This window comes from Nothobranchius furzeri, chromosome 5, assembly GCF_043380555.1.
Source record: "Nothobranchius furzeri strain GRZ-AD chromosome 5, NfurGRZ-RIMD1, whole genome shotgun sequence".
In the NCBI taxonomy this organism is placed as follows: domain Eukaryota; kingdom Metazoa; phylum Chordata; class Actinopteri; order Cyprinodontiformes; family Nothobranchiidae; genus Nothobranchius; species Nothobranchius furzeri.
Window position 1 is genome coordinate 57172726 of NC_091745.1, and position 142086 is coordinate 57314811.

The 142086-nt window shown below is 40.5% G+C and overlaps 6 protein-coding genes, 2 long non-coding RNA genes and 28 other non-coding genes across 38 annotated transcripts in view; 32 read left to right on the plus strand and 4 right to left on the minus strand.

Annotated features, from left to right (window-relative positions):
- LOC139070191 (protein FAM200C-like) overlaps positions 1 to 1780 on the minus strand; it is a 3582-nt gene extending 1802 nt beyond the window's left edge. The window contains exon 1 of the mRNA XM_070551926.1: positions 186 to 1780. Within this exon, the coding sequence (XP_070408027.1) occupies positions 186 to 1780 (1595 nt within the window). The remainder of the gene's footprint in view (positions 1 to 185) is intronic.
- A 1306-nt stretch (positions 1781 to 3086) lies between these two features.
- On the plus strand, positions 3087 to 3158 carry trnap-agg (transfer RNA proline (anticodon AGG)). Its single transcript has one exon. It is a non-coding gene; the product is annotated as a tRNA-Pro (tRNA).
- Positions 3159 to 3442: 284 nt separating this feature from the next.
- trnap-ugg (transfer RNA proline (anticodon UGG)) lies at positions 3443 to 3514 on the plus strand. The gene has a single exon. It is a non-coding gene; the product is annotated as a tRNA-Pro (tRNA).
- Positions 3515 to 23418: 19904 nt separating this feature from the next.
- On the plus strand, positions 23419 to 23490 carry trnap-agg (transfer RNA proline (anticodon AGG)). Its single transcript has one exon. It is a non-coding gene; the product is annotated as a tRNA-Pro (tRNA).
- Positions 23491 to 25909: 2419 nt separating this feature from the next.
- trnap-agg (transfer RNA proline (anticodon AGG)) lies at positions 25910 to 25981 on the plus strand. Its single transcript has one exon. It is a non-coding gene; the product is annotated as a tRNA-Pro (tRNA).
- Positions 25982 to 26571: 590 nt separating this feature from the next.
- Positions 26572 to 28203, plus strand: LOC139070122 (uncharacterized). The gene is made up of 4 exons (XR_011520765.1): positions 26572 to 26707; positions 27248 to 27341; positions 27432 to 27521; positions 27978 to 28203. It is a non-coding gene; the product is annotated as an uncharacterized lncRNA (long non-coding RNA).
- A 2391-nt stretch (positions 28204 to 30594) lies between these two features.
- trnap-agg (transfer RNA proline (anticodon AGG)) lies at positions 30595 to 30666 on the plus strand. Its single transcript has one exon. It is a non-coding gene; the product is annotated as a tRNA-Pro (tRNA).
- A 1171-nt stretch (positions 30667 to 31837) lies between these two features.
- Positions 31838 to 31909, plus strand: trnap-ugg (transfer RNA proline (anticodon UGG)). The gene has a single exon. It is a non-coding gene; the product is annotated as a tRNA-Pro (tRNA).
- Positions 31910 to 32726: 817 nt separating this feature from the next.
- trnap-agg (transfer RNA proline (anticodon AGG)) lies at positions 32727 to 32798 on the plus strand. The gene has a single exon. It is a non-coding gene; the product is annotated as a tRNA-Pro (tRNA).
- Positions 32799 to 33973: 1175 nt separating this feature from the next.
- Positions 33974 to 34045, plus strand: trnap-ugg (transfer RNA proline (anticodon UGG)). Its single transcript has one exon. It is a non-coding gene; the product is annotated as a tRNA-Pro (tRNA).
- A 1174-nt stretch (positions 34046 to 35219) lies between these two features.
- trnap-ugg (transfer RNA proline (anticodon UGG)) lies at positions 35220 to 35291 on the plus strand. The gene has a single exon. It is a non-coding gene; the product is annotated as a tRNA-Pro (tRNA).
- Positions 35292 to 37353: 2062 nt separating this feature from the next.
- On the plus strand, positions 37354 to 37425 carry trnap-agg (transfer RNA proline (anticodon AGG)). The gene has a single exon. It is a non-coding gene; the product is annotated as a tRNA-Pro (tRNA).
- Positions 37426 to 40379: 2954 nt separating this feature from the next.
- On the plus strand, positions 40380 to 40451 carry trnap-agg (transfer RNA proline (anticodon AGG)). The gene has a single exon. It is a non-coding gene; the product is annotated as a tRNA-Pro (tRNA).
- A 2954-nt stretch (positions 40452 to 43405) lies between these two features.
- On the plus strand, positions 43406 to 43477 carry trnap-agg (transfer RNA proline (anticodon AGG)). The gene has a single exon. It is a non-coding gene; the product is annotated as a tRNA-Pro (tRNA).
- Positions 43478 to 45185: 1708 nt separating this feature from the next.
- trnap-agg (transfer RNA proline (anticodon AGG)) lies at positions 45186 to 45257 on the plus strand. Its single transcript has one exon. It is a non-coding gene; the product is annotated as a tRNA-Pro (tRNA).
- Positions 45258 to 46432: 1175 nt separating this feature from the next.
- Positions 46433 to 46504, plus strand: trnap-agg (transfer RNA proline (anticodon AGG)). Its single transcript has one exon. It is a non-coding gene; the product is annotated as a tRNA-Pro (tRNA).
- A 285-nt stretch (positions 46505 to 46789) lies between these two features.
- trnap-ugg (transfer RNA proline (anticodon UGG)) lies at positions 46790 to 46861 on the plus strand. The gene has a single exon. It is a non-coding gene; the product is annotated as a tRNA-Pro (tRNA).
- A 2062-nt stretch (positions 46862 to 48923) lies between these two features.
- trnap-agg (transfer RNA proline (anticodon AGG)) lies at positions 48924 to 48995 on the plus strand. Its single transcript has one exon. It is a non-coding gene; the product is annotated as a tRNA-Pro (tRNA).
- A 1708-nt stretch (positions 48996 to 50703) lies between these two features.
- Positions 50704 to 50775, plus strand: trnap-agg (transfer RNA proline (anticodon AGG)). The gene has a single exon. It is a non-coding gene; the product is annotated as a tRNA-Pro (tRNA).
- A 1175-nt stretch (positions 50776 to 51950) lies between these two features.
- On the plus strand, positions 51951 to 52022 carry trnap-agg (transfer RNA proline (anticodon AGG)). Its single transcript has one exon. It is a non-coding gene; the product is annotated as a tRNA-Pro (tRNA).
- Positions 52023 to 52306: 284 nt separating this feature from the next.
- Positions 52307 to 52378, plus strand: trnap-ugg (transfer RNA proline (anticodon UGG)). The gene has a single exon. It is a non-coding gene; the product is annotated as a tRNA-Pro (tRNA).
- Positions 52379 to 53196: 818 nt separating this feature from the next.
- Positions 53197 to 53268, plus strand: trnap-agg (transfer RNA proline (anticodon AGG)). The gene has a single exon. It is a non-coding gene; the product is annotated as a tRNA-Pro (tRNA).
- Positions 53269 to 53552: 284 nt separating this feature from the next.
- Positions 53553 to 53624, plus strand: trnap-ugg (transfer RNA proline (anticodon UGG)). Its single transcript has one exon. It is a non-coding gene; the product is annotated as a tRNA-Pro (tRNA).
- A 1174-nt stretch (positions 53625 to 54798) lies between these two features.
- trnap-ugg (transfer RNA proline (anticodon UGG)) lies at positions 54799 to 54870 on the plus strand. Its single transcript has one exon. It is a non-coding gene; the product is annotated as a tRNA-Pro (tRNA).
- A 2060-nt stretch (positions 54871 to 56930) lies between these two features.
- Positions 56931 to 57002, plus strand: trnap-agg (transfer RNA proline (anticodon AGG)). The gene has a single exon. It is a non-coding gene; the product is annotated as a tRNA-Pro (tRNA).
- A 1708-nt stretch (positions 57003 to 58710) lies between these two features.
- trnap-agg (transfer RNA proline (anticodon AGG)) lies at positions 58711 to 58782 on the plus strand. The gene has a single exon. It is a non-coding gene; the product is annotated as a tRNA-Pro (tRNA).
- Positions 58783 to 59957: 1175 nt separating this feature from the next.
- trnap-ugg (transfer RNA proline (anticodon UGG)) lies at positions 59958 to 60029 on the plus strand. Its single transcript has one exon. It is a non-coding gene; the product is annotated as a tRNA-Pro (tRNA).
- Positions 60030 to 61559: 1530 nt separating this feature from the next.
- On the plus strand, positions 61560 to 61631 carry trnap-ugg (transfer RNA proline (anticodon UGG)). The gene has a single exon. It is a non-coding gene; the product is annotated as a tRNA-Pro (tRNA).
- Positions 61632 to 63221: 1590 nt separating this feature from the next.
- On the minus strand, positions 63222 to 68540 carry LOC129155061 (uncharacterized). Its single transcript, XM_070551787.1, has 6 exons — positions 67981 to 68540; positions 67787 to 67891; positions 67594 to 67662; positions 66367 to 67456; positions 64830 to 65971; positions 63222 to 64736 (listed from the first exon to the last, which is right to left on the minus strand). Exons 4-6 carry the CDS (start codon positions 67401 to 67403, stop codon positions 64141 to 64143), a joined length of 2775 nt encoding a protein of 924 aa, XP_070407888.1. The 5' UTR covers positions 67404 to 67456; positions 67594 to 67662; positions 67787 to 67891; positions 67981 to 68540; the 3' UTR covers positions 63222 to 64140.
- Positions 68530 to 71068, minus strand: LOC129155062 (uncharacterized). Its single transcript, XM_070551789.1, has 4 exons — positions 70881 to 71068; positions 70114 to 70276; positions 68702 to 69586; positions 68530 to 68606 (listed from the first exon to the last, which is right to left on the minus strand). The coding sequence occupies exon 3, from the start codon at positions 69578 to 69580 to the stop codon at positions 68858 to 68860; it is 723 nt and encodes a 240-aa protein (XP_070407890.1). The 5' UTR covers positions 69581 to 69586; positions 70114 to 70276; positions 70881 to 71068; the 3' UTR covers positions 68530 to 68606; positions 68702 to 68857.
- A 3808-nt stretch (positions 71069 to 74876) lies between these two features.
- trnap-ugg (transfer RNA proline (anticodon UGG)) lies at positions 74877 to 74948 on the plus strand. Its single transcript has one exon. It is a non-coding gene; the product is annotated as a tRNA-Pro (tRNA).
- A 284-nt stretch (positions 74949 to 75232) lies between these two features.
- Positions 75233 to 75304, plus strand: trnap-ugg (transfer RNA proline (anticodon UGG)). The gene has a single exon. It is a non-coding gene; the product is annotated as a tRNA-Pro (tRNA).
- Positions 75305 to 86775: 11471 nt separating this feature from the next.
- Positions 86776 to 87466, minus strand: LOC139070123 (uncharacterized). Its single transcript, XR_011520766.1, has 2 exons — positions 87230 to 87466; positions 86776 to 86888 (listed from the first exon to the last, which is right to left on the minus strand). It is a non-coding gene; the product is annotated as an uncharacterized lncRNA (long non-coding RNA).
- A 1323-nt stretch (positions 87467 to 88789) lies between these two features.
- LOC107378889 (sulfotransferase 2B1) lies at positions 88790 to 106646 on the plus strand. Of its 2 annotated transcripts, none has more exons than XM_070551790.1 (6): positions 88790 to 88936; positions 97564 to 97772; positions 97853 to 97979; positions 98148 to 98242; positions 99074 to 99254; positions 106240 to 106646. In XM_070551790.1, the coding sequence occupies exons 2-6, from the start codon at positions 97575 to 97577 to the stop codon at positions 106353 to 106355; spliced, it is 717 nt and encodes a 238-aa protein (XP_070407891.1). In that variant the 5' UTR covers positions 88790 to 88936; positions 97564 to 97574; the 3' UTR covers positions 106356 to 106646. The 2 variants fall into 2 exon arrangements, with proteins under 2 accessions (XP_070407891.1, XP_015804846.3); XM_015949360.3 differs by lacking the exon at positions 88790 to 88936 and adding an exon at positions 91857 to 91977.
- A 19212-nt stretch (positions 106647 to 125858) lies between these two features.
- LOC139070124 (trace amine-associated receptor 13c-like) lies at positions 125859 to 127175 on the plus strand. The gene is made up of 2 exons (XM_070551791.1): positions 125859 to 126028; positions 126300 to 127175. The coding sequence occupies exons 1-2, from the start codon at positions 125859 to 125861 to the stop codon at positions 127102 to 127104; spliced, it is 975 nt and encodes a 324-aa protein (XP_070407892.1). The 3' UTR covers positions 127105 to 127175.
- A 12158-nt stretch (positions 127176 to 139333) lies between these two features.
- The window catches only part of LOC107378973 (sulfotransferase 2B1), a 14283-nt gene continuing 11530 nt past the window's right edge, over positions 139334 to 142086 (plus strand). Inside the window, exon 1 of one of the 2 annotated variants that reach the window (XM_015949494.3) lies at positions 139334 to 139577. In XM_015949494.3, the coding sequence (XP_015804980.3) occupies positions 139349 to 139577 (229 nt within the window). In that variant the 5' untranslated portion in view covers positions 139334 to 139348. Of the gene's footprint in view, positions 139578 to 141800 lie in introns of those variants that run through there. The other variant, XM_015949495.3, reaches the window with a different exon arrangement.

Here is a 142086-nt window from a genome sequence, read left to right on the forward strand (position 1 = left end):
GAGAGACCAGTTCAGATATGCGTGGCTTCACCTTGGAAAGTGCCAGTCTCATGTCATTTTCACAGCAAAGTCTGTTCCTTTTCTTAGTTTTTATGTCCAGCATCCTCGAAAACTATTGCTCACAAAGATATGTTGTAACAAATGGTACAAAAAAATCCAGGGCCTTCTTAGCAATAACTGGATACTTTTCCATTTGTTGACACCAAAACGTTGAGAGCGTTGTTGTTCTGAAGAGTTGCTGTTGAACCTGGCTCTGCTGAAGTTCAATGATTTCGTCGAGGTATTCATCATTGACATCTGCTGTCTCAATAGCAAACGTGAACGGCTGTCTCACCCATGCTGGATATGATGCTCTTGTTGGGAAGTATCCATCGAGAGACTTCGCAAGCTCATCTAAGTGCGTGGCAATTGTTTGCTTCAGTTCCATGGGTACAGATATGTCTCCAAGTCCACACACATCTTCGATCTTACTTACACAGTCGTCCAGAAGGGGGAAGTTTGCGAAGTTGTTGTTCTCTGCTCGTCGTTTCCATAACGGTAACTTTTTTTGAAAAGCCTTCAGGTTTTCTTCTGCTTCCATTATGTTAACTCCACCACCCTGCATCTGCTGATTTAGATGATTGAGAGCTGCGAATATATCAGCCATGTATGCTAAAATGAGAATGAACTCAGAATCTTTGAAGCAATCTGCATGACAATGTTGGTGCTCTTGCAAAAACTGGGCTAATTCCACACGCATGGCAAAAACACGATTCAGCACCTGTCCCCGGGATAACCACCGAACATTCGAATGGTAAAGAAGTACCTCGAATTCAGAGCCCATTTCTTTACACAGCTCACTGAAGATGCGGTGCCTCAGAGCACTATTGCGCACATAGTTCACACATTCCACTACAATTTTTAATACTTCTGCCATTTTGGGCGGCAAGGTTTTTGTTGCCAACGCATGCCTGTGCAGAAGGCAATGTGTAACAATGATGTGCGGTGCGTCGGCTTTTACTAGCGCGCCAAAACCAGACTTTCTTCCCAGCATCACTGGAGCTCCGTCCGTACAAACTGCAGAAACCATATCCCATGAAAGGTTGTTGTCTCTGAAGAAGTCATCCACAAGCTTCTTCACATCAGCTGCCTTAGTTGTTGTTGTAAGAGGCTTACAAAATAAAAACTCTTCTTTTATCATGTCGTCTTTCACATAGCGCACAAAAACGGCAAGCTGGCTTAGATTGGAAACGTTGGTGGTCTCGTCGAGTTGAAGGCTGAATTTTGCCGGGCTTGAAATCAGATCCGCGACTACTTGAGCCAAGATGTCTTTACTCATGCACTCTATTCTGTCGCTGATGGTGTCATTTGAAAGAGGAATTTGGGATAATTTACCTTCAGCCGCTGTTCCGGGTATCAGATTCGCCATCTTTAACGCAGCTGGTTTTACGAGTGTTTCGCCAATGGTGTGCGGTTTGCCCTGCTTTGCGATCAGATAAGCAACTTCATACGATGCTGTGAGGATCGGTTTGTTGATGGGTACGAATCCAAGAGCAGGCAGAGTGGCCTTTTCGTCGAATCTGGCTCTCTTCACCTTGAATTCAGCAAGCGTGTTCTTGTATTCCCCATCTCCATGCAGCTTCAAGAAGTGTTCCTTCAGTTTTGCAGGTGCGAGACTAGAGTTGCTCAACTTGGCATTGCAAATCATGCAGATGGGACGCTGACTCTGGTCACTTTCCGTGATACATGTAAATCCATGTTTTACATATTCGTCCGACCACTTTCTTTTTTTGCCCGACATAGTTAGCATGGATTAAAATATTCCGTAAGAAATCACACGACAAACCGACAGTCACACGTTTTGGCGGTTGGAGGTGGACGTGGGGTCGGCGTCACGCTAACCCAACGTCACTGACGCACACCGCTGGTCCCGACTGAGAAGGAGGTCTCACTCTGCTGCTTATCCAGTGCTCTCAAAGCGGACCTGTAGGGAGTCTCACTCAGGCACATATACAGCCCATATACAGAGGTCGCACTCTGCTGCATAAACCAGCGACCTCAAAGCGGACCGGTAGGAAATCTCCGAGCAGGACGCATTCAATGACTGTGCCCACTAACTGCAGACTAGACTGAGGGGTGGACCTCTGCGGCAGAGGCTCCACCGAACCCCTGAGACCGACTCACCGAACCCCTAGGGTTCGATCAAACCCAGGTTAAGAACCACTGCTCTAGGAGTATGATTCTAGCTTAGGGTGCGAGAGGTCCCGGGTTCAAATCCCGGATGAGCCCAAGATACAATCATTGTTGAGATGTGTGTTTTCCAAGTATGATTAACACATCCTTCAAGTGAAAGAACAACCTGACAAGTTGAGGTTTTATTCACACACAGGCTATTATTCATTTGATAAAGACCCAAGAAAAACATTCTCTTTAAGCCAACTCCCAATTATATTGAACCCACTGAACTTTAACTTGAACAGTAGGTTAGTGAAAGATCTCCACGTTTGCTAGTTGGTAATACCAGATGAAAAGGTCATCCTTGAGTTTCATGAATTTTGAAGACATATACAAGAGGGTCATTGGTCTAGGAACATGGTTATGGCTTTGGGTGCAAGAGATACGGGGTTCAAATCCTAGTCGAGCACAGCCTTCATTGCTAGAAAGTACTTGTTCTGAAGTCACTTAATATAAATAAAGGGCATTTGAGGAGAATGATTTCTATTCAAAGAGGAACTCAATCATTTGCAACACAACCTCACTCAAACATTAATTTTTTCCCTCAACTAAATCTTGTTTCTTTGCCAACTCTTTAAGTTTTTAAAATCTACTGTGTACTAAAAATCAAAGAGTAAGGGCAAAATGTTCTTGTTACATACACGAGCATAACAGATACACTCAATGTCATGGAAATCTTGACAATGATCCTCAAAGGATTGCCATGTTGATTGAAAAGAACAAGGTCACTAGCTGGTTGTCAAAAATACTAACTAAATCAACAATCCAAAATGAAACATAGCCTCTTTTTTTTATCTTAGGACAACATAATAAACTGTGGAAGTTTTGGCTTGAATTTTTTAGTTTCCTGAAGAACTTATTGTTAATAACGTGGCTCGTTGGTCTAGAAGTATGATTCTCGCTTAGGGTGCGAGAAGTCCCGGGTTCAAATCCCGGACGAGCCTAAGATACAATCAATGTTGAGATGTGTGTTTGGCAAGTATGATTAACAGATCTGTCAAGTGAAAGAACAACCAGACAAATTGGGGTTTTCTTCACAGACAGCCTATAATTCATTTGATAAAGACCCAAGAAAACATTCTCTTTAAGCCAACTCCCAATTATATTGAACCCACTGAACTTTAACTTGACCAGTAGGTTAGTGAAAGACTCTCCACATTTGCTATTAGGTAATACCAGATGAAAAGGTCATCCCTGAGCTTCATGAATTTTGAAGAGATATACAAGAGGCTCGTTGGTCTAGGAGTATGATTCTCGCTTTGGGTGCGAGAGGTCCCGGGTTCAAATCCTGGACGAGCCCTAGATACACTCATTGTTGTGTTGTGTTTTTGCCAAGGATGAATTACACATAAATGAAGTGGAAAAAAACCTGACAAGTTGGGGTTTCCTTCACACACAGCCTATTATTCATTTGATAAAGACCCAGGAAAAACATTCTCTTTCAGCCGACTCCCAATTACATTGAACCCACAGAACTTTAACATGAACAGTCGGTTAGTGAAACATCTCCACGTTTGCTAGTAGATAATACCAGATGAAAAGGTCATCCTTGAGTTTCATTATCTTTTAAGTCTAAAACAAGAGGCTCGTTGGTCTAGGAGTATGGTTATCTCTTTGGGTGCAAGAAATACCGGGTTCAAATCTAAAACAAGCCCAGCTTTCATTGCTAAAAAGTACTTGTTCTAAAGTCACTTAATATAAATAATAAAGGTAAAATGAGGAGAATTATTTTAACCATAAAGCAACTAAATCATTTGCAACACAACCTCACTCAAACATGATTTCTTCCCTCAACCAAATCTTGTTTATGTACCAACCCTTTAGTGTTTTAAATCTACTGTGAACTAAAAATCAAAGAGTAAGGACCTCATGTTCTTGTTACATACATGAGCATAAAATATACACTCAATGTCATGGAAATCTTGATAATGATCCTCAAAGGATTGCCATGTTGATTGAAAAGAACAAGGTCACTAGCTGGTTGTCAAAAATTCTAACTAAATCAACAATACAAAATGAAACATAGCCTCTTTTTTATCTTAGGACAACATAAACAACTGTGGAAGTTATGGCTTGAATTTTTCAGTTTCCTGATTAACTTATCTTTATAAATGTGGCTCGTTGGTCTAGGAGTATGATTCCTGCTTAGGGTGCGAGAGGTCCCGGGTTCCAATCCCGGACGAGCCCAAGATACAATCATTGTTGAGATGTGTGTTTGCCAAGTATGATTAACACATCCTTCAAGTGAAAGAACAACCTGACAAGTTGAGGTGTTATTCACACACAGGCTATTATTCATTTGATAAAGACCCAAGAAAAACATTCTCTTTAAGCCAACTCCCAATTATATTGAACCCACTGAACTTTAACTTGAACAGTAGGTTAGTGAAAGATCTCCATGTTTGCTAGTTGGTAATACCAGATGAAAAGGTCATCCTTGAGTTTCATGAATTTTGAAGACATATACAAGAGGGTCATTGGTCTAGGAACATGGTTATCGCTTTGGGTGCAAGAGATACGGGGCTCAAATCCCAGTCGAGCACAGCCTTCATTGCTAGAAAGTACTTGTTCTGAAGTCACTTAATATAAATAAAGGGCAAATGAGGAGAATGATTTCTATTCAAAGAGGAACTCAATCATTTGCAACACCACCTCACTCAAACATTAATTTTTTCCCTCAACTAAATCTTGTTTCTATGCCAACTCTTTAGGTTTTTTAAATCTACTGTGTACTAAAAATGAAAGAGTAAGGACAAAATGTTCTTGTTATATACACAAGCATAACAGATACACTCAATGTCATGGAAATCTTGACAATGATCCTCAAAGGATTGCCATGTTGATTGAAAAGAACAAGGTCACTAGCTGGTTGTCAAAAATACTAACTAAATCAACAATCCAAAATGAAACATAGCCTCTTTTTTTATTTCAGGACAACATAATAAACTGTGGAAGTTTTGGCTTGAATTTTTCAGTTTCCTGAAAAACTTACTGTTAATAACGTGGCTCGTTGGTCTAGGAGTATGATTCTCGCTTTGAGTGCGAGAGATCCTGTGTTCAAATCTCCAACGAGCCCTAGAGACACTCATCGTTGAGTTGTGTTTTTGCCAAGTATGAATAACACATAAATGAAGTGGAAAAAAAACCTGACAAGTTGGGGTTTCCTTCACACACAGCCTATTATTCATTTGATAAAGACCCAGGAAAAACATTCTCTTTCAGCCGACTCCCAATTACATTGAACCCACAGAACTTTAACATGAACAGTCGGTTAGTGAAACATCTCCACGTTTGCTAGTAGATAATACCAGATGAAAAGGTCATCCTTGAGTTTCATTATCTTTTAAGTCTAAAAAAAGAGGCTCGTTGGTCTAGGAGTATGGTTATCGCTTTGGATAAAAGAAATACCGGGTTCAAATCCCAGACAAGCCCAGCTTTCATTGCTTAAAAGTACTTGTTCTAAAGTCACTTAATATAAATAATAAAGGTAAAATGAGGAGAATTATTTTTAACCATAGAGCAACTCAATCATTTGTAACACATCCTCACTCAAACATGAATTCTTCCCTCAACCAAATCTTGTTTATGTAGTGTTGGTCTTTCTTCTGTTAGACCAAGCACACGTACGGAGAAGATGGAGATAAACACCTTTAGTTGGTAGAATGTGGAGTCAAATGATCAGAAGTCTAGTCACTGTTTCACCGCTCGAGAGGGGGAGAGCATGCAACTCTAGCAGATCCCGCGATCTGCTCCTGACAGTTGCCTTCAGACACTCTCTCCGTTCTGCTGATACGGCTGATTTTTATTGAGGATTACAGGAATGTAACATACGCAGTTTGCCATACACATACGTCATTGGTCATGACAGGTAAAAGAATAACAGCCTTGTTAGTGGAAAATTTAATACATCACGAGAACATGCATCCGTGAGATAACTAGGAACATCCTGATACGTCCTTGACAGGAAAAGATACACACCGGTACCGGAGAGGAACTCAGCAGAGATGGAATGTGTTCACTCCTTTCTCTGGTGCAGGAGAAGATATACAGCTATTAATCTTTGTGCAGAAGAACACTGAGAGGCCCTTAGTATCTGAGCTGGTCTCCATAGCATATGATAATATAAAATGGCATAAAATAAAACAGAAGAGCTTACAAGGTAAATTTATAAAAGAAGCTTATAAAGTAGATACATATATTTTCAATCCCCCTTTTGAACTCTTTTAAGAGTTCAACAAAGATATAAGAAATCAAAACAACAACACCAAATTTCATTAAAAAGAATATTAATAATCAAAGATTTAAAATACCAATACAAACAATCAATCAGATCACAGCTCCTCAGCTTCTCATATTCCCATCTGAAACTACTACATAAAACATGATTGTATTTTCAACTGAACATGTTACTTCATGAATGTATCGCATGCTCACCCCGTATGAGGGCGAAAAACCCTATTTACCATACGTTAACAGGGAAAATTCCCCCATGTCCTCCCTTTTTCCGGGACGAACGCCGCTGGCACAGAGCGGGCATGCCTAGCTCGAGGACCAACATCCTCATCAATGGTCAAAAAGAAAAACAACATAATCAAAAACTCATGGCAATAAACAGGTGAAGGGATTGTTACATAAATCTTTTCCAGCCAATTCAGTTTACTTGGATACAAAGCTATTGGAAAGGATTCTTGTTGGATTATGTTACCCTCAGAATCTTCTTCCGGCCAGGACAAGTGAGTAATCAATATAATCATCCAGAATTGAGTTTGGAAATGCAATGAGTGTAAACATATATCTCAACTAAACAGGCAAATGAATAATAATATAAAATTAAAGTTGCAAGCAGCGTCGTTCGGCCCTCGCAGCTCCGCACCGCTCCGGCCTGGCCGGCAGCCCGGGGCACCAGGGCACATCCGCGGAACAGAAATGTTTACCACCCCGACACCAGAAACAGCTAACCGTCATCTCGTCCGCACCTCACCCTGACTGAGCATCCCCTCTGAGCACACCAAGTTTGGTGCAGTTATGACCTCGTCTGTAGGAGTTATTACAGTTTTAATGGTGTTTAGGGGGCGCTGTGGTGTTATTATACGAATTTCACCAACCATTTGTGTCTCATTGGCTAAAGGGCATGATTGTTGATTGCCATGTTCAGTCTCGTGCAGATGGGAGGCTGTTTGTGGAAGTTACGATCAAACGTAAGGTCACAGCGTCATGCCAGAAATCGCCATGGCATCAAAGCCCCTCCCTATCTGGAAAGCTATCAGATCTGAATGGTCATTGCAACATCATGAAGACAGTGCCTGACATTAATGTCATGTTGACTAAATTAGAGAGGACAAATATGGGCATTTCACCATAAAACAATAGACTTCCTGTTGTCAGGGGGCGGGGCTTAGGTGATGTCACCTGTCCACAATGACGTCTTGAGATGTGTTCATTGATCACACAGACAAAGTTTGATATAGATCTGATCATGCACATTGGAGTTGTTAAGTCAAGTAATGTAATGGCGAAAGGTCAAAGTTTGAGGCTTAGCCACGCCCACACCATTACACTTATTCAAAATCCGACAGTTGAATTTTTTCCTCTTTATCTTAAGAAAATATAACAGAAGTTTGAAGATGATCGGTGAAAAGGGCGATGGGGTATCATTGTCCAAACAACGTGTGCGAAAACCACTAAATCGAGTACTTGGACCAAAATGGCCGACTTCCTGTGTGACTTTGCACTTGGCTCCAAGAGACTTTTTTGTAGGTCCTGCGACACCACATTAGTGTACCGAATTTCGCAATCCTCAGTCAAAGCATGGCTTGGGGCTGACAGTTTTAATGGTCCTAGGGGGCGTTATTTCAGAAAATAGGCCACGCCCACAAACTTCAGCCATCCATTTCTATTGGGGGTCAGACTAGGATCACTCACAACAAATTTTGAGGTGATATCATGATAAATGAAGAAATGAGAGGCAAACATATTTCCATGGCGTGAAGGCGATTTTTGCCATGCTCCCAAGCCCCGCCTTTTTTCAAAACCTTCCAGTACTGGAGACCAAGTGACCTCAAGTTGTCTACTGCTATTTACCAGAGATTCCTGGTGATTGGGTAAAAGGAGTCCAGTAGGGAGCTGTGAAAAAGAGTGGCGTGGCGACAGGTCAAAGTTTGAGGCTTAGCCACGCCCACACCTTTCAACTTTTGAAAAATCCGATGGTGGAATTTTTTTCCCTATTTCTTAAGAGTATATAGCAGAAGTTTGAAGGCGATTGGTGAAAAGGGCGACGGAGCATCACTCTCCAAACAACGTGTGCGAAAACCACTAAATCGTGTACTTGGACCAAAATGGCCGACTTCCTGTGCGACTTTGCACTTGGGTCCAAGAGACTTTTTTGTAGACCCTGAGAGACCACATTAGTGTACCAAATTTCCTAATCCTCAGTCAAAGCATGGCTTGGGGCTGAAAGTTTTAATGGTCCTAGGGGGCGCTATTTCAGAAAATAGGCCACGCCCACCGGATGTTCACATCAGATCTTTTGGGGGACCGGACTAGGATCACTCCCAAGAAGTTTTGTGATGATATCTTTAGACATGACGAAATGGGAGGCAAACGTAAGGCCACGGCGGTACGCCTGACTTCGCCGCGCCGCTGCAGCCCCGCCTTCTGCCGAAAACTCCCATAAAGTGATGCCAAGCAACGTCCACTTGTCTTGAGCTACCAGCTACAAAGTTGTGGTGGTTAAGTGAAATGGGGCAATTTGGGACCTTTCACAGTAAAACTTGACCTTTTTGGTCATGAGGGGGCGGGGCTTGTGTGATGTCATCAACCGACCATTCAGATTACTTTGTGGGTCGATGACAAATGACCACAGAAAGTTTGGTAACTCTATTCCATACAGATATGAAGTTAAAGCAATTTAAAAAATTTTGGCGAGTAGTCAATCTTCGAGGCCTGGCCCCGCCCCTTCAACATATACGAAAAGTCAGAATCCTTGTCTCTTTTTGTTCGCCCATCCCTTCTGAGTAATTGTACACAATTTTTGAGACGATCGTGCGAAAATTGATCGAGCAATCCAATCAGAAACGGACCCTAAAAAAGGCAAAAACGGCTAAAAATCGCCATTTCAACCCAAAATGGCCGACTTCCTGTTTGATATTGACCATGCTTGCAAGAGACTTTACTGTGTGGTCTGTTGAGTACTACAAGTGTACCAAATTTCATAACTGTACGATAAACTAAGCTTTACGGAGAGGGGTATTTTTCATCTTCTAGGGGGCGCTGTTCAGCCATTTTCTTTGCGATTTTTTTGGGACCTTTAAAATATCAAATTTTTCACCAGGCCTGACAAGTCTGCAAAATATTGTGAGTTTTGGGGTATGATAAGGTCCCCAAAAAGCCATTCAAAGCGGGCTAAGAATAATAAATAAAATAGAATAAACAGAGCAAAAACAAGAGGCCTTCGCAGCGCTTTCGCTGCTCGGGCCTAATGAGTAGAGGGTGTAAAATATAACCCTTGTAAAATAAATGAGGGTTTTAAATAGAACCCTAGTAAAATGTTCGAAGGGTGGTTACTTCTTCCCCCTTTTGAGGTCCCTTCATATGGCGTTTAAAGCGTGCCACAACCCGTGCACGCGCATTGGGTCCACAGCGCGCGTGTGAACGGGACTCGCGAGCGGAAATATACATGGCGAGAGGTCATTTGTGCACTGAGAGGGAGCAAACTGTGTCTGTGAGCGCACAAGGATGTGCACAAGTGACAAACCTGCGTGCGCGCGTGGTCAACGAGCACACGGCAGAGGAAAACGTGCGCGCGCGGCAGCCTCTGTGCGCGCTCGGCAGCCTCTCTGCGCGCTCGGTTTCTGACTCCTGCTCGCTCGGCTGTAAGGGTTTTGGCACTCTGGAGGTGTGGCCTGTGGCAGATCTTCTCTGTCCTCTGATTGGTTAGTGTACCCCGCACTTTACCCTCTACCTATCTATATAAAAAAGTCTGCTAGTCAAGTAGTCGCTGGCATAGCTCAGTTGGAAGAGCGGGTGACTCTCGCCCCAGAGGATCCAGGTTCGAGGCCGGGCAAGGAAAATGCAGTAGATGTCATGTTAATTTTTCTTAATTTCAGGTATTTTACAGTTGTGACCGTTCAACTGTCATTAAACGTCCGAATGTTTGCTGGGCAGTGTTTTAAAAAGTGCACATAAGCTAGATGGTTTTAACCATATAAAATTACATTTTTTGTGATACTGGAAAAATACATACTGAAATAAAACTACTGATTGAAAACTTTATGACTGTGGTTGTACAATATATGACTCACTAATACACTGCAAACTCCCTTAGAGTGGGGCTTCCAGAGAGAGAGAGAGAGAGAGAGAGAGAGAGAGAGAGAGAGAGAGAGAGAGAGAGAGAGAGAGAGAGAGAGAGAGAGAGAGAGAGAGAGAGAGAGAGAGAGAGAGAGAGAGAGAGAGAGAGAGATGAATTGTTATTTTTTTCAGTATTTAATTGACAAATTATCCTTTCAAATAATTAATTGATGAGTTACATAATTGTCCATTTAGAATTGTTGAATGGACTGAGTCAAGTTTGGTGCACTTTATATATTTCAAAACATGTTTTTTTTTTATTTTAATGATGCATATAAATAATTTAAATGTTAATTTAATGAAATATTTCTATTTTTTCATTACCTCACCCTTGTTTTGACAAAAACGGGACCTTGCTGGATAATATCATGGAGAAACTATTTGTTCACAGTACATGGCTCCGTAAGGATCTGTGTACCAAAGGAGGAGATACTCAGAAATCTGTCTGCAGATTGTTACAACCCAGACTGGAAGTGGCGGGCTGTAATAAGAAAGGAGACCAAACAGAGGAGTGGGGGTTCAACAACTGATTTATTTAACAAAAGTAAGGATTTACTAAAGCAAGTTAGTGTACAGAAAATGGCCATCTCAAGGTTTTACTCGGATGTCCCTCAGCAGGGTGCAGCACTGTTGAAGGTCATCTGAATGAAAGCTTGATATGCAGTTTCTTTATGAAAGTGTGTAAATATACAGTATGGTTGCCGTACATATGTTGAGGTTCTCAGACATCAGGCTTCTTTGCCCAGGCCTTCACTAGTGGGCTATTTTAAAAGTTGGTAAGGAGAAAAACCACAGCATACAGGTGCTGGCCAGTAAATTAGAATATCATCAAAAGGTTGAAAATATTTCAGTAATTCCATTCAAAACGTGAAACTTGTACATTATATTCATGCAATGCACACAGACCAATGTATTTCCGATGTTTATTACGTTTAATTTTGATATTTATAGGTGACAACCAATGAAAACATCAAATCTGGTATCTCAGAAAATTAGAATATTCTAAAGGCCAATGAAAAAATGTTTGTTTCTCTAATGTTGGCCAACTGAAAAGAATGAACATGAAAAGAATGTGCATGTATAGCACTCAATACTTAGTCGGGGCTCCTTTTGCCTCAATAACTGCAGTAATGCGGCGTGGCATGGACTCGATCAGTCTGTGGCACTGCTCAGGTGTTATGAGAGCCCAGGTTGCTCTGATAGTCATCTTCAGCTCCTCTGCATTGTTGGGTCTAGCGTATTGCATCCTCCGCTTCACAATACCCCATAGATTTTCTATGGGGTTAAGGTCAGGCGAGTTTGCTGGCCAATCAAGGACAGGGATACCATGGTCCTTGAACCAGGTGCTGGTGGTTTTGGCACTGTGTGCAGGTGCCAAGTCCTGTTGAAAGGTGAAGTCTGCATCCCCATAAAGTTGGTCAGCAGCAGGAAGCATGAAGTGCTCTAAAACTTCCTGGTAGACGGCTGCATTGACCCTGGACCTCAGGAAACAGAGTGGGCCAACACCGGCAGATGACATGGCACCCCACACCATCACTGACGGTGGAAACTTTACACTGGACCTCATGCAACGTGGATTCTGTGCTTCTCCGCTCTTCCTCCAGACTCTGGGTCCTTGATTTCCAAAGGAAATGCAGAACTTGCTTTCATCAGAAAACATAACTTTGGACCACTCAGCATCAGTCCAGTCCTTTTTGTCCTTGGCCCAGGCGAGACGCTTCTTGCGCTGTTTCTTGTTCAGGAGTGGCTTGACACACGGAATGCGACACCTGAATCCCATGTCTTTCATGAGTCTCCTCGTGGTGGTTCTTGAAGCGCTGACTCCAGCTGCAGTCCACTCTTTGTGGATCTCCCCCACATTTTTGAATGGGTTTGTCGTCACAATTCTCTGCAGGGTGCGGTTATCCCTAGAGCTTGTACACTTTTTTCTACCACATTTTTTCTGTCCCTTCGCCTGTCTGTTAATGTGCTTGGACACAGAGCTCTGCGAACAGCCAGCTTCTTTAGCAATCACCTTTTGTGTCTTGCCCTCCTTGTGCAAGGTGTCAATGATTGTCTTTTGGACAGCTGTTAAGTCAGAAGTCTTCCCCATGATTGTGGTGCCTTCAAAACAAGACTGAGGGACCTTTTAAAGGCCTTTGCAGGTGTTTTGAGTAAATCAGCTGATTAGAGTGGCAGCAGGTGTCTTCTATATTCAGCCTTTTCAGAATATTCTAATTTTTTGAGATACCAAATTTGGAGTTTTCATTAGTTGTCACTTATGAATATCAAATTTAAATGTAATGAACATTAGAAATACATTGGTCTGTGTGCATTGCATGAATATAATGTACAAGTTTCACGTTTTGAATGGAATTACTGAAATATTTTCAACCTTTTGATGATATTCTAATTTACTGGCCAGCACCTGTATAGCTGATTGTTTACAAATGCAAGGAGGGGAATAACAATCAAAATGCTTGTGTTCTTGGACCAGATGAATGGAGCGCTCCACATGCACTCAGAGATGTTATGGCTTCTGTTTCTATAACTTTACATGCAGACATTTGAGGTTTGCCAGAAAGGAAAGCTGGCCTGTACACTTTGCAGGGCACAATGTCATCAATGCAGAAACCCCTGTCTACCAAGATGACCATCTCTAGTTGTAGCATTTTCAACACACCAGATTCCCAGGTTGGTCGCTGATAGTTCCAGCATACAGTGCTGAGACAAAGGTCACTGGCCTATGTGGCACAATCCAAATGAGCCTCTTCAGAGTGCAGTTGAACTTGAGGAAAATATATGACTCTGGAAGAGAGGGGAATATGGCCATTGACACCTCAGATCAGTGCAGTCAAGATTTACTGGTGTTTGGGTAGTCCTGAACGTGTTGTGATGCCCCCACCATCTCATTGGGTTTTCATTTGTGTTTAATTGTGTTTTTCTTCTGTTGTAGGCAGCTGGTTAAGCAGCCTTGGAGGCACCTGGGCTCAGGGTGTGGTGCTGCCTACAAAGCCTACTGTTTTTCTGCTTTCACTGGGTCTCTCCTGTGTGGTGGAGAGTCCTCACTGGCCATTTTCTGTTCACTAACTTGCTTTAGTAAATCCTTACTTTTGTTAAATAAATCAGTTGTTGAACCCCCACTCCTCTGTTTGGTCTCCTTTCTTATTACAGCCCACCACTTCCAGTCTGGGTTGTAACAATCTGCAGACAGATTTCTGAGTATCTCCTCCTTCGGTACACAGATCCTCACTGAGCCATGTACTGTGAACAAATAGTTTCTCCATGATATTATCCAGCAAGGTCCCGTTTTTGTCAAAACAAGGGTGAGGTAATGAAAAAATAGAAATATTTCATTAAATTAACATTTAAATTATTTATATGCATCATTAAAAAAAAACATGTTTTGAAATATATAAAGTGCACCAAACTTGACTCAGTCCATTCAACAATTCTAAATGGACAATTATGTAACTCATCAATTAATTATTTGAAAGGATAATTTGTCAATTAAATACTGAAAAAAATAAACAATTCATTAATGAGGCAAGAACATTTCTCTCTCTGTCTCTCTCTCTCTCTCTCTCTCTCTCTCTCTCTCTGGAAGCCCCACTCTAAGGGAGTTTGCAGTGTATTAGTGAGTCATATATTGTACAACCACAGTCATAAAGTTTTCAATCAGTAGTTTTATTTCAGTATGTATTTTTCCAGTATCACAAAAAATGTAATTTTATATGGTTGAAACCATCTAGCTTATGTGCACTTTTTAAAACACTGCCCAGCAAACATTCGGACGTTTAATGACAGTTGAACGGTCACAACTGTAAAATACCTGAAATTAAGAAAAATTAACATGACATCTACTACATTTTCCTTGCCTGGCCTCGAACCTGGATCCTCTGGGGCGAGAGTCACCCGCTCTTTCAACTGAGCTATGCCAGCAACTACTAGACTAGTAGACTTTTTTATATAGATAGGTAGAGGGTAAAGTGCGGGATACACTAACCAATCAGAGGACAGAGGAGATCTGCCACAGGCCACGCCTCCAGAGTGCCAAAACCCTTACAGCCGAGCGAGCAGGAGTCAGAAACCGAGCGCGCAGAGAGGCTGCCGAGCGCGCACAGAGGCTGCCGCGCGCGCACGTTTTCCTCTGCCGTGTGCTCGTTGACAACGCGCGCACGCAGGTTTGTCACTTGTGCACATCCTTGTGCGCTCACAGACACAGTTTGCTCCCTCTCAGTGCACAAATGACCTCTCGCCATGTATATTTCCGCTCGCGAGTCCCGTTCACACGCGCGCTGCCATGTATATTTTCGCTCGCGAGTCCCGTTCACACGCGCGCTGTGGACCCAATGCGCGTGCACGGGTTTTGACAGGGGTATGACGCGATACCTTCACTGGCTCCAGGCAGCTGCAGGGGGTGATGATGTCACGATTCTCGTCCCGCTGGATGTGGTGGCAGCTTGGCATGCTACCTCGTCCTGCAGAATTGGAAGCTTGGCACGCTACTGCAGTCAGCTACTTCTCTTCCTGGTCCTTAGGTCCTCTTTTCTGGTCAGGCAGATGTCGGCTGTTTCTCTTCCTGGTCAGGCTGATGTCGGCTGCTTCTCTTCCTGGTCAGGCTGATGTCTGCTGCTTCTCTTCCTGGTCAGGATCCTCCCTTTGTGACAGGTTCTCTTGGACCTCGGTCAGGGTGCGGTGGGGCTCTTCCGCTGCAGCACACTGGGTCCAATGGTACCAGGAGTCTCCTTTACCGTCCAGCCGGACAGCGTGTGACGTCCTCTCCGTGATCCTGTAGGGTCCGGTCCACCTTGGCTCCGTCCACTTTCTTTTGGTGACCTTTAGCAGGACCCAGTCTGTCCCAGGTTGTGGAGATGGGGCGTCTGTGGTGGTACGGCCAGCCTTAACCTGTAACGAGCACTGAGAGACAAGACTATGCAACAGGTTATAATATGACCTTGAGTCGAGGGAGTCAGTCAGGTCAGCAGTCAAAGGTAATTTTGTGGCAGGTCCTGGGAACGGCCGTCCAGTCTGTAGTTCAAAGGGAGTGAACCTCGTGGTTTTGTTAACTGAGCTCCGTGTGGACATTAGAGCAAGGGGCAAAGCTTCTAAGCAAGTTAATTTGGTCTGTGCACAGATTTTAGCCAATTTGACCTTTAGCGTTTGATTCATCCTTTCCAACTTTCCCTGGGATTGGGGATGATACACTGAACCAAACTTGTGTTTCAGACCCAGCATGGTTTCAACCTCTTGTAGAACTTTGTTCTTGAAATGTGTCCTATTGTCCGATCTGATTTTTTCCAGGAACCCATGTTGGGGAATATAATGATTGATCAAACATTTGATGACTGTTTTGCTGTCTTCTTTTTTCGCAGGCCAAGCCTCAGGCCATCCAGTGTAGGCATCTACACACACTAGGAGATACCTGTAGCCTTTTACCCTGTCAATCATGTCTGTGAAATCTATGATTATCTCTTTTCCAGGGCATGTTGGTATTGGAAATTGACCTTGGATTGGTTTCAGGGTAGGTTTAATGCCAAACTGAGTACATTCTGTACAAGTTTTAACCAAATATCTGGCCATGTCTGTTAGGTATGGATGCCACCAGGGAGACAAATTCCTCACCATCTGTGCTACACCAACATGTCCAACTCCATGCGCTTCTTCCATTGCTGTCTGCCTGATGCCAGGTGGTAGTATGGGTCCACCATCTGGACTTCTCCAAACATCTGTGTTGGTTGCACCTCTTGCCAACCACAAAGTTTTTTCCTGTGCTGAAGCTTGATCTTGCATGTCCTTGAGTGTTTCCTTTGTGATGGAGATCCTAGGATCAATGCTTTTTTCAACAGTTACTGTCTCAACCACTAGATTATATACAGGAAGATATTCAGCTGTTATCTTGGCAGCTCTATCTGCCTCCTGATTTCCCTTAGAGATAAAGTCAGAGCCCTGACTATGTCCTTTGCATTTTATCACTGCCACTTCTGCTGGAAGGAATAAAGCTTCTGCTAGTTCCCTCATCTCAGACTCATGTTTTATGGGTTTCACCCCAGCAGTCACAAAACCAGCTCTCAACCATTGCTTCAGTTCAACATGCACGGCTCCTACAGCATAAGCTGAGTCACTGTAAATATTTACCTTTTTCCCTGTGCTCATTTTGAGAGCTGCAATAATAGCTAACACTTCTGCTCTCTGTGCTGACTGTTGTCCTTTCAGCTTTTCCGCTCCTGCAGTGAACCACTCGCCTGTAGGGAGTTGCTCTACTACTGCCCAGGCAGCTTTTAATCCATCATTGTCATCCCTATAGCAACAGCCATCTGTGAACCAGTTCTTATCAGGATTTTCTAGTGGTATTGCACTTAAATCTGGTCTGACTTTTTCTTCTATTGCTGTTCTTTGTTCGCACGAATGAGGTTCTCCAGAACCCATGTGGTCTGCCATGTTTATCCCTTCATATGTGTAGGTGATTTGTGGGGCCTCTAAGATTTTACTGATTTTTCTTTGTCTTAGTGGGGTCATGGTGAAAGCTTGTGATGTAACGTAAGCTACTACACTGTGTGTTGTCAGTACTTTCAGAGGGTAGCCCATTACAATATGTGCTGTTTTTTGTAAAATTTTTGCAAGACCTGCTACATGTTGTGTGCAGGGTGGGTGTCTTTTTTCCATGTTATCTAGCATGACACTTATGTACATCAAGACCTGTCTCTGACCTCCCCCTTTTTTCTGGAACAGAACTCCATTAACATGAGTTTCTGATCCAGAAACATCAAGGAAAAACGTAGATTTGTAGTCAGCAGTAGCTAAATCACTAGCTGTGGAGAGTTGTTGTTTAAGTTTTATGAATGCTTCTTCCGCTGGAATAGTCCAGTCCAGGTGAGCTGTGAGTTGACGCATCCCAAAAGGTGCTATAAGAGCACATAGTGGGGCAGTGAGACCAACATAGTTAGGGATGAAGTGTCTACTGTAGCCTGTCAGGCCTAGGAATGATAACATGTCTTTGACTGTTTCAGGTTTAGAGTGATGGAGTATGGAGTTTCTATGATCTGGTGACAATGAAACGCCAACTTGTGAAACCATTCTGCCCAGAAATGATACTTGTTTTCTGGCTATTTGAAGTTTGGACCGGCTGACCTTAAATCCAAGCTTGGCCAAATGAGTTAGTAGTGTTTGAGTAGCTTGCAGACAGGAGCCTGCAGAGGGCGCTGACAGGAGCAAATCATCAACATACTGCACTAAAACACAGTCATCAGGTAGGGGGCATGTGTCTAGGAGCTGACGCAAACATTGGTTGAACAATCCAGGTGACAGGGTGAACCCTTGTGGCAACCGAGTGTATCGGTATTGCTGTCCTCTGAATGTGAAAGAGAAAATGTCCCTCAGAGATTCATGAAGTGGAAGACAAAAGAATGCATTTGCCAAATTTATGCAGGTAAACCATGCATGTGAAGGTGGTAGGTTTGTCAGAGCCACATATGGGTTAGGGACAGGAAGTGAGTCTGTGTTTAGTAGGGCGTTTATACGACGCAGGTCATGAACCATTCGATATTTACCGGTATTTTTCTTTTCTACAGGTAAAATCGGAGTGTTCCATTCTGACATGGATGGCTCCAACACCCCTGCCTGCAACAGGCCATTGATGGTGTCTGCTATCCCCTCTTCAGCATATGGTTTGTGTGGGTATTGTGGAACCCACAGGGGAGCTGGACACCAACCCAACATCGGTGGGGCCTGTTGATCACAGGGAGGTGGGAAGCGAGTCTAACATTATCAGAGCATCAGGGTGGTCAGTTCGTTCACGGCCATGAGATCTGCTAATAGTTTCCTGTTGTAAATGTGTCGTATTAGTACAAACCGCAGTGATTTTAAATGTCTGAGTTGAGTCTGAATATGACACTTGTGGAAGAGGAGTCGAACGCCAATCAGTGGTTGCTAGGGAACGTTTAACCATTCCCCCTAGTTCTTTTGCCTGATGGGCCGGATGTAAAGCAAGAGAGACATGAGGTACTGCTTCGTCCCCCATCATGTACCATGCCAATTGTTCCTGGGTTAGGTTGGCTGCCGCGGCCACACCTTCTGGTGCAGCATAAATATCTGTTGTTTGAACACACCATTGCTGTCCCTCTAGTTGGTTTTGGAAGGCTTCCTTGTACCAGACTGAATCATGTCTGTCATAGAATAATGTTAGGTGAGGAGGGTCAGGGGGGGAAACATAAGGATGGACCTGAGTCAGCCAGGGTTTCCACTGCTGGTACAGAGTCATTAAGCCAGGAGTGTCCTTGGTTTCTGTGTCCAACAGAGCCCAGTAAATCTCAACACAGTCTGATATGTCAGGCAGTTTTTGGGCCAAGTACATGCCATCACTGGCTTCTCCGGTGCAGGGCAAAATAGTCCCTTCTGGCAGAGTGACAGTAAGTCCCGTAGGACCACACAAAATGGTGGCTCCTAACTTGATGAGGAGATCTCTTCCTAGTAAGTTGACTGGAACTGTTGGTGAACAGACGAAGCTGTGCAGTACTGTCTGGTTTCCCACCGTAGTTGGGAGTGGCAGGGAGAAAGGCAGAGTTTGTTGCTCCCCAGAGAAGCCCGTAACTGAGATAGTGCGTGTAGATGTCTTAGAGGGCGGTACAGTTTGTATGGTGGAGCAGGTGGCACCAGTGTCAACCAAAAATGGTTGATGTTGTCCATCTACAGTTATTGACAGCAGGGGGTCTGCCGTGGCTCCCTGACCGTCGGAGTTTCTCTGTGGGGTGTCCTATTGTCTTGGACCACCCTCCCACTGTTCCCAGCCCATCATTGGCATCTGGGTGTGGGGTCCGGTAGGCCCTCCCCGTCCTGAAAAGGTGCCTCTGCCTCGACCTTCCTTTTGTGGGCTGTATGGCAAGGGGCAGTTCCTGGACCAATGTCCTGGTTGACCACAGTTGTAGCAAATGTCTTGAGCATGTGGTCCCCCTTTGCCGCCTACTGGCCTCCACTGTCCCCTTCCCCTGAAACCGCCTCTGGGTCGACCAGCAAAAGGTGGTCACTGGGCAGCATATGGGATGGGTGTGTTTTGTTGTGGTGGCACATATGGCCTTGAGTATTGTGGCTGTGGCTGCCCTGAGTATGGTGGCTGCGGCTGCCAAGCTACAGGTGAAACCTGAACAGGGAGTGTTTGCGGTGGTGGGGGTGTGGCTGTGGACGCAAACATTTGTTTCTTAACCTTGTCCCCCTTTTCACCTAAAGTCTTTTTCGCGGCTTGTAATTGGACCCTGAGCAATTGTTTTTGCAAATCTTCTAAGTTATCAGAGTCTTTTTCTTCTTTTACCTGTACTTTGTTAGGGTTAAAAATAAGATGTTTTTTCCACATGCTAAAATCACAATCTTGCAAATCAGGCTTGTCTTCCATTTTCTGAGTCACCGAGTCAGGGACTCCCTTCAGGACTGCATTTTTAAACCACATACTGCTCGTGCCTCGTTTGGATGGGTGTTGGCCAGTTTGGGCCACCCAGGTGTCAATGGCTTGGTTCAGGTAAATTGAAGGATTTTGTTTAGCATCCCATTTAAATTTGCACATTGTGCTGCTATCTTTCAGCGGGAACATCTTTCTGACTGCTGGGCCTAATTGGGCTATCACTCTACCGAGAGGTACCAAATTAGAATCACGAGTTGTGCCAGCATCCTTCTCTAGGGCCTCCGCCTGTGAGCGTGACGTGCATCTAGTGATTACTGCTCGGAAATCTCCCAATGCAAGGTCCTGTCCAGCAGTGAGGGTGTCAAAGTCTGAGAGCCAAGTGTTTCCACCCTCTTGTATATCTGGTAATTTATCTATTAAAGCCTGGATGTCCCCAAGGGAATACGGCTGATAGACTTTCTGGGCGTTGGGTTTATTCTGCACCAAGGGTAATTGATAGGTCGGTGGGCCCATGGACCTAGTATGTCTTCTGTCTGGGTCTGGGGATGGAGGGCGGGAAGGCAGGTCCCCTTCTCCTCCAAACTCTTCCTTCGTAAGCGGCTTCTGCCACTCCTCTTGTAGGAGGGATTCATGACTCTGACTGGCTGCTGGAGGGGGATCAGATGATTCATGCCCTACCAGAACCATCTTAACCACTACACTTTTATTAGGGTCTTCCTGCTCTTCTCCCTTTAACTGGGAGGTTGCAAAAATTGGTGTTGGTTTGTTTAGGTCTGATGTTTTAGGCCATACGGGTGAGCTGTTTGCCCAAGGCGCTGGAGGGGGTGCATGGGAGCTCGTACCTGTGCCATAGTCAGGTGCGACCAGGCCCTGATTGAAGTAGGGAGTGGTGAATTGTTTTTGTGAGTTATCTATGTCCTGTCGTTTAGCCCTTAATTCGAAAGGTGCAGCTGGGTTGTCTGCAGGTGGGCTGCTGTTTAATGTTTCATTACTTGGCAGAAAAGGATTACGTGTCTCAGAGGTGGAGGGCTTGACTTTAGTGTCTGATACTGTTGTCATAGTTACACCTGACCACTCACTCATATTATCAAGTGGGACTTCAGGCTGAATGGCCAATGTGCCGCTCGTAACTTTAATTAATGGATACATTCCAGCTGCTGGAGCAGTAGCTGAGGAGTACGGGGGTGGAGATTTATTCTCCTTCTTCACTTTCTTCATATTAGGTCTGGCTGCGTTCCATAACATTATCCACTGCATGTACTTGCTCACACGGGCTGCCTGCTTTTCAACCTCACTTTTTATTTTCTTTCTTGTCAACACTCCAGCCTCCCTCAGAGTTTCTGCAGCTTCCTGTCCTTTTTCTCTTGCTTCTGCAGCTTTTTTCTCCCAAATCTTACTCCAGTTTCCTCTGCTGTTAACATCTGCTCCTTTTTCCTTCATCGCTTTTTCTGCTGACTTTCTCAATAAAACCTTATTTTTCATAGCTTCTACTGGGCTGCTTGTCATATATATTACAGTCTCTATGCAGGCTAATTGCTCTCCCAGTGTACTCAGAATGTCATTAGGTCCCCATCCATCATCCTCCGTTCCACAATCATATTCTTTTTCCATCATTCTGTTAGTATGTTGCTGATTTTGGTGACAATTTGGACTGATGAGGTTTTTAGCCCATAGGGGGCTCTAAATCACCAGTATTAATTAGTGAGACAACGCTAATGACCTTTGTGGTATCTCCTGCTTCTACCGTATTTCAGGTGAGGAGATCTTACCTAGTGCATCCACAAAGGCGCGCTGTATTTCTCTCACTTACACATACAATTGTTAGTACAGTTCATTCATTCATTACCCTTCTTATCTGCGGTGGGTGTGGTGATCACCGCTTATTCAACTAATCCCTATTGGTTGTGATATGAAAAATCTATGTGTTTTTACACTTATCCTTACTATCTGCACTGTGAGTGCAGATAATGTTTGCTCAGCCTAAAGAGACTTATTTACTCTCATTTGGAGTTTATTCTGTCTCTTTTATTATGTAATTCAAGTTAATCAGTCAGCTCCATCTGTTTTACCGACAAAGCTGATTGAGACTTGACATTCATACAGCGTGTTCTCTAACTATGGCGTGTGTTTTGTGTAAAAAAAAAATTACATTAAAACATTTTTCTCATTTCATGCAAAAACAGTTACATTAGAACATTTTTCTCATTTCATGCAAAGGTCCTCGACCTATAGAATTTAGGGAGTTCTCTCGCCTCCCAGGGCCTTAACCCGAACCAGGTCCCTGACCTGTAGAATTTTAGGCTTCCCACACCTATGGACTCCAACCAAGCATTATATAACCTCGTTATATTTTCTATTCACTCGTCAGTAAATAGTGTGGTCAGCCACGACCTGGAAAATGGAATTTAGGACTTTTTATTTGTCCTAGGCCTCCAACCTCAAATGGAATTTAGGGCTTTTTATTACCCTGGGCCTCCAACCCCTTGTTCTGTTCTATTTCCTTATCTCATTGATCATTAAACCATTGTAAAAATCCTTATCTTATTTTACCATTGAACCATTACAAAAAAATCTCTTATTATTTCTGCACTTGTCTCCACTTTCTTCTCCAACGATTATTTTAGGACCACAGCTACTATGATTCAAGACACAAAGGCTTTGGATAATTCCAATGGGCAGATTTTAGAAAAAAGGCTCTGCTTACCTTATTTCCACCGCGGTGTTTTGTGCCAAGATCGTTCACTGGGTCGGTTGGTCAAATCGTCCTCCAAAAACTCCTTTTTCTTCAAAAAGAAAAAATCCTGTTCGTGACACCAAATGTACGGAGAAGATGGAGATAAACACCTTTAGTTGGTAGAATGTGGAGTCAAATGATCAGAAGTCCAGTCACTGTTTCACCGCTCGAGAGGGGGAGAGCATGCAACTCCAGCAGATCCCGCGATCTGCTCCTGACAGTTGCCTTCAGACACTCTCTCCGTTCTGCTGATACGGCTGATTTTTTCTCTGGTGCAGGAGAAGATATACAGCTATTAATCTTTGTGCAGAAGAACACTGAGAGGCTCTTAGTATCTGAGCTGGTCTCCATAGCATATGATAATATAAAATGGCATAAAATAAAACAGAAGAGCTTACAAGGTAAATTTATAAAAGAAGCTTATAAAGTAGATACAAATATTTTCAGTACCAACCCTTTAGTGTTTTAAATCTACTGTGAACTAAAAATCAAAGAGTAAGGACCTCATGTTCTTGTTACATACATGAGCATAACATATACACTCAATGTCATGGAAATCTTGATAATGATCCTCAAAGGATTGCCATGTTGATTGAAAAGAACAAGGTCACTAGCTGGTTGTAAAAATACTAACTAAATCAACAATACAAAATGAAACATAGCCTCTTTTTTTTATCTTAGGACAACATAATAAACTGTGGAAGTTATGGCTTGAATTTTTTTAGTTTCCTGACGAACATTTCTTTATAAACGTGGCTCGTTGGTCTAGGAGTATGATTCTCGCTTAGGGTGCGAGAAGTCCCGGGTTCAAATCCCGGATGAGCCTAAGATACAATCATTGTTGAGATGTCTGTTCGCCAAGTATGATAATCACATCAATCAAATGATAGGACAACCTGACAAGTTGAGGTTTTCTTCACAGACAGCCTATTATTCATTTGATAAAGACCCAAGAAAACATTCTCTTTAAGCCAACTCCCAATTATATTGAACCCACTGAACTTTAACTTGACCAGTAGGTTAGTGAAAGACTCTCCACATTTGCTATTAGGTACTACCAGATGAAAAGGTCATCCCTGAGTTTCATGAATTTTGTAGTCATATACAAGAGGCTCGTTGGTCTAGGAGTATGATTCTCGCTTTGGGTGCGATAGGTCCCGGGTTCAAATCCCGGACGAGCCCTAGAGACACTCATTGTTGAGTTGTGTTTTTGCCAAGTATGAATAACACATAAATGAAGTTGCAAAAAAACTTGACAAGTTGGGGTTTCCTTCACACACAGCCTATTATTAATTTGATAAAGACCCAGGAAAAACATTCTCTTTCAGCTGACTCCCAATTACATTGAACCCACAGATCTTTAACATGAACAGTCGGTTAGTGAAACATCTCCACGTTTGCTAGTAGATAATACCAGATGAAAAGGTTATCCTTGAGTTTCATTATTTTTGAAGTCTAAAACAAGAGGCTTGTTGGTCTAGGAGTATGGTTATCTCTTTGGGTGCAAGAAATACCGGGTTCAAATCCCAGACAAGCCCTGCTTTCATTGCTAAAAAGTACTTGTTCTAAAGTCACTTAATATAAATAATAAAGGTAAAATGAGGAGAATTATTTTTGACCATAAAGCAACTCATCATTTGCAACACAACCTCACTCAAACATGAATTCTTCCCTCAACCAAATCTTGTTTATGTACCAACCCTTTAGTGTTTTAAATCTACTGTGAACTAAAAATCAAAGAGTAAGGACCTCATGTTCTTGTTACATACATGAGCATAACATATACACTCAATGTCATGGAAATCTTGATAATGATCCTCAAAGGATTGCCATGTTGATTGAAAAGAACAAGGTCACTAGCTGGTTGTCAAAAATTCTAACTAAATCAACAATACAAAATGAAACGTAGCCTCTTTTTTATCTTAGGACAACATAAACAACTGTGGAAGTTATGGCTTGAATTTTTTAGTTTCTTGATTAACTTTTCTTTTTAAATGTGGCTCGTTGGTCTATCAGTATGAATCTCGTTTAATGTGCGTTAGGTCCCGGGTTTAAATCCTGGACGAGCCCAAGATACAATCATTGTTGAGATGTGTGTTTGCCAAGTATGATTAACACATCCTTCAAGTGAAAGAACAACCTGACAAGTTGAGGTTTTATTCACACACAGGCTATTATTCATTTGATAAAGACCCAAGAAAAACATTCTCTTTAAGCCAACTCCCAATTATATTGAACCCACTGAACTTTAACTTGAACAGTAGGTTAGTGAAAGATCTCCACGTTTGCTAGTTGGTAATACCAGATGAAAAGGTCATCGCTGAGTTTCATGAATTTTGAGGAGATATACAAGAGGCTCGTTGGTCTAGGAGTATGATTCTCGCTTTGGGTGCGAGAGGTCCCGGGTTCAAATCCCCGGTGAGCCCTAGAGACACTCACTGTTCTGTTGTGTTTTTGCCAAGGATGAATAACACATAAATGAAGTGGAAAAAAAACCTGACAAGTTGGGGTTTCCTTCACACACAGCCTATTATTCATTTGATTAAGATCCAGGAAAAACAATCTCTTTCAGCCGACTCCCAATTACATTGAACCCACAGAACTTTAACATAAACAGTCGGTTAGTGAAACATCTCCACGTTTGCTAATAGATAATACCAGATGAAAAGGTCATCCTTGAGTTTCATTATTTTTGAAGTCTAAAACAAGAGGCTCGTTGGTCTAGGAGTATGGTTATCTCTTTGGGTGCAAGAAATACCGGGTTCAAATTCCAAACAAGCCCAGCTTTCATTGCCAAAAAGTACTTGTTCTAAAGTCACTTAATATAAATAATAAAGGTAAAATGAGGAGAATTATTTTTAACCATAAAGCAACTCAATCATTTGCAACACAACCTCACTCAAACATGAATTCTTCCCTCAACCAAATCTTGTTTATGTACCAACCCTTTAGTGTTTTAAATCTAATTTGAACTAAAAATCAAAGAGTAAGGACCTCATGCTCTTGTTACATACATGAGCATAACATATACACTCAATGTCATGGAAATCTTGATAATGATCCTCAAAGGATTGCCATGTTGATTGAAAAGAACAAGGTCACTAGCTGGTTGTCAAAAATTCTAACTAAATCAACAATACAAAATGAAACATAGCCTCTTTTTTTTATCTTAGGACAACATAATAAACTGTGGAAGTTTTGGCTTGAATTTTTTAGTTTCCTGAAGAACTTATCATTAATAACGTGGCTCGTTGGTCTAGGAGTATGATTCTCGCTTAGGGTGCGAGAGGTCCCGGGTTCAAATCCCGGACGAGCCCAAGAATCAATCATTGTTGAGATGTGTGTTTGCCAAGTATGATTAACGCATCATTCAAGTGAAAGAAAAACCTGACAAGTTGGGGTTTTATTCACACACAGCCTATTATTCATTTGATAAAGACCCAAGAAAAGCATTCTCTTTAAAGGAGACATAACATGAAAAACCCACTTTTTTATCCATTAACACAGTGTGTTTCACATTTTAAGTGTCTAAGTGAGCAAAAAGGCTTATATTATTCACTGGAGTTGCTATTTAGATATTAAGTTTTGGGCATATTTGTCCACCCGTTCAGTTTTTCACATTATCTATTACATCTATTTCGTCAGGATAACTACCAAATATGGTAATGGCCCTCGGCTAAACACAGAGCCAATCCGCCATTTTTTCTTCTCGCTAAGATTTTTTGTAGTCCTATTGGAAAAATGCAGAATGTCTGGTTATTTTAGCCACACACAGCTCAAAACTGTTCCTCGTTTTAAGGAAGGGTGGTGTGGCAGTATTTAAACCCAGGAGCTGATGACACTACTGCTAAAAAAAACACAGAAGAAAAAGTAGTGTGTGTGTGTGTGTGTGTGTATGTGTGTGTGTGTGTGTGCGTGCGCGCGCGCGCGCGTGGTTCGTTCGTTCTGTCTCCAGGCTAGTGGCTAAGTACTGAGGGCTTCATCTATCTAAATGGAGTCATTTCCGTCTGAATGTGACAGCACCGGGACACAGCAGCAGAGCGGTAAGCTTCATATCACTCTAAAATGTCGACAAACTTTACTTTAGATTTACGGGCATTAGCAGCACTAAAGCATTAGCATCCGGCTTGCTATCGCTAGCACAGTATGCTAGTAAAGTTAGCACCCAGATTAATGTGGATTTGGCTGATTTTCGTGGAATAAAACGTGATTTCTGATCAACACCTTCTTTTACACCAGATGATAACCTCCCACTGATTGTAACAGCAGAGAGCCTGTGTGTTATTCTACGTGAGTGTGATGTAATCTTAGCATCCAGTAAATAAAGTCCCATATCAGCTAAAATGCAGCGTGACAAAGTCGTTAAAGTGCGTCAACACAGTGGATTTAATACAAGTTTTAAAGAACAATCTCTGAGTGGAGTGAGGTTAGTTTTTTGTCTCACTGCAGATCTAAAAACTAACTCTGCATCAGTCAGACGCAGCAAAGCTCACCGTCTGTATGAGCGTGAGTGTCGGAAAGCTGATAAAATCGGCTGTAAAATAATTAAAACAAAAGTAAAAATGCTCCTTTGCTTTTTACAGTCCACATCCAGAAGGCTGGAGCCGTGTTTCACTGACAGGCTGTCAGACTAAAGCCCTGATGAGCTCAGCTGGGACAAACTGGTCTGATGTTTAGGTAAGTGAAGATCTGCTTCTCCAAGGCCTTGAGATGCTAGTAAAAAATAATTTAGCCAGCTTGCTAATGTTACTTTTCTTCTCCTCTAAGGAACACAGAACGTTCAGATGTTGGACCTTCACTTCACCTACTGAGGAAGGAGACCCACCAGTAAAGAGATGGTAGCTGGACCAGACCAAAGTGAGTGATGACACACCTCAGCCACCCTCATCATTAAGAACACCTCACCCCCTGAATCCCTCCGTCTGATGACAGCAGAGTGATTTATTTGATGTTTTACTTGTTTAGTCTGTTTAGAAATGATTGAATTACATTATTTTCTGTAATCGACCATCTGATCTGGATGTGTGCAGAATAACTTTCCCCAAATTCAGCAGCAGCTGGCCTACAAAAACAGCTGCAGCATGTAGTAAGTCTGTCTGCACTGCTCTCTAATGAGCTTCCTTTCATAAGGAATCATTTGTATAATTTTAGTGTCACTATTTTATTACATTTGTAAGAATATGAAGTCACTGCAGCAAAGTGAACTTGTGAACAAACACAAACGTGACTATAAACATGAAAGCTAAAGAAACGACTTTCCTAAAGCTGCTTGTAGACAAAATATGTCATTAAAGTTATCGTCTATCATTGCAGAATATGGCGATGACATCATGGAACTGGTCTTTGGAAAAGTTTTCCCTGAACCAACTCCGTTTCTAGATGAGGTAGAGAAGATCTGCATCTCATCAACCCTCTGATCTCAGTATTCAGACAACGGAGGTCTCCCACTGTTATCCAGGACCAGTTTGAAGCCCACATACTGCCCCTCCCTCATCATTAGGAAACATCAATCCGTATCCTGAGGACAACAGAAGACGGCAGGAGGACAGGAACTCTGAAACCTAGATACCACCAGCACCGAGACACAAAGCACCTGTGTGCACAACGCCTGTTTAACTACTAAAGCCTGTTTATTATATTGTTCTACTTATTTGCTGTGAGGTTAATACTTAGAAAATGTGTATATTAATGTAAACAATTTAAAAAATCACTGATTGTATGTTTTCTTTTAGATGTAATGGTCCAAACTCAGCCTTGTAGACATTTATTGCATCCTGTAGGTAAATACACAGAACAGGCTCAGATCCAGGATGACCCAGCATGCTCTTCTTCCATTCTGGCTGTTAGGGATTGTATCAATAACTCAATGCCTACTGATGTTTTCACCTAACGGTATTTATTTAGAATGCAGGTAAGATTTAACTATATTTGTTAGCAAAGCAGACTGATCTTGGGAATTTCACTGCAGCACTGATTTCCACCTCTCTGTACACATTAGAGAGAATTACCACTTTACAGCAAAACACACATTTAATAAAGATATAGGCTACGCATTGCAGACAATAAAAAAGTTGTAAGCATTAGAATTATAATGATCACATTAAAGAACATTTGGAGGAATGTTCTTTATTTGTCACTAGAATCTCAAATCTTTAAATTAAAATGTAACTGCTTTTTATCCATTTTCAGCCATTAAGACACCCAATATAAAATAAGACTACTTATAAAATTATTTATAATTACATGTATGTATATATATATATATAGATCTTAATAAAATATATTCTTTTAATGGTGTTTTAATGAGCTGTATCATTTTTTCAAACATTTTTAATAGAAATAAATAAGCAAGCAGCATTCCTTGTGTGTGTGTGTGTGTGCGCGCGCGTGCCTGCTGCTTGTCCTTCCGTCTGCCATGACGGGTGTGTGTGTGTGTGTGTGTGTGCACGCGCGCACGTGCCTGCTCACTTGTTCCTCCGTCGGCCGTGACGGGTGTGTGTGAGTGACTACAGACAAATGTATGAGAGAGTTAGCAGCCTTGAAACAGCTTGATGAACTACTCTCCCCACATGTTTTAAAAATGCTAATATGCTACGCTAAATCTGCTATGCTAAATAATGATTTCTCTATAGAACTACAAAGTCCGACTGGGGGAGGAGAGTACAGGTCTGCACTATGGAGGGGGGGCGGAGTTTACAGCTCCTCCTCCAGTTTAAAGAGACAGTACCCCAAAACGGCTCGTTCTCAAGACTCTCCTCAGAACAGGGGTAGATGAGGGTCTGTAGAGCAACAATAATGAGGAAATCAGACCAAAGAACTGCAGTTCCACTGTATTTAGACCCCAACTGAAGGATTTAGATGTAAAAAGGAATAACTTAAAAGCATGTTATGTCTCCTTTAAGCCAACTCCCAATTATATTGAACCCACTGAACTTTAACTTAACCAGTAGGTTAGTGAAAGACTCTCCACATTTGCTATTAGGTAATACCAGATGAAAAGGTCATCCCTGAGTTTCATGAATTTTGAAGACATATACAAGAGGCTTGTTGGTCTAGGAGTATGATTCTCGCTTTGGGTGCGAGAGGTCCCGGGTTTAAATCCCGGACGAGCCCTAGAGACACTCATCGTTGAGTTGTGTTTTTGCCAAGTATGAATAACACATAAATGAAGTGGAAAAAAAACCTGACAAGTTGTGGTTTCCTTCACACACAGCCTATTATTCATTTGATAAAGACCCAGGAAAAACATTCTCTTTCAGCCAACTCCCAATTACATTGAACCCACAGATCTTTAACATGAACAGTCGGTTAGTGAAACATCTCCACGTTTGCTAGTAGATAATACCAGATGAAAAGGTTATCCTTGAGTTTCATCATTTTTGAAGTCTAAAACAAGAGGCTCGATGGTCTAGGAGTATGGATATCTCTTTGGGTGCAAGAAATACCGGGTTCAAATCCCAGACAAGCTCAGCTTTCATTGCTAAAAAGTACTTGTTCTAAAGTCACTTAATATAAATAATAAAGGTAAAATGAGGAGAATTATTTTTAACCATAAAGCAACTCAATCATTTGCAACACAACCTCACTCAAACATGAATTCTTCCCTCAACCAAATCTTGTTTATGTACCAACCCTTTAGTGTTTTAAATCTACTGTGAACTAAAAATCAAAGAGTAAGGACCTCATGTTCTTGTTACATACATGAGCATAACATATACACTCAATGTCATGGAAATCTTGATAATGATCCTCAAAGGATTGCCATGTTGATTGAAAAGAACAAGGTCACTAGCTGGTTGTCAAAAATTCTAACTAAATCAACAATACAAAATGAAACATAGCCTCTTTTTTATCTTAGGACAACATAATAAACTGTGAAAGTTTTGGCTTGAATTTTTTAGTTTCCTGAAGAACTTATCGTTAATAACGTGGCTCGTTGGTCTAGGAGTATGATTCTCGCTTAGGGTGCGAGAGGTCCCGGGTTCAAATCCCGGACGAGCCCAAGATACAATCATTGTTGAGGTGTGTGTTTGCTAAGTATGAAAAACACATCAATCAAGTGAAAGAACAACCTGACAAGTTGAGGTGTTATTCACATATAGGCTATTATTCATTTGATAAAGACCCAAGAAAAACATTCTCTTTAAGCCAACTCCCAATTATATTGAACCCACTGAACTTTAACTTGAACAGTAGGTTAGTGAAAGATCTCCATGTTTGCTAGTTGGTAATACCAGATGAAAAGGTCATCCTTGAGTTTCATGAATTTTGAAGACATATACAAGAGGGTCATTGGTCTAGGAACATGGTTATCCCTTTGGGTGCAAGAGATACAGGGCTCAAATCCCAGTCGAGCAGAGCCTTCATTGCTAGAAAGTACTTGTTCTGAAGTAACTTAATATAAATAAAGGGCAATTGAGGAGAATGATTTCTATTCAAAGAGGAACTCAATCATTTGCAACACAACCTCACTCAAACATTAATTTTTTCCCTCAACTAAATCTTGTTTCTATGCCAAGTCTTTAGGTTTTTTAAATCTACTGTGTACTAAAAATGAAAGAGTAAGGACAAAATGTTCTTGTTACATACACGAGCATAACAGATACACTCAATGTCATGGAAATCTTGATAATGATCCTCAAAGGATTGCCATGTTGATTGAAAAGAACAAGGTCACTAGCTGATTGTAAAAATACTAACTAAATCAACAATACAAAATGAAACATAGCCTCTTTTTTTATCTTAGGACAACATAATAAACTGTGGAAGTTATGGCTTGAATTTTTTTAGTTCCCTGACGAACTTTTCTTTATAAACGTGGCTCGTTGGTCTAGGAGTATGATTCTCGCTTAGGGTGCGAGAGCTTCCGGGTTCATATCCTGGACGAGCCCAAGATACAATCATTGTTGAGATGTGTGTTTGCAAAGTATGATAATCACATCAATCAAATGATAGGACAACCTGACAAGTTTGGGTTTTCTTCACACACAGCCTATTATTCATTTTATAAAGACCCAAGAAAACTTTCTCTTTAAGCCAACTCCCAATTATATTGAACCCACTGAACTTTAACTTGACCAGTAGGTTAGTGAAAGACTCCACATTTGCTATTAGGTACTACCAGAAGAAAAGGTCATCCCTGAGTTTCATGAATTTTGAAGACATATACAAAAGGCTCGTTGGTCTAGGAGTATGATTCTCGCTTTGGGTGCGAGAGGTCCCGGGTTCAAATCCCGGACGAGCCCTAGAGACACTCATTGTTGAGTTGTGTTTTTGCCAAGTATGAATAACACATAAATGAAGTGGAAAAAAAACCTGACAAGTTGGGGTTTCCTTCACACACAGCCTATTATTAATTTGATAAAGACCCAGGAAAAACATTCTCTTTCAGCCGACTCCCAATTACATTGAACCCACAGATCTTTAACATGAACAGTCGGTTAGTGAAACATCGCCACGTTTGCTAGTAGATAATACCAGATGAAAAGGTTATCCTTGAGTTTCATTATTTTTGAAGTCTAAAACAAGAGGCTCGTTGGTCTAGGAGTATGGTTATCTCTTTGGGTGCAAGAAATACCAGGTTCAAATCCCAGACAAGCCCAGCTTTCATTGCTAAAAAGTACTTGTTCTAAAGTCACTTAATATAAATAATAAAGGTAAAATGAGGAGAATTATTTTTAACCATAAAGCAACTCAATCATTTGCAACACAACCTCACTCAAACATGAATTCTTCCCTCAACCAAATCTTGTTTATTTACCAACCCTTTAGTGTTTTAAATCTACTGTGAACTAAAAATCAAAGAGTAAGGACCTCATGTTCTTGTTACATACATGAGCATAACATATACACTCAATGTCATGGAAATCTTGATAATGATCCTCAAAGGATTGCCATGTTGATTGAAAAGAACAAGGTGACTAGCTGGTTGTCAAAAATTCTAACTAAATCAGCAATACAAAATGAAACATAGCCTCTTTTTTATCTTAGGACAACATAATAAACTGTGGAAGTTTTGGCTTGAATTTTTTAGTTTCCTGAAGAACTTATTGTTAATAACGTGGCTCGTTGGTCTAGGAGTATGATTCTCGCTTAGGGTGCGAGAGGTCCCGGGTTCAAATCCCGGACGAGCCCAAGATACAACCAATGTTGAGATGTGTGTTTGCCAAGTATGATTAACACATCCTTCAAGTGAAAGAACAACCTGACAAGTTGAGTTGTTATTCACACACAGGCTATTATTCATTTGATAAAGACCCAAGAAAAACATTCTCTTTAAGCCAACTCCCAATTATATTGAACCCACTGAACTTTAACTTGAACAGTAGGTTAGTGAAAGATCTCCATGTTTGCTAGTTGGTAATACCAGATGAAAAGGTCATCCTTGAGTTTCATGAATTTTGAAGACATATACAAGAGGGTCATTGGTCTAGGAACATGGTTATAGCTTTGTGTGCAGGAGATACGGGGCTCAAATCCCAGTCGAGCACAGCCTTCATTGCTAGAAAGTACTTGTTCTGAAGTCACTTAATATAAATAAAGGGCCATTGAGGAGAATGATTTCTATTCAAAGAGGAACTCAATCATTTGACACACAACCTCACTCAAACATTATTTTTTTCCCTCAACTAAATCTTGTTTCTATGCCAACTCTTTAGGTTTTTTAAATCTACTGTGTACTAAAAATGAAAGAGTAAGGACAAAATGTTCTTGTTACATACACGAGCATAACAGATACACTCAATGTCATGGAAATCTTGACAATGATCCTCAAAGGATTGCCATGTTGATTGAAAAGAACAAGGTCACTAGCTGGTTGTCAAAAATACTAACTAAATCAACAATCCAAAATGAAACATAGCCTCTTTTTTTTTATCTTAGGACAACATAATAAACTGTGGAAGTTTTGGCTTGAATTTTTTAGTTTCCTGAAGAACTTATCGTTAATAACATGGCTCGTTGGTCTAGGAGTATGATTCTTGCTCAGGGTGCGAGAGATCCTGGGTTCAAATCCCGGACGAGCCCAAGATACAATCATTGTTGAGATGTTTGTTTGCCAAGTATGATTAACACATCAATCAAGTGAAAGAACAACCTGACAATTTGGGGTTTTCTTCACACACACCCTATTATTCATTTGATAAAGACCCAAGAAAACATTCTCTTTAAGCCAACTCCCAATTATATTGAACCCACTGAACTTTAACTTGACCAGTAGGTTAGTGAAAGACTCTCCACATTTGCTATTAGGTACTACCAGATGAAAAGGTCATCCCTGAGTTTCATGAATTTTGAAGACATATAGAAGAGGCTCGTTGGTCTAGGAGTATGATTCTCGCTTTGGGTGTGAGAGGTCCCGGGTTCAAATCCCGGACGAGCCCTAGAGACACTCATTGTTGAGTTGTGTTTTTGCCAAGTATGAATAACACATAAATGAAGTGGAAAAAAAACCTGACAAGTTGGGGTTTCCTTCACACACAGCCTATTATTAATTACATAAAGACCCAGGAAAAACATTCTCTTTCAGCCGACTCCCAATTACATTGAACCCACAGATCTTTAACATGAACAGTCGGTTAGTGAAACATCTCCACGTTTGCTAGTAGATAATACCAGATGAAAAGGTTATCCTTGAGTTTCATTATTTTTGAAGTCTAAAACAAGAGGCCCGTTGGTCTAGGAGTATGGTTATCTCTTTGGGTGCAAGAAATACCGGGTTCAAATCCCAGACAAGCCCAGCTTTCATTGCTAAAAAGTACTTGTTCTAAAGTCACTTAATATAAATAATAAAGGTAAAATGAGGAGAATTATTTTTAACCATAAAGCAACTCAATCATTTGCAACACAACCTCACTCAAACATGAATTCTTCCCTCAACCAAATCTTGTTTATGTACCAACCCTTTAGTGTTTTAATTCTACTGTGAACTAAAAATCAAAGAGTAAGGACCTCATGTTCTTGTTACATACATGAGCATAACATATACGCTCAATGTCATGGAAATCTTGATAATGATCCTCAAAGGATTGCCATGTTGATTGAAAAGAACAAGGTCACTAGCTGGTTGTCAAAAATTCTAACTAAATCAACAATACAAAATGAAACATAGCCTCTTTTTTATCTTAGGACAACGTAATAAACTGTGGAAGTTTTGGCTTGAATTTTTTAGTTTCCTGAAGAACTTATCAATAATAACGTGGCTCGTTGGTCTAGGAGTATGATTCTTGCTCAGGGTGCGAGAGATCCTGGGTTCAAATCCCAGACGAGCCCAAGATACAATCATTGTTGAGATGTGTGTTTGCCAAGTATGAGTAACACATCAATCAAGTGAAAGAACAACCTGATAAGTTTGGGTTTTATTCACACACAGCCTATTATTCATTTGATAAAGACCCAAGAAAAGCATTCTCTTTAAGCCAACTCCCAATTATATTGAACCCACTGAACTTTAACTTGACCAGTAGGTTAGTGAAAGACTCTCCACATTTGCTATTAGGTACTACCAGATGAAAAGGTCATCCCTGAGTTTCATGAATTTTGAAGACATATACAAGAGGCTCGTTGGTCTAGGAGTATGATTCTCGCTTTGGGTGCGAGAGGTCCCGGGTTCAAATCCCGGACGAGCCCTAGAGACACTCATTGTTGAGTTGTGTTTTTGCCAAGTATGAATAACACATAAATGAAGTGGAAAAAAAACTGACAAGTTGGGGTTTCCTTCACACACAGCCTATTATTAATTTGATAAAGACCCAGGAAAAACATTCTCTTTCAGCCGACTCCCAATTACATTGAACCCACAGATCTTTAACATGAACAGTCGGTTAGTGAAACATCTCCACGTTTGCTACTAGATAATACCAGATGAAAAGGTTATCCTTGAGTTTCATTATTTTTGAAGTCTAAAACAAGAGGCTCGTTGGTCTAGGAGTATGGTTATCTCTTTGGGTGCAAGAAATACCGGGTTCAAATCCCAGACAAGCCCAGCTTTCATTGCTAAAAAGTACTTGTTCAAAGTCACTTAATATAAATAATAAAGGTAAAATGAGGAGAATTATTTTTAACCATAAAGCAACTCAATCATTTGCAACACAACCTCACTCAAACATGAATTCTTCCCTCAACCAAATCTTGTTTATGTACCAACCCTTTAGAGTTTTAAATCTACTGTGAACTAAAAATCAAAGAGTAAGGACCTCATGTTCTTGTTACATACATGAGCATAACAGATACACTCAATGTCATGGAAATCTTGATAATGATCCTCAAAGGATTGCCATGTTGATTGAAAAGAACAAGGTCACTAGCTGGTTGTCAAAAATTCTAACTAAATCAACAATACAAAATGAAACATAGCCTCTTTTTTTATCTTAGGACAACATAATAAACTGTGGAAGTTTTGGCTTGAATTTTTTAGTTTCCTGAAGAACTTATTGTTAATAACATGGCTCGTTGGTCTAGGAGTATGATTCTCGCTCAGGGTGCGAGAGGTCCTGGGTTCACATCCCGGACGAGCCCAAGATACAATCATTGATGAGATGTTTGTTTGCCAAGTATGATTAACACATCAATCAAGTGAAAGAACAACCTGATAAGTTGGGGTTTTATTCACACACAGCCTATTATTCATTTGATAAAGACCCAAGAAAAGCATTCTCTTTAAGCCAACTCCCAATTATATTGAACCCACTGAACTTTAACTTGACCAGTAGGTTAGTGAAAGACTCTCCACATTTGCTATTAGGTACTACCAGATGAAAAGGTCATACCTGAGTTTCATGAATTTTGAAGACATATACAAGAGGCTCGTTGGTCTAGGAGTATTATTCTCGCTTTGGGTGCGAGAGGACCCGGGTTCAAATCCAGGACGAGCCTAAGAGACACTCATTGTTGAGTTGTGTTTTTGCCAAGTATGAATAACACATAAATGAAGTGGAAAAAAAACCTGACAAGTTGGGGTTTCCTTCACACACAGCCTATTATTAATTTGATAAAGACCCAGGAAAAACATTCTCTTTCAGCCGACTCCCAATTACATTGAACCCACAGATCTTTAACATGAACAGTCAGTTATTGAAACATCTCCATGTTTGCTAGTAGATAATACCAGATGAAAAGGTTATCCTTGAGTTTCATTATTTTTGAAGTCTAAAACAAGAGGCTCGTTGGTCTAGGAGTATGGTTATCTCTTTAGGTGCAAGAAGTACCGGGTTCAAATCCCAGACAAGCCCAGCTTTCATTGCTAAAAAGTACTTGTTCTAAAGTCACTTAATATAAATAATAAAGGTAAAATGAGGAGAATTATTTTTAACCATAAAGCAACTCAATCATTTGCAACACAACCTCACTCAAACATGAATTCTTCCCTCAACCAAATCTTGTTTATGTACCAACCCTTTAGTGTTTTAAATCTACTGTGAACTAAAAATCAAAGAGTAAGGACCTCATGTTCTTGTTACATACATGAGCATAACATATACACTCAATGTCATGGAAATCTTGATAATGATCCTCAAAGGATTGCCATGTTGATTGAAAAGAACAAGGTCACTAGCTGGTTGTCAAAAATTCTAACTAAATCAACAATACAAACTGAAACATAGCCTCTTTTTTATCTTAGGACAACATAATAAACTGTGGAAGTTTTGGCTTGAATTTTTTAGTTTCCTGAAGAACTTATCAATAATAACGTGGCTCGTTGGTCTAGGAGTATGATTCTCGCTTAGGGTGCGAGAGGTCCCGGGTTCAAATCCCGGATGAGCCCAAGATACTATCATTGTTGAGGTGTGTGTTTGCCAAGTATGAATAACATATCAATCAAGTGAAAGAACAACCTGACAAGTTGAGGTGTTATTCACACACAGGCTATTATTCATTTGATAAAGACCAAAGAAAAACATTCTCTTTAAGCCAACTCCCAATTATATTGAACCCACTGAACTTTAACTTGAACAGTAGGTTAGTGAAAGATCTCCATGTTTGCTAGTTGGTAATACCAGATGAAAAGGTCATCCTTGAGTTTCATGAATTTTGAAGACATATACAAGAGGGTCATTGGTCTAGGAACATGGTTATCGCTTTGGGTGCAAGAGATACGGGGCTCAAATCCCAGTCGAGCACAGCCTTCATTGCTAGAAAGTACTTGTTCTGAAGTCACTTAATATAAATAAAGGGCAATTGAGGAGAATGATTTCTATTCAAAGAGGAACTCAATCATTTGACACACAACCTCACTCAAACATTAATTTTTTCCCTCAACTAAATCTTGTTTCTATGCCAACTCTTTAGGTTTTTTAAATCTACTGTGTACTAAAAATGAAAGAGTAAGGACAAAATGTTCTTGTTACATACACGAGCATAACAGATACACTCAATGTCATGGAAATCTTGACAATGATCCTCAAAGGATTGCCATGTTGATTGAAAAGAACAAGGTCACTAGCTGGTTGTCAAAAATACTAACTAAATCAACAATCCAAAATGAAACATAGCCTCTTTTTTTTATCTTAGGACAACATAATAAACTGTGGAAGTTTTGGCTTGAATTTTTTAGTTTCCTGAAGAACTTATCGTTAATAACATGGCTCGTTGGTCTAGGAGTATGATTCTTGCTCAGGGTGCGAGAGGTCCCGGGTTCAAATCCCGGACGAGCCCAAGATATAATCATTGTTGAGGTGTGTGTTTGCCAAGTATGAATAACATATCAATCAAGTGAAAGAACAACCTGACAAGTTGAGGTGTTATTCACACACAGGCTATTATTCATTTGATAAAGACCCAAGAAAAGCATTCTCTTTAAGCCAACTCCCAATTATATTGAACCCACTGAACTTTAACTTGACCAGTAGGTTAGTGAAAGACTCTCCACATTTGCTATTAGGTACTACCAGATGAAAAGGTCATCCCTGAGTTTCATGAATTTTGAAGTCATATACAAGAGGCTCGTTGGTCTAGGAGTATGGTTATCTCTTTGGGTGCAAGAAATACCGGGTTCAAATCCCAGACAAGCCCAGCTTTCATTGCTAAAAAGTACTTGTTCAAAGTCACTTAATATAAATAATAATGGTAAAATGAGGAGAATTATTTTTAACCATAAAGCAACTCAATCATTTGCAACACAACCTCACTCAAACATGAATTCTTCCCTCAACCAAATCTTGTTTATGTACCAACCCTTTAGTGTTTTAAATCTACTGTGAACTAAAAATCAAAGAGTAAGTACCTCATGTTCTTGTTACATACATGAGCATAACATATACACTCAATGTCATGGAAATCTTGATAATGATCCTCAAAGGATTGCCATGTTGATTGAAAAGAACAAGGTCACTAGCTGGTTGTCAAAAATTCTAACTAAATCAACAATACAAAATGAAACATAGCCTCTTTTTTTATCTTAGGACAACATAATAAACTGTGGAAGTTTTGGCTTGAATTTTTTAGTTTCCTGAAGAACTTATTGTTAATAACATGGCTCGTTGGTCTAGGAGTATGATTCTCGCTCAGGGTGCGAGAGGTCCTGGGTTCACATCCCGGACGAGCCCAAGATACAATCATTGATGAGATGTTTGTTTGCCAAGTATGATTAACACATCAATCAAGTGAAAGAACAACCTGATAAGTTGGGGTTTTATTCACACACAGCCTATTATTCATTTGATAAAGACCCAAGAAAAGCATTCTCTTTAAGCCAACTCCCAATTATATTGAACCCACTGAACTTTAACTTGACCAGTAGGTTAGTGAAAGACTCTCCACATTTGCTATTAGGTACTACCAGATGAAAAGGTCATACCTGAGTTTCATGAATTTTGAAGACATATACAAGAGGCTCGTTGGTCTAGGAGTATTATTCTCGCTTTGGGTGCGAGAGGACCCGGGTTCAAATCCAGGACGAGCCTAAGAGACACTCATTGTTGAGTTGTGTTTTTACCAAGTATGAATAACACATAAATGAAGTGGAAAAAAAACCTGACAAGTTGGGGTTTCCTTCACACACAGCCTATTATTAATTTGATAAAGACCCAGGAAAAACATTCTCTTTCAGCCGACTCCCAATTACATTGAACCCACAGATCTTTAACATGAACAGTCAGTTATTGAAACATCTCCATGTTTGCTAGTAGATAATACCAGATGAAAAGGTTATCCTTGAGTTTCATTATTTTTGAAGTCTAAAACAAGAGGCTCGTTGGTCTAGGAGTATGGTTATCTCTTTAGGTGCAAGAAGTACCGGGTTCAAATCCCAGACAAGCCCAGCTTTCATTGCTAAAAAGTACTTGTTCTAAAGTCACTTAATATAAATAATAAAGGTAAAATGAGGAGAATTATTTTTAACCATAAAGCAACTCAATCATTTGCAACACAACCTCACTCAAACATGAATTCTTCCCTCAACCAAATCTTGTTTATGTACCAACCCTTTAGTGTTTTAAATCTACTGTGAACTAAAAATCAAAGAGTAAGGACCTCATGTTCTTGTTACATACATGAGCATAACATATACACTCAATGTCATGGAAATCTTGATAATGATCCTCAAAGGATTGCCATGTTGATTGAAAAGAACAAGGTCACTAGCTGGTTGTCAAAAATTCTAACTAAATCAACAATACAAACTGAAACATAGCCTCTTTTTTATCTTAGGACAACATAATAAACTGTGGAAGTTTTGGCTTGAATTTTTTAGTTTCCTGAAGAACTTATCAATAATAACGTGGCTCGTTGGTCTAGGAGTATGATTCTCGCTTAGGGTGCGAGAGGTCCCGGGTTCAAATCCCGGATGAGCCCAAGATACTATCATTGTTGAGGTGTGTGTTTGCCAAGTATGAATAACATATCAATCAAGTGAAAGAACAACCTGACAAGTTGAGGTGTTATTCACACACAGGCTATTATTCATTTGATAAAGACCAAAGAAAAACATTCTCTTTAAGCCAACTCCCAATTATATTGAACCCACTGAACTTTAACTTGAACAGTAGGTTAGTGAAAGATCTCCATGTTTGCTAGTTGGTAATACCAGATGAAAAGGTCATCCTTGAGTTTCATGAATTTTGAAGACATATACAAGAGGGTCATTGGTCTAGGAACATGGTTATCGCTTTGGGTGCAAGAGATACGGGGCTCAAATCCCAGTCGAGCACAGCCTTCATTGCTAGAAAGTACTTGTTCTGAAGTCACTTAATATAAATAAAGGGCAATTGAGGAGAATGATTTCTATTCAAAGAGGAACTCAATCATTTGACACACAACCTCACTCAAACATTAATTTTTTCCCTCAACTAAATCTTGTTTCTATGCCAACTCTTTAGGTTTTTTAAATCTACTGTGTACTAAAAATGAAAGAGTAAGGACAAAATGTTCTTGTTACATACACGAGCATAACAGATACACTCAATGTCATGGAAATCTTGACAATGATCCTCAAAGGATTGCCATGTTGATTGAAAAGAACAAGGTCACTAGCTGGTTGTCAAAAATACTAACTAAATCAACAATCCAAAATGAAACATAGCCTCTTTTTTTAATCTTAGGACAACATAATAAACTGTGGAAGTTTTGGCTTGAATTTTTTAGTTTCCTGAAGAACTTATCGTTAATAACATGGCTCGTTGGTCTAGGAGTATGATTCTTGCTCAGGGTGCGAGAGATCCTGGGTTCAAATCCCGGACGAGCCCAAGATACAATCATTGTTGAGATGTTTGTTTGCCAAGTATGATTAACACATCAATCAAGTGAAAGAACAACCTGATAAGTTGGGGTTTTATTCACACACAGCCTATTATTCATTTGATAAAGACCCAAGAAAAGCATTCTCTTTAAGCCAACTCCCAATTATATTGAACCCACTGAACTTTAACTTGACCAGTAGGTTAGTGAAAGACTCTCCACATTTGCTATTAGGTACTACCAGATGAAAAGGTCATCCCTGAGTTTCATGAATTTTGAAGTCATATACAAGAGGCTCGTTGGTCTAGGAGTATGGTTATCTCTTTGGGTGCAAGAAATACCGGGTTCAAATCCCAGACAAGCCCAGCTTTCATTGCTAAAAAGTACTTGTTCAAAGTCACTTAATATAAATAATAATGGTAAAATGAGGAGAATTATTTTTAACCATAAAGCAACTCAATCATTTGCAACACAACCTCACTCAAACATGAATTCTTCCCTCAACCAAATCTTGTTTATGTACCAACCCTTTAGTGTTTTAAATCTACTGTGAACTAAAAATCAAAGAGTAAGTACCTCATGTTCTTGTTACATACATGAGCATAACATATACACTCAATGTCATGGAAATCTTGATAATGATCCTCAAGGGATTGCCATGTTGATTGAAAAGAACAAGGTCACTAGCTGGTTGTCAAAAATTCTAACTAAATCAACAATACAAAATGAAACATAACCTCTTTTTTTATCTTAGGACAACATAATAAACTGTGGAAGTTTTGGCTTGAATTTTTTAGTTTCCTGAAGAACTTATTGTTAATAACATGGCTCGTTGGTCTAGGAGTATGATTCTCGCTCAGGGTGCGAGAGGTCCTGGGTTCACATCCCGGACGAGCCCAAGATACAATCATTGATGAGATGTTTGTTTGCCAAGTATGATTAACACATCAATCAAGTGAAAGAACAACCTGATAAGTTGGGGTTTTATTCACACACAGCCTATTATTCATTTGATAAAGACCCAAGAAAAGCATTCTCTTTAAGCCAACTCCCAATTATATTGAACCCACTGAACTTTAACTTGACCAGTAGGTTAGTGAAAGACTCTCCACATTTGCTATTAGGTACTACCAGATGAAAAGGTCATACCTGAGTTTCATGAATTTTGAAGACATATACAAGAGGCTCGTTGGTCTAGGAGTATTATTCTCGCTTTGGGTGCGAGAGGACCCGGATTCAAATCCAGGACGAGCCTAAGAGACACTCATTGTTGAGTTGTGTTTTTGCCAAGTATGAATAACACATAAATGAAGTGGAAAAAAAACCTGACAAGTTGGGGTTTCCTTCACACACAGCCTATTATTAATTTGATAAAGACCCAGGAAAAACATTCTCTTTCAGCCGACTCCCAATTACATTGAACCCACAGATCTTTAACATGAACAGTCAGTTATTGAAACATCTCCATGTTTGCTAGTAGATAATACCAGATGAAAAGGTTATCCTTGAGTTTCATTATTTTTGAAGTCTAAAACAAGAGGCTCGTTGGTCTAGGAGTATGGTTATCTCTTTAGGTGCAAGAAGTACCGGGTTCAAATCCCAGACAAGCCCAGCTTTCATTGCTAAAAAGTACTTGTTCTAAAGTCACTTAATATAAATAATAAAGGTAAAATGAGGAGAATTATTTTTAACCATAAAGCAACTCAATCATTTGCAACACAACCTCACTCAAACATGAATTCTTCCCTCAACCAAATCTTGTTTATGTACCAACCCTTTAGTGTTTTAAATCTACTGTGAACTAAAAATCAAAGAGTAAGGACCTCATGTTCTTGTTACATACATGAGCATAACATATACACTCAATGTCATGGAAATCTTGATAATGATCCTCAAAGGATTGCCATGTTGATTGAAAAGAACAAGGTCACTAGCTGGTTGTCAAAAATTCTAACTAAATCAACAATACAAACTGAAACATAGCCTCTTTTTTATCTTAGGACAACATAATAAACTGTGGAAGTTTTGGCTTGAATTTTTTTGTTTCCTGAAGAACTTATCAATAATAACGTGGCTCGTTGGTCTAGGAGTATGATTCTCGCTTAGGGTGCGAGAGGTCCCGGGTTCAAATCCCGGATGAGCCCAAGATACTATCATTGTTGAGGTGTGTGTTTGCCAAGTATGAATAACATATCAATCAAGTGAAAGAACAACCTGACAAGTTGAGGTGTTATTCACACACAGGCTATTATTCATTTGATAAAGACCAAAGAAAAACATTCTCTTTAAGCCAACTCCCAATTATATTGAACCCACTGAACTTTAACTTGAACAGTAGGTTAGTGAAAGATCTCCATGTTTGCTAGTTGGTAATACCAGATGAAAAGGTCATCCTTGAGTTTCATGAATTTTGAAGACATATACAAGAGGGTCATTGGTCTAGGAACATGGTTATCGCTTTGGGTGCAAGAGATACGGGGCTCAAATCCCAGTCGAGCACAGCCTTCATTGCTAGAAAGTACTTGTTCTGAAGTCACTTAATATAAATAAAGGGCAATTGAGGAGAATGATTTCTATTCAAAGAGGAACTCAATCATTTGACACACAACCTCACTCAAACATTAATTTTTTCCCTCAACTAAATCTTGTTTCAATGCCAACTCTTTAGGTTTTTTAAATCTACTGTGTACTAAAAATGAAAGAGTAAGGACAAAATGTTCTTGTTACATACACGAGCATAACAGATACACTCAATGTCATGGAAATCTTGACAATGATCCTCAAAGGATTGCCATGTTGATTGAAAAGAACAAGGTCACTAGCTGGTTGTCAAAAATACTAACTAAATCAACAATCCAAAATGAAACATAGCCTCTTTTTTTTATCTTAGGACAACATAATAAACTGTGGAAGTTTTGGCTTGAATTTTTTAGTTTCCTGAAGAACTTATCGTTAATAACATGGCTCGTTGGTCTAGGAGTATGATTCTTGCTCAGGGTGCGAGAGGTCCCGGGTTCAAATCCCGGACGAGCCCAAGATACAATCATTGTTGAGGTGTGTGTTTGCCAAGTATGAATAACATATCAATCAAGTGAAAGAACAACCTGACAAGTTGAGGTGTTATTCACACACAGGCTATTATTCATTTGATAAAGACCCAAGAAAAGCATTCTCTTTAAGCCAACTCCCAATTATATTGAACCCACTGAACTTTAACTTGACCAGTAGGTTAGTGAAAGACTCTCCACATTTGCTATTAGGTACTACCAGATGAAAAGGTCATCCCTGAGTTTCATGAATTTTGAAGTCATATACAAGAGGCTCGTTGGTCTAGGAGTATGGTTATCTCTTTGGGTGCAAGAAATACCGGGTTCAAATCCCAGACAAGCCCAGCTTTCATTGCTAAAAAGTACTTGTTCAAAGTCACTTAATATAAATAATAATGGTAAAATGAGGAGAATTATTTTTAACCATAAAGCAACTCAATCATTTGCAACACAACCTCACTCAAACATGAATTCTTCCCTCAACCAAATCTTGTTTATGTACCAACCCTTTAGTGTTTTAAATCTACTGTGAACTAAAAATCAAAGAGTAAGTACCTCATGTTCTTGTTACATACATGAGCATAACATATACACTCAATGTCATGGAAATCTTGATAATGATCCTCAAAGGATTGCCATGTTGATTGAAAAGAACAAGGTCACTAGCTGGTTGTCAAAAATTCTAACTAAATCAACAATACAAAATGAAACATAACCTCTTTTTTTATGTTAGGACAACATAATAAACTGTGGAAGTTTTGGCTTGATTTTTTTAGTTTCCTGAAGAACTTCTTGTTAATAACAAGGCTCGTTGGTCTAGGAGTATGATTCTCGCTTAGGGTGCGAGAGGTCCCGGGTTCAAATCCCGGACGAGCCCAAGATACAATCATTGTTGAGATGTCAGTTTGCCAAGTATGAGTAACACATCCATCAAGTGAAAGAACAACCTGATAAGTTTGGGATTTATTCACACACAGCCTATTATTCATTTGATAAAGACCCAAGAAAAGCATTCTCTTTAAGCCAACTCCCAATTATATTGAACCCACTGAACTTTAACTTGACCAGTAGGTTAGTGAAAGACTCTCCACATTTGCTATTAGGTACTACCAGATGAAAATGTCATCCCTGAGTTTCATGAATTTTGAAGACATATACAAGAGGCTCGTTGGTCTAGGAGTATTATTCTCGCTTTGGTTGCGAGAGGTCCCGGGTTCAAATCCAGGACGAGCCTAAGAGACACTCATTGTTGAGTTGTGTTTTTGCCAAGTATGAATAACACATAAATGAAGTGGAAAAAAAACCTGACAAGTTGGGGTTTCCTTCACACACAGCCTATTATTAATTTGATAAAGACCCAGGAAAAACATTCTCTTTCAGCCGACTCCCAATTACATTGAACCCACAGATCTTTAACATGAACAGTCAGTTAGTGAAACATCTCCATGTTTGCTAGTAGATAATACCAGATGAAAAGGTTATCCTTGAGTTTCATTATTTTTGAGGTCTAAAACAAGAGGCTCGTTGGTCTAGGAGTATGGTTATCTCTTTGGGTGCAAGAAATACCGGGTTCAAATCCCAGACAAGCCCAGCTTTCATTGCTAAAAAGTACTTGTTCTAAAGTCACTTAATATAAATAATAAAGGTAAAATGAGGAGAATTATTTTTAACCATAAAGCAACTCAATCATTTGCAACACAACCTCACTCAAACATGAATTCTTCCCTCAACCAAATCTTGTTTATGTACCAACCCTTTAGTGTTTTAAATCTACTGTGAACTAAAAATCAAAGAGTAAGGACCTCATGTTCTTGTTACATACATGAGCATAACATATACACTCAATGTCATGGAAATCTTGATAATGATCCTCAAAGGATTGCCATGTTGATTGAAAAGAACAAGGTCACTAGCTGGTTGTCAAAAATTCTAACTAAATCAACAATACAAAATGAATTATAGCCTCTTTTTTCATCTTAGGACAACATAATAAACTGTGGAAGTTTTGGCTTGAATTTTTTAGTTTCCTGAAGAACTTATCGTTAATAACAAGGCTCGTTGGTCTAGGAGTATGATTCTCGCTTAGGTTGCGAGAGGTCCCGGGTTCAAATCCCGGACGAGCCCAAGATACAATCATTGTTGAGATGTGTGTTTGCCAAGTATGATTAACACATCAATCAAGTGAAAGAACAACCTGACAATTTGGGGTTTTCTTCACACACAGCCTATTATTCATTTGATAAAGACCCAAGAAAAGCATTCTCTTTAAGCCAACTCCCAATTATATTGAACCCACTGAACTTTAACTTGACCAGTAGGTTAGTGAAAGACTCTCCACATTTGCTATTAGGTACTACCAGATGAAAAGGTCATCCCTGAGTTTCATGAATTTTGAAGACATATACAAGAGGCTCGTTGGTCTAGGAGTATGATTCTCGCTTTGGGTGCGAGAGGTCCCGGGTTCAAATCCCGGACGAGCCCTAGAGACACTCATTGTTGAGTTGTGTTTTTGCCAAGTATGAATAACACATAAATGAAGTGGAAAAAAAACTGACAAGTTGGGGTTTCCTTCACACACAGCCTATTATTAATTTGATAAAGACCCAGGAAAAACATTCTCTTTCAGCCGACTCCCAATTACATTGAACCCACAGATCTTTAACATGAACAGTCGGTTAGTGAAACATCTCCACGTTTGCTAGTAGATAATACCAGATGAAAAGGTTATCCTTGAGTTTCATTATTTTTGAAGTCTAAAACAAGAGGCTCGTTGGTCTAGGAGTATGGTTATCTCTTTGGGTGCAAGAAATACCGGGTTCAAATCCCAGACAAGCCCAGCTTTCATTGCTAAAAAGTACTTGTTCAAAGTCACTTAATATAAATAATAAAGGTAAAATGAGGAGAATTATTTTTAACCATAAAGCAACTCAATCATTTGCAACACAACCTCACTCAAACATGAATTCTTCCCTCAACCAAATCTTGTTTATGTACCAACCCTTTAGTGTTTTAAATCTACTGTGAACTAAAAATCAAAGAGTAAGGACCTCATGTTCTTGTTACATACATGAGCATAACAGATACACTCAATGTCATGGAAATCTTGATAATGATCCTCAAAGGATTGCCATGTTGATTGAAAAGAACAAGGTCACTAGCTGGTTGTCAAAAATTCTAACTAAATCAACAATACAAAATGAAACATAGCCTCTTTTTTTATCTTAGGACAACATAATAAACTGTGGAAGTTTTGGCTTGAATGTTTTAGTTTCCTGAAGAACTTATTGTTAATAACATGGCTCGTTGGTCTAGGAGTATGATTCTCGCTCAGGGTGCGAGAGGTCCTGGGTTCACATCCCGGACGAGCCCAAGATACAATCATTGATGAGATGTTTGTTTGCCAAGTATGATTAACACATCAATCAAGTGAAAGAACAACCTGATAAGTTGGGGTTTTATTCACACACAGCCTATTATTCATTTGATAAAGACCCAAGAAAAGCATTCTCTTTAAGCCAACTCCCAATTATATTGAACCCACTGAACTTTAACTTGACCGGTAGGTTAGTGAAAGACTCTCCACATTTGCTATTAGGTACTACCAGATGAAAAGGTCATACCTGAGTTTCATGAATTTTGAAGACATATACAAGAGGCTCGTTGGTCTAGGAGTATTATTCTCGCTTTGGGTGCGAGAGGACCCGGGTTCAAATCCAGGACGAGCCTAAGAGACACTCTTTGTTGAGTTGTGTTTTTGCCAAGTATGAATAACACATAAATGAAGTGGAAAAAAAACCTGACAAGTTGGGGTTTCCTTCACACACAGCCTATTATTAATTTGATAAAGACCCAGGAAAAACATTCTCTTTCAGCCGACTCCCAATTACATTGAACCCACAGATCTTTAACATGAACAGTCAGTTATTGAAACATCTCCATGTTTGCTAGTAGATAATACTAGATGAAAAGGTTATCCTTGAGTTTCATTATTTTTGAAGTCTAAAACAAGAGGCTCGTTGGTCTAGGAGTATGGTTATCTCTTTGGGTGCAAGAAGTACCGGGTTCAAATCCCAGACAAGCCCAGCTTTCATTGCTAAAAAGTACTTGTTCTAAAGTCACTTAATATAAATAATAAAGGTAAAATGAGGAGAATTATTTTTAACCATAAAGCAACTCAATCATTTGCAACACAACCTCACTCAAACATGAATTCTTCCCTCAACCAAATCTTGTTTATGTACCAACCCTTTAGTGTTTTAAATCTACTGTGAACTAAAAATCAAAGAGTAAGGACCTCATGTTCTTGTTACATACATGAGCATAACATATACACTCAATGTCATGGAAATCTTGATAATGATCCTCAAAGGATTGCCATGTTGATTGAAAAGAACAAGGTCACTAGCTGGTTGTCAAAAATTCTAACTAAATCAACAATACAAACTGAAACATAGCCTCTTTTTTATCTTAGGACAACATAATAAACTGTGGAAGTTTTGGCTTGAATTTTTTAGTTTCCTGAAGAACTTATCAATAATAACGTGGCTCGTTGGTCTAGGAGTATGATTCTCACTTAGGGTGCGAGAGGTCCCGGGTTCAAATCCCGGACGAGCCCAAGATACAATCATTGTTGAGGTGTGTGTTTGCCAAGTATGAATAACATATCAATCAAGTGAAAGAACAACCTGACAAGTTGAGGTGTTATTCACACACAGGCTATTATTCATTTGATAAAGACCAAAGAAAAACATTCTCTTTAAGCCAACTCCCAATTATATTGAACCCACTGAACTTTAACTTGAACAGTAGGTTAGTGAAAGATCTCCATGTTTGCTAGTTGGTAATACCAGATGAAAAGGTCATCCTTGAGTTTCATGAATTTTGAAGACATATACAAGAGGGTCATTGGTCTAGGAACATGGTTATCGCTTTGGGTGCAAGAGATACGGGGCTCAAATCCCAGTCGAGCACAGCCTTCATTGCTAGAAAGTACTTGTTCTGAAGTCACTTAATATAAATAAAGGGCAATTGAGGAGAATGATTTCTATTCAAAGAGGAACTCAATCATTTGACACACAACCTCACTCAAACATTAATTTTTTCCCTCAACTAAATCTTGTTTCTATGCCAACTCTTTAGGTTTTTTAAATCTACTGTGTACTAAAAATGAAAGAGTAAGGACAAAATGTTCTTGTTACATACACGAGCATAACAGATACACTCAATGTCATGGAAATCTTGACAATGATCCTCAAAGGATTGCCATGTTGATTGAAAAGAGCAAGGTCACTAGCTGGTTGTCAAAAATACTAACTAAATCAACAATCCAAAATGAAACATAGCCTCTTTTTTTTATCTTAGGACAACATAATAAACTGTGGAAGTTTTGGCTTGAATTTTTTAGTTTCCTGAAGAACTTATCGTTAATAACATGGCTCGTTGGTCTAGGAGTATGATTCTTGCTCAGGGTGCGAGAGATCCTGGGTTCAAATCCCGGACGAGCCCAAGATACAATCATTGTTGAGATGTTTGTTTGCCAAGTATGATTAACACATCAATCAAGTGAAAGAACAACCTGATAAGTTGGGGTTTTATTCACACACAGCCTATTATTCATTTGATAAAGACACAAGAAAAGCATTCTCTTTAAGCCAACTCCCAATTATATTGAACCCACTGAACTTTAACTTGACCAGTAGGTTAGTGAAAGACTCTCCACATTTGCTATTAGGTACTACCAGATGAAAAGGTCATCCCTGAGTTTCATGAATTTTGAAGTCATATACAAGAGGCTCGTTGGTCTAGGAGTATGGTTATCTCTTTGGGTGCAAGAAATACCGGGTTCAAATCCCAGACAAGCCCAGCTTTCATTGCTAAAAAGTACTTGTTCAAAGTCACTTAATATAAATAATAATGGTAAAATGAGGAGAATTATTTTTAACCATAAAGCAACTCAATCATTTGCAACACAACCTCACTCAAACATGAATTCTTCCCTCAACCAAATCTTGTTTATGTACCAACCCTTTAGTGTTTTAAATCTACTGTGAACTAAAAATCAAAGAGTAAGTACCTCATGTTCTTGTTACATACATGAGCATAACATATACACTCAATGTCATGGAAATCTTGATAATGATCCTCAAAGGATTGCCATGTTGATTGAAAAGAACAAGGTCACTAGCTGGTTGTCAAAAATTCTAACTAAATCAACAATACAAAATGAAACATAACCTCTTTTTTTATGTTAGGACAACATAATAAACTGTGGAAGTTTTGGCTTGATTTTTTTAGTTTCCTGAAGAACTTCTTGTTAATAACAAGGCTCGTTGGTCTAGGAGTATGATTCTCGCTTAGGGTGCGAGAGGTCCCGGGTTCAAATCCCGGACGAGCCCAAGATACAATCATTGTTGAGATGTGAGTTTGCCAAGTATGAGTAACACATCAATCAAGTGAAAGAACAACCTGATAAGTTTGGGATTTATTCACACACAGCCTATTATTCATTTGATAAAGACCCAAGAAAAGCATTCTCTTTAAGCCAACTCCCAATTATATTGAACCCACTGAACTTTAACTTGACCAGTAGGTTAGTGAAAGACTCTCCACATTTGCTATTAGGTACTACCAGATGAAAAGGTCATCCCTGAGTTTCATGAATTTTGAAGACATATACAAGAGGCTCGTTGGTCTAGGAGTATTATTCTCGCTTTGGTTGCGAGAGGTCCCGGGTTCAAATCCAGGACGAGCCTAAGAGACACTCATTGTTGAGTTGTGTTTTTGCCAAGTATGAATAACACATAAATGAAGTGGAAAAAAAACCTGACAAGTTGGGGTTTCCTTCACACACAGCCTATTATTAATTTGATAAAGACCCAGGAAAAACATTCTCTTTCAGCCGACTCCCAATTACATTGAACCCACAGATCTTTAACATGAACAGTCAGTTAGTGAAACATCTCCATGTTTGCTAGTAGATAATACCAGATGAAAAGGTTATCCTTGAGTTTCATTATTTTTGAGGTCTAAAACAAGAGGCTCGTTGGTCTAGGAGTATGGTTATCTCTTTGGGTGCAAGAAATACCGGGTTCAAATCCCAGACAAGCCCAGCTTTCATTGCTAAAAAGTACTTGTTCTAAAGTCACTTAATATAAAAAATAAAGGTAAAATGAGGAGAATTATTTTTAACCATAAAGCAACTCAATCATTTGCAACACAACCTCACTCAAACATGAATTCTTCCCTCAACCAAATTTTGTTTATGTACCAACCCTTTAGTGTTTTAAATCTACTGTGAACTAAAAATCAAAGAGTAAGGACCTCATGTTCTTGTTACATACATGAGCATAACATATACACTCAATGTCATGGAAATCTTGATAATGATCCTCAAAGGATTGCCATGTTGATTGAAAAGAACAAGGTCACTAGCTGGTTGTCAAAAATTCTAACTAAATCAACAATACAAAATGAATTATAGCCTCTTTTTTCATCTTAGGACAACATAATAAACTGTGGAAGTTTTGGCTTGAATTTTTTAGTTTCCTGAAGAACTTATCGTTAATAACAAGGCTCGTTGGTCTAGGAGTATGATTCTCGCTTAGGTTGCGAGAGGTCCCGGGTTCAAATCCCGGACGAGCCCAAGATACAATCATTGTTGAGATGCGTATTTGCCAAGTATGATTAACACATCAATCAAGTGAAAGAACAACCTGACAATTTGGGGTTTTCTTCACACACACCCTATTATTCATTTGATAAAGACCCAAGAAAACATTCTCTTTAAGCCAACTCCCAATTATATTGAACCCACTGAACTTTAACTTGACCAGTAGGTTAGTGAAAGACTCTCCACATTTGCTATTAGGTACTACCAGATGAAAAGGTCATCCCTGAGATTCATGAATTTTGAAGACATATACAAGAGGCTCGTTGGTCTAGGAGTATGATTCTCGCTTTGGGTGTGAGAGGTCCCGGGTTCAAATCCCGGACGAGCCCTAGAGACACTCATTGTTGAGTTGTGTTTTTGCCAAGTATGAATAACACATAAATGAAGTGGAAAAAAAACCTGACAAGTTGGGGTTTCCTTCACACACAGCCTATTATTAATTACATAAAGACCCAGGAAAAACATTCTCTTTCAGCCGACTCCCAATTACATTGAACCCACAGATCTTTAACATGAACAGTCGGTTAGTGAAACATCTCCACGTTTGCTAGTAGATAATACCAGATGAAAAGGTTATCCTTGAGTTTCATTATTTTTGAAGTCTAAAACAAGAGGCCCGTTGGTCTAGGAGTATGGTTATCTCTTTGGGTGCAAGAAATACCGGGTTCAAATCCCAGACAAGCCCACCTTTCATTGCTAAAAAGTACTTGTTCTAAAGTCACTTAATATAAATAATAAAGGTAAAATGAGGAGAATTATTTTTAACCATAAAGCAACTCAATCATTTGCAACACAACCTCACTCAAACATGAATTCTTCCCTCAACCAAATCTTGTTTATGTACCAACCCTTTAGTGTTTTAATTCTACTGTGAACTAAAAATCAAAGAGTAAGGACCTCATGTTCTTGTTACATACATGAGCATAACATATACGCTCAATGTCATGGAAATCTTGATAATGATCCTCAAAGGATTGCCATGTTGATTGAAAAGAACAAGGTCACTAGCTGGTTGTCAAAAATTCTAACTAAATCAACAATACAAAATGAATTATAGCCTCTTTTTTCATCTTAGGACAACATAATAAACTGTGGAAGTTTTGGCTTGAATTTTTTAGTTTCCTGAAGAACTTATCGTTAATAACAAGGCTCGTTGGTCTAGGAGTATGATTCTCGCTTAGGTTGCGAGAGGTCCCGGGTTCAAATCCCGGACGAGCCCAAGATACAATCATTGTTGAGATGTGTGTTTGCCAAGTATGATTAACACATCAATCAAGTGAAAGAACAACCTGACAATTTGGGGTTTTCTTCACACACACCCTATTATTCATTTGATAAAGACCCAAGAAAACATTCTCTTTAAGCCAACTCCCAATTATATTGAACCCACTGAACTTTAACTTGACCAGTAGGTTAGTGAAAGACTCTCCACATTTGCTATTAGGTACTACCAGATGAAAAGGTCATCCCTGAGTTTCATGAATTTTGAAGACATATACAAGAGGCTCGTTGGTCTAGGAGTATGATTCTCGCTTTGGGTGTGAGAGGTCCCGGGTTCAAATCCCGGACGAGCCCTAGAGACACTCATTGTTGAGTTGTGTTTTTGCCAAGTATGAATAACACATAAATGAAGTGGAAAAAAAACCTGACAAGTTGGGGTTTCCTTCACACACAGCCTATTATTAATTACATAAAGACCCAGGAAAAACATTCTCTTTCAGCCGACTCCCAATTACATTGAACCCACAGATCTTTAACATGAACAGTCGGTTAGTGAAACATCTCCACGTTTGCTAGTAGATAATACCAGATGAAAAGGTTATCCTTGAGTTTCATTATTTTTGAAGTCTAAAACAAGAGGCCCGTTGGTCTAGGAGTATGGTTATCTCTTTGGGTGCAAGAAATACCGGGTTCAAATCCCAGACAAGCCCACCTTTCATTGCTAAAAAGTACTTGTTCTAAAGTCACTTAATATAAATAATAAAGGTAAAATGAGGAGAATTATTTTTAACCATAAAGCAACTCAATCATTTGCAACACAACCTCACTCAAACATGAATTCTTCCCTCAACCAAATCTTGTTTATGTACCAACCCTTTAGTGTTTTAATTCTACTGTGAACTAAAAATCAAAGAGTAAGGACCTCATGTTCTTGTTACATACATGAGCATAACATATACGCTCAATGTCATGGAAATCTTGATAATGATCCTCAAAGGATTGCCATGTTGATTGAAAAGAACAAGGTCACTAGCTGGTTGTCAAAAATTCTAACTAAATCAACAATACAAAATGAAACATAGCCTCTTTTTTATCTTAGGACAACGTAATAAACTGTGGAAGTTTTGGCTTGAATTTTTTAGTTTCCTGAAGAACTTATCGTTAATAACATGGCTCGTTGGTCTAGGAGTATGATTCTTGCTCAGGGTGCGAGAGATCCTGGGTTCAAATCCCAGACGAGCCCAAGATACAATCATTGTTGAGATGTGTGTTTGCCAAGTATGATTAACACATCAATCAAGTGAAAGAACAACCTGATAAGTTTGGGTTTTATTCACACACAGCCTATTATTCATTTGATAAAGACCCAAGAAAAGCATTCTCTTTAAGCCAACTCCCAATTATATTGAACCCACTGAACTTTAACTTGACCAGTAGGTTAGTGAAAGACTCTCCACATTTGCTATTAGGTACTACCAGATGAAAAGGTCATCCCTGAGTTTCATGAATTTTGAAGACATATACAAGAGGCTCGTTGGTCTAGGAGTATGATTCTCGCTTTGGGTGCGAGAGGTCCCGGGTTCAAATCCCGGACGAGCCCTAGAGACACTCATTGTTGAGTTGTGTTTTTGCCAAGTATGAATAACACATAAATGAAGTGGAAAAAAAACTGACAAGTTGGGGTTTCCTTCACACACAGCCTATTATTAATTTGATAAAGACCCAGGAAAAACATTCTCTTTCAGCCGACTCCCAATTACATTGAACCCACAGATCTTTAACATGAACAGTCGGTTAGTGAAACATCTCCACGTTTGCTAGTAGATAATACCAGATGAAAAGGTTATCCTTGAGTTTCATTATTTTTGAAGTCTAAAACAAGAGGCTCGTTGGTCTAGGAGTATGGTTATCTCTTTGGGTGCAAGAAATACCGGGTTCAAATCCCAGACAAGCCCAGCTTTCATTGCTAAAAAGTACTTGTTCAAAGTCACTTAATATAAATAATAAAGGTAAAATGAGGAGAATTATTTTTAACCATAAAGCAACTCAATCATTTGCAACACAACCTCACTCAAACATGAATTCTTCCCTCAACCAAATCTTGTTTATGTACCAACCCTTTAGTGTTTTAAATCTACTGTGAACTAAAAATCAAAGAGTAAGGACCTCATGTTCTTGTTACATACATGAGCATAACAGATACACTCAATGTCATGGAAATCTTGATAATGATCCTCAAAGGATTGCCATGTTGATTGAAAAGAACAAGGTCACTAGCTGGTTGTCAAAAATTCTAACTAAATCAACAATACAAAATGAAACATAGCCTCTTTTTTTATCTTAGGACAACATAATAAACTGTGGAAGTTTTGGCTTGAATTTTTTAGTTTCCTGAAGAACTTATTGTTAATAACATGGCTCGTTGGTCTAGGAGTATGATTCTCGCTCAGGGTGCGAGAGGTCCTGGGTTCACATCCCGGACGAGCCCAAGATACAATCATTGATGAGATGTTTGTTTGCCAAGTATGATTAACACATCAATCAAGTGAAAGAACAACCTGATAAGTTGGGGTTTTATTCACACACAGCCTATTATTCATTTGATAAAGACCCAAGAAAAGCATTCTCTTTAAGCCAACTCCCAATTATATTGAACCCACTGAACTTTAACTTGACCAGTAGGTTAGTGAAAGACTCTCCACATTTGCTATTAGGTACTACCAGATGAAAAGGTCATACCTGAGTTTCATGAATTTTGAAGACATATACAAGAGGCTCATTGGTCTAGGAGTATTATTCTCACTTTGGGTGCGAGAGGACCCGGTTTCAAATCCAGGACGAGTCTAAGAGACACTCATTGTTGAGTTGTGTTTTCCAAGTATGAATAACACATAAATGAAGTGGAAAAAAAACCTGACAAGTTGGGGTTTCCTTCACACACAGCCTATTATTAATTTGATAAAGACCCAGGAAAAACATTCTCTTTCAGCCGACTCCCAATTACATTGAACCCACAGATCTTTAACATGAACAGTCAGTTAGTGAAACATCTCCATGTTTGCTAGTAGATAATACCAGATGAAAAGGTTATCCTTGAGTTTCATTATTTTTGAAGTCTAAAACAAGAGGCTCGTTGGTCTAGGAGTATGGTTATCTCTTTGGGTGCAAGAAGTACTGGGTTCAAATCCCAGACAAGCCCAGCTTTCATTGCTAAAAAGTACTTGTTCTAAAGTCACTTAATATAAATAATAAAGGTAAAATGAGGAGAATTATTTTTAACCATAAAGCAACTCAATCATTTGCAACACAACCTCACTCAAACATGAATTCTTCCCTCAACCAAATCTTGTTTATGTACCAACCCTTTAGTGTTTTAAATCTACTGTGAACTAAAAATCAAAGAGTAAGGACCTCATGTTCTTGTTACATACATGAGCATAACATATACACTCAATGTCATGGAAATCTTGATAATGATCCTCAAAGGATTGCCATGTTGATTGAAAAGAACAAGGTCACTAGCTGGTTGTCAAAAATTCTAACTAAATCAACAATACAAACTGAAACATAGTCTCTTTTTTATCTTAGGACAACATAATAAACTGTGGAAGTTTTGGCTTGAATTTTTTAGTTTCCTGAAGAACTTATCAATAATAACGTGGCTCGTTGGTCTAGGAGTATGATTCTCGCCTAGGGTGCGAGAGGTCCCAGGTTCAAATCCCGGACGAGCCCAAGATACAATCATTGTTGAGGTGTGTGTTTGCCAAGTATGAATAACATATTTATCAAGTGAAAGAACAACCTGACAAGTTGAGGTGTTATTCACACACAGGCTATTATTCATTTGATAAAGACCAAAGAAAAACATTCTCTTTAAGCCAACTCCCAATTATATTGAACCCACTGAACTTTAACTTGAACAGTAGGTTAGTGAAAGATCTCCATGTTTGCTAGTTGGTAATACCAGATGAAAAGGTCATCCTTGAGTTTCATGAATTTTGAAGACATATACAAGAGGGTCATTGGTCTAGGAACATGGTTATCGCTTTGGGTGCAAGAGATACGGGGCTCAAATCCCAGTCGAGCACAGCCTTCATTGCTAGAAAGTACTTGTTCTGAAGTCACTTAATATAAATAAAGGGCAATTGAGGAGAATGATTTCTATTCAAAGAGGAACTCAATCATTTGACACACAACCTCACTCAAACATTAATTTTTTCCCTCAACTAAATCTTGTTTCTATGCCAACTCTTTAGGTTTTTTAAATCTACTGTGTACTAAAAATGAAAGAGTAAGGACAAAATGTTCTTGTTACATACACGAGCATAACAGATACACTCAATGTCATGGAAATCTTGACAATGATCCTCAAAGGATTGCCATGTTGATTGAAAAGAACAAGGTCACTAGCTGGTTGTCAAAAATACTAACTAAATCAACAATCCAAAATGAAACATAGCCTCTTTTTTTTATCTTAGGACAACATAATAAACTGTGGAAGTTTTGGCTTGAATTTTTTAGTTTCCTGAAGAACTTATCGTTAATAACATGGCTCGTTGGTCTAGGAGTATGATTCTTGCTCAGGGTGCGAGAGATCCTGGGTTCAAATCCCGGACGAGCCCAAGATACAATCATTGTTGAGATGTTTGTTTGCCAAGTATGATTAACACATCAATCAAGTGAAAGAACAACCTGATAAGTTGGGGTTTTATTCACACACAGCCTATTATTCATTTGATAAAGACCCAAGAAAAGCATTCTCTTTAAGCCAACTCCCAATTATATTGAACCCACTGAACTTTAACTTGACCAGTAGGTTAGTGAAAGACTCTCCACATTTGCTATTAGGTACTACCAGATGAAAAGGTCATCCCTGAGTTTCATGAATTTTGAAGACATATACAAGAGGCTCGTTGGTCTAGGAGTATGGTTATCTCTTTGGGTGCAAGAAATACCGGGTTCAAATCCCAGACAAGCCCAGCTTTCATTGCTAAAAAGTACTTGTTCTAAGTAACTTAATATAAATAATAATGGTAAAATGAGGAGAATTATTTTTAACCATAAAGCAACTCAATCATTTGCAACACAACCTCACTCAAACATGAATTCTTCCCTCAACCAAATCTTGTTTATGTACCAACCCTTTAGTGTTTTAAATCTACTGTGAACTAAAAATCAAAGAGTAAGTACCTCATGTTCTTGTTACATACATGAGCATAACATATACACTCAATGTCATGGAAATCTTGATAATGATCCTCAAAGGATTGCCATGTTGATTGAAAAGAACAAGGTCACTAGCTGGTTGTCAAAAATTCTAACTAAATCAACAATACAAAATGAAACATAACCTCTTTTTTTATGTTAGGACAACATAATAAACTGTGGAAGTTTTGGCTTGATTTTTTTAGTTTCCTGAAGAACTTCTTGTTAATAACAAGGCTCGTTGGTCTAGGAGTATGATTCTCGCTTAGGGTGCGAGAGGTCCCGGGTTCAAATCCCGGACGAGCCCAAGATACAATCATTGTTGAGATGTGAGTTTGCCAAGTATGAGTAACACATCAATCAAGTGAAAGAACAACCTGATAAGTTTGGGATTTATTCACACACAGCCTATTATTCATTTGATAAAGACCCAAGAAAAGCATTCTCTTTAAGCCAACTCCCAATTATATTGAACCCACTGAACTTTAACTTGACCAGTAGGTTAGTGAAAGACTCTCCACATTTGCTATTAGGTACTACCAGATGAAAAGGTCATCCCTGAGTTTCATGAATTTTGAAGACATATACAAGAGGCTCGTTGGTCTAGGAGTTTTATTCTCGCTTTGGTTGCGAGAGGTCCCGGGTTCAAATCCAGGACGAGCCTAAGAGACACTCATTGTTGAGTTGTGTTTTTGCCAAGTATGAATAACACATAAATGAAGTGGAAAAAAAACCTGACAAGTTGGGGTTTCCTTCACACACAGCCTATTATTAATTTGATAAAGACCCAGGAAAAACATTCTCTTTCAGCCGACTCCCAATTACATTGAACCCACAGATCTTTAACATGAAAAGTCAGTTAGTGAAACATCTCCATGTTTGCTAGTAGATAATACCAGATGAAAAGGTTATCCTTGAGTTTCATTATTTTTGATGTCTAAAACAAGAGGCTCGTTGGTCTAGGAGTATGGTTATCTCTTTGGGTGCAAGAAATACCGGGTTCAAATCCCAGACAAGCCCAGCTTTCATTGCTAAAAAGTACTTGTTCTAAAGTCACTTAATATAAATAATAAAGGTAAAATGAGGAGAATTATTTTTAACCATAAAGCAACTCAATCATTTGCAACACAACCTCACTCAAACATGAATTCTTCCCTCAACCAAATCTTGTTTATGTACCAACCCTTTAGTGTTTTAAATCTACTGTGAACTAAAAATCAAAGAGTAAGGACCTCATGTTCTTGTTACATACATGAGCATAACATATACACTCAATGTCATGGAAATCTTGATAATGATCCTCAAAGGATTGCCATGTTGATTGAAAAGAACAAGGTCACTAGCTGGTTGTCAAAAATTCTAACTAAATCAACAATACAAAATGAATTATAGCCTCTTTTTTCATCTTAGGACAACATAATAAACTGTGGAAGTTTTGGCTTGAATTTTTTAGTTTCCTGAAGGACTTATCGTTAATAACAAGGCTCGTTGGTCTAGGAGTATGATTCTCGCTTTGGGTGCGAGAGGTCCCGGGTTCAAATCCCGGACGAGCCCAAGATACAATCATTGTTGAGATGTCTGTTTGCCAAGTATGATTAACACATCAATCAAGTGAAAGAACAACCTGACAATTTGGGGTTTTCTTCACACACACCCTATTATTCATTTGATAAAGACCCAAGAAAACATTCTCTTTAAGCCAACTCCCAATTATATTGAACCCACTGAACTTTAACTTGACCAGTAGGTTAGTGAAAGACTCTCCACATTTGCTATTAGGTACTACCAGATGAAAAGGTGATCCCTGAGTTTCATGAATTTTGAAGACATATACAAGAGGCTCGTTGGTCTAGGAGTATGATTCTCGCTATGGGTGTGAGAGGTCCCGGGTTCAAATCCCGGACGAGCCCTAGAGACACTCATTGTTGAGTTGTGTTTTTGCCAAGTATGAATAACACATAAATGAAGTGGAAAAAAAACCTGACAAGTTGGGGTTTCCTTCACACACAGCCTATTATTAATTACATAAAGACCCAGGAAAAACATTCTCTTTCAGCCGACTCCCAATTACATTGAACCCACAGATCTTTAACATGAACAGTCGGTTAGTGAAACATCTCCACGTTTGCTAGTAGATAATACCAGATGAAAAGGTTATCCTTGAGTTTCATTATTTTTGAAGTCTAAAACAAGAGGCCCGTTGGTCTAGGAGTATGGTTATCTCTTTGGGTGCAAGAAATACCGGGTTCAAATCCCAGACAAGCCCACCTTTCATTGCTAAAAAGTACTTGTTCTAAAGTCACTTAATATAAATAATAAAGGTAAAATGAGGAGAATACTTTTTAAACATAAAGCAACTCAATCGTTTGCAACACAACCTCACTCAAACATGAATTCTTCCCTCAACCAAATCTTGTTTATGTACCAACCCTTTAGTGTTTTAATTCTACTGTGAACTAAAAATCAAAGAGTAAGGACCTCATGTTCTTGTTACATACATGAGCATAACATATACGCTCAATGTCATGGAAATCTTGATAATGATCCTCAAAGGATTGCCATGTTGATTGAAAAGAACAAGGTCACTAGCTGGTTGTCAAAAATTCTAACTAAATCAACAATACAAAATGAAACATAGCCTCTTTTTTATCTTAGGACAACGTAATAAACTGTGGAAGTTTTGGCTTGAATTTTTTAGTTTCCTGAAGAACTTATCGTTAATAACATGGCTCGTTGGTCTAGGAGTATGATTCTTGCTCAGGGTGCGAGAGATCCTGGGTTCAAATCCCAGACGAGCCCAAGATACAATCATTGTTGAGATGTGTGTTTGCCAAGTATGATTAACACATCAATCAAGTGAAAGAACAACCTGATAAGTTTGGGTTTTATTCACACACAGCCTATTATTCATTTGATAAAGACCCAAGAAAAGCATTCTCTTTAAGCCAACTCCCAATTATATTGAACCCACTGAACTTTAACTTGACCAGTAGGTTAGTGAAAGACTCTCCACATTTGCTATTAGGTACTACCAGATGAAAAGGTCATCCCTGAGTTTCATGAATTTTGAAGACATATACAAGAGGCTCGTTGGTCTAGGAGTATGATTCTCGCTTTGGGTGCGAGAGGTCCCGGGTTCAAATCCCGGACGAGCCCTAGAGACACTCATTGTTGAGTTGTGTTTTTGCCAAGTATGAATAACACATAAATGAAGTGGAAAAAAAACTGACAAGTTGGGGTTTCCTTCACACACAGCCTATTATTAATTTGATAAAGACCCAGGAAAAACATTCTCTTTCAGCCGACTCCCAATTACATTGAACCCACAGATCTTTAACATGAACAGTCGGTTAGTGAAACATCTCCACGTTTGCTAGTAGATAATACCAGATGAAAAGGTTATCCTTGAGTTTCATTATTTTTGAAGTCTAAAACAAGAGGCTCGTTGGTCTAGGAGTATGGTTATCTCTTTGGGTGCAAGAAATACCGGGTTCAAATCCCAGACAAGCCCAGCTTTCATTGCTTAAAAGTACTTGTTCAAAGTCACTTAATATAAATAATAAAGGTAAAATGAGGAGAATTATTTTTAACCATAAAGCAACTCAATCATTTGCAACACAACCTCACTCAAACATGAATTCTTCCCTCAACCAAATCTTGTTTATGTACCAACCCTTTAGTGTTTTAAATCTACTGTGAACTAAAAATCAAAGAGTAAGGACCTCATGTTCTTGTTACATACATGAGCATAACAGATACACTCAATGTCATGGAAATCTTGATAATGATCCTCAAAGGATTGCCATGTTGATTGAAAAGAACAAGGTCACTAGCTGGTTGTCAAAAATTCTAACTAAATCAACAATACAAAATGAAACATAGCCTCTTTTTTTATCTTAGGACAACATAATAAACTGTGGAAGTTTTGGCTTGAATTTTTTAGTTTCCTGAAGAACTTATTGTTAATAACATGGCTCGTTGGTCTAGGAGTATGATTCTCGCCCAGGGTGCGAGAGGTCCTGGGTTCACATCCCGGACGAGCCCAAGATACAATCATTGATGAGATGTTTGTTTGCCAAGTATGATTAACACATCAATCAAGTGAAAGAACAACCTGATAAGTGGGGTTTTATTCACACACAGCCTATTATTCATTTGATAAAGACCCAAGAAAAGCATTCTCTTTAAGCCAACTCCCAATTATATTGAACCCACTGAACTTTAACTTGACCAGTAGGTTAGTGAAAGACTCTCCACATTTGCTATTAGGTACTACCAGATGAAAAGGTCATACCTGAGTTTCATGAATTTTGAAGACATATACAAGAGGCTCGTTGGTCTAGGAGTATTATTCTCGCTTTGGGCGCGGGGGCCAACCGTGAATAGCTGTGACAGAGTGACAGCCAATGAAAATGCAGCATTCCTTGCTGCAGGATGCTGATGCTGAGCCACATCTAACCCATCACTTATCTTCCTTCCTGATCTGTTCAAACAGCACAAAATAAAAGCTGTTGTTCAAATATTGTGATAAATAAGTGAAAGTGTTTTGTAAATGTTTTTCAAATCCCATTTCATTAATCATTTTACTAGTAATTATTTTAGTGTAACTCATACCTCTATACTGTATATGAAATACTACCATGTAAATTAAAATGTAATCACGTATGAACCATCACATTTGTTGTTCTTCTGCTTTAAGCTATTAAACTTTGAATTTGATTTGTTCATATTTATGACAACAGAAAATGTTCTCACAAAAATATTTTATTGCCAAAGCTTTTCAAATGCAGCAGTCACAGTGAGTATTTTGTTCCTTTCACAACTGCAAGGTTTGTTTATGTGTTGCTCCAGACAAACTGAGCCAGCAGATGTTGATATGTACAAGTAGCTGCTGTAAGCAACAATTTAAATAACATTTTGGTGCAATTAATGATAGAACAATTTGTTTTTTTTTTTTTTCATTTAACATGAACCAGATGGTATTTTAACAGAAACACAATATACATTATATACAAAGAAATAAACTAGTCCCAATGTTCCTGTGACAAACTAAAATAAACAGAAGTACAGATGTTAAACTTACACTTGCAAATTTACATCTGATCAGTAACCTAGAGAGGATTAAAAAACAATGAAACAATCCTCTGAGGATTTACAACATTTTCTATTTACATAAATACACTAATGAACTAAATAAACCCAAGTTGTTCATTTGTTCTTTTCCTCCACCCATCTTTGTTTTTCCGCCTCGTAGAAAGTAGACTTGCTGAACTCCTTCCAGCTCATCTCTTTGACCATTCCCTGGCTTTGGTAAAGAGTGAACACCTTGGAGGGACAGTAAATATATTTTCCTGCCACTCCGGGGAATCCTGTGTGGATGTGTGGGCTGTTGGGTCCCTGTTTCAGCTCCATGTGACAGAACCTACAGAGACGGCCTGCTGGTGCCGATTCTGTCCTTTGCCTTTTCTTTTCAGTCTTCTCCTGCACTCGCGTCTTGGTTGCATCCAGTTCTCTCTGAAAAAAGTCAGTGGTTGAAAAGTCTTCAAAGGACATTGTAGGGTTAGAGAGTCCTTCAGCAGCATAGCTCTGGTGCACCTTTTGTGAGCAGTAAAAATACCGCACAGGCCCCTGTTGATAGAAAAAGTGGATCGAGGATCCATCAGTTTCATATCGAGACTTTGGCTGTCCGCAGGAAAGACACGTCTTTGTCTGTCTTTTCTTTTGCTCTGGCGGGAGCTGCTGCTGCTGCTCCTGCTGCTGCTGTTTGCTCAAAATGCCCTCTACGATTTTTTCCAGAGTGTTGAGTCAGAGGTGAGGACAAAGCAGGTGCAGGAGGGTTGAAAGTAGCTGGCTCAATAGTGACCACAGGAACATGGGATGACTCACTCCCCTCTGTTAAAGAGTGCCACAGTTGTTGTGTATCCTTCAGTTTCTCTGGGCTTATGTTCAAAGAAGAACTGGTGTTGAGCAGTTTCACCAGGTGCTTCACGTAGCGGGAGATGTGCAGTCTGGTGGTAGGATGCAGAAGGCTGTTAGGATCAGCAGCAGCTCGATGAACAATGGCTGCGTATTCCTGATCCACAAGCTTCAGCATGTCCTTGTTCCCACGGTGCTTCTGCAGCAGGTCATCAATGGCCTCTTTCATGGGCGGTGTCCAGCGTGTGTGATCCAACACAAAGACCCGCCCACCTGTTTTTATGGGTCCGACGCGGGCGCTACTTGGATAGGCTCTCAGAGGCAGAGGTGGAGCACACGAAAGATCTGAAACACAATGAAACGGTCATGCTTACTCGGCTGATTGGTGAACTGTCTACAATAAAATGCAAATATGTAGAAAACATTTCAGTGGCTTACCTGGTGTGGCTAGAAATTCCTGGACATCTTCTTTCAGGAGGTCACCAGCAGAGAGTAGAGGGCTGACAGATGGAGCTGAACCCAAGTTGGAGGTTGACGCTGGAGTTTGAACTTGAGCCGAGATGGATGAATGCACAGGAAGCAGGAATGGAGCAGATGATTCACCTCTCTTCTGAGTCCTGTGTTTGTCCCAGTCAAGAGGGACCGGCCGGCAGCCTGGCTCTATGTACTCAAGTCCAAATCTTTCGCCGGTGTCCCTGTCAGAGACTCTGAGAGTGGGATATTTCTCCTGTCCAGTCACTCTCTTGTAGGAGCTGTTTAATTCAGCTATTAAAGCTGGATCAAATACAGCTGGCAGGACAACGTCTGGTCGCTTAAGGTCCACCAGTCGTTGGTAGTTCCATCTTGCCACTCCTGTCATTCCCTGCGCCTGAAACAGTTCAGTGGAGGCATGGGTTCCGGTGATCCACTGGGCTTGGTGGAAATGGTACCCCTCTTGTTGTGATGTACCTCTGACAGGAATCCAGATGTTGACCTTTGCTCCTTCTCCAGGTACATGGTTAAGCTGAAGAGTGCCACCATACCTGTACATGATCCTCTCAGAGATTTCAGGGTCACTGAGGCATCCACGGAGAATATGCACTCGCTGTATGCGCCACGTCTTCAGCATGGAGGGTTTAAACAGAGGGACATCATTTGGATCCTTGGCCAGATGAAAATGGTTGATCACCTTTTCCACTCTGTCCAGGAGCTCTGTGGGCTGTGGTATCTTGGTCCTGCAGTGCTCCCGTATGTGTTGTTTGGTGGGATTGGCTGGCCGGATACCACAGAATTCGTAGGCGTCCCGGAGCTTCTTGAGGTCCTCCTGATCCACCACAGAGAAGGCAGCAGAGAGAAGCTGGCAGAAACTGCTGTAGAGGGGGTGATGCTCAGACGTGCACTCCCGTGAAAAGCGCCTGAGGCAGTGAAACAAGTCCAGTTTTATGGCAATGTTGGGGTTGTAATGGGATCGAGAGGCACTAGTATTAGCCAGGGGTCCAGAGGTAGCAGCATTCACAATGGCAGGGGTTGTCTTCCAAGCATCCCAGAGTAAATGTTCACCAGGGATGGAGTCTGGGATCTTGAAAGAAGCACAGCAATCCCTGATCGGAAGATACACAAAGATGCAGAATAATTAGAATCATTCTTATGTTTTTGACTGCTGTATTTGGTCTCTGAGCACCAGGTTTCCTGGTTCTGTTAGGATGATGTCATCAAACAGCTGGTCATTATCTCGATAAACAATAAACACTTATTCCTAATGTTTTTCCTTTTGCATCACTGTGTATTCTAACAGTTTCATGAATTTCTTCCAACATTTTCTAATTTATTAGAAAAGTATTTTTTTTAAATAAAATTAAAGAATTGTGTTTTCGTTAGTCAACCATTTGTTTCTTCTCCTAATCACTAAGGTTGCACATTAAAACAGACATAAAACACACAATCATGATCATTAGCAGGCTGAAAGGTAAAGAAGAGAGAAAATGTCTGCTCTCACCTGTCCACCCAGTGGTAGCCTGCCTTCTCCACTTCAGCTTCAGCATACCTCCTGGCCACTCCCTCGTACATCGGCTGCAAGGACCTCTCAGCCTCAGACTGAACCATCACCCAGGAAACAATCAACCAGTTTTCGTTCATGATCGCAAAGCTAGACATTGTCCCTGATGCAAGTGTCACTTTGCGTGCAACTTTTCTGGTGTGGTCAGACCTGAAGATTTGTCCAAAAGATCCTTGAAGGAGCCTGGACATGACTGGCTCTTGGCGTCTGTACTCTTCCAGCAGACAGTCAGTGAGGTAGAAGCTGGAAACAGAAATTCCACACCACCCACTGGCATCTTCATAGGAGCCAAAAGGACGTGGTGCATTGTCCTTTCTCACAAACTGCCCAATGGTCTTCTGTCCATGAACCCCTGCCTCAGCATCCCAAACGCTCTCGATTGCCTGCAGGTATGCCAGGTGAGCTCGCTCATATTTGAGATGCATGAGTTCATTCACCTGGTTTGCCATGTCTGATGGTGATTTGCCCGTGCGCCTCAGCTCATCCATTACAGACTTGCAGATGGCCTTCTTATATGTCAGGAATGCAGGCAGAATGTTTGTGAAGTGGCTGGGCAGCTTTTGCAGCCACCGGGGACTGTCTGCAAACCAGTTTCTCCGACAGGACTTGCAACAAAGTCTGGAGGAAAAGATATAATACTGTCCACCGGTGCCAACAATCACCCGAGGCCTACCCACGCCAGCAGAGACCACCTGAGGATGATGACACCCATGAAGACAGGGCAGGATGTAATTGTTCCTCAGTCTGATCATGATGTTACTTTCAGGCTTCCAGATGAAAAACGGGTGCAGCTGAAAGAAGTTGGGTGATGGGAGGTCGGCCACTGTGTCGATCAGCTCTGGTTGTGGAGGAAGACGCCAGAGGGAAACTGCGTTCCCAACGATGCGAACGGGACGAGAGCCAGGCCACAGTCCGAGATCCTGTAGTTCTGTCCTCATCCACAGTTTCTGGTGCTGAGAACAGCTCCAGCTGTTCATATCGAGGTCCCGGTCAGGCAAGAGTGAAGGAGCAGGTGGCTGGGCTGAGGAAACTGATATTCAAAAAGACAGATGATTTTAGAGTCCTTTCAGTCAAAACAAATGTTAAAGAATGTGTGGAACAAATGATAAAGCTAAAGTTAAGTAAACAAGTCAAAAAAGAAGCTGTCTAGATGATTTCCACTCTCACCCTTTTCACCTCTGTCTTCAAAATCCAGCACTCTCTGTACAGAGGAGCCAGCAGATCTTGTGTTTGAATCTGAAAAACGGAGCCATCTTTCTGTTATTGTTTCAGGAATAATGGATCAGATCAAATCATTTGACGTAGTTGTGTAATTATCAGCAATAAACAGATGTTTAGTTCAATATTAGTGGAGATCTACCGTTAGATGACTCCAGGCTCTTTGTGAAGCTCGATGTTTCCTTTGCCAGGAAGGCGAGCTCTGGTGGCAGGGCCGCAGGTGTCTTCCCTTGTTTACTGGTTGGGACTGGTCCCAGAACAAGGTAAAGAAAAAAAGTCTTCATGTAGCCTTGATTAAAATAAAACAGTTGAGAAACAGAGCTTGAATCTTCTCACCATCAACTGCTGAGGTTTCCAGTTGCTCTGATGCATCAGGAGGAGGTCTGGACAGCGTTGCAGACGGGACTAAAACAGAAAAGGCAGCAGTTATTCCAGCAGTTACAGAGTGTGCAGGTGTTGGTTGGTGTTAGTAGGAACTCAAACTCACACACAGTTACTTTTCCTGCTTACCACAGCTTTACACATAATACTGGAAAGGTCAGAAACAACCTCTTACTAATCAACCTAAGCAGGAGGAGTAACAGCACCCAGTGCACAAGCATGCATTCAACTTATAGTGCAAACCCCCACTTCAATGTTTTTAGTGTACAAGACATGCAAAAAAATAAAAATAACATACTCACTGTGTCTGGAATCACATCTTCTCAGCAGGAATCAATTCATAGTCCTGAGGACTTTTAGTGTAACAGTAGGAAGAGACACATGGAACAGGAACCTGGCCAGAACGTGGCCATAACAAAAAGCAAAGGCAGAACACAGAAGGTCATGGCTCAGTTTAGGATGGCAATTCTTCATGCAAGAGAATAGCTCTCCAGTCCTGAAACCTCTCATTTAAAAACCTGGTTTTGCTCGTGGAAGTAGTCTTGACACATCCTCTTCTCTTTTTGCTGCAGCTACAGCAACTGGTTACACACACAAAAGCAAACATCTAGAAATGAGATACACATCTGCAAGAGAGGCTCAAGGATTAACTGACTGTATTAACAGTGTTACTGACTGCTCGTGCTCAGCAGGTCAGAGGGTGAGATGTTCAACATGGCGCTCTCCAACTCTTTGTCCTCGTCCATAACTGTAGTGTGGACAAAGATTACAGCACACAGAATGACAAATATGATATCAGTTCAGGATAAATGTTAAACATTACATGTTTCTGTCATTTCAAAAATGAACATGAATCAAGTTTCTTACCCAGAGGTTCAGGTGGCACACTTGTATCCTGTTCAGTGGGTGTAGAAGCTGAGGCAGATTGATGTCTGCCCTGCAGGTACTGCTGCAGCTTCTTCATGCGTGTCCCGGGGAGGCAACTCTTTTTCAAGATGAAGTCCGCATACCCATCAGCTCTACTGTCCCAGATTTCCTTCCATGTGCTTTTGGCCCGGGAGCCAAAGCCAACCTGCTGCTCATCTTCAGAAGAGGCTTTGACAACACCTGCCTCGTAGCCGAGGACAGACTTGATCTCTGCAAAACTAAGAGCAAACTTAACAAATGTCTGCAGGCTGACCTTGCTGTGATCCTCAGCCGAGCTACAGAGACCCAAATCCTCCTCCTTCTGGCGGTTCTTAATGAGGTACAGAGTGTATCCCACATCATTTTCTAAAAGCCACCTGAAAGACTTTCCTTTATATTTTCCAAATTGAAGGATGTAGTCTCCCAGCAGCTCTGTAATGTCTGTGGTATCCCCTCCTCTCCTACGAACTGTGGCCAAAGCATTTTGCCGTACCAGGTCCTCCTTCATGGACGCAGACCTGTCCTGCAAACTGGGGTCATCCTTGATGCGCTTGGCTTCAGGAGAGGGCGCCTGCAGGAGATATCCAAGGGGCCCCTTACGGAAAACCACGCTCAGCTTTCCTGGATAAAATACCATTTTCCTCTGCATCTTCGCCTGGTAAAGTTCATGGACATTTTTGATTTAATTATTAGACACAACATTATAAAATATTTTAAGATTTGCTTGCATAGTTTTGATAATCATGTCTTTGTTCTGGAGCTGATTAACTTCAATAACAATTCTATCAAATAATGAACCCACTAAAACTGTGTGTGTGTGTGTGAGTGTGTGTGTGTGTGTGTGTGTGTGTGTGTGTGTGTGTGTGCGTGTGCATCTTCTGTTCTCATTACAACATTCTAAAGATACAACTGCAAACAAGATGAAGAGAGGCTGGGTTATATTTATTACTGTCATCAAACCTCACTCGACTATCTGCCTTTATTAAACCCATATCTTTATTTATTGGTTTGATTAACAAACTAGACAAACTATTCCTTAGTAGTAAAGCTCATTTGATCCTCTTATCTTTGTAACACAACACCAGTTATGTGACTCGCTGTCTGTATTATAGAATCAAATAGAAAACAATAGCACTTTGAGGAGGTTTAAATAAAGTTTCTTAAAGAATTGTTGCTTCTCACCTGAGGAACTCTGTCAGCACAACCTGGAATAGCTGGTAGTGGGTTGTTTCTGATGAACAAGCTGTAATCACATATAAATCACCCTAAGAAGTCGATGATCTCACTGGGGACGGTGCCTCACTGTATTCCTGGCTCCACCTCCTCACACACTGAAGATCAGAGACTGTAGAAAGAGAAAAGAAGGTGAAGATACAGGCAGCCTTTGAAGGTCATAGACACAGGGGTTAATGCACCAGGCTGTGGTGTGAGTGACTCAGAGGGATGCAAAATCACTGCTGAATGTTCAAGAAATAGCTTGTATTTTATTATTTCTTTCAGTGACACAGAGCAGTCAGGCACAAATTAAAGTCCAAAAAATAAGTATACTTATTCAGCCATCAAACATTCATTTTTTGAATTGTAAGTACTGAGTTGGGCCAGGAAAGCTGATACCTATATTAATGTTATTTTTTTGTTTAGTTTTTATTTATTAATTTTTTTACTTGTATTTATTTTACAGAGTTTACAAGACAAAAAAGCAGTACTTGAAAAAAACACTGCTGTGTTGTTTAGAAATAACAAAATAATACCGAAGTTAATATAAAACCATAATTATCTTCTATATTTTTGCAATTTTTTCATTAGTTTTAACCGTAGAACTATGATCCTGAAGTGTTTACTTTTGAATTTAGCGTGTATAGCGTTGCTACTCGTGTCCTAGCAACGCAGTACGTTCGGAAACAACACCTCCAATCCTTGTAATCTGCATTCATATCAACAAAACTTACCTTATAACAGTCTAACCGAAGATTAAAGAATACTTTTAATCCGCTCCGCTGCTAATCAGTCCTGTCTCTACCGAAGTGGTTAGCAAGTGAACTACCGTTTCAGGCAGCTTCCTAGAAGAGAGAAGAGCGCAACAGCGCCACAATGCGTAGTGGTCAAAAATATATTACATCCGTAGTGGTTTAGGACTACCATTGGGAATGAATGAGATTTGGTTTAGGGGCGTTTAGCTAAACAATTCTCGGTCCCAGCGCGGCGTGTGTGAATAAATCCCAAACTTATCAGGTTGATCATACTCCTAGACCAACGAGCCTTGTTATTAACAAAAAGTTCTTCAGGAAACTAAAAAAATCAAGCCAAAACTTCCACAGTTTATTATGTTGTCCTAACATAAAAAAAGAGGTTATGTTTCATTTTGTATTGTTGATTTAGTTAGAATTTTTGACAACCAGCTAGTGACCTTGTTCTTTTCAATCAACATGGCAATCCTTTGAGGATCATTATCAAGATTTCCATGACATTGAGTGTATATGTTATGCTCATGTATGTAACAAGAACATGAGGTACTTACTCTTTGATTTTTAGTTCACAGTAGATTTAAAACACTAAAGGGTTGGTACATAAACAAGATTTGGTTGAGGGAAGAATTCATGTTTGAGTGAGGTTGTGTTGCAAATGATTGAGTTGCTTTATGGTTAAAAATAATTCTCCTCATTTTACCATTATTATTTATATTAAGTGACTTAGAACAAGTACTTTTTAGCAATGAAAGCTGGGCTTGTCTGGGATTTGAACCCGGTATTTCTTGCACCCAAAGAGATAACCATACTCCTAGACCAACGAGCCTCTTGTATATGTCTTCAAAATTCATGAAACTCAGGGATGACCTTTTCATCTGGTAGTACCTAATAGCAAATGTGGAGAGTCTTTCACTAACCTACTGGTCAAGTTAAAGTTCAGTGGGTTCAATATAATTGGGAGTTGGCTTAAAGAGAATGCTTTTCTTGGGTCTTTATCAAATGAATAATAGGCTGTGTGTGAATAAAACCCCAACTTATCAGGTTGTTCTTTCACTTGATTGATGTGTTAATCATACTTGGCAAACAAACATCTCAACAATGATTGTATCTTGGGCTCGTCCGGGATTTGAACCCAGGATCTCTCGCACCCTGAGCAAGAATCATACTCCTAGACCAACGAGCCATGTTATTAACGATAAGTTCTTCAGGAAACTAAAAAATTCAAGCCAAAACTTCCACAGTTTATTATGTTGTCCTAAGATAAAAAAAAGAGGCTATGTTTCATTTTGGATTGTTGATTTAGTTAGTATTTTTGACAACCAGCTAGTGACCTTGTTCTTTTCAATCAACATGGCAATCCTTTGAGGATCATTGTCAAGATTTCCATGACATTGAGTGTATCTGTTATGCTCGTGTATGTAACAAGAACATTTTGTCCTTACTCTTTCATTTTTAGTACACAGTAGATTTAAAAAACCTAAAGAGTTGGCATAGAAACAAGATTTAGTTGAGGGAAAAAATTAATGTTTGAGTGAGGTTGTGTGTCAAATGATTGAGTTCCTCTTTGAATAGAAATCATTCTCCTCAATTGCCCTTTATTTATATTAAGTGACTTCAGAACAAGTACTTTCTAGCAATGAAGGCTGTGCTCGACTGGGATTTGAGCCCCGTATCTCTTGCACCCAAAGCGATAACCATGTTCCTAGACCAATGACCCTCTTGTATATGTCTTCAAAATTCATGAAACTCAAGGATGACCTTTTCATCTGGTATTACCAACTAGCAAACATGGAGATCTTTCACTAACCTACTGTTCAAGTTAAAGTTCAGTGGGTTCAATATAATTGGGAGTTGGCTTAAAGAGAATGTTTTTCTTTGGTCTTTATCAAATGAATAATAGCCTGTGTGTGAATAACACCTCAACTTGTCAGGTTGTTCTTTCACTTGATAAATATGTTATTCATACTTGGCAAACACACACCTCAACAATGATTGTATCTTGGGCTCGTCCGGGATTTGAACCTGGGACCTCTCGCACCCTAAGCGAGAATCATACTCCTAGACCAACGAGCCACGTTATTATTGATAAGTTCTTCAGGAAACTAAAAAATTCAAGCCAAAACTTCCACAGTTTATTATGTTGTCCTAAGATAAAAAAGAGGCTATGTTTCAGTTTGTATTGTTGATTTAGTTAGAATTTTTGACAACCAGCTAGTGACCTTGTTCTTTTCAATCAACATGGCAATCCTTTGAGGATCATTATCAAGATTTCCATGACATTGAGTGTATATGTTATGCTCATGTATGTAACAAGAACATGAGGTCCTTACTCTTTGATTTTTAGTTCACAGTAGATTTAAAACACTAAAGGGTTGGTACATAAACAAGATTTGGTTGAGGGAAGAATTCATGTTTGAGTGAGGTTGTGTTGCAAATGATTGAGTTGCTTTATGGTTAAAAATAATTCTCCTCATTTTACCTTTATTATTTATATTAAGTGACTTTAGAACAAGTACTTTTTAGCAATGAAAGCTGGGCTTGTCTGGGATTTGAACCCGGTACTTCTTGCACCCAAAGAGATAACCATACTCCTAGACCAACGAGCCTCTTGTTTTAGACTTCAAAAATAATGAAACTCAAGGATAACCTTTTCATCTGGTATTATCTACTAGCAAACATGGAGATGTTTCACTAACTGACTGTTCATGTTAAAGATCTGTGGGTTCAATGTAATTGGGAGTCGGCTGAAAGAGAATGTTTTTCCTGGGTCTTTATCAAATTAATAATAGGCTGTGTGTGAAGGAAACCCCAACTTGTCAGGTTTTTTTTCCACTTCATTTATGTGTTATTCATACTTGGCAAAAACACAACTCAACAATGAGTGTCTCTTAGACTCGTCCTGGATTTGAACCCGGGTCCTAAAGACCCAAGAAAAGCATTCTCTTTAAGCCAACTCCCAATTATATTGAACCCACTGAACTTTAACTTGACCAGTAGGTTAGTGAAAGACTCTCCACATTTGCTATTAGGTACTACCAGATGAAAAGGTCATCCCTGAGTTTCATGAATTTTGAAGACATATACAAGAGGCTCGTTGGTCTAGGAGTTTTATTCTCGCTTTGGTTGCGAGAGGTCCCGGGTTCAAATCCAGGACGAGCCTAAGAGACACTCATTGTTGAGTTGTGTTTTTGCCAAGTATGAATAACACATAAATGAAGTGGAAAAAAAACCTGACAAGTTGGGGTTTCCTTCACACACAGCCTATTATTAATTTGATAAAGACCCAGGAAAAACATTCTCTTTCAGCCGACTCCCAATTACATTGAACCCACAGATCTTTAACATGAAAAGTCAGTTAGTGAAACATCTCCATGTTTGCTAGTAGATAATACCAGATGAAAAGGTTATCCTTGAGTTTCATTATTTTTGAAGTCTAAAACAAGAGGCTCGTTGGTCTAGGAGTATGGTTATCTCTTTGGGTGCAAGAAATACCGGGTTCAAATCCCAGACAAGCCCAGCTTTCATTGCTAAAAAGTACTTGTTCTAAAGTCACTTAATATAAATAATAAAGGTAAAATGAGGAGAATTATTTTTAACCATAAAGCAACTCAATCATTTGCAACACAACCTCACTCAAACATGAATTCTTCCCTCAACCAAATCTTGTTTATGTACCAACCCTTTAGTGTTTTAAATCTACTGTGAACTAAAAATCAAAGAGTAAGGACCTCATGTTCTTGTTACATACATGAGCATAACATATACACTCAATGTCATGGAAATCTTGATAATGATCCTCAAAGGATTGCCATGTTGATTGAAAAGAACAAGGTCACTAGCTGGTTGTCAAAAATTCTAACTAAATCAACAATACAAAATGAATTATAGCCTCTTTTTTCATCTTAGGACAACATAATAAACTGTGGAAGTTTTGGCTTGAATTTTTTAGTTTCCTGAAGGACTTATCGTTAATAACAAGGCTCGTTGGTCTAGGAGTATGATTCTCGCTTTGGGTGCGAGAGGTCCTGGGTTCAAATCCCAGACGAGCCCATGATACAATCATTGTTGAGATGTGTGTTTGCCAAGTATGATTAACACATCAATCAAGTGAAAGAACAACCTGACAATTTGGGGTTTTCTTCACACACACCCTATTATTCATTTGATAAAGACCCAAGAAAACATTCTCTTTAAGCCAACTCCCAATTATATTGAACCCACTGAACTTTAACTTGACCAGTAGGTTAGTGAAAGACTCTCCACATTTGCTATTAGGTACTACCAGATGAAAAGGTCATCCCTGAGTTTCATGAATTTTGAAGACATATACAAGAGGCTCGTTGGTCTAGGAGTATGATTCTCGCTTTGGGTGTGAGAGGTCCCGGGTTCAAATCCCGGACGAGCCCTAGAGACAGTCATTGTTGAGTTGTGTTTTTGCCAAGTATGAATAACACATAAATGAAGTGGAAAAAAAACCTGACAAGTTGGGGTTTCCTTCACACACAGCCTATTATTAATTACATAAAGACCCAGGAAAAACATTCTCTTTCAGCCGACTCCCAATTACATTGAACCCACAGATCTTTAACATGAACAGTCGGTTAGTGAAACATCTCCACGTTTGCTAGTAGATAATACCAGATGAAAAGGTTATCCTTGAGTTTCATTATTTTTGAAGTCTAAAACAAGAGGCCCGTTGGTCTAGGAGTATGGTTATCTCTTTGGGTGCAAGAAATACCGGGTTCAAATCCCAGACAAGCCCAGCTTTCATTGCTAAAAAGTACTTGTTCTAAAGTCACTTAATATAAATAATAAAGGTAAAATGAGGAGAATTATTTTTAACCATAAAGCAACTCAATCATTTGCAACACAACCTCACTCAAACATGAATTCTTCCCTCAACCAAATCTTGTTTATGTACCAACCCTTTAGTGTTTTAATTCTACTGTGAACTAAAAATCAAAGAGTAAGGACCTCATGTTCTTGTTACATACATGAGCATAACATATACACTCAATGTCATGGAAATCTTGATAATGATCCTCAAAGGATTGCCATGTTGATTGAAAAGAACAAGGTCACTAGCTGGTTGTCAAAAATTCTAACTAAATCAACAATACAAAATGAAACATAGCCTCTTTTTTATCTTAGGACAACGTAATAAACTGTGGAAGTTTTGGCTTGAATTTTTTAGTTTCCTGAAGAACTTATCGTTAATAACGCGGCACGTTGGTCTAGGAGTATGATTCTCGCTCAGGGTGCGAAAGGTCCCAGGTTCAAATCCCGGACGAGCCCAAGATACAATCATTGTTGAGATGTGTGTTTGCCAAGTATGATTAACACATCCTTCAAGTGAAAGAACAACCTGACAAGTTGAGGTGTTATTCACACACAGGCTATTATTCATTTGATAAAGACCCAAGAAAAACATTCTCTTTAAGCCAACTCCCAATTATATTGAACCCACTGAACTTTAACTTGAACAGTAGGTTACTGAAAGATCTCCAAGTTTGCTAGTTGGTAATACCAGATGAAAAGGTCATCCTTGAGTTTCATGAATTTTGAAGACATATACAAGAGGGTCATTGGTCTAGGAACATTGTTATCGCTTTGGGTGCAAGAGATACGGGGCTCAAATCCCAGTCGAGCACAGCCTTCATTGCTAGAAAGTACTTGTTCTGAAGTCACTTAATATAAATAAAGGGCAATTGAGGAGAATGATTTCTATTCAAAGAGGAACTCAATCATTTGCTACACAACCTCACTCAAACATTAATTTTTTTCCCTCAGCTAAATCTTGTTTCTATGCCAACTCTTTAGGTTTTTTAAATCTACTGTGTACTAAAAATGAAAGAGTAAGGACAAAATGTTCTTGTTACATACACGAGCATAACAGATACACTCAATGTCATGGAAATCTTGACAACGATCCTCAAAAGATTGCCATGTTGATTGAAAAGAACAAGGTCACTAGCTGGTTGTCAAAAATACTAACTAAATCAACAATCCAAAATGAAACATAGCCTCTTTTTTTATTTTAGGACAACATAATAAACTGTGGAAGTTTTGGCTTGAATTTTTTAGTTTCCTGAAGAACTTATCGTTAATAACATGGCTCTTTGGTCTAGGAGTATGATTCTCGCTTAGGGTGCGAGATGTCCTGTGTTCAAATCCTGGACGAGCCCAAGATACAATCATTGTTGAGATGTGTGTTTGCCAAGTATGACAAACACATCAATCAAATGATAGGACAACTTGACAAGTTGGGGTTTTCTTCACACACAGCCTATTATTCATTTGATAAAGACCCAAGAAAACATTCTCTTTAAGCCAACTCCCAATTATATTGAACCCACTGAACTTTAACTTGACCAGTAGGTTAGTGAAAGACTCTCCACATTTGCTATTAGGTACTACCAGATGAAAAGGTCATCCCTGAGTTTCATGAATTTTGAAGACATATACAAGAGGCTCGTTGGTCTAGGAGTATGATTCTCGCTTTGGGTGTGAGATGTCCTGGGTTCAAATCCCGGACGAGCCCTAGAGACACTCATTGTTGAGTTGTGTTTTTGCCAAGTATGAATAACACATAAATGAAGTGGAAAAAAAACTGACAAGTTGGGGTTTCCTTCACACACAGCCTATTATTAATTTGATAAAGACCCAGGAAAAACATTCTCTTTCAGCCGACTCCCAATTACATTGAACCCACAGATCTTTAACATGAACAGTCGGTTAGTGAAACATCTCCACGTTTGCTAGTAGATAATACCAGATGAAAAGGTTATCCTTGAGTTTCATTATTTTTGAAGTCTAAAACAAGAGGCTCGTTGGTCTAGGAGTATGGTTATCTCTTTGGGTGCAAGAAATACCGGGTTCAAATCCCAGACAAGCCCAGCTTTCATTGCTAAAAAGTACTTGTTCTAAAGTCACTTAATATAAATAATAAAGGTAAAATGAGGAGAATTATTTTTAACCATAAAGCAACTCAATCATTTGCAACACAACCTCACTCAAACATGAATTCTTCCCTCAACCAAATCTTGTTTATGTACCAACCCTTTAGTGTTTTAAATCTACTGTGAACTAAAAATCAAAGAGTAAGGACCTCATGTTCTTGTTACATACATGAGCATAACATATACACTCAATGTCATGGAAATCTTGATAATGATCCTCAAAGGATTGCCATGTTGATTGAAAAGAACAAGGTCACTAGCTGATTGTAAAAATACTAACTAAATCAACAATACAAAATGAAACATAGCCTCTTTTTTATCTTAGGACAACATAATAAACTGTGGAAGTTATGGCTTGAATTTTTTTAGTTTCCTGACGAACTTTTCTTTATAAACGTGGCTCGTTGGTCTAGGAGTATGATTCTTGCTTAGGGTGCGAGAGGTTCTGGGTTCATATCCCGGACGAGCCCAAGATACAATCATTGTTGAGATGTGTTTTTGCAAAGTATGATAATCACATCAATCAAATGATAGGACAACCTGACAAGTTGGGGTTTTCTTCACACACAGCCTATTATTCATTTTATAAAGACCCAAGAAAACATTCTCTTTAAGCCAACTCCCAATTATATTGAACCCACTGAACTTTAACTTGACCAGTAGGTTAGTGAAAGACTCTCCACATTTGCTATTAGGTACTACCAGATGAAAAGGTCATCCCTGAGTTTCATGAATTTTGAAGACATATACAAGAGGCTTGTTGGTCTAGGAGTATGATTCTCGCTTTGGGTTCGAGAGGTCCCGGGTTCAAATCCCGGACGAGCCCTAGAGACACTCATTGTTGAGTTGTGTTTTTGCCAAGTATGAATAACACATAAATGAAGTGGAAAAAAAAACTGACAAGTTGGGGTTTCCTTCACACACAGCCTATTATTAATTTGATAAAGACCCAGGAAAAACATTCTCTTTCAGCCGACTCCCAATTACATTGAACCCACAGATCTTTAACATGAACAGTCGGTTAGTGAAACATCTCCACGTTTGCTAGTAGATAATACCAGATGAAAAGGTTATCCTTGAGTTTCATTATTTTTGAAGCCTAAAACAAGAGGCTCGTTGGTCTAGGAGTATGGTTATCTCTTTGGGTGCAAGAAATACCGGGTTCAAATCCCAGACAAGCCCAGCTTTCATTGCTAAAAAGTACTTGTTCTAAAGTCACTTAATATAAATAATAAAGGTAAAACGAGGAGAATTATTTTTAACCATAAAGCAACTCAATCATTTGCAACACAACCTCACTCAAACATGAATTCTTCCCTCAACCAAATCTTGTTTATGTACCAACCCTTTAGTGTTTTAAATCTACTGTGAACTAAAAATCAAAGAGTAAGGTCCTCATGTTCTTGTTACATACATGAGCATAACATATACACTCAATGTCATGGAAATCTTGATAATGATCCTCAAAGGATTGCCATGTTGATTGAAAAGAACAAGGTCACTAGCTGGTTGTCAAAAATTCTAACTAAATCAACAATACAAAATGAAACATAGCCTCTTTTTTTATCTTAGGACAACATAATAAACTGTGGAAGTTTTGGCTTGAATTTTTTAGTTTCCTGAAGAACTTATCGTCAATAATGTGGCTCGTTGGTCTAGGAGTATGATTCTCGCTTAGGGTGCGAGAGGTCCCGGGTTCAAATACCGGACGAGCCCAAGATACAATCATTGTTGAGATGTGTGTTTGCCAAGTATGATTAACACATCAATCAAGTGAAAGAACAACCTGATAAGTTGGGGTTTTATTCACACACAGCCTATTATTCATTTGATAAAGACCCAAGAAAAGCATTCTCTTTAAGCCAACTCCCAATTATATTGAACCCACTGAACTTTAACTTGACCAGTAGGTTAGTGAAAGACTCTCCACATTTGCTATTAGGTAATACCAGATGAAAAGGTCATCCCTGAGTTTCATGAATTTTGAAGACATATAGAAGAGGCTTGTTGGTCTAGGAGTATGATTCTCCCTTTGAGTGCGAGAGGTCCCGGGTTCAAATCCCGGACGAGCCCTAGAGACACTCATCGTTGAGTTGTGTTTTTGCCAAGTATGAATAACACATAAATGAAGTGGAAAAAAAAACCTGACAAGTTGTGGTTTCCTTCACACACAGCCTATTATTCATTTGATAAAGACCCAAGAAAAGCATTCTCTTTAAGCCAACTCCCAATGATATTGAACCCACTGAACTTTAACTTGACCAGTAGGTTCGTGAAAGACTCTCCACATTTGCTATTAGGTAATACCAGATTGTGAGGGATCAAGCCGAATGAGTGGAGGAACACAGGCAATTTCCAAAAATAGACTCTTTAATTTCCTTTTTGTTTTAAAATGTCCTCACAAAAACAACTCGAGCTCATAAAAGAGGTCAAACAAACAAACAAACAAACTGAAACTCAATAAACTTCTAACTTAACATACTGACTGACTGAAACCATAATCGACCTAACAAACAAAGACACACAAGGGTATATATACACACTGGCTGATCAGACCATATGAACAGTAGGGATTACTAGACAAACATTTACTAACTAAAACGTTTTAAACATTTGTGGTTTTACACAAATCAGTACAGTCAGATTGTTAATAAACATAAACATCCTAACCCATAAACCTAACTATTTAACTTCAAACTTAAATTAATTAACAAATGACAAAATAATAAACTAAAGGAAATTCTTCAGTCCCCTCTTCAGGGAGCTATTGGTTTGGTCCCATCAGCTCCTCCTGTATTTAGCTGACAGAACCCATTGGCTCTCCAGCTGTGGCGTAAGGTTCTATTGGAGTGATATGGAGACACGTCCCCACTTGTTTTTCACACCACACAGTGCCATCTTTTGAGGTCTCTGTCAGCTCACTCTCCAACCGAGCTCTCTTTTTTTGGTAGGCAGCCAGTGGAGACGCTGAAGAACAGGGCTGATGTGATCTCTATAGGGGGTACGAGTGATCCGTGCAGCAGCATTGTGGAGGAGTTGGAGCCGATGGAGGGATTTATGGGGGAGACCAAAAAGAGAGTTACAGTAGTCAGTCCTAGAAGTGACGAGGATGGCTGTAGCATGAGGAGTGAGAGAGGGACGGAGTTGGTTGATGTTGCGTAAATGAAAGTAGGCTGAGCGAATGATGTTATTGATGTGGGCTTTGAATGATAAAGTGCTGTCAAGGATGACTCCAAGACTCTTTACATGGGGCGAAGGAAGGATGGAGGAATGTGGATCTCATTGTTGATGCGCTCCAGGCAGCTGTGCCCTGCACACAGCCACAGTAACATTCTCAAAGTGGTGCCACCCAAAACATAATTAACACACAATCATTCATGCTCGGTCACATTCTCTGGTACTCTGTCTTTTACTGGTGCCTGACACACACTCGGCTCAGGTGACATCACCTCCGGTCAGTGGATCTCTTTGAACTGTTGAGTTTGAAAGTAACTCATGAGAAGAAAAAATAGGAAGCCATAGCAGTTTTTCAAGAGGAGATGCAGGAAGATCATCAAATAAAATACAAGAAAACAAAAAGTGCTTGGAAGGGTAAATGAAGGTAGATTTATCCCCATTACACATTTTACCTTTATAAATCAATAATTTATAAGCATGTATATTTCTATATTTGATAAAATTCTGATCACCTTCAAATCTCATTACCACACTCAGGGATGTGTCAAGGCATTAACGGGGCCAAGGCAGGCTAGACCCACCACCCTCCCCCAGAAGTCCCTGTGTAATTCGTACCCTGAGGACGTCACATTGTATTGTTTTTTTGCTGTTTGAAAATAAGCTCTTTCTTGTCATCAAAATGTGTAAAATCCATGGGCATCATATGTGAAACTGATGGCACATCTCCAACATGATCACAAAAGAATGTTTAACCTCTCAGACTTCCATTCTTTTTTTGCATTTGGGGACTTGGGCTTGTGTCAACCATAATATCGGGCGCCTAAATCTCCTCCCCTTCCGGTTGGCTCATGGGGTCCCGGAACTAAGAAAAAATGAAGGTTATGTTGTGGTCCACTTTGCATTACACGTGTCACACATACTGTATGTTGTGCTTCAATTTGAATAATGAATAATGTGAGTTTTGACTATGTCTGTCACTTAGTTTAGATTTATTAGCTTGTAAAAATTCATAATTACAATCACAACAACCAGATATTCCATATGTGACGTCACAGCAGAATCCACCCCCTGGCGTAGATGCTACTCACCACAGCCGGATTTATAGTTATTTTCTCCACGTTTGATGCTCCTTCTGTCATCCTGGAAGAAGGATGTGAAGCTTGCTAAACTCACAGCCATTTTTCTTCTCTTCTGCATGTCTCATTTGATGACAGTGAGATCAGCAGCTTGAAGTTCTCAACGTTTTTTTTTTCACACAAAACCTAAAATGACTTTTGCCACCGTTCAACAATAAACACTTTCTTGGCATCAAAATGTGTTTTTAAAATTTCTATGTGAAACCCATGGCACATATGAACGGGGACGTGAGAGATGAGAAACTGAATCTCTTCAGAGTAACCAACCAATCCTCAGTGGTGTCACACTGAGGGTCATTCTCTTCCATACAAGGTGAACTTTCTGCACACAGAGTTGCTGCATCAGCCACAACTGATCGGTTAGCCTCATGGTATGGAATCGTGCTAATTTCATTAAAATAACACGTGCCTCTGAGGTCAAAGGTTAGTCAGGAGGGTAAACAATGTCCTCCTGTTGTTACACCAGACTGAAATGCACAGTTGAGTCACAATTTTTAAGTTGTACTTATTCTAAACGGATTTATTACAGAAATACAACATTATATGATGTTCTTTCATAGAGACACTACATGTTGTATATGGTAGACACCACAGAAGCTGCATGAGGCTGATGCTGATTTCACAGCTGAAACAGCTTTGAGAACATAAATCAGTAATAATGAGGTTCAAGGCTGGTTGTCCTCCCGGTGCTTATTTGTGATTTATGGTTTTAATTCCATGTGCATGGCTTGTTTCACTGACTTGTTTGTGTTTTTCTTTCCATTGAACTTGTTTAGCATGTTTTCCTGTTTACAATAGGGTGACGACAACTGGGCAAATTATTGGTACTTTCTGGCTGAGGTCTGAGTGTTTTTAACTGTTTTTTTTTTTTGTTTTAATCAGATTGTCAATAAAGTTGTATATTTTGGAAGAAGTTCATCAGAGGTCCCAGTGAATCCTTTGAACCTACGACCTTAGCATCTTGTGGGTAACCAGGCCATCCACTTGGTTGGGAAAAGCAATTTTCTGTTATGGATTTCTTGTCTTTGCCACACAGCTTTTGGGTTGATAAGTGCAAATTCTCCTCCAGTATTTTATAAGCTGCTGCTCTTCGTTTTCAGAGCTCTAACACTGCTGTTTGAAATTATCAGTATCTTGGACATTTTTATATCCATTTCCTGATTATAGAGTCTAGTCCATAAACATTGATAGACCGTGCATGACTGCTGCTGCCTATGGGTGCAGTTAGTTCCGACCGAGTGATCTGATTGGTCAAGAGACTTTCCAAGCGTGCTGATATAGGAGTATAACAGCACAGGGACTGTTTACAAATAATATCACTCTGCTGTGCAGAGGTGTTATCAATTACAGTTTTTTTTCGATTGCTAAAACGCGTTTTGCAAAACTGTACGTTTCTTTCAAAACTGCACACACAAAACCCCAAACATAACACACAATTTCCTAAACCGTGGCTTCCCTTTGCAACAAAACCCTGCCACCACATATTGTAACATTTTCTCAAAACGGAACACGTGTTTTCATTTGGTAAACACAGCCACATTTTCACATGACACACACATACCATTCATTGCTTAAACACAAGTAGCCTTTGGGTCAACACTACCAAGCATGGAAAGAACACTGAAGAGCAAAACTGAAAACACAATTGTCGAAAGGGAACACAATGAATTACACACTGAATGTATGACAGTGCCCACTTTTCTCTGAGACAAACATTAGACATCACACAAAATTTGAGACAAAACATTTTATTTTTACAGTTAACCCCCCCACCCCCACCCCCCACCCCCATTCAAGCATAATCATGGGGAATCATGCCTCTGGTCTCTGTCTGGCCAGAGGGCCTCATCAACATCACAGGCGATGTCCTCCTGGTCCGAACAGCTCTGGAAGTACCACCTCGAGTGCCTCATGAAGCCCTGACAAGCCTCAAAGGCCACATCTCTACAAGCCTCCTCCATGGCTTGAAACAGTGGGACCTGGCTTTGTGGATTCCTTTCGTACACTTTCCACCTCCAGGCTGAGAAAAACTCCTCAGTGGGATTGAGGAAGGGGGAATAAGGTGGAAGGTATAAAATGGAAAACCGTGGGTGGTCCTGAAACCACTCATACACCTGGGTAGCCTTGTGGAAACTTATTTTTATGCTGCAGTCCCTGATTGCAAATTGCTCGCCACACCCGAAAGTTTAGAGATTTGAATATTTGTGTGTTGTTGATTGAAGCTTTGAGAATTAATGTGGAAAGTGTGTGTAAACCTGAAAATTGTGTGTTGTGTTTTGACAGCAAGGTAATGTGAAACTGACATCAGAGTGTAAAGGAGGAAAATCAGAGTTCTAATATGATACGGAAATCTTAAAGAGCAAGTAACGTCTAAATTAACTTTTTTTTACTGATGAACTGCATAAATGAGTGTCTAATAGTGTTTTAAATGTGTGCATTCTTTATTTTAGCATTTTGGTGCATTTTCTTTAAAAATTAAAAATTCTGTCTAAAAACCACAGTAATGTGCCACCTTCAGCTGAAAACATAGAATTTGAGTCATTTTGAATAAATTTTAGCCAATGGCTAAAGAGTAAAGTACTACGTAAACCAGTAGAGTACTACGTAGCAGCTCCGTGCCAAAGTTATAAAAGCAACGAGCGTCTCGGCCACGCCCTGTAGCGAGTGGGAGTTGGATTTGCAAGCGAGCGTAGGAGGTCAGCGGTAGTACAGCATTAGCATATAGCATTAGCATATCCTAGTCTTTAGCATATCTTTTAGTGTTATAAATACTTATTTAGTGTTAGATTTGGCTGTTGGATATTGTAGTTTAGTTAGTGTTTGGCTGTTAGTGTAATTGGGAAAGTATTTTGGGTTTAGTGTTCCATATCGTCTTAATATTGGTGAGTAGGTGTAATGTAGTATGCTTGCGGTGACTCTGTGGGCATTTTACCCGCGATTCTGCACGTCTCCGTTTGAAGAGGGAGGCTGCCCACCGTGGCTCTTCCGCGATTTAGATGCAGCCCACCGACTCTGCTCCCCCACCACGGCGGGCTCCAGTCTGAGGTGAGTAAGCTATAAACGTTTTAACATCTTCTAAAGACAATTCCCTACCTAAATGCAAAGTCTGAGAGACGTGGTTCACTTCCTTTAGCTAGTCAGTCGCCAATTCTGCAACAGTGTCTAACTAACGCAGCACTAGTTGACAGACAGCATTACAGCGTGAAATCCAGCTTGTGACCCGGTTCTGTAAGGAATTCTGTTCAGGAGGTCACATTTCAGGCTCTCCACATCATGTGTGACTGACTTTTACGTTATAACAACGATCACACACTAGGAATGGTATAAAGCGCCTATATAGGAGATTCTTTTGTATGTTATCTGACTTTATAAACTCCCAACAACAATGTGCTTATATTTTTTTTTCAGGCTAAATCTACCAAAGACACTGGCTGTCAGACTGATTTAGCTGCAAGAATGCACTTGTCCAGGCTGACATGAAGCCTTCCCTGTAGCAAAGGTGAATTATTTTTAATAATCTTCTATGTAAACATTTTATTATCACCTTCTAGTTTTAATTTGTTTTACAGATTATTGTTACACGTGATTTTATGCTCTTTTAAACATTTATAAATGTGCTGCTTCTTTGTTTTTACATAGCCAGCCAGAATGGAGTTCACAGCCGCAGTGTGTCTGGTGACCCACGGGGACCATGATGAAAATTCATCTTCCAGAAGGTCCCAGAGCAGCGGCCACACCCCCTGAAAAGACCAAGGTGTGAGGTGTCTGCTGTTGATTCCAGCTTCCACCTCAGTGACAGTGCAAGCTCAGTGAACTGTTCAAGGTAAAAAAAAAAATTAAAACATTTCTGAATTTTTAAGATATTAACAATTAAATAAGTATGTGATTACATCATGACATCATGACGGAGGCTACTGATTCTGCCCCCGTGACACTTGGTGGTGACGTGTGAGCTGATTCACCTGGAAAACAACTTTTACATTAAATATTTTGTTTTTGCTATCAAAAGTAAATTAACTAATAACCTGCATTGTTGCAGGACACTCAGCAAAATATGGACTCTACAACATGAGGCAGGCACACGTTAATAACTCTATAAGAGCACATAAGGTGAGCAACACCACATATTGTACACTGTCCTGAATTTGTTTTCTTTCTGCATCTCATCATTAGCCTGGCTGATCACCTGATAACTCCTGTCATCTGGTTATGACAGCATGAGGATGTCCTCACACACCTGTAACCTATCAGCTCATCTGGCAGAATAGAGAGAGAAGAGACAACACCACATCTCCTGTTCCTGGAAAGCCTTCAGCCATCCTTCGATGACTGAGAACCTCCATCAGCTCTGTCTCCTGTCTGCCTACAATTATTATAATAAATATTGTGTTTGACAAGTTTTTTTGTGCTGCCAAAAATCTCATAGATTCCAGTTTTGATATTTTAATGGATATTTATAAATTACATTAATTGAATTATCACATTGTTGCATGTTTAACTAGCTCTATTGTGATGAATTAAACTAGCACCTCACTGTTAAAAGCTCGTTTTAATTTCAAGCATGTTTAAGTATTTATGGACATGAACAAAAACAGGAAATATATAAATTGAGATTTATTTAATTAATATAACAAATAAGGGGGAAAGAGTCATTGAAAGGCACATTCTTCCGGAAGCTCCTGATCCTGACACCAGACCAGCTGCAGACACCAGAGGACCTAGAACCAAGAGAGTTATTAGTAAATAAATAAATAAATCAGGGCAGTTTTAGTGAGCTGAACACATTACAGAATAATTTTCTCATGGGGTATTTTCATAACTTTATGCAGCAGACTGTAACTTGAGCCCAGGGCTACCGGAGAGCTGCTATCCAGCATGTTTCAGTGGATTTTCCTGCTTTAACAGGTTAGATTAACTGTTAAGCAGCTCAGCTATTTGTTGCTGATTAAAACCAGGTGTGCTGAAGCAGAAAAACCTCTAAAACATGCTGAATACTAGCTCTAGGGCCGTGGAGACAAACCCTGCAGCTAATCCAATGCTATGGCTAACGGCTACTTACCGTTCAGAGGTGGTTATGTTGGGTCGGTTCTGGGAGTTTCAGGCAACTCACAAGCTCAAAACAATAAGGCTCAGGTCCGCTTGTCTCCTCCAAATAGACTTGGTCCCTTTCTTCTCGAGTGTCTGGGTAAAGAGGGGGAGAAACTTCCTCCACTTCTAATAACCGCATAGAGTGAAGGGAGCTAGCATCGTCTAGTTAGCCGTCGTCTTCGTCACTGCCGCGGCTCCGCCCTCTCGGTCCTCCAGGCAACGCCTACTAATGTTGCATTTTTTTAAATTGATATGTGGGTGGAGAAGGACTCCGAGCCTCAATTGACCCGCTCTTTAAGTAGTGATAAATCGAGTCAACCGATTGGGAACAGAAGTAGAGGTTGTGAAAATTGTGCCTCATTTTTGTTTTTTGAGTTTTAGCAATCGAAAAAAAAAACCTGTAATCATTAACGTTACTTCCGTTAACTCTTGGATTTTGACCGACTTCACACAGCAAAGATGGACATATTTCCTCAGATATCATTCGATCTACAATATGAATGGTCATCAGACTCTGACGCTGAAGGGAAGGAAAGTGGACCGAATACATCAGCGCAAACCAGGTGTTATATATATATATATATATATATATATATATAGATAGATATATAGATATATAGATATAGATATAGATATATAGATATAGATATAGATATATATATAGATATAGATATATTTATATATATATATATATATATATATATATATATAGATATAGATATAGATATAGATATATATAGATATAGATATATATATATAGATATATATATAGACATATATATAGATATATATATAGACATATATAGATATATATGTCTTATGTAGACTCGTTATATACATTGTCTCCAAGAATGATGTGCCTGCCTGCTTCAGGACGTCCACCATAGTCCCTGTCCCCAAAAAGCCAAGGATCACTGGACTCAATGACCACAGACCTGTGGCTCTGACATCTGTGGTCATGAAGTCATTTGAGCACTTGGTTCTCCCCCACCTCAAGACCCTCACAACCCACCTCCTGGACCCCCTGCAGTTCACCTTCAGAGCCAACAGGTCTGCAGATGATGCCATCAACATGGCTCTAAACTTCATCATGCAGCTTATGAACTCCCTGGGTACCTATGCAAGGATCCTGTTTGTGACCTTTAGCTCTGCCTTCATCACAATCCTCCCAGACCTCCTCCAAGTCAAAGTTTCCCAGATGAACCTGCTTGACTCCATCTGCAGGTGGAACACTGACTTCCTGATGGACAGGAAGCAGCAAGTCAGGCTGGGGAAGAAAGAAAGAAAACATTTTTTATTCAGCGCCTCTCAAGGTAACAATCATGACGTGCTTCACAAAAGCAAAACATTTACAATAAAAAAGTCTGTCACAACACAACCTGTCCTGTCTCCCCACTCTGTTCAGTCCTGTGTCTCTCCTAATTGCTCCCACCTGCATCTCGTCTCCCAATCACTTTAGATCCCAGCTCCTCATGTATTTAACCCCCCCCCCCCCCCCCCCCCCCCCCAGTTCTGAGTTCCCTGTCTGGCCACTGCGTGCTTCTCATTAAAGGACTGCTTAATTGTCATCATCAGCCTGCCTTTTTCCCCCTGCGGTTGGATCCTCACCACCTCCAGCCAACTCACCTGCACACCGTGACAGGTTGGTGACAAAGATCACAAAAGCCAGCTTGAACAAGTGAGTTTTCAGCTGCCAATAAATCTAAAATTTATAATTATCAAAATTTCTGACTTACCAAAATCATTTTTCCTCATGTCAATAAATTTGATAATTAAAAAAATGAAAATATTTATGCAGGTTGGCAACAATCATGCCCCTAAGCTTTCCCACGTGACAGCCGCATCCAGTGGGCAACTTTTGCTTCTGCAATACATGTAATTATCGTCCGTTTAATGTTATTTCAATTCAATTCCAGAGTTTAATGTAACATACCTGGTGATTAAAGGGTAGTTTGATCCATGATTTGACTCCATGACCTACTTTTGTGTTTGTAAACATGACGGTATAAGGTTAAACTGTGATTTAGTACATGACTGAGGAAGTGGAAAATGTGCATGTATTATAAAACTCAGGTTTAATGTATGTTGTTCTGTGTTTTTGGTTAAAATATAATTTAGTCATGCTTGTTCTAAGTAACTGGAGTACATTCCCAGTGAATATGTTACAACAGGTAGCTAATGACTGAATGAATGTGTTAACTGACTGACTTGTGACAGAGATGGAGATGCAAACTAGCTTTGGTTTCAGGAGATGTTAACTTTTTCTTGTGTTTATGCATCACTTAAGTACTGTGTAGCAACATCTGACTTGGAGCATGGGATTACAAACTCAGGAATGTTGTGGTATCCGAATAAAAGACTGCAGCATGAAGTCAGCTGATCACCTCTAGCTGATGGAAGTGTTTCTGTGGCAGTACGTGTTTTCATGCTGTCCAGATCCTTATGGAGCAGACTGATTCAGCTGAGGGACACGATGGATCAGTCACGGTCCTGAAGTGGCAGCAGGTCTTATTTTACTAACAGTAACAAAGCAGGGGAGTGGATTAGGTTTCAGGGCTTTTCCGTTGGCGTTTGAGCAGGATGCATCAGAGACCAAGGCGTTTGTCAGAGAGCATCAGCTCCAGACAACAGGAAGTCTGTAACAAAGGGTTTCTGCTGACCTTATTTGGGAGCTCCGATCGTCACAAGGACGGCTGAATATCTCCTTTGGTTCTGGGAAGAACTAACATCAAAAGTAAAGTTTCCCTGGCCTGGTTGTGATGGTTTCCAGTGCTGGTTTTGGTTGCTACTGGATTGTCTCCTTTGAGGTGTTAGGGTGGTTAGCAAACAACGTTAGGTGCATTAGCGCCACCTACAAATCTAGAGTCCCTCTCACCCACAGGTGTCAAACTCTGGTCCTCAAGGGCCACCATCCCACAGGTTTTAGTGTTTTCGCTATTTCAGCACACCTGATTTCAATCAGCAGGTGATTAACAGGCTTCTGAAGAGCCTGATGAGCTGCTGCACAGGTGATTCAACTGTTGAAACATGGAAAAAACAAAAAGATGCAGATCCATCACATCTGCTTCAACCTCTCCTAAAATCCTACTCCCCACCACAGTGCTACCCACAAATCTCAACACTACTTGCTTCCTTTGATTAACATTCTGTCTGCAGCCACCCCCCCCCCACCCCCCACATCCTCAACTCCTTCTCCAGCTGTCTCATGTCCCTCTCATGTCTCCATCTCAGCAACATGTGCCTCACCGCCTCCATTCTCTCCTCAGTGTTCACATTCCCCAGTTTGATTTCCCTGCTGTTAACGTTGTATGATCCAAACTAAACCTGGTTCCTTAAACCTCCCACACTCCCCTCCATACATCTTACATCCATCTTCTAAAAACACGTTTGTGAGACAAAGGGCCAGAGGGACAATCTGGAATGAAGCAATCACAGATTATGATGGAACAATTATCGTCTGAGAAAAAAAAAACTTTTATTCACCAACAACATGGATGTAGGCTAATAAAATCAATGATACATGGAAAATAAGAATATTGAAAAGGTGTGTTCGACTGGATTTGGATTGAAAAATTTGTGGAAAATTGTGCACTGAGATGTATTATGCTGTTGAACTTTAAAAATAGTTATTTTATGAAAGAAAAGTAAATTTTACAGAACTAATCCAGTTCTTTCAGTATTGAAAGAAAATGAAAATAAGTCCAGTCATCTTGTGTGTTGAAAGTAAACATAAAGAAACACGTTTTTTTTTTTTTACATCATCCATCCATCCATCAATTATTTTCTGCTTATCCGGAGTTGGGTTGCAGGGGCAGCAGCCTAAGCAGAGACCCAGGTTTCCCTCTCCCCATCCACTTGGGCCAGCTCCTCTGGGGGAATCCCAAGGATTTTCCTGGCCAGCCAAAAAGCATAGCCCCTCCAGCGTGTCCTGGGTCTTCCCTTGGGTCTCCTCCTGGCAGGAGGTACTTGAAAAACCTCAACAGTGAGGCATCCAGCAGGCATCCTAACTAGATGCCTGAGACACCTCAACTGGCTCCTCTCAATGTGGGGGAGCAGCAGATCTACCCTGAGCCCCTCCCAGATGACCGAGTTTCTGACCCTATCTCTACGGGAGAGCCCAGCCACCCTGCGGAGAAAACTCATTTTGGCCGCTTGTACCCACGATCTCGTTCTTTCTGTCACTACCCAAAGCTCGTGACGATAGGTGAGGTTAGGAACGTAGATCAGCCTGTAAATCAAGAGCTTCTGACTCAGCTCTATCTTCTTTACAACAGTTTTTAGAGGGTTGTTGTTAGCCTGATTTTCTATAAGGTATGTTGTTGTAAAATCTCTGTACAGCTCTGTATTATTTTCTGGGCTGACGAAGGGCAAAAAGTGTCCAACCTGAAATATTTATAAAATAGTGTCTTGTGATAACATCTGTTTGTCGGCTGCCATGTTTTTCCTCCCTGTGACACTGTTTTTGTTTAGAGCAAAAGTCTTGTAACAGCTGATGGCTTGTTTTACGTGGGGGGATAGGCTCAGCCTACCAACTGTGCAAACAACCTGTTTGAGGGTGTGGATTAGCAGTAACATAAATGACAGATCTTCCTGAATGGTCCTTACCGCTCTGTGGTTGTCTTCTCACCACCATGGACTTTGACACAGAGAGCATAGAATATGCTAAACAGTTTCCTGTGGAGGACACTGATGTGTTTGTTGCGACTTTTCCAAAGTCAGGTAAATAAATTTTGTTACTTATGCCAGTTTATAACTATTGTTCTCTTTCATAGCGGTTTCACCCTTTAAGTCCTGCTATTAAGTTAATTCCTGATATTACAGCCGTTAACTGAAAAATGCCTGCTTACTGGGCGGGCCACAGTCCGGTATAATATGGACTCACAACCACAAACATCTGCCATTTCTCTTCACCCAACTATTTCAGTAGGAGTTAAACTTTAAATGTTTTCTGTGTTAGCTTGCTGACACATATACTAATATGGGCTGCATGGTGGTGCAGTGGTTAGCACTGTTGCCTCGCAGCACGAAGGTTGCAGGCTCGAAACTCGGCTGCGGCCTTTCTGCGTGGAGTTGTGTGTTCTCCCCATGCATGTGTGGGTTTCCTCTGGGTACTCCGGTTTACCCCACAGATCACAACATGCCCTATAGGTTATAAATTGTAAGCCGCTTTGGATAAAAGTGTCTGCCAAATAAATAAACATAAACTAATTTACAATGAATTTAAACACCAGAGTTTACTATTGTAGGGTGACCTGCATGCCTCGGCACTTGGTCTGCCTCACTGGTAAGTGTTTGAGTGCGTCATAAATCATTAAGATGTATCTACATGTTACAACCCAGCGGTCTAGGGGACCTGGGATAACATGGAGGGCATGTGACACAGGCAAAACAAGTATAAAAACAAACATTTATTTAACAAAACGTTCTTCTGACGTCAGGCTTAAACTTGAACTGAAACAGAAAATACAAGGAGCTGAATTGGCGACAACATAAAGAATACACATTAACAATCACTTATTGACTCATTAAATGGCACCACTGTATCCAAACTAAGACCAAAGATTAAACTCTAATCAGGGACTCTCTTGAAAACTCTAGAGGTTTTAAGCAGGACCTCACCTGCCTTTCTAATAGGGGACTCCCCCTCTTCAGACAACCACACACACTAACCAGACACTAAATACTATGACACAAAACACATATCGCCTACACGGTTGTTAAAATGTAAGCTGAGGAGACATCGGGCCAGAGACATGAGTCTCTAGTCTACTGCCCCCTGAGGAGTTGTTCCAGGAGTCCTTTTGAGCTGTATGTCCTCCATCAGCTGCTGATTATGATTCTCTTCAGCTGGGTGTTTCAGGGCTGAGCCAGGTAGTGCAGGAGAAGACAGGTGCTGCAGAGTAGCTCTCCTCAGCACAAGAGGAGGAAAACAGGTGGCAGAGAAACATAAAATAGGAAAGAAACGGCAGTGGCCATAACTGTATATACATATACATAAATATATATATACAGTTGTGGTCAGAAGTTTACATACACTTGTAAAAAATATAATATAATGGCTCTACTGAGTGTCCCGTTATTTCTAAAACTCTGATTTTTCTCTGATAGAGTGATTGGAACAGACACTTCTTTGTCACAAAAAACATTCATGAAGTTTGGTTCTTTAATGTCTTTATTATGGGTTAACAGAGAAAAGTGATCACATTTGCTGGGTCACAAATATACATACAGCAACATGAACTAGCAATTTTGGTGACTTAGAAACGTGTCAGTGAACTGAGCTTCATAGCATGGCCTCTTAACTTCTTGTGAGTGATTATGAGTGACTACAGCGGGTGACTTCTCTTAGGCCAGGTAAATAGGGCTCATTGGATACAAACGCCCACAAACGCTACAATGGGAAAGTCAAAGGAGCTCAGCATGGATCTGAAAAAGCGAATTATTGACTTGAACAAGTCAGGAAAGTCACTTGGGGCCATTTCAAAGCAGCTGCAGGTCCCAAGAGCAATAGTGCAATTAATTGTTTGTAAGTATAAGGTGCATGGCACTGTTTCATCACTGCCAAGATCAGGAAGAAAACGCAAGCTATCACCTGCTGCTGAGAGAAAATTGGTCAGGAGGGTAAAGAGTGAACCAAGAATCACCAAAAAGCAGATCTGCCAAGAATTAGAAGCTGCTGGAACACAGGTGTCATTGTCCACAGTCAAACGTGTTTTGCATCTCCATGGACTGAGAGGCTGCCGTGCAAGAAGCAAGCCCTTGCTCCAAAAGCGGCACCTTAAGGCTCGACTGAAGTTTGCTGCTGATCACATGGACAAAGATAAGACCTTCTGGAGGAAAGTTCTGTGGTCAGACGAAACGAAAATCGAGCTTTTTGGCCACAATGCCCAGCAATAAGTTTGGAGGAGAAAAGGTGAGGCCTTTAACCCCAAGAACACCATGCCTACAGTCAAGCATGGTGGTGGGAATATTATGCTGTGGGGCTGTTTTGCTGCCAATGGAACTGGTGCTTTACAGAGAGTAAATGGGATAATGAAGAAGGAGGATTACCTTCACATTCTTCAACATAACCTAAAATCATCAGTACGAAGGTTGGGTCTTGGGCGCAGTTGGGTGTTCCAACAGGACAATGACCCCAAACACACATCAAAAGTGGTAAAGGAATGGCTAAATCAGGCTAGAATAAGGGTTTTAGAATGGCCTTCCCAAAGTCCTGACTTAAACCCCATTGAAAACATGTGGACAGTGTAAGAAACAAGTCCATGACAGAAAGCCATCAAATTTAACTGAACTTCACCAATTCTGTCAAGAGGAGTGGTCAAAGATTCAACCAGAAGCTTGCCAGAAGCTTGTGGATGGCTACCAAAAGCGCCTAATTGAAGTGAAAATGGCTAAGGGACATGTAACCAAATATTAGCACTGCTGTATGTATATTTGTGACCCAGCAAATGTGATCACTTTTCTCTGTTAACCCATAATAAAGACATTAAAGAACCGAACTTCATGAATGTTTTTTGTGACAAAGAAGTATCTGTTCCAATCACTCTATCAGAGAAAAATCAGTTTTAGAAATAACGGGACACTCAGTAGAGCCATTATATTATATTTTTTTACAAGTGTATGTCTGGAGGGAGGGAGGGAGGGAGGGAGGGAGAGAGAGAGAGAGAGAGAGAGAGAGAGAGAGAGAGAGAGAGAGAGAGAGAGAGAGAGAGAGAGAGAGAGAGAGAGAGAGAGAGAGAGAGAGAGAGAGAGAGAGAGAGAGAGAGAGAGAGAGAGAGAGAGAGAGAGAGAGAGAGAGAGAGAGAGAGAGAGAGAGAGAGAGAGAGAGAGAGAGAGAGAGAGAGACGACAGTTTGTCGTTAGGTTCTTTCGGCTGAAGTGGAAAGTTACAGATTGGCCACTCCGATAACTTCTCTAGAACGCTTTGAACTGAAGTTAAGATGATGTGGGCATAGTTTTATAATTTGGATGTTTTGATTTACGGTCAAATCAAAAAAGGACAACCAAAGGGGATTTACCAAGCACCAACAAAACCACACCTCGCATCAGATCTGGAAGGTTCTGATTGGATCAGAAAAAGGAAATGTGTCATGTGAGTTTTAGCATTACGCGGATGAGAATGTCTAGTGCAGCTAGTTTAAAGTTATATTACTTATTAAAATACTACTGATCATAAACATTGTCATTTCACAGATTGGTTCACATTTTACTATTGAACGAACACTTTGTTTGATTAGCTTATTAAAAATAGAGAGAGTTATTCTGATTTATTAAAAAGATAGTGTTCGTCTTCTTCTTCTCTTGAGCTGGAAAATAAGAAACAGTTTAGAAGCAGAGCATGAGACCTTGAGCAATATCTCATGCAGATTAGGTTTGTGTCAGAAACTTCTGGTTTTGCTTTGAACTGAGCAAAATCGAGCAGGGCCTTTTAGGTCAGAAATGGATGATTCATCACGCTACATTACCCCCCTTTTCAATGGCACGGTGGTCCATCAGAGACCACCTGGCATTGAACACAGAGGCCTGGAGGGTCTCCATCGAGTATGCTTGATGTAATTTCCCTGGCAGAGGCCAATCTGACAACATCTAACAAAAAGAATGCTGACATCGCTAGGGAAGCAAGACTATTAAAAGAACAGAAACCTATTGTTGCTGCATAGGTCTGGAACTGCAGGGTATGGATAAGAGAGAAAAAAAGGAACTAATGGTGTACAAATCAGAAACATTGATGACCTCAAAAATTACAAAACAGAATAGACAAGAGTGTGATACTAGTCGGGATTCACAACAGCAAATAAATAAATAAAACATTCTATAACAGATTCAAATTACAAAATATATGACTTGGATAGTAAAATAGATGAAAGTTTACTTGATTTAAATATCAATTGTGATTATTATAAAGAAGAAAATTTAAATAGTAGGGTATTATGGAAGATACGCTATTACTCATCCATTTCAACCGTCAAAGTTTGTTTTGTAAGCTGCCAATAAGAGATTATCTAAGAAAATTTAAAAATCAATTCAGTGTGATTGCTATTACATAGACTTGGCTTAATGATGACATTATGGATGATGTTCAAATGATGGAGGACAATGTTATAGAAATGGTGACAGTGGAAATTATTAATGAAAATGTCGTCGTCATCGTCTTCCTCCGCTTATCCGGGTCTGGGTCACGGGGGCAGCATCCCAACTAAGGAGCTCCAAAACGTCCTCTCCCCAGCCTTCTCCACCAGCTCCTCCGACAGGACTCCAAGGCATTCCCAGACCAGATTGGAGATGTAACCTATCCAACATGTCCTGGGTCGACCCGGGGGCCTCCTGCCGGCAGGACATGCCCGAAACTCCTCCCCGGTGAGGCGTCCAGGAGGCATCCTGACCAGATGCCCAAACCACCTCAACTGACTCCTTTCGATCAGGAGGAGCAGCGGTTCTACTCCGAGTCCCTCCCGAATGTCCGAGCTCCTCACCCTGTGGACACGGTCATAAGCCTTCTCCAAATCCACAAAACACATGTGGATTGGTTGGACAAACTCCCATGCCCCTTCCATCACCCTTGCGAGGGTATAGAGCTGGTCCACAGTTCCACGGCCAGGACGAAAACCACATTGCTCCTCCTCAATCTGAGATTCAACTATCGATCGGACCCTCCTCTCCAGTACCTTGGAGTAGACCTTTCCAGGGAGGCTGAGGAGTGTGATCCCCCTATAGTTGGAACACACTCTTAACTGTATATATATGTGTATATGTATGTATATATATATGTATATATGTATGTATGTGTATATATATATATATGTATATATGTATGTATATATATATGTATATATGTATGTATATATATATATATATGTATATATGTATGTATATATATATGTATATATGTATGTATATGTATATATGTATGTATATATATATATATATGTATATATGTATGTATATATATATGTATATATGTATGTATATGTATATATGTATGTATATATATATATGTATATATCTATGTATATGTATATATATATATGTATGTGTATATATATATGTATGTATATATATATATGTATGTATATATGTATGTATGTATATATATGTATGTATATATATATATGTATGTATATATATGTATGTATATATGTATGTATGTATATATATGTATATATATATGTATATATGTATATATATATATATATATATATATATATATATATATATATATATATATATATATATATATATATATATATATATATATATATATGGGTGGGCTCTCCCTTATAGTCATTCCCCTTATTCATTGTTGCAGGTACAACCTGGATGCAGCACATCCTCTCACTGGTGCTGAATGGTGGAGATCTGACTCCAATCAATACAATTCCAAATTGGGACCGTGTCCCCTGGATGGGATCAAAAAGACTGGCAGAGATTGCAGATCAGCTGAAATCTCCACGTGCACTAGCCACACATTTATTATTTGCCAAGATGCCCCCATCCTTCCACACTTCCAAAGCAAAGGTAACACATTTAAAAGTTTCCCGATAATATATGTTTTAATATTTTATGATGATAGGTTACATGTTTACCCTCTGTTGAAGGTGATCTACGTCATGAGGAATCCAAAGGACGTCCTGGTGTCTTCATATTACTTTCACCAGATGGCATGTTTCCTCGACAATCCCAGAACTTTTGATGAGTTCTTTGACAATTTTCTGGAAGGCAAAGGTCAAACATCAAATTCTAGATTGGTTTAAAAATGTGTTTCATGGTGGTTAGTTGTTTTTCTTCATGAGGCATACACAGTAACTGAACTCAATAAGAGCTGAGTTAGCATGTTTATCCAAAAGTCTGTTTATTACAAGCACCAGGTGATGCAATCTGTTTTGTCCGCAGTCCTGTATGGAAAGTGGACGGATCATGTGAAGAGCTGGAGACGAGCAGGACTGGAAGACAGAATAATGTACATCACATATGAGGAAATGGCTCAAGTAAATGTCTCATAATCAATCAGTAAATATTTTTGTATTTGTTTTTAGTTGTTTTTTTAATCTAGTCACAGTTTTAGAGTATGAGCAGCATCTGATTGTTGCAACAGATGCATGGTTTACAATTTCACCGTTTTCAGTCTTAGAAACTATCTGCCCTGTTATTTTCACTGGGTTTGACATTAAAATGTTGTTTTTTACTTTGCTTTGTTGAAAAGAAGAGAAGCCTACTACGCCCAGCGACCTCCCTTTATCCCGTCTTGGTTTGAGAGGTGTCTGATGGCAGTTTCTATAAATGCCAAAATCCTCCCCAGGGAGCTGCGGCAAATCCCGTTTTTCAAACACTGGTCCTATAAAAACAGCTCCTGTCACTTCATGGTCTCACCCATCTGGGCTCATGACAGGGACAGCTGTTGTTGGTTCAGCATCTAGGGAACAGCAGAGAACATCTCGGCCAACAGAAGCTAGCCATTATCATTAGCAACTCCACCACACAACAGAACTCCTTCAGACTTGTTTTTTTTTTTGTGTGTGTGGAGATAAAACATCAACATTGCAGAGCAAACTGAGTCAGTGGTAGAGTTGTGTTGCTGTTATCCAATTGGAGGCGAGATGTCCACATATCAGGAAATACGTCTCTAAATCCTGCCATGATAAACTCTCCTCTGATGTGACATTCTGCTAGTTCCTGAAACAAGAGCATCTGATCTTTTGTTCCTCCCGTGTACGACTCCTACAAGAGACCACTGCAGATGTAATGATTAAACAAGCGTCCCACACCTTTAAAAACATACTGTTACCATAACTCTAATAAAGCAAGTATATCTCTTCCAGGACCTGCCTGCATCTATCAGGCGTGTTTCAGACTTCCTGTGCTGTAATCTGAGTGAAGAAGTCATCCAGAAGATAGCAAATTCGAGCTCTTTCAAGAGCATGAAGGCCAACCCCATGTCCAACTTCAGTACGGTCCCCAAGGGGCACATGGACATGGACAAGTCTGCTTTCCTGAGGAAAGGTGAGCCTCTTGTGCACACAGTAAATCTGACTGTGTTATGGTCATCAGTTATATCACAAAGTGGCACAAGTATGCAAAAATTCTTTTTCCAAGCTTTATTCGAATCTGCTCATATGTGCAGTATCACGTATCCATCTTAACGCTCTCATTGCTTCTCCTTCTCTCCTACCTACATTCTCCTCTCCTATACTACCCCCTAGTGGTAGACACAACTAGTCGCGGACACGCCAACACAAGTATTCCACAAACCACAGTAAATAAGATGTTTAACATAACAATATCTTCTCACAAGGTTGAAAGTCACGTAATCACACCGGTGATTTAACAACTCTCGTACTGTCTGAGAACAACAGAGTAATCTTGGCAGGGGTGGTCTTTTCAGCCAGTATCTCTTGATGCCTTAGTTAAGTTGGTGGACGCAATTAAATCGAGTGGATCTCCTGAAGACATCATACCACCACGGCTGTTTAATGGTCTTTCATGGAATAGCACCATTAATATTTAAAGTTATTAATAGCAGTTTGGCCTCTTGCTATGTCCCAATTGATTTTAAAAAGACGGTTATTAACTCACTGTTAAAGAGATCGGGGTTAGATGTTATGCAGCCTTGCAACTACCGGCCGATTGCAAAGCTCCCTTTTCTGAGTAAAATCCTGGAAAAAATGTGTCTATACTCAATGGAATTCCTAGAAGAGTCTAACATCAGGGAAACTTTTCAGTCTGGCTTTAAAGCTTTTCATAGTATGGAAACGGCACTGATAAAGGTATTAAATGACATTATGTTGGAAACTGATAGGGGAAATCCTGCACTACTTGTTTTGTTGGACCTTACAGCTGCGTTTGACACAGTGGACCACAAAGTGTTGCTCCATAGTTTGGAGTATAATGTAGGAATCTCTGGTCTGGCCTTACACTGGTTCAGATCTTATTTGAAGGATAGGACTGTAAGTGTAAGGATGGGTGGGTTTAGTTCTGGATTCACACACCTGCGGTGGGTGGTGTCCCACAGGGTTCAATATTAGGACCACTATTGTTTTTGATTTACATTTTGGCACTGGGGGTTATCATGAGGAAGTATGGAATTCAATTTCCTATGTATGCTGACGATTGCCAACTTTACTTACCCTTGGATTATAGAAGCGACTGTCCCATTATTACCTTAATGCACTGTCTAACTGAAGTTAAGTCATGGTTGATGGACAGTTTTTTATGTCTGAATGAAAGCAAGACTGAGGCAATGCTGTTTGGGTTACATCGTGATTTAGAGCGATCAAAACTGGATTGTTGGGATATGAATGCCTACCTACGTTTTTCGGCAGTCAGCTTAGGGTTGACATTAGATAACACTTTCACCTTTGACGCACATGTGGGGGCGGTTGTATCGTCCTCTTTTTACCACTTGCAACGTCTGGCCAAAGTGAAGTCATTTTTAACTAGAAAGGACCTCAAGACTGTTGTGCATGCATTTATCACCTCTCGTTTAGACTGCTGTAACTCTGTCTTAATTGGGGAGAGACAGAGTACAGTAGCTTGTCTGCAGCTTGTGCAAAACGCCGCGGCAAGATTCCTAGAAAGGAAAAGGAAATATGATCATGTGACACCCATCCTGGCAGATCTGCACTGGTTACCGGTCGCTTTTAGAGTGAGTTTAAAAATTCTTTTATTGGTTTTTAAGGCATTGAACGGGATGGCACCAGAAAATTTATCTGACTTGTTACAGCCATATATACCTAGTCGTTTGCTCTGCTCAGAGAGTCACCATATGCTTCCAGACCCTGCAACTACGCTCAAAACAAGAGGAGACAGGGCATTTTCTGTAGCAGGCCCGAAATTATGGAATGATCTTCCATTATCTGTGCGACTCTCCACGTCAGAAGAGGTTTATAAGAAGGCACTGAAGACCCATTATTATAATCTGGCTTTTAAATCTGTGTGTTAACTGATGTTGTTTTGTATTTTGCAGTTTTTTATTTGGTTTCCTATATATTGTTTGTTTTTATCTTTTTTAGTTTAGTCTTGTTCAGCACCTTGGTGACATAATATATGTCTGTAAAGTGCTTTTATAAATAAAGGTGATGATGATGATGATGATGATGATGATGATGATGATGGACCAAATTTTCCAGGGGGAGCCACAGTGGGGCCAGTATTTTTTCATGGGGGCACAAGAAAAAAAAGGGGAAATTAGGGCAATATCAAATTGTGTTTTGTCTCTGCCATGTGACTAATTTTGTGCATGTGCACAATTTCGCCAAAGAAATTTCTAGTACTGTGAAGCTACTCACTTTTTGTTCTCTTCTTTTTCATATCTGTCTTCACTATATGTTGGTGATCAAATTGATCACAATTTTTCCTTTACTTTTTTCATCTATGATCTTTTACAGCTGTATTTTACTAAAATAAGATTCCAAGTCAGACCAAGATTATCTTGGTCTGACTTTGTTGGTGTGGGGAGTTGTCAGCTGAATAGCACGGCAGCCTGGCAGCATTCCACCTCTTTTTATCACAGACAACAGATGTGTAAACTTTCATAAGCCTTTCCCAACACATCCGGATCTTCTCACTCTCTCCAGGGGTCGCATTCAAACGTTCGTGGAAAAATTCTCAAAATCCTTCCTGTGAATGAAATTTAGAATGTTCATACGAACGGTCAAAATCCTGATATATGAAACATGCGGTGGCCTCTCGTACGCATGTTCCTCCGCACTCATCTGATGATAATTCCTACCCGGAATAAAAGAAAACTTTGATGTGAAATCGAGACACTGGTTGCCGACTGCCAGAGTGCAAATGAATCTAACAAGTTGCAGGGGTTATAAACGCGGTTGAGACACAGGAGAGGTTCCCTTCAGGAATGAATAAAAACTTTAATATGATAAATTGTAGAGTGACAGTTGTCATTTACATTTTACATTTAAGGAGTTGTTCTGGTTGGAGTTTGTTTTGTTTGGAAATTTTAAAAGTGCAGCACTGCAGCCTCTTCTTTGCTGTCATTCAGTCTGGTTACCTTGACAACAGGTGTGATTGGGGATCAAAGGGGGTTCTCGAGGGTCCTCGTAGTTATGAAATAGAATATGGACTGGACGTTTATCTGCTGCTCCACAAAGAGTCCCAAAACACAGCATAGCTCCAGATGGAGCTCCTCTCATTGGGCTCACAGAGGACTCGTTTCCTCCAGAGAGCACGTTCTGACATATCCTCATTAATAATAATAATAAGAAGAAGAAACTGAACTATCTTTTATCTAGCGCATCTCAAGCAAAATCATGTGGCATTTCACAAGGACAATAATATGTTATCATATAATGAAATGTAATTACAAATATTAATAAATTAAAAACAATTAAGAACATAATAAAATGGGAAGAGTAACAATTGTAGTTACAAAAAAAAACACAATCCATTCTGCAATGTGCGATTCCCATCAGATGTTTTAGCACCAATTATGTGACTCAGCTGCTTTTCCACTGAAATAGTTAATTAATGGGTAAAATAATGTGTATATGAGGAACATGAGTGGACGACTGAGGCCTTAGGTGTTGCGGTTCCTCCGTTCCACCACTAGATACTGTTCCTTCGCATGGTCTGAAGTTCTCTTACATTTAGGAACATTTCCATGCACAGGTTCAAAATTATGAATACGACACAATGCATAAATTAGTACCTACAAACAATATATGCACAGATCAGTGTGTAAGTCCAGTTGATGAATGAGGCCCCAGGTCTGAACATCTGCCTCTGTGCCCCTCTACGTTTATCGGTGTATTGTTTTGACTTATCCTGGTTCTGTTTCACAATATCCTGGACTGCAGGCATTTCCGATTTTGCTCCACGAAGGATGAATGAATGACTCATTTCTATTAGTTATAAGTAGGCTTGTTTCTCTGCAGAACTCATCTGTCATTCTTAGAGGAATTATCCATAATCATTCCCAGATTCATAACAGAAAGGTAACGGTATGAAGCCAGCAGACCAAAACACATCTAATTCCATTCTTTTATTGTAAAATAACATTAAGAAAAAAAAAACAGCATAGAACCCCGACCTGTTGATGACATGTACTGGGGAAAAGCTCTGACCCAAGACATGCAGAAACAACAGACCAAGAGGGTTACAAAAAAAAAAACAACTAATAGTCATGTTCCTGTTCCTGCCATACCCCGTTTCCACAGCAACCTCAGCCTGAACGTCATCAGCTTGATTCATCTCACCTATTCCTGTCATCAGCTCATCCCACACACCTGCTCCCTCTGCTATTTAACTCCCAGCCTGCTCTCCAACCAGTGCCAGGTTATTGAACGCTCCTGCAAGAAAATTCTCCAGCCTCGTTACCCACCTTGCCATCACAGATCCTGAACCCTGCCTCATCCTCTGACCTTCCTCCTCGTCATGCCCTCCTTGGAATATTCTGCCTCATCCCCGACCTTGTCTTTGGATCTTCCTGATTGGCATTCTGCATCTCTGCTCCTCTGATAATGATACTGCTTTGCCCTCGCCCTCGACCTTGTTTTTGGATTTCCCTGTCTGCACCTCTGCCCCTCTGATCTTTTGGCTTCATCCCTGCTTCATCCCCGACCTTATTTATTGGATTCCCCCATCGGACATTCCTCACCTCGCATCTCCTGGTAACGACTGCTTGTCTCCAGACCAAGTCTCTGCCCCCTCCAATCATCATCTTTCCCCTTTTAATACATTTTCTTAAAACGTGTCATTCTGTGTTGGTTGTTTCTTAGGGGTACGCCAGTTAAGCTCGTGACAGAATAATCTGGCACTGGTTGGAGAGCAGGCTGGGAGTTAAATAGCACAGGGAGCAGGTGTGTGGGATGAGCTGAAGACAGGAACAGCAGAGATGAATGAAGTTGATGAGGTGACTGATTCCTGGAGCGAGGCGTGGAATGAGGAGGAGACGTGGCTTGGAAAAGGTACCCTGGTGGTTTATGGCTGAGGTCTGGAGATGAGTAGATGACCTAGAGCGAGATCCAGAGAGGGAGAAAGGTGAATTTAGTCAGAGGGTCAAGTCAAGCTGGAGATCTGAAATAAGTTGGGGACAAGTTAGTTCTTTAAAAGGCTTTCTGAATACCGAAACTGAGCAATCATCCAGCAAGTGTGAGTTCTTCTTTTTCTTCTTCTTCTTCATTGAAAACAGGCAGGCTAGACGCACTTAAGGTGTATTACTGCCACACTAGCCAACACACCGAGCCAGCACAACCCACTGCACACAACAGGCATGCAAACCTTCCCACCCCGTGTTCCCACAGATCTACCATCAACAAAAACCCACTGCCCGCTCACACCCCAGTGAAAACACACAACCCCACACGGAGGCTCACCCCATACTCACACTCCCACCCCTACCATTAACACCCACCACCAGGGGCATCCCACAATCCACAGCAAACTCAGAACCCCCAACACCCCACAAACACATTGCCTCCAAACCTCCTTGGGGGACACGTCAGAAAAACCCAGCAAGGCCCCTGCCACAGCTGTCACCTCACGAGCCACTTCGGACTTGTTGGACGCTCCATTCTTCACCCTCCACATGGCCTCAACTAGAAACGCCAAAAACTTCCTCTTATCCCTCCCAACAACCACACCTACCCCCACATCCCCACCACCAGTTTACAAAGGTGCATGACAAGGCCCGGACGCACCACTATTCTGCACCCCCATACAACACCTTATGCTCAGCCTGAACCTTCCCCACCTCCACCGCCACCCTTTACGCCACACCGCCCCAATAAGCCGCTTGATGGTTCCCACCACAGTTACAACAACAGAGCGGTAGATCACAACTCTTGCCGTCATGGTCACCCCTGCACCTCCGACAACGCACCTCAACCACACAGGCACTGGCCACATGACCATGTTCCTTACACCTAAAACACCTCAGAGGAGGTTCCTCGTACGCCCTCACCGTGAAACTTAGGAAGCCCAACTGGACACGAGCAGGGAACTCCACCACGTCGAAAGTAATCAGCAGCGGACTGGACCCACATGCGTTAAACCCCAGATGCCGAACAGCCACCACTGCCACCCCACTCAGGGAAACAAACACCTCCGACTCAGAGACCCCGTTGTAAATGCCGTACAACACACCCTTAATCATAAAACCAGACCTCAACTCGGAAACCACCACATCCACCCCCAGAAACTTCTAAAGCCGCAGTGCTTTGTGGCACTGAGACTTATTCCGGCACACCACCAGCAACAGCCCACTGAACACCATGGTAGCATCTAGCACATCCCCTACCACGGCACTCAGCTCCCGGGACACCGCCAATGGGTTAGAGGTAGCAAAACGCGCACTTCCTACCGCCCTGATGCGCATCACAAAGCCACCCTGCTCCAGCCTCTGTTGCTTCAGCTGCACATCCCAGTTACCATCTGTTGCATCACTGCCGCTCCCACGGTCCCTCTTTGCCGCCCCCACCGACTGAACCGGCGCTCCAGCCCTACTTGTCCCCTTCCCCCCCATTGTCCGCAACAATCGAGGCTACTCCAGGCTGCTGTCTTGCCAGGCCTGTATAGGCCGTTGTCCAACCACCCGAACAACCCTCGAAGTCAGCCCAAACCTCAACCTGCTGTACTGCTCCTTCTCCTCCACCGGCAGCTGTCCACTCGCCTGTCCTCACCCCAGCTGACGGCTCCTTGTGTCACCTCCCTCCACCAAGTTGTTGAGAAGTTGTCTCCTGCCTCCTCTAATACCCCTGCTGTTGATTGGGGAATCAGCAGCTGCTGTGTGCTCTCTCCACTGCACTCACCTGAAACACAGACTGAGAGTTAATTGCAGGTTGACTCACCTCAAACCATGACACTTGATGCTTATGGAGACTTCGGCTCTTAAAGTGAAGGAGCAGCAGGTCTGTGTGAGAAGCTGCAGACACATCTAAAATCTCCAACAGCAGCAGTTAGAAGTAAATCATTAAAAACCCATGAAGAAAAGTTCATGTATGTTTGATCTTTTGTTAATATTTTGTTACAGGAACTCCAGGAGACTGGAAAAACCACTTCAGTTCAGAACAACTTGTCCGATTCACATCAGTCATTCACAAGGAGCTAGAGGGAGAGGACTTCTCTCTGCCGTGGAGTCTGGAATGAACAAGAAATAACAACATCTGGAAATAAAATCAAGACCTCTACTTTATAATCTTTTTGAATAAGGAAACTGATGTCAATTTAAAAACACAGTTAGAATAGCAACTAGATCAGAATCACCTGAATTTTCTAAAACTAAAAACTGTGACGATTTATGAAGTAAATTTCTCAATTGTGTGTCTTCATTTATACTAAATATTAACCTACAAAGAACAAATCATGAAAATTTCATGAAGATCAGAGCAACCCCGACTAAATGGAAAAATAAAAATAAATTTGGTTTATTGAACAGAAGATCTTTCTTTTCAAACACTTTATTTAACAATTTATATTTATTTATTAACATATCTTTATAAGGAGGATTAACCCCTTGAGATGAAACATCTCATTTTCAAGGGGGTCCTCCATTATTTCAGATCATATACATATATATACATATATATGTATATATATACATATATATACATATATATGTATATATATATATATACATATATATGTATATATATATATATATATATATATATATATAGTCAATGATTACAACACACACTCACAATGCTCAAACCCACCCCCCAAGCAAAACCCCCCACTACAGACATGAAGTAAAGACAACCACAGGTCTGAACTAATAAACAAACATGACTGAAAAACAAAAATAAAATATATGCATGACCAGTGAGAGCAAAAGTCAAGTAAACTTAATTAGTAACATAGACAAATGTTCTGAACATAATCACTCAGGGCTCTGCGGAACATTTTAAATGAAGATATGGACCGAAGAGATAAGGGAAGACTATTCTAATCATATGGGGCCTTAAAACTAAAAGCACATTTCCCTACCTCTCTTTTTACTCCAGGAACAACAAAAATATCTGATCATATTGTCTCAGACCGTGAAGTGATTTGTACCATACCAAATGTAACTTAAGATAATCAGGGTAGTTAAAATAAAAGGTTTTGAAAATAAACTGTATCCAGTGACACTGTCTCCTGGCCGAAGGTGTAAGCCAGGATACATCACAGGTCCATACATCGCACAGCGAGTTGTCCTAAAGGGACAAAGAAGCAGAAAATGGCAAAGACTGTTATATGCAACATCTAAAGAGTGCAGACAAGAAGAAGTGGTATTTTGATGAATAATGTCATCAGTAGGCAGAAGCAGCTGTGTGACTATTCTTTTTCTGATCAGAAAGTTAAAACAGTTATTGTATTTTAGCTGAGAATCAAGTTTATGTGTAGTAGCATGAACATGGGTTTTAAAAGTTAGATCATAATCCAGCCAAACACCTATTTAACCCTCTGGAGGCAGGCGTTGCAGATTTGCAACATTAAAACCAACCTACCTGGTTACTCCACATATGTATTTCATGAGCATTTTTTAACTCAGAAGTACCCCTGAAGGACATAGTTGTTCGTCCTTTTATCAAAACTTATTTTGAGCCTGAGAGGCTTAAAGGTCTCAATCGATTCAATAGGTGAAGAGTCGTGAAAATCAAGATTAAGGTGTTTTTCACCTGAATCAATAGCCTCAGTGGCGGTTCTACATCGAATTACTCCCTGAGCGAGGCCCCCTTTGAGCGCCCCCCCCCCAACCGCCCCACCACCACCACCACCACACCACCCCACCTGCATGAACACACGCATGTTTTCTACAAACAGGCATGTTTTATTAGAACGACTATTGAACATCATTGAAGTCATCAATAATGTCATCATATGAAATCTGCTCCCCTACTGAGTGATTGTTACTAATCAGAGCCAGGTTAGTGAGCCGCCCCTGAAACATAGTTGACCTCAGGTATGACTTGATCAAGTTTTGAAAAGCTCCTCTCAGCTTGAGCCACAGTGACTGGCAGAGCAGTCCAAAAGTCGGGGTGGATCTCCAATAGATCTTTATCTTGATCCATAATATTTTAGATCTGTCTCTGAAATTGTAATTTAAACTGACATTAAAAAAAACTGTAGACTACCAAAAATGCCAACTTTTACAGAACAAATCATGTAAAAAATAATCCGTGCAGCCATCTGCAATAAATAAACAGGATAGTTAGTGGTGACTGGGGAGTTTTCTTCTGCTTGTAGAGTTGTTTTATTTATTATTATGTGAACATGATCAACATGTGTTTGTTGTTGTTCAGGCAGGCCACAGGCTGCAGTGAGCATTTAAAAAATCCTAGTTTGAATCAGTAAAAAACGATTCAAGGACTTTTTTCGAACCATTTGAATATTTGTTTCAATATTTCAGCCCTATTAGCTCTGTTAGCAATTAGTTGACCGCATTTAACCGTTAACTGGTTCAAAACATTGAAAACATGCATCATGAGAGCTACATACCTTTATCTGTCTCCTCTTTTTTCTTTTTTTTCCCCCTGAATGGGGCAACTGGTGGTTTTAGCCTTTTTATGTTCATCTCTTCTGTTTGGCTCCTGACTCAGTAAGTTTCCTTTAGTCAGGACTAAACAATTTGACCTTGATGGGGGGGTGACCACAAAATCGTTTTGTTTTTCCTTTTTTTATTCGGCCATTTCACACAATTCAGAGAAACCTGAAAGAAGGCCTGTGTTTATGATATTATGAATGAAATATGGAAGAACGTTAAGATGTGATTGACTTTAGCCATGTTAATACAGTTGATTCAGCCCCTGCACGCTCATTTCATTTGGGAAAGACGCAGAGGTGAATTCCCCCGCCGCACCCCTCCCCTTCCTGTTCTTCATAGACACACGGTGCACGTGAACGTTCTCAGTCAGCAGGAGCGCCTGCAGCTGCAGGAGGCGCCAACTTGCTGTTTCCAATCCAGACACTGTCATATGACAGATAATAGAAAACCTCGGTGCGGCGCAGATTTCCTTTTTTTTTTTTTTTTACTCCGCGCTTGTGCGCCCGTTTTGTGTCATGAAAAAATGCCGCCCCAGGCAACTGCCCTGTCTGCCCGTGCCTAAAACCGCTACTGGATAGCCTTCCTATGAAACAGTAAGGAATAAGATTTTGTTTTATTAAGTAGAAGTTTATTGGCTTATAGCCACTGCTGAGCAGCTTCAAAATCGTGTTGTAGGGATACATTTAATTCATTTGAATTCAATTCAATTCAATTTTATTTATATAGCGCCAAGTCCAGGGCCAGATTAAGACTTCGTTGTACCCTGGGCAACAATATTCAAGGGCCCCATCATCACGACCCAAGGATCACCATAATATGGTCACATACAGAATATATTACTGTAATATGCAGTAAATATACTCAATACTTGAATGCCTGACTTCATGTAACCCGCTCAGGGTAACCTTTGACCCACCTTGTGTGGACTGACCAATGAGGAGAGAGTCTTAACTTGAGGCCCTCTCTTCATTGGTCAGTCTACAAGAGACTGACTCTCAACTGATGTTCAAAGCGAACAGTCTCTGTGCAGCGCAAAAGCCCGGGTGGACAGTTTGTTTAATACAGGGTGATCATATTTCCATTTCCAAAAAAGAGGACAGGGGATCTGTGCCTATGACATCACACTATGGCAACGCCACACAACGCTGGGACCCATTTTTTGTAAGAACTAAATTAATATCAGATTCTGTCAATAAAAGGGCTCTAAAACAATAAATACTTAGCATATTTACTGCAAAATCTCATTTTTCTGCTTTAGTGCTGCAATAAGGTTTTATTAATAATAAATTATAACTTTTGTTTTAGTACAGCATCGGTACGCTTCCTCTGTACAGATTATTAAGGATGCATGTTTCAGCTGTGAGATTAGACGATAGGATCAATGAAAAAATAAGTTGTCACACACTCCATGGAAACTTTCAGAGAATCCACAAATAGTGGCTTTCAGATGGTTTTGTTACTTTTTGCAAGTTTAGAAAAGAAGCAGATGAGACAGCATGTCTGATAATTTAGTTTTTCATCTGATAATATTAGAACATGTCAGTAATGTCTGAGGGGCTTTTATAAACACTGTATAACTAACACTACTGGAGAGGGTATGAATTACACAGAGGCTTCTGGGGAGCCCAGATGGTGGTAGGGTGGTGGTGGTGGGTGGGGGTGGGGGTGGGGGGGGGGTCATTTTGCCTTGGCCCCCAAAATGTCTTGAAACGGCCCTGGGTGTGTGACTGAGTTGTGAAGGTGATCTGAATTGTATCAGATGTATAAATATTACATGTGTATACCTTATTGTTTTGCAGGTAAAAACGTGTAGTGGAGATAAATCTACCTACATTTTACTTTTCAACACTTTGTTTTGTTTTTTTGTTTTTATTTAACTATATTTTCCTGTCCTGTCTGTCTCTCATCTTCCTGCATCTCCTCTAAACTCTCCAGAAAAACTGCTGCCTGGATTCTTACTTTTTCACCTCATCAGTTACTTTTGAGCAGATCAAAGGGATCTCCTGACCACAAAGCGGAGAGCGCGTTTCGATGCGTCAGTGAGGTGAAATCACCGCAGCACAGGTGATGAGCTCCGCAGTGGCAGAGCGCTTCAAGCACAAATGAGACAGAAAGTAGAGAACATGTGCGGACATGAAAGATCGTGTGTTAATTATAGTTTTTTGGTTGCGCCACTTTGAGAATGGACCGTGCGCTGGACGCAGCAGCCTGGAGCGCTGCGCACCGATCATCGCTCTGCCGCTCTCTGCTGAATGATAATATAGAATATAGGTAGAAAACTTTTTTCCGGCTCCCCTGAATGTGTATATACAGCTCCCGCATCCCTGCTCCTGGATGAAAAGCCGGACATTTTCATCAATACAAGAACCCGGACATCCCGGACAGAGTGAAAAGCGGACATGTCCGGGGAAAACAGGACGTACGGTCACACTAGTTTAATATAAAGCGGGAGATTACAGATACAGTAATTTGCTCGTGCCCTTGCTGCCCTGGGCCCTTTAGAGTTTGTGGGCCTGGGCAATTGCCCAGTTGCCCATATGGTTAATCCGGCCTTGGCCAAGTCACGACAAGAGTCATCTCAAGGCACTTCACTTAATACAGTAAACATTCCAATCCAGGTCAGTTCACTAAGCCAATCAGAAAAAATGTTTCCTACATAAGGAACACAGAAAAATTGCATCAAGTCATTGACTATTGTCAGTGACTTTACAGCAGTCCTCATACTAAGCAAGCATTTAGCGACACTGGAGAGGAAAACTCCTTTTTAACAGGAAGAAACCTCCAGAGAATCCTGGCTCAGTATAAGCAGCCATCCACCACGACTCACTGGGGATTGGGAGACAGACCACACACACACACACACACACACACACACACACACACACACACACACACACACACACACACACACACACACACACACACACACACACACACACACACACACACACAAGCAATTTTCTTAGTAAATATTCTATTTGGTGAGAGATAAACTTTATTGTATTTATCCTAGTGAATCTATAATTAAACGGGTAAACTAGCAGTAGCACATCCAACGTCAAGGAAAGCAAAAAGTTATTATCAGGAGAGGGAGAATGTTTAAGTGGTTAGCAGTAGTGTGCTAAACGATGGCCCCTTCCATGAGGCCACCACAGCTCAGCAGAACATCAATGTAGCTTCTTCTGGGGAGAAAAACACCTGAAAAGTGGTCAGTGTATCCTCCAGCAGTCTAAGCCTATATCAATCAATCAATCAATACTTTATTAATCCCAGAGGGAAATTAGAGTTTCAGTACACACAATTCAGAGATCAGACATAACATGGGCAAGACACATGACGAGAATTGGTGACTGTGATCTAGCAGCATAACTGCAGAGATCACTCTGGATAACCTAGCCTTTTTAGATGGAGGCATGTTGGAGGCAGGGCAAGGGAGAGCCGTCTTTACCGACTGTACACTCCACCTCCCTCTACTCCCCCACTTGTCCAGATCTAGGCTAACATCAAATTTTAACTATAGGCCCTATAAAAAAATGTTTTAAGCCTAGTCTTAAAAGTAGACAAGGTGTCTGCCTCATGGACTAAAGCTGGGAGCTGGTTCCACAGGAGAGGAGCCTAATAACTAAAAGATCTGCTTCCCATCCTAATTTTAGATATTCTGGGAACCACCAGTAAACCTGCAGTCTGAGAGCGAAGTGCTCAGTTAGGAACGTATGGAACAATCAGATCACTGATGTATGATGGTGCTTGATTATTAAGAGCTTCATATGTGAGAAGGAGGATCTTAAAATCTATTCTGAATTTAACAGGTAGCCAATGTAGGGAAGCTAAGACAGGAGAGATATGATCTCTCTTTTTAATTCTCATCAGAACTCTAGCTGCAGCATTTTGGACAAGCTGAAGACTTTTAACTACATTATGTGGAATTCCTGAGAGTAATGAATTACAGTAATCCAGACTTGATGTAATAAATGCATGAACTAGTTTTTCAGCATCACTTCTGGAAAGGATGCTTCTAATCTTAGCAATATTCCGAAGGTGGAAAATGGAAATCCTACAAACCTGTTTAACTTGGGATTTCAATGACATGTCCTAGTTGTACATAACACCAAGGTTCCTTACTTTGTTCTCGGAGATTAATGTAGTGCCATTCAGGTCAGGTGATTGACTAAGCAATTTCCTTTTCTGGATTTCTGGTCCAAAGATGAGAACTTCCGTCTTGTCTTGATTTAAAAGCAAAAAGTTTAGAGTCATCCAATTTTTTATGTCCTCAAAACAAGCCTGTAATCTAACTAACCGATTAGGTTCATCAGGGTTAATGGATAAATATAACTGAGTATCGTCAGCATAACAGTGGAAGTTTATCCAATGCTGTCTAATGATTTTACCAATTGGGAACGTATATATAGTAAAAAGATTTGGTCCAAGCACTGAACCCTGTGGTACTCCACAAGTAACCCTGGAGTATGAAGAATATTTGTCATGTACATTTACAAAATGAAATCTATCAGACAGGTAGGATTTAAACCAGCCTAGTGCTGTTCCGTTGATCTTTACAACATGTCCAAGTCTTTCTAAAAGAATATTCTGATCTACTGTGTCAAAGGCAGCACTGAGATCTAACAAGACTAGAACAGACACAAGATTCTTATCTGAGGCCATGAGAATATCATTTGTAACTCTCACTAATGCAGTTTCAGTGCTGTGATACTCTAAAACCAGATTGAAATTCCTCAAACAGAGCATTAGTGTTTAATGCTCACATACTTGGATGGCCACTATTTTCTCTAGGACTTTGGATAAAAATGGAAGGTTAGATATTGGTCTATAATTCATTTGGTCATCTGGATCCAGAGAAGGCTTCTTAAGTGAAGGTTTGATTACAGCAACCTTAAAATCCTGTGGTACATATCCATGTACTAAGGATAGATTGATTTTATCTAGAATGGGGGCAGTAACCAAATGAAATGCATCTTTAAATAATTTGGTTGGAATTGGATCCAAAATGCAAGTTGAAGGTTTAGATGAAGCTAACATTTTTGATAACTCTGAAAGCTCAACTGGATCAAAATGGTTCAAACACAGATGAGGTTCTACAGTTACCTCAGATGCTGCCTCACTTACTGAGGAAGAAGAAATTGCATTAGGGAGGATGCTAAAGATTGTGTTTCTAATAGAATAACTTTTTTCTTGTAAAAAAATCCCATAAAGTCGTTGCTTCTGAGGGCAAAGGGAATAGATGGTTCAGAGCTATGATTCTGTGTAAGTTTGGCAACTGTACTGAAAAGAAATTTAGGATTATTCTTATTCTCCTCAATTAATTCTGAGAAATAAGCAGTTCTAGTTTGTCGAAGCTTATTTTTTATAAAGCACAAGCTTATTTTTCCAGGATAAGTAGGACATCTCCTGGTGCGTAGAGCGCCATGTTCTCTCTAATTTTCTAGAGTTTTGTTTTAAAGCTTGTAAATGAGAATTAAACCAGGGAGCCAACTTCCTGTCCCTAATTACCTTCTTTTTTAAAGGGGCAACATCATCTAATGCCACATGTACAAAGGAAGTAACATTATGAACTAAGGCATCAATTTGTGAGGGGCTAGAAATGAAAATATTGTCCTCTGCTATGTTCCTCTGAGATGCTGAGGACAGTAAAGATGGATGGATGAGATTTAAAAGATGCAACAGCGTTGTCAGATAGAGACCAACTATAGTGAAATTTACTTTCATGTCTCGAGAACTCAGTTATAAAAAACTCAAAGGTTGTCAGAAAGTGGTCTGAGAGGACTGGATTGTGTGGAAAGATCGTTATTTCCTCACACTCTATGCCATAAGTCAGCACAAGGTCTAATGTATGATGGCAGGAGTGGGTGGAGCTATGTATTTTTTGAGTAAAACCAATTGAGTCTAAGATATTACTAAAGGCTACATTGAGGCTATCATTTTCAATGTCCACATGAATTTTAAAATCCCCCACGACAATGACCTTATGAGTATTTAGCACCAAATCAGATAAAAAATCAGAGATCTGATCCAAAAACACAGAGTAAGGGCCTGGTGGACGATATAAAACTACAAACAAGAGTGGTTTTACAGTTTTGCAATCTGGATTAGGAAAACTAAGATTAAGATGTTCAAATGAACTGTAGCTATTAATTGGTAAGGGACTGATTAATAAGTCTGAATGAAAAATGGTTGTTACTCCTCCTCCTTGCCCTGTACCTCGAGCAATATGATTATTTAAATAATTAGAAGGAGTCGACTCGTTTAAACTAACATAGTCCTCTTGCTGCAGCCAGGATTCTGTGAGAGAGAGCAAAGAGATCTGATTATCACAAATCAAGTCATTAACTAACAAAGTCTTAGAAAAAATACACCTAATGTTCAATAACCCACATTTAATTTTTCAAATTTTCTGCTCAGTTGAATTTGTCCTAATATTTATGAGATTTCCATGATTTGCTTTATTAAGCCTGATATTTAATCTGTGTGACTTTGGTCGTGGGCAGGACACTGTCTCTATCGGGTAGTGGGTGGGTAACAGTACAGAAGCTGCAGAGGGGTGTGTTAAACTACAACTCTGCTTCCTGGTCTGGACCCTGGGTTGCCATGGAGGACTAATAAAACTGACCATGTTCCTAGAAAGAAGAGCTGGCCCATCCAAAGAGGGATGGATGCCGTCTCTTTGCATCAGACCAGGTTTTCCCCAAAAAGTTTTCCAATTTTCAATGTAGCCCACATTGTTTTCAGGACACCACCTAGACAACCAGCGGTTGAAGGACAGCATGCGGCTAAACATGTCGTCACTGGTCTGATCAGGCAGGGGGCCAGAGAAAATTATCCAATGCTAGCCATTAGCGTGCCTAGGCTGGCCACTAGCTGACTAGTGACTCTCTGAGACATGCTAATGGCTAGCCTCTCCGATGTTAATGCCAGCCTATCCATGCTTAAGGTCCGTCAAGGGAGTAGGAAATCCAGCTAGTGGCATGCCTAGGCACGCTAATGGCTAGCCTCTCCGATGCTAACGCCAGCCTATCCATGCTAATGGTCTGTCAAGGAGGTAGAAAATCCAGCTAGTGGCCAGCCTATGCACGCTAATGGCTAGCCTCTCCGATGCTAACACCAGCCTGTCCAGGCTAACGCTAGCCTTTCCATGCTAACAGACAGCAGAGGGAGTGTGTGAACCAGTCAATGACCAGCCGAGGTCTGCTAGTCCCTAGCGTATCTAGTAGTAACGCCGGTAAAGGTGCTATTTCTCAGTAAGCAGCGCCACCCACTCAGTTACCGGCGCCAGCTTATCATTGATCAGATCAGTAGTTTGCTTCAGAATTTATATAGCCTCCTGCTGCTGGGCAGTAGTCTTAATTTTGGCCCCCATACCGCACCATAGTTGCCCGCAAGTGCAGTCAAAGTGTTGACATTGGTGAGTTTGTGTGATGACCAGGTTGAACAATGTAGTCAGTAAATAGTATCCTGACATAATTTGTTTTCCAAGTCTCCAAGGGGACACATGAAGGGCCACAGTGATGTAAACCTGGGCTCAGTGTTGACTGGTATACAGATAGCTAATACTGTGAAAAACATCATTTTTACTCTCCTGGCCTTGGATCCTGTTTGTGAGATGATGATTGACTGTATCTAGACCTATAGGGCCCAAATTGAATGTACAAAAGCTCAAATCTCATATGCAGTTATGCATATCAAAAATCCTAAATCATTAGTGTTGCTCAAATATCATCCAACAAATAATATGAAACACAAGTCATTTATTGTCTATATGAGTTTGTTTGTGAATAAAAGTCACTCTAAGTTTTGACAGTGAAGGTCCATGTGATCTGGAGCTTTCCCTAGCAGGACAAAACGTCCACTAGACCACAACAGATCACGATTACATGATCTAGCCACTTAAGTGACTGATCTCAGTTATGCCGTGGTAAGGTTTTAAACTTTTTTATTTATTTATTTGGTTTATTGGACAAGGACAGCACAAAAGACAACGTTACATGTAAGGGCAATGCAACTGTTGCTTTGTACAGAGGATTTCTATCCAGAGGCTAATTTGCAAAACTAGTCCTTGGTTGGAAATTTAGATATCACTTTATGAGTTTGGTTTACAGTCAGAGTGAAATCAGTGAAGTAGCGAGTTGCATTAGGTTTTCAAACCTTGAGAATCTGGAGAAAAAAAGACTAAAGAATAAAACTACAACTTTCCATAGCGACCGAACTGATGTGAAAAACACTTTCATTCAAATGTAAGCTGGAAACTAAAACAAAGATGCTTATTAAGTTAAACAATTTTGGTTCGGATTTAAGGTTGCTGTATTGAAACCTTTACTTAAGAAACCTTCTCTGGATCCAGATGACCCAATGAATTATAGACCAACATTTTTATCCCTTCCATTTTTATCAAATGTCCTTGAGAAAATAGTGGCCATCCAAGTATGTGAGCATTTAAACACTAATGATCTGTTTGAGGAATTTAATTCTGGTTTTAGAGAGTATCACAGCACTGAAACTGCATTAGTGAAAGTTACAAATGATATTCTGGTGGCCTCAGATAAGAATCTTGTATCTATTCTAGTCTTGTTAGGTCTCAGTGCTGCCTTTGATACAGCTAATCACAATGTTCTTTTAGAAAGGCTTGAACATGTTGTAGGGGTCAAAGGAACAACACTAGGCTGGTTTAAATCCTACCTGTCTGATAGGTTTCATTTTGTCAATGTACAAGACAAATCTTCATACTCCAAGGTTACTTGTGGGTACCACAGGGTTCAGTGCTCGGAACAATTGTTTTTATTATAAATATGCTTCTAATTGGTAAAATAATTAGACAGCATGGGATAGACTTCCACTGTTATGCTGACGATACTCAGTTATATCTATCCATTAACCCTGATGAACCTAATCGATTAGTTAGATTACAGGCTTGTCTTAAAGACATAAAAAATTGGATGACTCAAAACTTTCTGCTTTTAAATCAAGACAAGACTGAAGTTCTCATCTTTGGACCTGAAATTCAGAAAAGGAAATTGCTTAGCCAATCACCTGACCTAAATGGTATTAAATTATTCTCCGAGAACAAAGTAAGGAAACTTGGTGTTATATTTGACCAGGACATGTCATTCAAATTCCAGGTTAAACAGGCTTGTAGGATTTCCTTTTTCCACCTTCGGAATATTGCTAAGATTAGAAGCATCCTTTCCAGGAGTGGTGCTGAAAAACTAGTTCATGCATTTATTACATCAAGACTGAATTACTGTAATTCATTACTCTCAGGAAGTCCACAGAATGTAGTTAAAAGTCTTCAGCTTGTCCAAAATGCTGCAGCTAGAGTTCTGATGAGAATTAAAATGAGAGATCATATCTCTCCTGTCTTAGCTTCCCTACATTGGCTACCTGTTAAATTCAGAATAGATTTTAAGATCCTTCTTCTCACATATAAAGCTCTTAATAATCAAGCTCCATCATACATCAGTGATCTGATTGTTCCATATGTTCCTAACTGAGCACGTCCCTCTCAGACTGCAGGTTTACTGGTTGTTCCCAGAATATCTAAAAATAGTATGGGAGGCAGATCTTTTAGCTATAAGTCCTTCAACATGCCTCCATCTAAAAGGCTAGGTTATCGAGAGTTATCTCTGTAGTTATGCTGATATAGGCTTAGACTGCTGGAGGATACACTGACCACTTTCCACACTCGACTACTTTCTTCTACAATTTGCTCTTTAACTGTATTATTTCCTGCAATTTCAGCTGTTAACTTGATTTTTTCTCTAAGTGTTTTTCTCCCCAGAAGAAGTTACAATGATGTTCTGCTGAGCTGTGGTGGCCTCATGGAGGGGGCCATCGGCTTGAACACTGCTACAAACAACTTCAACATTCTCCCTCTGCTGATATTAACATTTTACTTTCTTTTGCTACTACTAACTGCAACTGGGGCGACGGTGGCACAGGAGTTAAGTGCTCGCCCCATAGTCGGAAGGTTGCAGGTTCGAGCCCCGCTCAGTCTTTCGCTGTTGTTGTGTCCTTGGGCAAGACACTTAACCCACGTTGCCTGCTGGTGGTGGTCGGAGGGACCGGTGGCGCCAGTGCTCGGCAGCCTCGCCTCTGTCAGTGCGCCCCAGGGCAGCTGTGGCTACGTTGTAGCTCATCCCCACCAGTGTGTGAATGCGTGTGTGAATGTGAATTGTGTTGTAAAGTGCCTTCAGGGGTTCCAGGACTCTAGAAGGCGCTATATCAAATACAGGCCATTTACCATTTTGCTACTACTAACAACCTGTTTAATTATAGATTCACTAGGATAAATACAATAAAGTTTATCTCTCACCAAATAGAATATTTTCTAAGAAATCACAATGTAACCATAGAAACATTACTTGGTATATATGTTGAATGGATGGATGTGTGTGTGAATTGAATTGAATTGATTGCATCAGATGTTTGTGTGTGATGGCTGAATCATCAGCTGTTATGTTCTAACCACCTTTGTGTGCAGCAACACTCCAGACGCTATGCCATCCAGTCACACTGATGCATGGAGGTGTGAATAAACAATTGGTCTAAAGCAGTTAGGGGAATTAATGTTCAGAGCAGCTTATAGTAAACAAAACAGAAAACACATCTTAAATCTCACTGGACTTCTCTGAGGGTTTACGTTTAGATTTTTAAAGGGTCGCAAATTTTACACGTAAATAAAAGTTATTCAGACTTTAAATTTACTTTGTGACAAACCGATCCATTGGGAACCTTTCATATTTAATTTAGAGGATAATTTTAAATCTACAAAAACAACTACACAGCAGTGTTAATTTTGATGAGAATTTTTAATTTAGTTTTAGACTTTTGTGTAAAATTATATTTATTTTTAGTCACAGTTTAGTTGTCCAATTTGTCTTAAGTTTAGTTTTTTTTAGGTGACTAAAATATATATAAAATTTTTCTGGTGCAATGATTTTCAACTTCTTTAAAGGACATGTTGACTTCACTTAGAAAATCAAAGACCCGATCACCTGCATCACTGAATGATATGATTAATTAAATAAAACAATTGGTTAGTATTGTATAAACAAAAGAATTAGTAACATTATGATAAACCCTAACAGTCGCTAAAAGTAAACTATTTGGGGGCTTTCAGGAATGCCGAGCTCTGGAACATATTCAATGCTCTTCATTGACTTCAGCTCGGCTTTCAACACCATCATCCCAGACAATCGGCCTCAGGCGGTGAGAATAGGAGACCAAACATCATCCATCATGATTCAAAACACAGGCACACCACAGGGCTGTGTGGTCAGTCCAGCTCTCTTCACATTATTTACCCAAGACTGCACAGCCCTCCACCCCTCAAACATGGTTTTGAAGTTTGCAGATGATACCACCATAGTGGATCTCATCACAAACAATGATGAGACCCTCTACAAAGAGGAGATACAGCATCTCACTCAGTGGTGTTCTTTGAACAACTTTGTGGTCAACACCAGTAAGACCAAGGAGGTCATAGTGGACTTCAGGAGGTCCAATAGGACAGAGCACCCACCTCTACTCATTTGGGGGGAGCTAGTAGAGCATGTAGACAACATCAAGTTCCTGGGCATCCACATCACCTCAGATCTAACCTGGTCACTGAACAGTTCCTTTTTGGTAAAGGCCCAACAAAGACTCTTCTTCCTTAGGAAACTGAAAGGAGCCGGTCTCTTCCCCCAACTGCTAAAGAACTTCTACAGAGCCGTAATTGAGAGCATTCTATCACTCAGTATGACGGTGTAGTATAGGAGCTGTACTGTCCAGAACAAAAAAGATCTGGCCAGGGTGGTGAAAACTGCTCAGTGGATCGTGGGGAGACCACTACCAGATCTGGACTGAGTATATACTATCCAACTACAAAGGAAGGCTAACCGTATCGCTGCTGATCCCTTCCATCCAGGTCACAAATTGTTTATGCCGCTGCCATCCAGGAAACGATACAGGAATATCAAGGCCACAACCATCAGGCTGAGGAACAGCTTCTTCCCTAGAGCTGTTAAAGCGTAGTCTAATCAGCTCATCAGCGGTCAAGGGACTTAAGGAGTGGCAGGACAACTCGCCAGTGCCGGATGATAGTCTTATGTAGTTTCTATCTCCCTGAGCTTTCCTGAAAGATAACCAGAATCTGTTTGCCTGTCCGTTCCTGCCTTTCTGGCATTTAACTTGCTCTGTCTTCCTAATCCTTCCAAGTTCCATTCATCAATCCAGAACTTGCTTTCTGCAATATCACCTGAACCATCGCCAACATTCCAGCCCTGCCATTTGCCCCTGATCGCCTGCTCTCAGCCACTCACCTGCCCACCTGCAGCTCCTTGGTCTCCCTACTCAGCCAGGCCTGGCATACCCTCCCCGAAGAACCCGGATAATCCAGGAAACCGTAAGCCCTTTGCCTTCCTCATTATCCTCCCACATTTGTCCCAGACTCTGACCTCTCTTCCTCTCTCAGAGCCCAACAGATCCTTTTCCCATCCCTCGGAAGCAGCTTTGTACATCGCCATACAAATAAACCATTTTTACTTACCTTCCGACTCCTGGTGGTGATTCTTCAAGTCGTGGCTTAAGAAATTGCCTTCAAACATGACAGTAGCACAATACCGGGGCAGAAAGGCACTAAGACCAAGATCCCAAGAGTGTTTTCAAACTGACATCTAAGGCTTCGGTCCTAATGCTGGGGACTTAACCCAAACCAGTTAGGAAGCCGGCCAAACCTACTTCCCTAACCAGCCAAGATGCAAAGACGTTCTGTCCATTCTGTGACAACTGCAAGCACACCCTGAATAACTGCACCAAATTCAAGCTGCTCAGCTTTACCCAGAAATGCAACCTGTAACAACAGACACTTGCTCACCCTTAACAAGGTTAATGAGAGGAGTCTGACCAAGGCTAGGAAAGCAGACAGAAGAACGGATCCTTTGAAAACCGGTGAGGGTGAACCTTCTGAGGGTGAACCTTCGTCCAAGCCAAGTGCAGATAAAGTGCTACACACTGGTAAACCACCGCAGGGCCATTGTGTGCTTCTTATGATCAGTAAAGTTATCCTTCACCATGGTAACCAAGCTCTAGAGATGTATACTGTGCTAGACGATGGATCTGAATGCACTCTGCTCCTACAACCAGCTGTCCAGCAACTGGCCCTAGTAGGCCAGCCCGAAGATTTGCCATTGCGCATAGTCAGGTAAGAGTTGCAAATTTTTCATGGGGTGGCAGTGTCTTTTAACCTCTCCCAGGCTGTTCCCCAGCCAAGGTCTTTAACATCCAGGGTGTCTTCACCGCACCAAAGCTTGGTTTAGGGCAGCAGACATACCCCGTAAAAGCACTGCAGAGCAAATACGACCATCTGAAGAAAATGCCCATCTCCCTGTTCAAGGATATTCCGTTACTGCTCATCGGCTCAGACTACTCTCACCTGGTAACCCCAATTAAACCAGTTGTTTTTGGTCCCCCTGGATCACCAGTTGCTGTCTGCACCCGTCTGGATGGACGCTGCAGAATCCAACCCTGAAGTATTTCTCTTCCTTCCAACACCTCCTGAGTGCTGACTCTGTTCTGACAGGTCCAGAAGAATAGTTTTCCCACTGATTGTGCCCAGCTCGAGTCAGGAAAACCAGTTCCCAAGAACAGATTCAAGCTGGCACCAGAGTTTGACCACAGTGATAAGCTCATCCCGTTTGGCAGACGTGTGCGTCATAGTTATCAACTGGATCCAGATACAGTCCACCTTGGATGCAAAACAACCAATTACGCAGATGCTCATCCAAGACTATGATCGCCATCTGCACTATCCCAGCCCAGAGAGAGTATTCTCAGAGATGCATCGCAAGTATTAGTTACCAAGAGTGCAAGAAGAGCTCCACCACATTCAGCAGAGTGTCAGAACTGGCGCAGGAAGCCATAGACCCTCAAATGGCAGATCTGCCCCCACCCAGAGTCAGACTTTTAAGCCGGCATTCTAGTCCAAGGGATTAGACTGCCATACTTGGTGAAGACTGGAAGGATGAGCAAGAAGCACCTGGGAATAATATTAAAATGCATGACCACTGTAGCTGTGCACATTGACCTGCTCTCCAGCTTGAGCACCAACTCATTGCTCATGGCGCTGAGACAGTTCGTTGCTTGCAGGGGAAAGCCATCTTAACTGACTTCAGACCAGGGTACAAACTTCAGTGGCAGGCAGTCAAGTGCTTCGGGAGGCCTTCACCAACCTTGCTCCTGACCCCAAACTCAGCTCGCCTTGCAACAGATTGAATGGAAGTTTAATCCACCAAATGCCCCTCACTTTGATGGCTGCTGGGAGCGTGAGATACACTCTGCAAAACAAGCGTTGCAGGTTACTCTTGGAAATTAGCTTGTGATGGTTGAAGTTCTGAGGACCCTGCTTATTGAGATGGAAGGAATGCACAACTCCAAACCACTGGGCTACACATCTGCAGATATAGCTAACTCAGATGAATTAACCCCCAACTCACTGTCCAGATGCCTCTCTCCCACAGGTGGTGTATCCTGAGACTGAGATCCTGAGCAGAAGGCATTGGCACCATTGTCAGCTTTTGACGGATCAGGTCTGGAAACATTTCATTCATTTCTACTTGCCCAACCTTCAGATCTGGCAGAAGTAGACAGAGGAAACTCCAGATCTACATATTGGCAAGAAGTTTCTCATCGTCGACCCACAACTTCCACGTGCACGGTTGTCAGTGGGTCAAGTCACCAGCGGTGGCTTTGACAGTAAAGTTCAATATACTGAAGTGAAGGTGGGAGACAGGTCGTACGCACGCCCTGTATCTCGACTCATCCCGTTTCTGAACTTGTCAGACTGAGCTCTACCGGGCAGGTGGGTGCTTTTTCATTATAGCAGATTTCCTTCAGAAATCTGGGGACTGCTGTACAAAAAGGCCTCTTGGTGGCTGCCAAGTCTCAGGAACTTTTCTATGACTTTCCCTCCACTACATGTTGATCCGTTGCTTTACGTGGAATTTGGCCAATCGCAGGTCGTCTTGGCCCCGCTACAAACTGGTAGTAATTATTTTATTGTATCTGCCACCAGCGTGTCGCACAGACGTATCCCTGCTTTCAAATATCGATCCTGGTTTTTGTGTGCGTCTTTCATTTAAGAGTTGGTAATTTGTTACGACTTTACTGACATTGCCAATGTTCCAAGTCAGTGTTTTGCCAGTTTCATGTTGCTAGGAGCAAGCTTGGGGTTAGCCTGTACCTAGTTTTAGATGTTGCTCCCTGCATGAATCTATGTTGTTATTCTGACATTTCCCATGATGATAGTCAGTTGACATATTTGTTACACACCTTCTGTGTGAAGCCTGTACGCTATTACAACTATACTTGCCTTAATTGTAGCTTAACAGCTCATAGTCATGCACCACCCACAAGACTGTGACGTGACTACTCTGTGGACAATAGATGTAGTAAATTATCAGTGTTGGGAGTAATGTGGTACTAAATTAATTAATTACTGTAATGCATTGCTTTTTGCTGTAATGTGGTAATGTAAGGCATTACAGGGAAAGAATAATATTTACTTGGTACAATTGTCAGTAACGCAGTGATTGCAATGCATTTTTAAACCCAGAATCAAGATGTGGGTTTCCTAAAAATTCAAATTGCGGGAAGCCTGAAAAAAGATCCAGTATCTACATATATTACGTCATTTATGGACTCAGCTTTGTGGGCATTCTATGAGCAGAGAGGATGCAGCGATAATGGCTCAAATATTCCAGCTGCGTCCTGCGCGCGGCCGCTGTTATATTCACACAATCGCTCTACCAAAACAAAGTTATAAATTTGTGATTGTTTATATCAGCCCATATTCTCTGGTACTTCATGTACTGTTCAGCTGAGTTCATAATCTGCACCCTGGTGATTTGAACTCATTGCTGCTGGAGTGCAGCGCATATTAAGCTTATTTTTTATTTATTTATTTTTTTGCGTTCGGTAGATCCCTTTGGCTGATTAGGTAGAAAGTAGGAAATCAAAGAAACAATTTTTCTGGAAGACGGAGAAAACATGCAGCATGCAGGAAGGTTAGATAGAGAAAGGGCCGGAAATTATTCAAATAAAATCAAGAAAACAAAAGAAAGTACTTGAAAAGAAAATAGTAGGGAGATTTCTCCCCAACACAAAATTTTACCAGTGAAAAGCAATAATATATAAGCATTTAATATTTATACATGTGTAGAATCAGATCACCCCAGAAGTCAGTCCCACATCCAGGGCCGTATCAACGCATTTGGGGACCAAGGCAAATATAGGCTTGGAGCCCCCACCACCTCACTCCCTGCTCAGATGGCCCTATAAAATGGCAGCATGTTGAGAGTACAGATTGTTGTTGCTTTTATTTAATAAACAATCATTTTAAAGCACTGTTATTATATCTGACAGTTTTTAACAGCAATCCTAGCTCAGACACCACATCACTTTCCACATATATGTCATGGTGAGCTCACTGAGCGTCAGATTACCAGATTCATATTGAAGTTGTATTGGTGAAAGTAACTTAAAGTAATGCAAAAGTAGTGTAATGCCTTACATTTTAAAATCAGTAATACTGTAATGTAATGAATTACTTTAAAATCAAGGTAACAAGTAATAAATAATGCATTACAGTTTTGAAGTAACTTGCCCAACAACTGTAAATTATGTATCAATGGGTGAGTATAGGAGTGACCAGGTTCTGTGTAATTTAAACATTATGCATTGTTGTTTATTCATAATAAATAATTATGGGGCATTTTGCATATGGAGTGTGAATACCATCTATGTAAATAAAACGATTATTTAGAGTTTAGAAACTGGAATTGGAAGAGGTTGAAGAGTTTGAACTGTTGTTTTTTTACCTGTGAAAGATGGACTTTTCTGGGTTTTTCTCTGAGTTCAAGTTCCCAGTTAAAAGGCACACATACATTTCACCACTTGTACCTCCTATACAGTTAAGGGCATAGAAAAACAAAAGCAGTGTGCTCAAGGGAAGCTGGAGAGAGCATGTGACAATAATTAAAGAAGTGATGAAAAAGTTCACTACAGTAACAGATTAAAAAAAACGTGTAGGATTTGAGGTTAAATGCTGCTACAGCTCACTTCAGCCCTTTTATCTAATGGAGGTCCTTGACACAGATTTCTGTTTTCCACAGCTCTCCAATTCTTCGTGTAGGAAGCCGGCTCTTCCGAGAGTCACAGCTGTGTTTCTGAGCTTTTTTCTGTCCTTCATCTGTGTGTTCACTGTGGCTCTCAATCTGCTTGTTATCATCTCAGTTTCCCATTTCAGGCAAAAAAAAATTCTATAACAATAATATTTTAATGATAAATTTTTATTAAATGTTTTTTCATTCATTTGACTGATTTATGCTGACATATTTTCAAAACGTTAAGTAATTTCCATTTTTATTTTTAACACTATAATGCAATGAAAGCAGATTTGAAGAAAGTACAATGAAGTGCTTTGAAATGACCTTTCAAATAGTTTACTGCATTTGTTAATGTCCTGTTTATTTTATAACTATGTTTAATAGTTTAATTGTGTTGTTATTTTCCTCCAGGAAGCTCCACAATACCACCAACTTCCTGCTGCTGTCTCTGGCCATCTCAGACTTCATGGTAGGCCTTGTGTTTCTACCAGGCGAAATAGTCAGACTAACTGCCTGCTGGTTTCTTGGTGATTACATGTGTTTATTGTATTTATACATTATCTCTTTTACTGTCAGTGCTTCAATTGGAAATATAGTGATCATATCAGCTGATCGCTTTGTGGCTATCTGTGACCCCCTGCATTACCACACTAGAGTCACTGTGAAAAGAACCCAGGCATGTATCTGTTTGTTATGGCTCTATTCAATGCTGTACAACATTACTTTTGTAAAAGATGTTCTAAGGGACAGACATAACTCCTGCAATGGAGAATGTGTGTTCGTGAACGACAATTTTACAGTGCTTCTTGATCTTGTTTTAAATTTTTTTGTGCCAGTTACAGTAATCATAGTTCTGTACATGAGAGTATTTTATAAAGCTGTTATTCATCCCCGTGCAATCCGTTTTCATATTACAGCTGTGACTTTGAAGCATTCTATGACTCCATCAGCAACAAAATCAGAATTGAAAGCAGCAAGGACTCTTGGGGTTCTTGTGGTTGTGTTTCTAACTTGTTTCTGCCCTTATTACTGTGCTGGGTTGGTAACGGGAAGCTCATTTAATGCATCAGTCGTTGCCCTCTGTTTTTTCAGCATTAACTCCTGCCTAAACCCTGTGATATATGCCTTATTTTATCCATGGTTTAGAAAATCTGTAAGACATATTGTCACTTTTAAAATACTACAGCCTGGCTCAAGTGAGGCCAATGTAACATAAAAAAGAAACGTTCATTCATTCAGTAGTTTCACTTTTTTAATTTTACTGTGTAACTCATAATAAGCCAAACATAACCACCTAGACTTCCTTCCAAAGCAGAGCCATGCTTGTGAATAAAGTTTTTGAAAAAGTTCTTTAAAACCTGAAATTTGCAGCACTGATGGCAGCTTTTTTAAATTTTTGCTTTAGGAAAACAAATGGGCTAATTTTCCACCTTTTTGTAGCTGTGATTAATTTTAAATTAGGCATTTTTCACTTGTACCTTTCAACTCCTTCATTTTTCAATAAGTCCTGATCAAATTTGTTATACTTCTTTTACTCAGGATGAAATCTATGCCTTTCACAGCTGGTAGTCAAGGGACACTCTAGCAGAGTCACGGTGGGCATGTCGGCACGGTAGCATTTTCCTCTCTGAACTACATGAAATGTCATAATTTCATTTCACTTTTCATTCTTTAACCGAACTGGATTCACTACATGCCTTCAAAAGCAAGCTGAAAGCGTCAAAGACTGCACAAGTAATTTGTAACTGCTTTGAATGAATGTATTGTCTTATTATTGTTTTTATGTTGTAACTGTATGGAATTTTGCTGCCTCTTGGCCAGGACATCCTTTAATCTCAATGGGGTTTTTTAAATCCTAGTTAAATAAAGGTTAAATAAAAAAAACTTTATAAAATTTTACGATATTTGTAAACATTGTTTAAATTTTGTTATCTTTTTAATTTTTAATGTTTGTTCTTGTGAACCACCTCGTGATTTTTATCTTGAGAGGCACTTTATAAAAGAAGTTCTTCACATTTTGGAGACAGGAATCCTGGCGGGGCAGCGGTGAGATGGTAAAATGTTTAATTTAGGACACATTTTCAGACTTGTACGCCCTTTCAGACACACACACACACACACACACACACACACACACACACACACACACACACACACACACACACACACACACACACAACAAACAATCAGCTGCCCTATCTTTCAACTGAAAACATTATAAAATTATATCTGAAATTAAGATAAGATATAGCTAGACTAAGATATAGCATTCATAAGTACATATTCAAATTATTTATTGGTGCATAAATCACTATAAATAAAAGCTCTGCTCATACAACCAACTAGGACTGGTGCACCTGCAGCACTGTCAGGGTTTCCTGTATCCTTCCTGCGAGATAATTGTTTCGTATGATGAACACTATTTCCTGCCTAAAGCTCTTTTGGGTAAAATTAAATATTTTTATTAAATGTTCCCCTTGGATCTGGAATATCTCAGGGAACCCCCGAGCACCATAGTGCCGCTTTTATTCAGAATCAGAAGAGTTTTATATGTGCGAGAATCACAACATGAGGAAATTGCTGCAGTGCAAGAAAATATAAATAAGCAAAAATCTGAATTAAGAAATAAACACAATAACATGATAATATAGGGAGGCAATAGAGAAGCAGCTACTATGTACAAGTCACAAGCTCACAAAGTCTCTCGAGACTTCATAGGACAAGGTTTGCTTATGTAGTCGGCCATTAAACCAAAATGAAGAAGGAGATCACATTTGATTTCATTGTTTGATGCTACATACATGGCCTGGCCAATAAAAAATTGTCCACCCAAAAAAAGATCTCACACTAATATTCCATTGGATTGCCTTAAACTTTAATTACAGCACACATTCGCTGTGGCGTTGTTTAGAGAAGCTTCTGCAGTGTCACCCCTGGACGTCACTAGGATTGAGAGATAGGAGGGGCTTAGCCCCAGGAGCTTGACCTTGAACATTTTTTGTCACACCCTGCAAAAACTTTGTCAATTAATTCACTATCTGAAGAACATTTAACAAAACCTATTATTTTATTACTTTCCTACCTTTGTGCATTTTCTCTCTTCTTTTTATAAAAAAAATAACACTTAGTTAATTAGTGGGGTCTATGTTGAAGAAAGATTTTATATAAGTCCATTAAAAATTAGATGTGTTATATTTCCAAATAAAGCTATTCATTTCAGTCTACTGCACTTAACAGGGGGAAATGTTGCAGTCATTTGTTTAATTTGTTTAATTACAACTTGCTTAATTATAAATGTTACTGAAATATGACAAATAACAAATGAATAATTGTCAAACTTTTATTCTGCCAAATGAGTGTGCAGTTGACAGTTTTAATATATGAATAACACTGCTATGATATGGAATAAAGGAGTATGTAATTAACAATTACAAGACAAAATAACAGTATATATAAAAATTAGGGCTGGGACTTGATTAAATTTTTTTAATCTAATTAATTAGAGGCTTTGTAATTAATTAATCTAAATTAATCACATTTTAATCGTTCAGGAAAATGTGCTCTCAAAGCAAAACTTAATTAAAATTATGAGACAGAGAATTAAACATTAGACATAGTTATTACTGTAAAACTAAAGCTTTTAATAAAAAATGCATTTTAATTAATCAAATGTCACTGTGTGATATGAAACAAGACCCAAATCAACTAAAATTTATAATTACAAATAGAAAACACCTGCAAAGGGTTCCTGAGCCTTTAAATAGTCTCTCTGTCTAGTTGAACTACTGAAATAATTTGACTTTGCACCAGATTCTAATTTTTCCAGATTCTAACTTTTCCAGTTTCACTTGTTTGTATAATTGGGAGTTTTTATTAGCATTTCTACTCATAATGTAGTAAAAACACATAAATAATAATCCTTCAAAATGACAGTAGAACAGGCACAAATATGATCTAGGACTTAAATGTACTAACTTTTAACACCAGAGCAGGCGTGGCATATTCTGAGAATGATCAGGAACACTAACTGGTTCCAGTTGGATGACTGGAGGATGATGGGATGATAAAAGATCATGGCGAGGAAATAATGATGTGACGAACAGGTGAGCGGACCTTCCTTTCATGGGAAGTTCTGCTGTCACGTTAAGAAGGGGATGCCTCGTTTGTCTGACTACTTTCATAAACTACTGTTAGGGCACATAATTATTCTGTCTGGTGCTTTCAGCGCTGCACAGATGTTAAAAATATAGCTCACCGCAACTTTTCTAAAGTTTCCAGTGCCACCGGGCAGCCGAAGCAGAGACGATCTCTGAAAAATGTCCGCGACACGGACTCCGTGGCTGAAAATGGATGGATGGACTTTAATTGAGTAGCTTATTTGTGGTCTTTATACTTTTTAAAGTCATTTTCACCTCTCTTACCCATGGTGTCCCACAAGGTTCTGTGCTGGGGCCTCTGCTTTTCCTCCTCAATCTGCTTCCTCTTCAGCACATCCTGAGCTCTTCAAAGGAATCTCCTACCATCTTTATGCAGATGACATCCAACTGTACATCTCCTTTAAGCCCCATGAGATGTCTAAGCTGCAGTTGTTACACACCTGCTTAGACTCTATCAAAACCTGGATGGCTTGGAGCTTTCTACAGCTGAATGAAGATAAGACTGAGTCCCATTCTGTCTCGCTCTGAACTTGAGACAGTTATCCACACCTTCATCTCCTCATGCTTAGACTACTGTAACTTTCTTTTCACGTGTCTGAGCAGAACCTCCCTGAACCGTCTACAGGTGGTTCAGAATGCCTGTTCTCGGCTTCTGACCAAGTCTTCCAAACACACCCACATCTCCTCCAGCTTCACTGGCTGCCAGTCAACTTCAGGGTTCATTTCAAGACCTGGTTCTGGTCTATAGGGCCTTACATGGACAAGCACCATCTTACATTGGTGATCTTCTTAGTCCCTACACCCCCAGCAGGTCCCTGAGGTCCAGTGATCAAAGCCTACTGGTTGTGCAATGCACCAGGCTAAAGACCAAAGGTGACAGATCATTTGCTGCTGTGGCCTCCAGACTCTGGAACTCTCTCCCTCTGAGCCTGAGATCAGTGGACTCCGTGGTCTCCTTCAAAAAGCAGCTGAAGACTCACTTGTTCAAGCTGGCTTTTGTATGACCTTCTTCATCCCCTTGCTCTTTATTCTGCTCTCCCCACCTATTCCGCCTTCCTCAGGATCCACTGATTTCCCTCTTTCCTATACACTCTCTCTCTTTCTTAACAAATTTTCTTTTAAATCCCAATTGTCTATTTTTGCTCATTTTAAATTTATTTTAAACATGTTATAATTTTTTTTAATATTTTTACATTTTTGTTTTTGTTTTTGTGAAGCGCCTCATGATTTTTTGTCACGCTTCGCTGGATGTTTAGGACCCAAATATGCAGATACCCAGGAGGACATGAGGCAGGAGTAGATATAAGGGGAAAATCCTTTTATTAGAGGATGAACAAAAAGAAAATAAATCCAAAAAGGCTGGGAGCCAATAAATCCAAAGGCAGTCCAAAACTAGAGACCAAAAACACAGGAGGCTAGAGAAGGCTGAGATCAAAAACACTGGAGACAAGACAAGACTGACAGAATACAAACAACTGACCGACAAGACACTGAGACAAGACAGGGCTTAAATACACAGGGAGGATGAGAGGGAGATTAGCTGCAGGTGTGTGGGGTGTGGGAGGAGGACCAGGTGAAGGCAATGACTAATCAGGGGAGAAACTAACTTGACCTAAGAATAAAACCTAATACAAAAGAGCAGGAAACATAACTACAATTCAAAGGGAGGGGGGAGAAAAATAATAAACACTGATGGGAAAAAAAACATACTAAATCACGAAAGACTGTAACTAAAGGACATGACTTGAGAAACCTAGAGGGCTGGAGATCTAGGGGCAAATGGGGAAAACCAGAAGACACCTGAGGAAGACGCAGACATGACACATGAGGGCACTAGGACACAAAAGGAGCACCTAAAGAACGAATGGAGGACACAAGAAGACACATGAGGGGAGATGCAGACACAGACAATGACAGTACCACCCCCCCCCCACCCCCCACCCCCACCCCCACCCAAGCCACCCCTCCAGAGCTGGAGATGCCTACTTCAGAGCTGGAGACGCCTACTTCAGTCGACTTCGAGACAGGAGGCGTCGACCCTTGGCCTGGAGGCGTCGACCCTTGGCCTGGAGGCATCAATCCTTGGGCAGGCTGCGCCGGACTGGGCGGAGCCTCTTGGACGGGCTGGACCGGAGCCTCTTGGACGGGCTGGAACGGAGCCTCGTGGAAGGTCTGGACCGGAGCCTCGTGGAAGGTCTGGACCGGAGCCTCGTGGAAGGTCTGGACCGGAGCCTCGTGGAAGGACTGGACCGGAGCCTCGTGGAAGGACTGGACCGGAGCCTCGTGGAAGGGCTGGACCGGAGCCTGTGCGTCCTCTTGGACCACCGCTGAGGCAAGATGTGATGCGTCCTCCGGGACCACCATGGAAACAAGATGCGGCACGTCCTCCGGGACCACCGCTGGAGCAGGATGGAATTCAGACGCGAGTCTCAGAGCAGGGGCCTCTTGGGTAGGCGGCACAGCTCTGGCGTCTGAGGATTTTTTTCGTTCAGTCCTGGGTTGTAGAGCAGGGGCCTCTAGAATAGGCGACACAACTCTGGCCTTGGACTGTCTCCTGAGTTCTGGCTCGGGCTGTGGAGCAGGGACCTCTTTGACAGGCGGCACAACTCTAGCCACAGGAGAATGTTGGTGATGGCGGCGACGTCGACCGCGGGCGTGGCTCTTAGGAGATGCGGGAATGATGTCAGCAGGTACAGCGGATGAGATACAGCCCACCGGAGAGGAAGTGGTCGCGCTGTCAGAACCAGGTGAGGGTGTGGCTTCTGGACCTCCGGCTTCTGGAGTGGAGGAGGAGTTGCTGAAGACGGGACCGCTTGGATAGGCTGGACCGGACGTGGTGCGACCTCAGGGCCCACCGACTGAACTGGATGTGGTGCGACCTCCGGGACCACTGCTGGAACTGGCACTGACTGGACTGGTGGCGCGGGACCTGGTGGAGCTGGCAACTGGAAAAGCAGGGAGGATAGATTGTCCAACTGGAACTCCTGGAGACTGAGGATCTGACGGAGTCGGTCCAGCTCAGCTCGGAGACTGGCAAGCTCTGTTGGATGGACTGCGAGCTCGGTCCTTTGGCCTGGAGACGAGAGAGCTGCCGACTGGACCGGAGGCGGGGCCGCTGGCTGGACAGAAACCCTCCCCTGGAGATACGCGGAGGACAAGGTGTCCAGATGGAACTCCTGGAGGCTGACTAGCTGACGGATCCATCCAAGCTCCGCCCGGAGACGGGCGAGCTCTGTCAGATGGGCTGTAGGCGTGGTTCCTCCGCCTGCAGATGACGGAGGCACTGATTGGACCAGAGAGAGGACAGCTGATCCGACTGGGGGCGGGTCCAAGCCGGTGCGCCGAGCCGGGGCAGCTGCGAGCTCGCGGCTCCGCCCGGGGACAAGGGGTGACGGTGGAGCCCGGCATCCTTCCAAACGCCATGGGCCAACTCCGGGGGAGCACACAGCCAGTCTGGTGCCCACATAGCAGGAGCAGTCCGTCTGCGCCTCCCCGTCCAACTCTCCTACCGGCTCCGGGAGGGTGGAGAGGATCGCCAAAGCCCAGGCTCGGCGGCGGCGTCCACGCCGAGGCGATGCCGGAGGAAGAGGAGCCAGCCGGCAGTGGCGGCTGGTGAAAAATATTTTTGGTGGGGCTGTGCTATTTTTTTTAAAACAAACTTGTGCTTTCTGAGCTTTGTGCACAACTTCACTATTTCCTGAATTAAGCACAGCTCTTGTATTTCCTGTCTTACATTATTGGACAAACTGATTAATCCAGGTGTGTCTGACTATTGGCAAACTGCCTTGCGGACCAAGGTTGAAAAATACTGCATTAAATTGCACATAAAATAGCATGACCATAAATGGTAAATAGGCAATGCAAGAGGCAAGTAACAAAAACATTTTGTTTAATTTCAACATTTGAGTGAACACGAAAAATTATGAGCAGGTCACTGTTACAGTAATGGTAGTAAACACTACTTAGACAAAATGCCAGAAATTTACACTGTTAGGACTTATGGAAAGTGGAAACACTTTCATAGGAAATAATGTCATCAGTATCCTCTTACAAATGTCATATTTCCCACTTCCCAAGCTGGGAAATTTGTTTTCTGCAGCAGAAGTGTAACAAGTAAAATGGAATCAGATTGATGTACAAATTTACTTGAAATACACATTTACATGATTAAATATGTATAATAGGTATGTGTGTTGAAATTAGTTTTTACAGTTATTGCACATTAAACAATGTACATGTTATTAAACAAATGTCCCGGTTTGTGGGACAACCAAGGATTTCTGATTCTGATTGTCTTGTTTACAGAAATGTAATGTATAGTTTACCTCTGCACCCAGCTGCTGTTCTCCCTGTCCAAACGTCCTCCGTTTCTTTGTTGGCTGCTGCACTGATGCGCTGCATTCCTCAGTCAGAGAATGAATGGAGTCCCCAATGAGACACAAGTTCCACATCCACCTTCTGTGGATCCCAGCCGTTTTGAATAACAAACACAGAAAGCAAAATAACGCATTAGCGTGACTGCATCCAGCTAGCCACTGCTTCCTGGTGTACCAATTTTGGGAGAAGCGTCGTGTGTACAGTTTACCCTTCTCCTGCTGGCTTATCTTTACGTCGGGCTGATCTGGTCCAAGCTCTTTGACATTAAGTTTTTCCACCATAGTTCTTCTCTCGAACGGATACTGGAGAAGAGACCGAACTGAATTCAGTGGCTGCTGAGATCCGGTATCCATGTTGTAGGCGCACTGTCTATGTCTGCGTCACGACCGTCTAAACGTGCTGGAGTCGAGACTCTCCGAGTTCTGCCGAACATCAACGAAAGCCTTGGCGGTAGCTCTATCGCCCATCATGTTTCTGAAATGTTCTGAAACAACGTCGACGCTGATTGGATACATTCCCATTCCTACCCTTTGATTTTCTTGTCAGCAATTGGACAACTGGTCCCGTCCTGTTTGGGCGATTGAAAAACAGTACACAGCCTCACCGCTCGGCAGAGATCGGCAGAGACCAATATAGATATATATATACATATATGATTTATTTTTGTTACAAAACACACAATTAACTTAGAATATGTGATTGTTAATTTTATTTATTTATTTTTTAAAATAAAAATTAAAAACACAGGGGAAACTGGGAGGGCGGCGCCCTATCGCCCTCTACTGGCCAGCCGCCACTGCCAGCCGGTGGTCCGCAGTTAAAAACTGAGGCAAGCACTCCCAAGGGAGAACCTCCCCGCTGGATCCTTGACTGGGTTGCCTCATTCTGTCAGGACGCACTGGTGAGTGGAGCGGAGGTAAGGATCCAAAAGCTGGGGAGGAAGCAGGCAGGCAGACAAACTAGAAAACTCAAAAGGTGTTAAATGATAATTGGACACAGGACATGGGAACAATGAGGCAACAAGAGACACAGAACTGGAAGGGTTTAAATACTGGAGGGCTGGGAGCTTGGGTGATTGGGAAACAAGAGGCAGGTGGGAGCAATCAACAGAGACACAGGCTGAACCAAATGGGGAGACAGGACAGAATGTGACAACTTCTAAGAGCCAACAAACAGCTTTAGACGCAAACAAGCATTCCAGCTTTCCTTTCGTCACCTGGAGAGATCAAGACTCGACGGGTTGTATTGGAGCTAATCTACGAGTTCCTGGTACCTAGAGATCCGTGCCATCGGCAGTGTCCATCCAGACCTCATGACCCCCTGGATCTTAACGGGGATCTTCATACAAGGGTGCATAGACTCAACAGATTGTGTCAGATGGTTTTTAGAAAAAAAAAATCTCTAATTTACCAAACAGCCAAATTTCTTTCACAACCCAAACTCCACAAACTCTCTCAGATACTTAAGAAAGGTTTTGCTAAAACGTCTAGCTTCCATTCCAGCATTTCACACCTCCCATTAAATCACTTCATATCCATTACATTTCATCATCATTAATAACTTGTCTTGTATTAGTTTAGGGAAATAGAAATAAATACATTTTTATAAACTAAACTTGGCTGTCTGAATTATAATGTGTGTTATGGTCCCTGAATAAGTAACAGAACCTATAATCTTCTGATTAAACACTCAAAGATCAATCAGATTGACATTTCATATTTATATGGAATTATCACATCTGACTGGTCATTTGTTACCTCTGTAGCCACTCCTTAACGCTATGGGAAAGAATTCTGCTGTCCTCCACCACATGTTTTCCGTGGTCTCTTTTAATGTTGCTGAGCTCACCGGTGCATTCCTTTTTTTAAGAGTGTTCCAAGCAGATGTTTTGGCCACGCCTATAGCTCTCTGATGACTTTTTTGTTCTTCTCAGCCTAATGATGGCTTGCGTCATTGTGACAGCTCATCTTGAGAGTTGACGGCTATAGATTTCAAATGCAAATGGCACATCTGAAAGGAACTCTCAACCTTTTATCTCCACATTGGCAAAATGAAGGAATATCCCACACCTGGCCAGCTGAGAAACCAATTGTCCCATTACTTTTAATCCTTTAACAAGTGGGTGGCACATATGCAAACTGTTGTAATTCCTATACCATTCACCTGATTTTGGTGTAAATACCCTCAAATTGAAGCAGACAGTCTGTAGTTTCATTGCAAATCCATTGTGATGGTGTATAGAGCCAAAAATGTTAGAATTGTGTCGCTGTCCCAACATTTATTAACCTCACTGTTGAAAACGAGTTGTTGACGAGAGACAGGTGGGAGCAATTTAGGAAAGACACAGGACTGAACAGAGTGGGGAGACAGGACAGGTTGTGACAGTGAGCGCCATACAGGCTGTCTTAAGAAATTCCATTTATACATGTATTTGTAGGCTGAAAACTTCTAAAAATGTGATTGTTTAAAACCTAACCAATACCTGTGTCAGTGCAATATCTTACCAGTCAAAGACGTGGAAACACTGGTATAACCGTCTTTATCTTTTTCAAATGAGGGATTTACAATAATTTATACTTTATTTGTACACTATTGTTATTATTGTCTCTTGTTTGTGTTTTTCATGATTATTTTGTCTCCTGTGCCTTAGTGTGTCATATTGTGCCCATTTCATTTTATCTTACCTGTACAATGTTTTTTCTACTTCTGTGAATTGGACTACAAGTCCAGAATAAAGAATACTTGACTTAACACAAATAAAGTTGAACTAAAAAAAACAAGCCTGCACTGCAGTTTTAGCAATGGCTTGTTGAAGCTAGAGTAGGAGAAGTCACTATCCAACAATAAGTTGTCCCCAAGTCTGATTCCCCCACAGACATGGACACAAAGAGATGTCTCACAAATAAGCATAAAGTAAGTAAAAATGTCCCCACAGGACAGGGTTTAGTGGAGTTAGTGGCTAGTCAGTTTTATTAATCAGCTAGGCTCTCTGGATGTTTATTCATTAGGCAAACTAGATATGATATCATTTGTCCTAAGAACAATTACATTTACAATGCTAAGTGTTTATTGTGGACAGTAAGAATGTTATTATGGATATCTGGAATATTTAAATTAACTTGGAACAACAGATTCTAGATATCTGTAACACATATCGAATCTGCCCTATAAATGTCAAAATCTCCACCTTTTTATTTTAAAGGATTTTAAATACTTCTTCTTTTTGATCAGGATGCTTGATCTTATTTTGTCCACCATTTGTTTTTCATTGATTAGTCTTATTCCGTTATCTCTCTGTATTTGTAATATTGCTTGCTTGTTATTTTATGATTTTATGTTTTTATCTTGCTTTTATGCCCAGGTACTGGGCATGTTTTTATGATGATGCTGTTCAGCACTTTGGGCTTCTGATAACGTTGTGGAAGGTGCTCTACAAATAAGATTGATTGATTGATTGATTGATTGATTGATTGATTGATTGATTGATTGATTGATTGATTGATTGATTGATTGATTGATTGATTGATTGATTGATTGATTGATTGATTGGATATATATCAAATCAGGGCAGTTTTTGGATATCCTTACATAAAATGTTTACTACCACAATGGAACAGCAAGAGCTTAGCAGGAGCTCAGGAGGTATGCTGCTATTGTGTCCTTGGGTAAGACACTTAACCCGTCTTGCTTGCTGCTGGTGGTCGGCAGGGCTCGCCTCTGTCAGTGTGCCCAGGGCAGCTGTGGCTACATCATAGCTCATCCCCACCAGCATGTGAATGTGTGATTGACTGATTGTGTTGCAAAGCACCTTGGGGAGTTCTAGAACCCTAAGAAGGCTTTATACAAATACAGGCTATTTACCATCTAGTCTGAGGGTGTAACAAACACTCCAGCATACTTTCTGTCCATCACTCTCGAATGAAAGGTGTCATGGGTCTCAAATGTCATAAATGTGTGTCCTAAAGGTACTACCGAGGGTGATTTCCCCTATAAGCCTTATTTTCTGCTGGTCTGGTTTGCAGTACCAGTAGTTCAACAGAGCCCTCATTGTTCAAAAACCACAATGGGCGTTCTGTTGCGTAATGTGCAGACACACACACACACACACACACACACACACACACACACACACACACACACACACACACACACACACACACACACACACACACACACACACACACACACACACACTATTCTCCCATATAGCTGCTTGTCAGTTCTTGTTCCTCACAAGGCTACACTTGCACACTTCAGCATGCATTTCAGCAAGAAAGACTCAGTAGTCTCAACTCTGTCACAATATGCAGTTTACAGATTGAAAAACATTAAAACTGCCTCAAACTACTCTGGGTCCGATAGTACTGTCTAAATGTTCAATCCAGTGACACATTTTGTCCATCAAGATTAAGACATTGATCCAATCTAGGGGATAAACGAGTCTGGCCAACAAACTTCAGAGCATTACAAATTAAGTCTGATTAATGACGTTAACGCCTAGATTTTACTTCATAGGATCCTGAGCAAAACAAAGAGTCAGTTCTTGCAAACCAGCCTTAACTATCAGGTCTTCAGTTTTTCCCTCAGTTTGGGGGGGTTGGTCCTTGTAACTAACTAGCTCTTAGCTGAGCAATGAATGATGCTTCATTCTTAGTCATTATAAATAAAAAAAATTCAACACATTAACCTGAAATTTGAGAAACTAAAACATTCCAGTTATTTGAGTTTTATTCTAGCAGTTAAAACAGATGAGTTCACCTATTGCTGAATTTACAAAAGCGCTCATAAAAAAAGCATTCCCCCTTGAGGGCGCCACTTTTTTGTCACAACCTTTTACTCAGTCAACAACTGGTGACTTGCATTACACAGCTACCAATCCGAGAAATGCACAATTGATAAGAGAGGGTGTTCCAATTTGAGCTGCAGATGAAGACATTTTCAGTGACAGAGGGCTGTGTCAACCACATTTCTGGACAAGAACAGTCAAAGTGTCAGCTACAGGTTTTAGGAGCGATGCTCATGTCATCTCCAAACTACATCCAGTATCATGGCCTGCTGTTGCCTCCTGATGCACACAGCAAGGAGAGCCTGGAGTACGCTCAGAACTTCTCTGTGGACGACACTGATGTGTTTGCTGTGACTTATCCCAAGTCAGGTACTGTGAGTTTGTCCTCAGACTTACTGTCACTTTTTAACACCGTCTCAAGTGGCTTTTTCTTTTTAATCTTCTTTTACGTCCTAAAATAAACTACTGGTTACTGTGTTAAGTTCATTTTTCCTGTTCCTTTTAGCTTTAGTGATCACATTTTGGTGTTCTGTGGCTTGTAGCAATCCAGTGGCATCAAATTTGTACCATGTAGCTATTCAGCTCAGCATCAGCATTTACCTGGGGCGAAAAACGTAGAGAAAACATAAAGTTAACAGCCGAAAAAACAGTAAATAGTGCAAGCAATGGTAGAATAAAGTAGTAGAGTGTGGGAAATGGTCAGTATGTCCTCCAGCAGTCTAAGCCTATAGCAGCATAACTACAGAGATAACTCAGGATAAGCTTTTAAGAAGGACACGTGTGTGAAGCAGGGTCAGGGGAAAACCGTCTTTATGGACTGTATTCCCCAGAACACATTTCCCTCTACCCCTCGCTTGTCCAACATCTAGTCTAAAATCATTCCAAATTTACCATGAGTACTTTATCGAACAAAAAAGTTTTAAGCCTAGTCATACGAGGACTATAGCTGGAAGCTGTTTGCATAGCAGAGGAGCCTGATCACTAAAGATCTGCCTCCCATCCTATTTTTAAGATATTCTAGGAACCACGAGTAAATCTGGAGTCTGAGAGTGACGTTCTCTGTTAGGTACATCTGGAACAATCAGATCACTGGTGTTTAAAGGAGCTTGATTATTGTTGGGACTAAAAACTCATCTAATGTCAAATAATAATAATAATCATAATAATCATAATCACCTTCATCATCATCATAATAATAATATTAAAATGCAAATAAAACCCAAAATGAAAATAATAGACTGCATTTGCTCCTATATTTGATAGAAAGTCACACGGTAAACATTGTATTTACTTGAGTATTATTATAGTCTAATTTATCTGTAAATTTGATACTTGAATTTTTCTGTAAAATGTTTGGGAATTGTAATAATTTTTCAACTGTTCACTGAAATACTTAAAATGGAAAAAAAATTCTACACATAGCCCCACCAAAAAATGTTTTCAGGATGCTGTCACTTATTAAAAACGTTTAGTTTACTAGGTAACATCTAGCGTGTTTTTATGGCAAAAAACAAATCCGTTCTTAGCTCAAGCCCCGATCACATTGTGCGATTTGTGGCCGTCGCACAAGATTGTTCATGCCACAATGTGAGAACACTGCACGGCGCAAGATTTCTGTGAGTCAGATTGTACGTCATCTCGCTCCAGGACACGCTATGTCATGACGGGGGTCCGCTTCACAGAGCTGTCTGAGCTGATGTAGCTGACGGTGTGCGCGACTCCAACTACCCCTGACTAAACGTTTGATCCCGCCCACATTTAGCCCCGCCCCAATCTCTGGGAGGCAGCCAGGGGATACTCCGCGGCGCGCCTGGCGGCTGTGATGCACATTTTACGCATTTGGAGAGGTGGGCTGGATGCTTTGCTTTTACTGGAAGATGGATTATTTATTTATTTATTTATTCAAAAATGTCAGAGATTTTGCCCCATGAATAACCGTAAAAACTACCAGTGTGCATGTACGAAGTGCAGGTAATGCATTCTGGTGCCGGCAGGGGCATGTCCAGGGAGTGGCCTGGGATAGCACATGCCACCCTTGGAATCTGATTGGCCACCCCAGGTGCCACCACACTAATTTACCTTTAAATAGGTTTTTCATTGTCCACAAAAGGCTTGGGGGTGAAACAAAAAAAAAAAGCATAACCATTGGTGCCACCCATGCACAAAGTTGTGCCTCACCTGGGCCACCCCCTTTTATTAGATCTAGACACGCCACTGGTGCCGGTCCACTGAATGCACGGGTGTAGACTAAATATTAATGAAAAATGAATGAAAATTAAATTGTGAGTTTTTACTTTATATTTTAGAAATAAAAATGATGGGGGAAAACATTTATGACGTCTTTTTAAACGAAAATTTCTAGCGCGACCTGCCTGCTTCACTTAAGTCACTGCTTATTAAGGCCCGTCCAGAAAATGAAAACCTGGCGCCGCGCCTGTGCAAATTGTTGTTCTTCACTTTTTCAAACTCAGACTTTGTACAGCTGTCACGATCGATGGTCATGATGGAAAATTATGAATTCAGTCGAGCTCTTCCTTCCCTCCCTCTCCTGCTCTCCTTGAAACCCGACATCGGCTGTCAGAGAAACAGAAGAGGGAGGGGAAGAAGGAGATGAGGCAAACAGAGTGAGAGAAACCAGACTGGTGTGGAGGTGAGCAAAACGGCTGGAAAAGTGTGGGTGTTGGTTGAACGATCTCAATAAGAAAATTGTGGGTGTTGAAACCCCCACATCCCCCACGGGTGTGTTCTTGTTGCATGACGTTTTCCGCGTCAGAAAAAGCAGGGAGCGGAGCCACGCCATCCTCGGCATTATTCGTCTCTGTCCGGTTTTCGGGACGTAATGTCATCCACCGAGGAGAAGAACCTGCTGCTTGGAGGA

What these genes read in the sequence shown, in the direction of transcription:
- LOC107378889 (XM_015949360.3), top strand. Translation starts at nt 91,890, where the DNA reads ATGGACTTTGACACAGAGAGCATAGAATATGCTAAACAGTTTCCTGTG. An exon ending in TGCGACTTTTCCAAAGTCAG is followed by an intron (nt 91,978 to 97,563) that starts GTAAATAAATTT and finishes TCATTGTTGCAG; the next exon opens with GTACAACCTGGATGCAGCAC. An exon ending in CAATTTTCTGGAAGGCAAAG is followed by an intron (nt 97,980 to 98,147) that starts GTCAAACATCAA and finishes TTTTGTCCGCAG; the next exon opens with TCCTGTATGGAAAGTGGACG.
- LOC139070124 (XM_070551791.1), top strand. Translation starts at nt 125,859, where the DNA reads ATGGAGGTCCTTGACACAGATTTCTGTTTTCCACAGCTCTCCAATTCT. An exon ending in ATCTCAGTTTCCCATTTCAG is followed by an intron (nt 126,029 to 126,299) that starts GCAAAAAAAAAT and finishes ATTTTCCTCCAG; the next exon opens with GAAGCTCCACAATACCACCA.
- LOC129155062 (XM_070551789.1), bottom strand. Translation starts at nt 69,580, where the DNA reads ATGCAGAGGAAAATGGTATTTTATCCAGGAAAGCTGAGCGTGGTTTTC.
- LOC129155061 (XM_070551787.1), bottom strand. Translation starts at nt 67,403, where the DNA reads ATGAACAGCTGGAGCTGTTCTCAGCACCAGAAACTGTGGATGAGGACA. An exon ending in GGCTACCACTGGGTGGACAG is followed by an intron (nt 65,972 to 66,366) that starts GTGAGAGCAGAC and finishes TCTTCCGATCAG; the next exon opens with GGATTGCTGTGCTTCTTTCA. An exon ending in GGAATTTCTAGCCACACCAG is followed by an intron (nt 64,737 to 64,829) that starts GTAAGCCACTGA and finishes ATTGTGTTTCAG; the next exon opens with ATCTTTCGTGTGCTCCACCT.